At 44.1% G+C, this 127,510-nt stretch overlaps 3 protein-coding genes across 11 annotated transcripts; 2 read left to right on the plus strand and 1 right to left on the minus strand.

The window, feature by feature from the left end:
• Positions 1-4,138: 4,138 nt before the first annotated feature.
• LOC129214066 (centrosome-associated protein CEP250-like) lies at positions 4,139-40,860 on the minus strand. 7 transcript variants are annotated; one of them, XM_054845116.1, is made up of 33 exons: positions 40,581-40,852; positions 39,501-39,557; positions 38,727-38,809; positions 38,005-38,170; positions 37,171-37,277; positions 34,448-34,660; positions 33,762-33,858; positions 33,181-33,279; positions 32,025-32,186; positions 31,532-31,710; positions 30,918-31,100; positions 29,369-29,513; positions 28,953-29,099; positions 28,536-28,766; positions 26,137-26,330; positions 23,767-23,894; positions 23,392-23,561; positions 22,977-23,156; positions 21,727-21,861; positions 21,241-21,384; positions 20,495-20,796; positions 19,088-19,247; positions 18,223-18,535; positions 17,686-17,813; positions 17,311-17,431; positions 16,002-16,156; positions 11,276-14,836; positions 10,162-10,314; positions 9,741-9,848; positions 9,526-9,573; positions 7,186-7,940; positions 6,636-7,059; positions 4,139-5,290 (listed from the first exon to the last, which is right to left on the minus strand). In XM_054845116.1, the coding sequence occupies exons 1-31, from the start codon at positions 40,695-40,697 to the stop codon at positions 7,653-7,655; spliced, it is 8,274 nt and encodes a 2,757-aa protein (XP_054701091.1). In that variant the 5' UTR covers positions 40,698-40,852; the 3' UTR covers positions 4,139-5,290; positions 6,636-7,059; positions 7,186-7,652. The 7 variants fall into 7 exon arrangements, with proteins under 7 accessions (XP_054701091.1, XP_054701090.1, XP_054701089.1 ...); XM_054845115.1 differs by having other exon boundaries at positions 7,415-7,940; positions 10,162-10,317; XM_054845114.1 differs by having other exon boundaries at positions 10,162-10,317.
• A 5,691-nt stretch (positions 40,861-46,551) lies between these two features.
• GDF5 (growth differentiation factor 5) lies at positions 46,552-50,451 on the plus strand. Of its 2 annotated transcripts, XM_054845121.1 has the most exons (3): positions 46,552-47,185; positions 48,790-49,692; positions 49,819-50,451. In XM_054845121.1, the coding sequence occupies exons 1-2, from the start codon at positions 46,552-46,554 to the stop codon at positions 49,656-49,658; spliced, it is 1,503 nt and encodes a 500-aa protein (XP_054701096.1). In that variant the 3' UTR covers positions 49,659-49,692; positions 49,819-50,451. The 2 variants fall into 2 exon arrangements, with proteins under 2 accessions (XP_054701096.1, XP_054701095.1); XM_054845120.1 differs by having other exon boundaries at positions 48,790-50,451.
• Positions 50,452-69,666: 19,215 nt separating this feature from the next.
• LOC129214228 (ubiquinol-cytochrome-c reductase complex assembly factor 1) lies at positions 69,667-120,020 on the plus strand. Of its 2 annotated transcripts, none has more exons than XM_054845545.1 (10): positions 69,667-69,754; positions 73,322-73,426; positions 74,757-74,861; positions 78,914-79,021; positions 81,928-82,000; positions 87,925-87,982; positions 94,318-94,426; positions 114,562-114,639; positions 116,046-116,159; positions 118,832-120,020. In XM_054845545.1, the coding sequence occupies exons 1-10, from the start codon at positions 69,731-69,733 to the stop codon at positions 118,964-118,966; spliced, it is 909 nt and encodes a 302-aa protein (XP_054701520.1). In that variant the 5' UTR covers positions 69,667-69,730; the 3' UTR covers positions 118,967-120,020. The 2 variants fall into 2 exon arrangements, with proteins under 2 accessions (XP_054701520.1, XP_054701521.1); XM_054845546.1 differs by having other exon boundaries at positions 69,675-69,754; positions 73,308-73,426.
• The last annotated feature ends 7,490 nt before the right edge of the window (positions 120,021-127,510 follow it).

The raw sequence follows: 127,510 nt of genomic DNA on the forward strand, positions 1-127,510 counted from the left end.
ATCTAAAATTTTCTGCAATTTTTCTCCTTGCCAGCCTGGCACATGACATTTCCATATGTCAAGAGCTGCTTGATCCACAAAAGCACTAACTGCTAGCACATCATTAAAATTTTGTGGGGTCATTTCCCCCATATTTTAACAGGACTTTTCAGAGTTGTCCCCAGTGACTATCACTTAGGATATTCATCTAATTGCTGCCTACACTCTTGTACTTTGGTCCAATTTGCCTCTAGTTCACCACATTGTCTAATTGCCTCTATTAGGTTCTGGAGTCCTGTTTGACCAGTGGCTATGTCTTCTGCTTTATTATAATCCCAGTTTGGATCATTCACTGGCCAGGGGTTTCGATTTCCTCTGGCCCATTGTGCCAGTTCTGAATCTTTATTGATTATCTTTTCCCTCTCTTCCAGCCAAAATAATTCTCTTAAAAGCACCTGAGCGTCACCCCAGTTTGGGTTGTATCCAGTACATAAGTTGGAAAAATAGCTGAGCATATTTCTAAGCATCCTCCCTAAGCCTCGGCATCTTACTGTCCCAAAAGGCTAAGTCGCTAGGGTTCCAAGGTTGGTTGGTAAGTAGGTGCAGGTACGTGCAGGGGTGCTCAACCCCCTGTTGCATAGTGGCAGGGTTAGGCAAAACATTTGAGACCGTAGAATAGAGTCTGGCAGCCAGACAGGTACAAGAAAGAGAGGGAGTATTAGTTGTACAAGGTGGAGCAGATGCAGTTGGAGTCTTTTGGGGTACCAGTGTCTTCCACTGCAAGTGATACCTTTGGTAGGGCCTCTTTCATTTCATGCCTTCTACCTGGGTGTTTCCTCTCCCATGCCCAATCATCCCAGTAATCCATTTGTTCTGGAAACCTATCCTCTAGACGGTACTGCAGGAAGGTGCGTTTCTGTTGGTCCAAAGTTCCCTGCGGCGGCTATCTTCTGCTGGGCTACCATCTCTAGTTATAAATGGCCAATCTTCCTGACACAAAGTAACTGCATGCTTTTTTAACAAACTCACAGTACCATAAATTTCGGCCACGCACCACAAACAGCTGCAGCAAGTACTTTCACCAAATCTGCTCCGGGAAATTTAACACTTTTACCCTTTGGTGCCTCTCACTCCAAAGGTCCCACATGAACTCAACCGCTGCCGGCAGTTGGATGTTTGACAAGAGGATCTGAAGGTGATGGCCTATGGTCCCACCTGTGCTGCCAAACTGTTAAGGAAGTTTTTTCAGCCTGGGTTTCCCACAGCAGAGTTGGGTTTGTTTAGCATAGTTAGCCTTTGAATCTCATGCTCTTAAGAGATGCAAGTGCATTATCTCATCATAGGGTAACATCTGCTGAAATAGATTCCAACTACATTTCATTTGTGTTTGGAAGTCTAAATATCCTGAGTGTTTTCATAAAAAATCAAGCCCCAAACATCTCAGAATTATGCTTGTGAGTCAGACTTCTGAATATTTAGGATAGCTTTCCTACTTGCTGAGGGCTTGAGAGGCTCAGTGTGCCTGGTGCTTCCAAGCGCTGCAGTGCCGCTTGGGCCATGGACACGGAGGAATTGGTGATCCCTTGTGGTTACGCTGTGATTCCAGCCAGACCCACTGGGTACTTCGAGCAGCACTTCCAGTAATTCCATGTTTCATTGCGCAGGCTGGTAGGAAGCCTGTCGGCTGGAGAAGCTTAGCTTTTCCTACTGTCAAGCTAGCAAGTCTTTTTGCCAAGGTTTCTGGAGGAGGGGAGGCAGCTTCTATGAGGTTAGATTGTCCCACCTGCCCGTCTAGTCTTAAAACAGAGACCACCAGCAGATGCTGGAGACACCAGTAAGCAACAGTGTCCTGGTTCTGGCAAGGACAGAGTTAATTTCACAAGGAGCCAGGACAGGTGAGCCAAGCTGGCCGGGGGCTATTCCATACCATGTGCCATCATGCTCACCACAAAAGGGGGCTGGTCGGGCAGGGGAGGGTTCAGCGTGGCTCCAGGATGGGTTGAGCGTCCAGTCGGTCGGTCGTGGGATCGGTAAATTGTTCTCTGTTATCACCCATTGTGAATATCTGTTATCAGCACTGTTGTTGATTGTTTCCCTCTCCCTTGCTGTCCCAGTAACCTGTCCTTATTCCAACCCTCGAGGCTTTGCCGTTGTTTTTCTGTTCTCCTCCCCATCCCGCTGGGGGAGGGGCGAGTGAGTGGTGCGTGGTGCTCAGCTGCTGGCTGGGGCTAAACCACGTCAAACAGCTTGCCGGCCGAGGTGCTGGAGGGAGTGAAATGCTATCTTCAGAAAAAGAGTGGAAGCAAGAATATTGGAGTTGGTTGTCAAAGCTGAAACTGGTCAGAGAGGTGTTTTTTGTAAGGTGTATGAAAATGTAGTATGAGATAGTAGGATACTAGGAGGGTGTCCCTGCCCGCAGCAGGGGGGTTGGAACTAGATGATCTTTGAGGTCCCTTCCAACCCAAACCATTCTATGATTCTATGATTCTATGAGATATACCAAATAATTATGTAACTACCTTTCCATTTGAAGGGTTACCAAACTGAGAACACTTGCACATGCAAATTACATACCCAAGTGGCTTCTAGAAGTAATTTTTTTAATTCAAGCTCTGGGGGTTTTTTTCCATGTTTGTGTACTCTTCCTGGAGACCACAGTCTTTATTTTTGGAAAGTAAAGCTTTTACTCATGAAGCCAGGTGTTGTGATTTGAGCATCATCATGGGTACAGTTTCTAAAGATGAAATGAAGAAACACTTTTGTGCAAAAACGTTGCCTCCTTTTCCTCACAATATTAGTTATTCTAATGAAATATTTCACTTCTTCCCGCAGAACTTGCTTTATGTGCTTAAAGTAGCATGACATCGGCAACCTTACTACAGCCAGGATTTACAGCTTCACAGCATGTATCCAAGTCAATGAGATACATCTCTACCTTGCATCTGTCCTCTAATCGGCAGGAACACAAGCTGGCTGTCCTGAGAGCAAGTACTTGGAGTACGTAGGGGCGGGGATGAGGTCAGGATAGCTCTCTAATTGCACGTGCCCCACAAGTCTTGCACAACTGAATGGAAAAATGAAGGGCTTACGCTGGGGAAAATACAGGTAAAAACCAGAAAGGATGATGTAGGTACTGCAAACCTTTGGGAGGCAGAGTTAGGAATATTAATGTTTTGAGGACAGTGAAAAGAAGTAGGAGGAGGGATGATGGGCAGATAAACTTTCCACTGTCTGGGAATTCTGTCACATTAAATAATTATTAATAAAGGCTTCTAATACTTTTTCTCCATGTGCAACTGTTTTCAGCTCTCTCCTGAGTCTGTTACGGCCTATTGAGGTCCCTCAGTGGCTGCCTTTCAGGTACTTTTCCCATCTCACCATGAACCCGTGTAAACATTTTGCATTTACAACACCCTGTTGCAAGGTGCTCAGCAGGTCTGCTCTGCTGTAAGAAAAACCACCTCCCCTCGCTTGCTCCCACTAGCTGTATTTGACAGCCCTCCATCCTCTGCTGGAAGAGTGAACGTTCGCTGCCCGCTCTCTCCCTCCCTCTCAGGATGTCGTGGCCCTTTCCTGTGCCAGCCTACAGGCCACATCCTTCCCCCGCTGAAGAGTTCCAGCTTATGCAGATGGTCCTTTTTTGAAGCGATTCGACCTCCGAGCTTCCTTGCTGGATTTCTCTGAGCCTCTTTCAGTTCGGCTCCGTCTGGAGGTACAAGACTGCACCCAGGATTAAAATCCAGGCTAAGCATTACGTAGGCAGTGGCATGATTTTCTTCCTTTTGCCCTCTCTTGCTTTCCTAGTTATTTGTAACATTAGATTCCCCTCCCCTTCTTTCCCCCCCCCCCCGCCTTTTCCTGGGCAATGTCTTCATGGCACGAACCAACAACCAAGGAGTTTTCCCTGACCCCCGAGGGAAACGGACAGCTCAGAGCCAGGTTAGGGGTTTTTTGTACATGACACTGAGACTGTTTTCTGCCTAAGTATAATCTTTATTCATAATCCTTTTTTTTTTTTTTTTTAACTTTACAGAAGAAGGAGGGGGTTTTCCCCTTTAATTACAGATAAAGATCTTGACCAGTACTGGTCAAAGCTCTGTGAGCTCCCCTGGATATATCTTGTTTGGATCATAATTCAACACAAGAACTTACATGCGTGTGATTTTTTGATCCCTTTAATAAGGTCTACATTAATGCTCCATCCCATTAATACACTTAACAGAATGTCGTGCAGGATGAAGCTGAACATCTAAGAGAAGTCTGAATATTTCAAACTGTTATCATCACAAACCACATTAACAATCCTATAAAAAATAATAATTTTACTAGACCTATTTGGCACAAAACTGTGATGACTGACAGTATTTTTGCTCCTGCCTTTTGTTCCCTACTGATTTCAATCAGTAGAGAACAGGAGGGGTGAACGAGAACGTCAGTACTATGGAAAGCTCGTTCCATTCCACCACTCTCCTTGCCTCATGTCAGAGTAGATACACCACGTTTGTAAACTGATGGTTAGACCTGCGTCCATACTTTTATTTTGTGCTGCTATTCAAATACTGAAGCTAGCACACCAGCTTTTCAGTTTCTTATGCTATTACTCTCCACTTCTGTTGCTGTTGTTTAAGAGATCTCCAGCTAGGGAATCTGCACAGGCATCTTCGTGGCAGTGCGAAGGGTCCTAATCAGAAGCGCTTTGTAAATCTGACCATAAATGTAATTCTGACCCGAGCTGCTGAACTGTTGTCATGTGCTTGGTGTTCGCATCTTCAAAACTGTGACTCCTCTCCTGGGTAGAAGCAAGTTGAAATTGCTTTTTTCAGAAAACAGAGTAAGAAGCCAAAAAAGACATGGGGCTAACAGACATGCAAACCAGAACCAGCACTGAATAAGGTGCAATTTTATTTTGGTTTAGTTATGCTACTTTAGTTGTGTGCAGCTCAACCTTTATGTCCTTTTATTGTATTTAAGTAGCTGCTCTAGGATAGATGTGTCCCAGAAGAAGTCTTATTTTTCAGGGATTATTCATTTCCTGTTTGGTCTTCCTTTTCCATACACAGTTCTCTCTCCTGGCCTGTGTTTTGTCCCCAGAAATAATTTGCCTGAAATAATGCTTTATAGATGCTAGTACTCATCATCAGGCGAGCTCTGACAGCACCAGCTGAATGTGAGAGGAATACAGGTAGAAGACAGGGAGCAGCCTTGCCCAGAGGAGTTCATCCCATTTCTCATATCCACGAGCTTTGATTCTGTCTTTGGCTTGGCAGAAATCCTTCCCTTAAGCCACAGAAGATCAGAGTTCCTGTTTAGACTAGGAAAAAAAGATTGAAGTTATGTACAAATTTGCTAACATTAGCTAAATTCAGTTACTTTCCTAATCAGGAAAATGCTAATGAGTAGCCACCAAAATCTGATTATCAGCAATTGCTCTCCAATTTTTTTTTCATTTTTAAATACTGTGTGAGTGGGTGAGCCTCATCAAGGCCCTTCTTAAGAGTTACTATATATCAGATTTTATTACCTACAACCACATTGGGATATTCTGAGTTACCTACTGGCAATATCGTAGGTATGTCTTAATGCAGACATATATATTGACTAACGGGAATCAGTTTTGAAGCAGGTAGCCTATGAATCTTACGGTCTTAGGTGATGCAAGTGCGTTATCTCATCATAGGGTAACATCTGCTGAAATAGATTCAAACCACATTTCACTTGTGTTTGGCAGTCTAAATATCCTGAGGGTTTTTCATAAAAAATCAAGCCCCTAACATCTCACTTTCTCAGAAAAAACACATTACCCAATAAATACCCAGAACTGTTTCTTAAATATCCTCATACCATGGTAATCTTTATGCCCAAAGGACCTCAGAGGGTCTCCTGATAATCTTTATTTTTTTGCAAAGTAAGTGTGGGGCATTTCACTTGTTTTAACACAAGTTCTCAACCCTGTCTTTATGCAATACTCATGTGTCTGAGGGAACAAGAAACACTGGAAGTGGTGAAAAACTAAAACTGTGTTAAAAAAACCTGAGACAGTCTGTCCACTTGTAAGAAAAAAGTTATTTTGTCCTTTTTGTTTTGTGTCTGCCTGCATGAATGTTAAATCCCAGTGAGATTATTTCACTTCACTTACTGCTGTTTGTGTGGCTGTTTTAATCTGCTTGTATGTAACACCTTTGTTCTCATGTTCTGTTGACGCTGGTTCCGTGTTTATACACATGTACCCAACCCAGGTGAAAGTTGTTCTGCACGGTCATTAAAGACAGCTTTGCATTCCTTCTGGTTTCTCATAATCCCCAGGCCCGGAAAGAAATGTAATTTGGAAATTGAGGGAGGGTGTTTTTCTGTCTTTAGAGAACTGAAGCAAAATGTCTGGCTCTGCTGGGTTAATTCAATTCTTATCTGTCCATCCATCCATATTCCCATTTCCAGTATACCTAACTGGAAGACTCAAGAGTTGATAAAGTTTCGCCCCCAAGAGCTGATAAAGTTTAACCCCCATTGTATCTAGAAAAGATAACACTTCTACTGTGCTTTCCCTCCTGGCTGGTTCCTGAGTAAGGAGATGCTATGCTCTTCTCAGCTGACCACCGGAAGCTGAGCACTTTATTACTAGAGGTACTGCTGCAGCATAGACTTTGTTCATATTTTACCTTAGTTTTCATCATTATCAGATGTTTTAGCATATGTTGCTATTCAGTTTCTGTGACCTGAGTTGAGGAATGTTCTCTTCTGTCTCTTCAGGCAGAGCAGTCAGTAGCAGAGCTGACAGGGGCTCAGAATAAATTGAGCGCTGAAGTAGCCGATCTACATGTTGCAACAGCGAACATGAGCGGTATCAATGAAGCTCTTGCATTGGATAAAGTGCAGTTGAACAAACTTGTGCTGCAGGTGAGCAGAGTTGCCAAAGATCTTGCCAGGCATTCATCTCCAGCTGGGGCTTCTTCTCAGACTTCTTGCCTTCCGACAGCATGACTGACTGACTATGGAAATGGTGTTCCTTTTTCTGCCCAAGCCAAACCTTCTTCGTAGTAAATCTTACTGTATTTTATTTCCTCTGTCCTTCTGTGATTGTAGCTGGAGCAAGAGAGTGAAGTTCTGTCAGGTAAAGTGGCCGAGATGGAGAGAGCAAGGATCTCTGACCAGGAGGGGCTGAACTTGTGTGAAAGAACAAACAAAGAGCTCTGCGCAGAGAAAGCCCACCTGGAGCAGCTGCTGAAGAAAGCAGAGGAGCAACAGAACATCATTGCAAGACTTCTGCTCAGGGACTGTGTAGTGTTTTGGAGAAATAAGTGTACTGAAAAAATAAAACCAGAGAAAAGGTCTCTGTATACAGTACAGAGACCGAGAGGAACAACCTAACGTGGAGGGCTGTGTGGAGACTGACAAGGCATGCTGTGACGGAGTGCTGTGGAAAAGGAAGAAATTTTACCTGCTCATCAGGTTCATCCTGCTTTTCCAGGCCTATGACTGACCCCATCCACACAAAGCAAGCACCAGTTTTGTCCCACCACTGCTTCTGCTGGAGAACCTGCAGTGACCACTGTGCTCTGAACTTTTATCTTATGTTGGGACTCCTGCCTTGAACCAAGCCCCCTGCCACAGTTCACCTGCTACAGCAGGTCCCCAACTTGGTTCCTCCTGAGGCCGTTTGCTGTACACCGGTCCTGCTACCTCAGGTCATCACTTCTGGCGGATCTGGCTGTTGAATGCAATGGCTGTCTCTCAGGAGATCGATGGTCCAGAGATATTAGTGCCAAGTTGAGGTTCAGAGACCGATCCAGCTTCCGGGTCTCTGCCTCCAGAACAGCAGCTTTGGGCTCCCTGACCACAGCTGCTAAGGAGTAGGACAGCTCTTGGTGAAGGTCTGACAGCTCCTGGCTGGTCTTTGCACAGCACTCGATATAGTCCTGCTTGTATTTTCGTTCCTGTGCCAGCTGCGTCTGCAGAAGGGACACCTGAAAGAGGCAAAAGGCCGAGCTCAGACAAGCCCACGCTGTTAGGACCATCCGTAGCCCCACGGTACCGGCTGCCAGGGAAGACGCACCCGCTAACTCCAGCCCTGACAAACACGCTGTCCTTGTGGAAGGGGAAGCAACAGGTTCCCAGAGTCACCCTGAACTCAGCTCAGATCATCAACAATTCCAGTTTCTTTCTGGCATACCATTCATACGTACGCCACCAAGACATTACACGTATATCAGAGACAGAGGTTCCTATAGGATTTAGTAACCTAACTAAGGCTTTTGGTCTAGTGGAGGGTGTCCCTGCCCATGGCAAGGGGGTGGAACTAGATGGGCTTTGAGGTCCCTTCCAACCCAAACCATTCCATGATTCTATGATTTTTTTTTTCTTTCCAAAAGTGAGATTTGCGCTACTGACACCCTAGTTCCACATGCTTTTTCCTCAGCAGGAGGACTACTGGTTACACAAGGTGCTGAAGATCTGTTCTGTTATGATCTAGTTTAAAAACTTGACAGCTAGCCTATGAAAAAGGAGCAAACTCTGATTTTTTCCTAACTACAGAACATTTCACAAATGAGCAGAGCATAATCTGATGAACAAAACCCAGGGGGGAAATGAGCTGTAAAGGACTACTGAGGCCTTGAAACTCCTCAAATTCTATTCTGACAACATGGAGTTGTGCCTGCTGGGCTTTTTGGTGGGAGAGTACCTCCATTTTCCTGCTGAACTGCTGAAGTAGGTCCACAGTGCAGGCAGACACAACAGTCACAAGGGGAAGGGGGTTCAGTTAGTTCTCTGTAGCAACAGAACCTCAGACACTGAGGTTTCCTGGGAAAAACATCCTTAAAATATACCTTGATGGCTTCAGCAGTATTCCCGGCTCACTTGCCAGAGCTAAGCATCACGTACTTTACTCCCATAAACATTATACGCATTTTGCCCTGAACGCCTGTAAAGATTCACCTCTGCAGGGAGACTGGGGTGTACCAGACCCATAAAAGTACATGGGAGAGAAGTCTGGTGATGCCTGCCACTGCCAGTACTGCTGTCAAGGGAAGCAACACGGTTCAGTAGCTGGACCGTACGTTCTTATGCCGATACAACAGTGCTTAGGTCTCTGACTCGGTCCGATGTTGGGATCATGATTAGCACAGAACAGCAATACAAGAGTAACGATTGCCTGAAGGTGATAAGCTCTGGCACTGCCTCGGATCCCTGGAGCTCTGATATGATGCAAGCTCCACTGTTAATGGAGTCAAGCGAAAATGGAAGCAGTCAACAAGATGAGTAAGACTCAAGGCAAACTTAGAATATTCTGTATTTTCGGGCGCGTTGTAGTTTTCCAAATTTCCTCTGATCCCTCTCCCACCCTGCCTGACCTTTAGGCAAGTCACAGACTAGACCTAGATGAATGATGTTGTTTGGCCACGGCCCACGGCTGCATCTGACTGGGTATTTCCACTGCCCGGTGCACTCACTTCCTGACAGCCAAACCAAACTCGGGCTGTAGCATCATGCAAAGTCGTGCCCAGCAGTACGGCCACAGCAGCTACTGATGAGAGCTTTCCCACTCCTCACCTGCTTCTGCAACTCAGCTAATCGACTGCAGCAAGTGTGAGGCTCCTCCTGTGGAGAAAATGCAAGGATCTCTTTTTAGTCTCCAGTGTGATCAGGGACATGGTTTATGTTTGACTTCTGTTAGGTGTGTCCTGGGGGGCTGCTGCCGCTGGGATTTGCCATTGTTCCTCTGTATGGCCAGACCCTCCTCCCACCGAGTACGATGCTGTTCTCACCTGTCGAGAAGCAGGCACCTTGTGCTGGTCAGAGAGAGAAAAGCCGCACGCATCTGGCAGCGACCGACTACCATAATCTCTCTTCAGTCTCCTCCGTTCACGTTCCACCTGCGCGTTGGATAAGAGAAAGTGTCACAGAAACCTGCCACCAAACAAGGAGCAAAAGGACCTCTGGACATCATGGCAAGGAAATGTCTACTCAGAGACTGTTAATTGCACCAGAGAATGTTGGGGGCAAAAAGCAGTCAATGTAGACTATGGAAGAGAAAAAGCAAGAAGAAACAGTTCCTGACACAAGAGAGTCAAATCTGTGTGTCCACAGGGGGAAGTGGGAGAGGGAAGGGAACAAGCAGAGGACTCCAAAATGTGGTCTGTGGAAGTGTGTTGTGTTCCAGAGGACCGTGAGGCTTTGCAGAGGCACCTGCTCAAGAGTCCTCCTGAGCTCAGCATTGAGTTGCTTCAGCTCTGTCTTCTCAAGTTCCAGCTTTGCAACTGCTCGCTGCAGACGTTCCAGCCGCTGTGACAGGAGTCTCTTCTCCGAGAGCCAGGGGAGCTGCTCCCCTTCTGCAGTAGCCTGCTGGGTACACAGAGAGGAGATCGTGAGAGCTGGTGCCACAGAAAGCTTAGAAGGGCCAGAAGCAACAGGTCGTGGCAAGTGACCACACTCAGGAACAGACAGTGCTAAGTCCCTTCTTCTCCTCCTGCTCCACAGGCCAAAACAACACACTCTCTTCCTAGGGGCCTCCTCCAGATCACCTTGGAGAAATCCACACAAACTTGCCTTCATGCATTTTGGACTGCGGCACAAGTACATCCTGAATGCACAACGAAGCCTTTAACCTGATCAGGCAATGGTACAAATTCCATTCTTTTTAATACATCAGAAAAGCTGTACCTCAGAAATCTAAGGGGACCTTGAGTTACAGAAACCATCTGAGGATGGAGGAGAAATGAAACATACTATTTCTGAGAAAACTGTTCATCTTCCCAGAACTGTTGCCAGAGATCTTGTGATACCACCACATAATCTTGTGACTAGTAACCAAATAACTTCTTGCTTGTCCACAACTAATAGAACATGTACAATCAGAAACAGTAGATCTCTGAAAGCATTCTCTAAGCACCATCAGTGTAGCTGCTCTCCAGCCGTCATTATAAAATTCTACTAAGTTTAGTACATTAGTTTGGTCAACGATGCCCTTTCCATGCCAAATTCTAACCACGGCAAGTTGGCTAAGCTTGCCTAGATAGGAGAGAACCAACTAGCCATCCCCAGCTTTTGGCCTGGAGTTAATTTTAACAGCAAGCTCCGTAGTTCTGTCAGTAGTTCTGGGCTGGACAGAAAACATTCTAGCAGGCGAATGGTCTCTGGCCGGAGCTACACAGACAGGCAAGCCTGCTGGCTGCAGCCATAGTTTCTGTGGCCAAGCTGGTCATAGATTTGCAGGAATATGTATTCCTGTATCTTTATGGGAAACATCATTTGAATCCTTTATAGACATTTTAGTTGACTGATGATCAGTCACGCTGCCTACCTCATGATGAAACCGGTCCGTGTCCCTCTCTGAAACCATACTCTGCAGGACGGCTATTTCTCCCCTCAGAGTCCCATTGGCCATTTCACTCTTGGTCAGGGCAAGAGTCAGTGCTTGTGCCTTCTCTTTCCATTCAATTTCTCTGCTTTCAGTCTGCTTCAAAATAGCAATCACACGCTCCAATTCTTCCCCCTTTGCTTTCCGCTCATCTTCCAGTTGTTGGGTTAGCTCCTTCTGCCTTTGCAAGGAACGGTCTCTCTCCTGGAGAACCCTCCTCTTCTCGGCTTCCTCTTCCTCCCATTTCTGGAGTTTCTGAATTTGTTTCTTTAGGGTCTCCCCTTCATCTTTCCATCTCAAAGCTGACGTTAATTGTTTCAGGAGTTCACTCTGCTTCCTAAGCTCTTGTTCTCTCCCTGTCAGAGTCTTCTCTAAATACCTGACTCTGTCTCTCTGGTACTTGATCTCTTCATCCTTCTTTGTCAGAGTCTGCTGAACATGCTGGAGATCTTCACGAAGACCTCTTATTTCCTCTTCTTTTTGCTCACCTTGAGCCTTGGTCTCTCGTTCCCTCTCAGGCAAGGCTTCTTCCAGGAGCTTCTCTTGCTCTCTGTGATGTCTGACCTCTTCATCCTTCTCAGTTAGCCTAAGCTGGAGATTTTGCAAGGTCTTCAGTTCTTCTTGGTGCTGGAGTTTTTGCATAAGAGTTTTATTGTCTTCATCTCTCTTCCTCACCACTTCCTCAAGCAGATTCACTTGCTTCTGGCACGATGTTAGTGCTGCTTCCATGCTTTTGTCACAAAGCTGGGACATGTTCATTTGCTCTGTCTGCCTGAGGAACTCCAAATGGTTCTCCTTCAGTATTTGGCTCATTTTGTCTAGATCCTGCTCTAGACTCTTGGCCCGCTTGCCTTCTAACTCCTTCTGCTCTCGAAGGTGCTGGACATGCTCTTGCAAAGACACTATCTGTTGATCTCTAGCTTCTAGAGAAGATTCAGCATATTCCAGTTTTTGCAGCACAGCTTTAGTCTGCATCACTGCCTCCTCCTTTTGCTGTTGAAGCTGAGAAATAGCCTCCTCCAGAACCCCTATCTTTTTTTCTCTTTCTTTCAGAGTCAGTTTTATTGCTTGCAGATTTGTTTGCTCAGCTTCATGCTTTTCCTCCTGTTCCTTGCATGCCTCACATGGCTTTCTAAGGGATACAATTTCTTGTTCTTTCTCCTTTAGGGCCTCTTCCAGATGCTGCAGAATTTCCTTCTGCTCTCCAGAGTCTTGTTCTGCTTTTTGGAAGGTCGCAATCAGTTCCTTCTGAGATTCAATCATGAAATCCTTTTCTTTCAGTATTGCCATAGTGTATTCTAAGTCTCTGCGTAAGACCTTCAGCTGTTCTTCTGTTTTTTCCTCGTAGCTCCTTGTTTGTTGCTTTTGGGTGTCTATGAGTCTGTCCTTTTCTTTTAAGGCTTCTAAGGCCTGCTCCAGTTGGTCACGGACAGTCCTTAACTGCATTTCCATGACTTCTTCAGCTTCCTGGATTTGCTTTTCTTGTGACTCAAGCTCTTGATCTTTTTGAGACAAAGCAAGTGTCATCTTTTCTACTTTACCGTGAAGCTCTTGCAGGTACCCCTCTTGCTGTTCCTTGTACTGCTGCAAGAGTCTTAACTGATGCCTTTGAGAATCACACTCGCTCTCTCTGTCCTTAAGAGCTGCCCTCAGGTGTTCGAGGCTTGCGTGCAGAGATTTCACCTGTTCTCTCTCCCTTTCCAGTTCTTGGATCTGCTGAGTCAGAGACATAAGCTCCAAGTTTCTCTCCTCCAAGTTTCCTCTCAGACAATCAAGATCCACGACCAGATTTCTCACTTGTGATGTACCATGTTGTTCTAGAATCATTATCTTCCCCTTCTGGAATTTGATCTCCTGGTCCCTCTCCTCCAGCTCTTTGCTCATCTTGCTCACAGCAGTCCTCTGCATTTGTCGCTGCTTCTCCAGCTCCTGTATCTGTTCATGCTGGGATCCAATCTCCTGGTCCCTCTCCTCCAGCTCTTTGCTCATCTTGCTCACAGCAGTCCTTTGCAATTCTTGCTGCTTCTCCAGCTCCTGTATCTGTTCTTGCTGGGCTCTGATCTCCTGGTCCCTCTCCTCCAGCTCTTTGCTCATCTTGCTCACAGCAGTCCTCTGTATTTCTCGCTGCTTCTCCAGCTCCTGTATCTGTTCATGCTGGGCTCTGATCTCCTGGTCCCTCTCCTCCAGCTCTTTGCTCATCTTGCTGATAGCAGTCCTCTGCATTTGTCGCTGTTTCTCCAGCTCCTGTATCTCTTCTTGCTGGGCTCTGATCTCCTGGTCCCTCTCCTCCAGCTCTTTGCTCATCTTGCTGATAGCAGTCCTCTGTATTTCTCGCTGCTTCTCCAGCTCCTGTATCTCTTCTTGCTGGGCTCTGATCTCCTGGTCCCTCTCCTCCAGCTCTTTGCTCATCTTGCTCACAGCAGTCCTCTGTATTTGTCGCTGCTTCTCCAGCTCCTGTATCTCTTCTTGCTGGGCTCTGATCTCCTGGTCCCTCTCCTCCAGCTCTTTGCTCATCTTGCTCACAGCAGTCCTCTGTATTTGTCGCTGCTTCTCCAGCTCCTGTATCTCTTCTTGCTGGGCTCTGATCTCCTGGTCCCTCTCTTCCAGCTCTTTGCTCATCTTGCTCACAGCAGTCCTCTGTATTTCTTGCTGCTTCTCTAGCTCCTGTATCTCTTCTTGCTGGGCTCTGATCTCCTGGTCCCTCTCCTCCAGCTCTTTGCTCATCTTGCTCACAGCAGTCCTCTGTATTTGTCGCTGCTTCTCCAGCTCCTGTATCTCTTCTTGCTGGGCTCTGATCTCCTGGTCCCTCTCCTCCAGCTCTTTGCTCATCTTGCTCACAGCAGTCCTCTGTATTTCTCGCTGCTTCTCCAGCTCCTGTATCTCTTCTTGCTGGGCTCTGATCTCCTGGTCTCTCTCTTCCAGCTCTTTGCTCATCTTGCTCACAGCAGTCCTCTGTATTTCTCGCTGCTTCTCCAGCTCCTGTATCTCTTCTTGCTGGGCTCTGATCTCCTGGTCTCTCTCTTCCAGCTCTTTGCTCATTTTGTTTACCGCAATTCTTTGTTTTTCTTGCTGCTTCTCCAGCTCCTGTATGTGTTCTTGCTGGGATTCTGTCTTCTGTTTTTTCTCTGTTATGTCCTTAATAACCCGATCAAGAGTAGTTTTATGCATTTCTTTCTGCTTTTCCAGCATTCCCATCTGTTCCTGGTATAACTTCGTCTCTTCCTCCCTCTCTGACAGGATGGCAGTCATACGAGTGAGATTCTCCTGCAAAGCTTTTACCTCTGCTGCCTCTTTCTTTAGTGTCTGGATTTTCTCCCACTGCGTTTCCACTTCCTCATTTTTCATTTTTAAGATAGACAATGTAGTTTGGAGTTCTTGTTCAAGGGAGTGATTCATATCTGTCGCTGTATTTGCTCGGGTTTCAGAGGCTGTGACTGATTCCTGAAGAAGTTTTATCTCCCATACCAGTTTTTCTTTAAGTGCTTGCAGCCTGTCCCGTTCATGCTGCAAAACAAGGAGGAAAAGATTCAGTAATTCCATCTATGTATGTTTGGTTTTTACACTGGATTTGAACTCCTGCTCCAGTGGCAGTCAAGGGCTGAAGTTTGAGCTTTTAGTAGAAAATTCGAGCCATTCAGTTGGTTTCCCTGTTTGATGTAAATTTTCTACTGTCACTCCAAAACTGCAGCCAGGATGTAAAATCCAGACTAAGCATGATTTAGGCGGTGCCATGTTCTCTCTATTAGGAAGGGAAGAGAGAACACTTCATTTACTTTATTTTTTTCTTTTTTTTTTTTTTGACCTCTGCTCTGTAGGATTTTCATGGTACCATCCTCTAGAACGCCACTGTCCCCTCTTGAAGGAGTAATGGTCAGATCACAGTCTGTCATTCTGTTTGAAATCAGGACTAGTTTTCTCCTTACAGATATACATATTTAGCTGGATCAGCACTTCCAATTCTCAAATATCTCTATTTTCTCCCCATTGCCTGCTCTCAAATGGGCAATGCTGAACAGCTTTATATTATTAGTAAACTTTGCCTTCTCACCCCTTTTTCCAGATGCAGATACTTAGAACTCTAAATAAGGATTTGGACACAAATAATTGCTCAAACCACACAATGTAAATAGAGAAAAGTTTGAAAATTACTTTGACTTAAGCTTCAAGGACAGAAATCTTCAGAATTCAGGAAAATACACACCCTGAATCACAACGGAGTTGTATATGACTACGGCATCTTTTCCTACTTATTCAGAAGAATGTCACAGGAAAAGTTAAACCAAAAAACAACCACTGCTATAAATAATATTCTTCTGCTTTTGTAGTGGTCTGTGGTCTCTCCACAATAGTCTGTGATATTGGTCATCTTAACGATCTCTCCTTTCTGGACTGTCCTTTCTTACCCAAGGTGATGACCCTGCTAACTCAGCTACATGGCCTGGCAGGAAAGCAAAAGTCTGGGAAACAAGGAATGGTGAGTGGAAGGAAGTGGAAAATGAGAGAAACTTGGTCAGCATTTGCATATTCTGTATCTGCTCAGATTTGGACTGAACCGGTACAAGACCGCCCAAAATCAGCTCTCCACTGGAAAAAGCTGCTCTTTAGAACTATTAACAGAAGGCCAAAAAATATGTAAGAAATGGCCCTTCATGGCATCTGCCAGCCTCACCAGGACATCCTGTCTTTGTTTCTCAGTGGTCTCGAGTTTCCTTTCCAAAGACGCCACCTCTTGATGCAGAGTCATAGCCTCCTCCTTTAGAGCAGCGGCCTCTTCCTGGAAGGCAGCCTGTAGAGAGCTGTTCTTGTGCTCTGCCATCTGTCTCTCTGCAGCAGTAAAGATGAAGGAGAAGGTGAAAAGCAAAGCAAAACCAAACTTATTTGCATCCTACAGAGAAAACATCATTTTCTTATCTGCCTGTCTGTGTTTTCCAGGCCCTAAGCCCACAAGGACTTTCAAAGCAGACATAAATAAAGGAAACTTCCAGGCAGAGAATAAAAAAAGGAGAATGAAAGTGGCAAGGTTCAGAAGAGTATGAAAATGTGTTTGCTCTTCTGCTTGTTGAAAGGCCAAGGTTAAGGGCATAGCAGGACATCACCCACAGTGTTAGAAGCAGGTAGAACCAACACTCATGAAACAAGGACAGAGGCAGTAGGTGAGAGTCAGATCTAGTGTCCTGAAGGAAAAGGAAGAAGAAGCAAAAGTGAAGGCTGACTATGACACAGTTAATTGACCCGGAAGACTTAACAGACCTTAGAGAAAAGAACAGATGTGGAGAGTGGGAAAACAATGACAGAGAAAGGAGCAGGGATGCCTATCCAGCTATGATATAGAGAGGCCGATAGCCCTGGAGGCTCTGGGATGGCCTGGAGATTAGAGGAAGAGGTGACTATATACATGTGAAAATCAGTTTATAGACAAACCCAACGTGAACATATTACCAAAGGCGTAAGTAAGAAGTGGCTAGGGAAGTAAGAAATGGTGTTTGCTATGGCTGTGAGCTCAGACACCCAATCAGTATCAGCAAGAAAACAGGAAACAAGGATGCAGAAGCAAAGGTACCGGAGAACTTGGAAAAGCAGCAGAAGAAAGGATGCAGGAGCTTAACACTGAGCTAATGCTCTGTGAATCTGCCATGTAAGAGGACAAGGAAGTCAATAAAGACAAGGCTTTTTGCAGGTTGGTGCTTTTAAAGAGCATATGGAGAAGGATGCTGTGAGGCATCAAGCTACACCTACTAAGCAGTGACATGCGATCTGAAAGGCACCACCTTTCACCTGGCAGCACAGCTAGATGCACTGCCAGCCACCGGACCTTTCTCTAGAACAAGTTTTTGTTGGTAATTCTATACATAAGTTTCATGCTTGTTGTTTTTCTCCTCTTCCCATCTCCAGGCATCGCACTTTTCCTCTGTCTGGTATCAGAGATCCCTGCTGGTGAGACAGGACAGGGTCAGTGGGTTGGAAAGGAGCAGTTGTACCTTCCTGGCTTTGAGCCAACTGTTTCTGCAGCTCGTGATTGTGGGCACTGAAATGGTCCCTCTCATCTTGCCTCTTGCTCAACTCCAGCTCCAAGCCCTGTATCTTCTTCCTTGCATCATTCTGGCAGAGGTAAGAAGAGAAGGATCACCACTGCTGGCAGGAGACAAAGAGGTACAAACACTAAGGCAGAAATAGCCAAGGCAGGAGGGGGCAGTTGGACAGTAATGGTAGACAGGACCACGATTCTCCCTTCTCCCCATGGCAGCAAGCCAACCTGCCCTACAAGGAGTTTACACCCATTCTGGCTTTGGCACTGCTTGTCAGTTCAGTCCAGCAGAAGGACAGGGTTTCTGGGTACACTAGAGACACATTACCAGATCTTGCTGAGTCTGCTTCAAGTGCTGATGCAGGTCTTGTAGGGCTGCTGCCACTCTGTCCACTGTGAGCTCTGCAGGGAGGTCCCTGGCCTGAGAAACAGTCAGGCCCCAGACATGACCCTGTTCTGAAGAGAGAAGCCATTCTGGTTCAAGCTTTAATTGAAGGGTCTCCAACAAACGCCTTGTTATACACAGGAGAAGGTGGCAGTGCCTTTGACGTCGTCCTAGAGCTCACAAGACGTGTGTCATAGGCTAACATTATTTTGATGACCACTAATGTCAGCACTGCCCCACGGAAGAATGCACGTGCCCTGTGGCTTGACATGACTTGGGCCCTATTTCATTCTGATGCTGGTCATTTCTCCACATACAAACATGGACTCGTCTCTGCAAGGATGTCAGGCTTTAAAGACTTCCCAAGCCTTGAGTCAGCCTAAACTGAAAGGCTGAGTCTATCACTCAGAACCACCCCTCCCTCCATCTGCTCTCTCATACGTGCTCTATAAAGTTGTTCACCCAGCCTCCCACACTTGCCTGAACTCAAAGTGACAGAGTCTCTGCTGTCACAGATCATGCGGTGGAGAACCAAGTGCAGTTTGTCCAGCTGGGATTGGGCTTCACCGTGGGCACTGTTAGCCTGCTGACACTCGATGGCCAACGCCTTTGCTCTGTTCTCTGCGCTACAAAGCCTCAAACGCAGTTCAGACATCTCAGCCTCCAGCGCGCACAGAGAGTCCCTCAAGCAGCGTTCGTCTGTGCGGGACTCCTCCAGCTCCTGTAGCAGCTGCTTCTCTCGAGCTGCCAGGCCAGCCTCCTTCTCCAGCACTACGTCCTGCAGCGACTGTATCTGTAACAGATGCACAGAGCCTCAGGGACAGTGGCCGCTAGTAAGGCAGAAGTGGGGGATAAGGGGGGGAAGAAATAAGAGTGGCTGGCAGGGTGAGGTGGCAGATGGAGCATCCATCCCTGCACGGAGAGTGAGGCTGCCAGGGATGCCTGGGAGTACGGATAAAGGGGAGCCGATGGGCATCCTTCACGGTGCCTCTCCACAATACCAGATGAACTGGTTGAGGTGGAAGTGCCTTCCCCAGACTGCAATGACCACTGCTGTTTCACCAGACTGCTCAGTGCCCGACAGAGGTAGAAACACCATCTGGGGACAACGTCTCTAACAGAGATACTGAGAAGCTCCAAAGGAGACTTCTGTTTCTCCTCAGAGATTTAATGTTGTGAATCATGAAAGAACAGGGGAAAATAGAGGAAGAACATAGCAGATCCAGCCTTGACTTCAATGTGCAAAGTCTCTGGGCAGAATACAGGAGGGGAAACAAGTTGGGGACTACAAGCAGAAGGTGGTATTCTATGTCCCTGGAGAAGGGGATGCTAGTGCATAGGTCACCTGGTTGTTGAGCTCTTGTATTTCTCTTCTGTGGTCTGAATGGAGCTGCTGGGCCTGGTGAAGAGCAGAAAGAAGCTGAGACACCTCGTTGTGCTGGGCAAGGTTGTTTTCTTCCAGGGTTCTGAGGCTCAGTTCCTTCTCTTCCAGAGACAGAGTCAGCCTGAAAGAGAGAGCATGCAACTCATTACTACATGGTATAACTTTTAATAAACTCTTAGATCTTCCACCACCAAGGGGAAAATTGCTTTGCCTGCTGAAGTTTGTCTAAACAACTAGGCTGCTTGTTCAGTCCTAAGCCAGGTTGACAGTCACATCCAAGCATGTGCCTGCTACACTTGTTTCCACAGAAGAGAGGTGAATTACTGGCTAAATACCCTACCTTTTTTTGAGATGGGGATGTGAATATAAACATAACAAAGTCTTGAAATGAAGACATTAGGGAAGACGAAATTTTTCTTTTGATTAATGAGACTCTAATAATGAAGAGACATTTTCTTCCCCTAGCTTGTATGTCCTGGTAGGAACAGCAGCAACTGACAGCAAGGTGATCTTGGGGGAGTTTCATAAGACTTGCCAGCACCCATATTACTTTCAGCTAGAGAAATGAAGGCTGATACCAGAAGTGGTAACGGAGGCTTGGAGGAAATACTCACATCCTTGTATAAGATGCAGGATCCCTCACAGAGGAAGCAAGAGTGCACTGCCTTTTATTTCTCTTCTTCAATGAAGATATGTGTTGAAGACTGGCAGGATTTTACAAGGTGAAGTAGCCTACCTACCCTTTCTCTTTTTTCTTGCATTCCTTGGACAGTCAGTAACATCTGTAACTACTGAGGCTGGCAGGGACCCTGCTTGAGCCTCTCCAGACACCTGTTGGGATTTTTTGAGGAATGAGGAAACAGACGGCAATAAGAAACTTTCTCCTTTCTTGGGTGCCTCAGAGGAGAGTCTGGCTTAGTTCAAAATCATGGTTTTAAGATGGCTTCTGCCAACTAAAGGTATCAGGATGGAAGACTGATACAGATCCCAAATGTTTAAAGTTTACTGGACCCAGGGCGGAGCTGATGGATCTATCTAGCTCATTATACTGCAGCTCGTCCTGCCTCCCCTGTTGTGTTCCACGTTTGAAACCCCTGAAAATTTCATTTAACGGTATTAACACGCTGACCTAACAAAAGAACACCTCTTTTTTAAGGAAAGAACTATTCCAAAAGCCACTGTCTTCAGAAAAACTGTAATTGAAAGATTAAAAAAAAAAACAACAACACACACAACATTATCAAGAGAATGAAAGGTATCTGCATAGATAGTTCAGAACTCTGCTTTTTAGGAAATGCTGCCAGAGCCACTGTATATACAAAGATCTGAAAGAGGGAATCCATTAAAGTCTCACAGGCTTTAATTTACCTGGCTTTTTCACTCTCTAGGACCTTCAGCGAAGCCTGAAATTCTGTGTTATGATGCTCCACTTCTTCCCAATGACTCCTTTCCCCCTCCAAGGACTGCAGACACACTTGCAGCTCCTTGTTCTGATTTTCTACCTCCTCCCATTGTTTCCTCTTCTCCTCCAGGATCTTCTGGAGGTGTATAACCTCCAGCACCTTCTGCCTTGACAGTTCCTGTGCCTCACTCAGATCTTGCTGAGCTTTGTGGCCAATCATTTGCTGGGACTCTTCGGAGGCTGCTAGCTGAGATGTCAGCTCTTCCACCTCAAGTAAAACACAACAAAGCAGTCAAAGACTATGGCTTGTCACTGTCAGCCAAATCATGTACTGTGAGGAAAGGGAAAGAACAACTTTAAATTTCACCCTATGAGGGGAGTACCAGATTCAGAATAGATACAGCCAACTTGTTTAAAAATCTAAGTGGGTCACCATGTTCAGCGGAAAAAACATCTTAAAAAACAAGGCTAGCAGTAACAGGCAAGCAGAAATCCATTCTGATGATTGCTGGCAAACAGGCAAAAGGACTAGCCCATCTGTCCATTCAGCTGGCCGGTAAAGTCTCCTCCAGACCAGCTGAGATGGAGACCACAGTATGATGGCAGTCAGAGGGACTACCCCACCAGCCTGCTGCTCTGCAGTGGAAAGGCAAGAAGTGGAGAGACACTTCACCTGTTTGATGACCGGAGCATCTATTGCTGTTTCAGTCACCTGTTTTTGTAGAGCATCCCTCTGCTGAAGAAGGCTGTTCATTTCCTCTTTGATGGTTTTAATTTCTTCCTTGTGCCTATTCTCCACAGCCTCGATCTTACTCTGACCTTCCTGCAGTTCTGCCTGCAGCTTTTCCGTGATGTTCTGTAAACACAAATGGAGAGCAAGCTACTGGGACCTGCCATCAGGTCCAGCTTTTTTCTCCTTCTCTCTCAAAATCACACTCATTCAGCCACTTCTTTCTGCTTTTCTACCCAGCTCTGCTTCCATTGTAACCCTTCCTTGCTGTTGCTGATCTCTGGCGCTTACCGGGCTCTGTGCTGCTTGCAGTGCCTGCAGTAGGCCTTGCCTCCCCAGGCGCAGGGCTTATCTTTCATTCCCTTGTTCCTGCCCTTCACTCTGTTTCCTGGCTCTCTCAGCTTCTCTCAGCTTATGTCCAATTGCCAGCGGCCTGTTCCTTCAGCCCACCCTACCAGTCAGACTGACCTGCCCATTCTCTCGCTGCTCTTCCACCTCCTGCCTGAGCTGCTCCAGCTGCTGGCAGGCTTCTCTTAGCTCTCCCCGAGTTTGGAGCAGCGTCTCTAACAAAGCATCCTTCTCACTCTCCTTTTCTAGCAGGACCTGCACAGAAATAAAGAGAAGACGGCTTTAAACTTCCCATACAAAACTTGTGTGGTAAGACTCAGAGAGTGACGGGCTCCCACGTTCTCGAAGCACCGTGCTGCTTGTCTCCTGGGTCATTATCTGCCCCCTTGGAGGCACAGGTTCCTAAGTGAGATTGGCAGCAAAAACGTGGTCCATCCACGGTCCATCTGTGATTGACTCTCCAACAAACTCTTAGTCATCTACCAGGAAAATGTGTGGCGTTTCACAGGTGTCTCACCTTGCGAGGTGAGGGTATCCCTCGTCTTCTGCTGTGGCCTGTCTGTCTTTCCATAGCAGCTTTTGCAGTAGAGAAAATGCAAGGCTGCCAGAGGGCTGAAGCTAGACTCTTTCAGAAAACTCACATATTCTGAGTGGGATTTGGTGAAAATTATTTCAGTTTTAAGGTATTCAGTAGACTTTGTTGAAGTACTGACATTACAGGGGCACACTGTCATCTCTGAGTGCTACCCTGTCATTTCAATACCTGTAGACACAGCGGGGGTACTGCTGTCCCTAGGCAGTCTGCATAAAAAGAGCTTTGGGTAGGGCATAAGGAGGACTTTGTGTATGACAGGGTTGCTTTGGCACAGGAGATCTGGGCACAAAACAGCTTACCAGCAAGTGGCTTAAACACAGCCCAGAAGACCCCTCTGTTTTACTGCTCAGAAATATTTCAGAGGAGTCTTTAAATTTATTTTTCTTTTGTCAACAATCCTGCCACGCCTCCCCCAAACAAAAACCCCATCCTCGTGGGGATCCAGTCCTACAAACTCAGTTTGGTCTTTAATGGCTATAAACACACATCAGTAAACATTAAAAGAGGACCGTAAAGAGAACTGTGAAGATACTCTGAGGTAAGTCTTAAAAAAAAAACCAGAACGAAATGGCAGCACAAAAATCTAAAATGAAAGGTGATGTTTCTGCCCGGCTTCCTATGAGAGGTCTCATTCCCAGTCCCAAAGATAGTCCTGCTCACCTTTCACCTCACCAAATTCAATGTGGGACATGCTCCACACAGCCTGATATCCAGCTACCTCCCACAGCTCTAGCCTTGCAAAAAACCAAACAAATTCTCCTTTCACAGTCTTTACCTCTTGCTTGGCATTTTCAACTCTGATTCGTTCCTCTTCTTGTTGAGCTTGCATGGTAGCAACTTTCTGCTTCATATCAAACAGCTTCTTCTCGTGCTCCCCTTCTGTCTCTGTCTTCTCTTTTTTCCATTGCTCCAGCATCTCCTCTAGCTCTGAATGGTGCCCTTCCCGCTCGCTTGCCTGATAAGGGGAGCAAAAGACTTCAAGATGGAGTCCCAGCCCAGCTCCTTAAAAAAAATTTGAAGCTTCATCCCTCCCACAACCTCCTACCTCCACCCAACCTTCTGTTGAACTCGTCTTACGCCCACACTGAATCTGTGGCTGCATCGACCGTCCCAGCAGGCTCAGGCTATTATCCTTCTAAAGCCAGCCCACAAAGCTTGCTGGAAGAATTCAAAAGCGTACTGTTTCCTACCAGGTCTTGCAGGAGCTTGTTCATTTCCGCTTCATGATCAGTTTGCCGAAGTCTGAGGGTAGTCTCATACTGTTGTTCTGTCTGCAAGAGCCGTTGTGCCATGTGCTCCCGTTCCTGCCTCCTTAGAGATCTCTCCGCTTCCAGCTCACATTGAAGGCACTTCACTTCCCCTGCAAACACGGCAAACGGCAAGATTCAGGGCCTGCGCAGACAGCGGTTCTGACTTCACTAACCTCAAGCCATTTGACTTGCAGTGTAGGAGGGATCTGTCTCCAGCTCCTTCACTCCTCAGAAGCACTGCGGACAGACAGCTGTTTTTATACCATCTTCCCTAGGCAGGGGGACCACCAGAAACAAAGCACACGAGGCTCTCACCTTGGATCACCTCCTTGGCCTGCGCGACTGTGTGAAGTTGGATTTCAAGCTGATGCCGGGAGATCTCCAGCTGAGATGAGTGCTGCTGAGCCTCAAACAGGCTGGATTCCAGGGTCTCCTTCGCTGACCTGCAAGTTGAGAATATGGAGAGAAGTGAGTTTCTTGCTCCTGACACCCACAGGCAGTTATTCCAGCAAGAAGCAGTTCAAGATCCCCACTCCTGAGCACGGTTGCGTGGAAAGTGGTATACAGAAAGCCTACTTCTGCCATTTAGAGCAGCAATGCAGGCCCCTCCGAGGGAATGCCCAGGCTTTACGGATGACCTAGGGTAACTCAGAAAGCCCAGCCGAATTTGATCTCAACAGCCAAATCTTACATTGCTGGTGTCTGATCTATGACACACGGGTAGCTGTGCCCACAAAGTCTGTGCCAGCCAAGGCCCAGCCTCTGCTCACAGCCCTCCTCCTCTCATCTGCACTTCCAAGTTGCTCTGCAGGGGGACAGAGTAAGAGTACCTCCCTGGCTGACTCGTGACTTTTTAATGCTGTTTGTAGTGTAGGTCTAGGTAGGTCATTTTCCAGACTCCCTATGTTTAAAAGGGACTAAAGAAATACATCAGATGGTATAGTAAAATCTTGTGCCTGTAGCAGCATTTGTAAAAAAATCAGGACTAGATTTTATCTTAATTAGAATTATATGAAAGGAGAGACAGGTATCCTTCAGTTTAAACTGCTGCAAGTTCAAGAGAAAAACTTGCTACCTTCAGTTAAGCATTGCTAACTAAGTAGGCAGCAGCTCAAATGACTCATCGCTCTTTAAAATGGAAGTTGTGCTACTGCAGATGCAAATCGTTACATCTATAGATTTCAACTACCTGGTGCCTACCACACACAGGCTTCTGGAACCAGGAGCTGCAGTCACCTCCCTGATCTAACACGGGTTCCTACAATACACAGCACTGCCTTACTCATACAGGGATGCAATCAGGGTAACGTCCCTCAGGGGAAAGGGGCACCTGAGTGGTACAACAATAAACCCCACAAATGTAGGATTTCACTACTTTGATGGACAACAGAGGATATATCTTCAAGGGAAACACGCACATATTTCTGATTACGCCAATCTCTGGCAGTCCAAAGTAAATATGCTCCATTTTATAGCTAAATAGAAGTTGGTCTCTAAAACAGAACAGAAAAGATAGAGTCCAAAACTGTGACAACAAAAGGCTCTTGAGAATATCTGGCAAGAATAGTTGCTGATTTTTCATTACCTATTGCCAAAGGTTCTTCATAACTAATTTATCTCTTTTAAAAAAAATAATTTATCCCTTTAAAAAAAAAAAAGGAGCTAAACATGCCCAATAACTGACAAAACATAATTCAGCTGGATCAAAGAAGAGAAGCTGGAGCTCAGAAGCAGCAGCAGCTCTCAAAAAACACACTGAGTCAAAATAGTGTTTATCAGCCTTGCGAACAACACACTTGGGGGTGGTAAAGTGTAAAACTCAAGAAGCATGACAATCTCTGAAACATCATTTGTACAGCTCTGCAAGTTCAGGAGTCTTCTAAAAGACACCTAAGAGGAGGACAAACATCTCAATACTTTTTTTTTTTTTTGAAAAGCAGAACTTGTCACATTTATCTTAGAAACCTGACACAAGAGGGCAGAATCCTGTTCCTTCCCTGTATGACTTCTCCATGACGTCTTGTGGTAAGGAGTACAGGACCCAGCACGTGGTAAGGAGTACAGGACCCAGATGTCAATGGTGGGCAAGAATTCCCCAAGACAGGCGAGAATTCCAAAGAGGTTTCCCTGCTGCTGGTGTAACCAACTCTAGGTCCTGCACCCCAGGTAACAAGACTCAGCTTAGAAGCAGAAGGCCCTCAAGGTTTTCAGCATGAGCCTCTAGCTTCAGTGTCCTACCCGCAACATCCGTATGTAATAGCATTGAATCCTGAAGATCCCACCTCAAACTACTTGATAAAGAAAGATCAGTGTTCAAATGCACAGAACAAGAAACCAACACCAGAGAGAAGTTTTAGGATTCAGTAAACATCTGCATGGTTTAATTATTACTCAATGCAGAGCCAAGTTGGCTTGCTTTCGACTTCACACAGGAATGTGCAAGGGGGCATAAACATGAGGCCAAGGCTAAGGAGAGCTTTGCTAGCTTCAGCCGTCAGAAAAATAACATTTAAATCATAGTATATGTTTTTTCTTTTTGCTTGAGATTCTTCCATTTTCTCTCCATGGAAGGTGAAAACATCTGAAAAGCACACAGGACGCAATAAATCCTCATGTAATGATTACCGCCTTTATAATTCCAGACATGAAATAACGTCTTGCCTAGGGTCTCCTCCCCGCCTTTACCTGGTCTCTGCCAGCTGCTCTGAAAGGCCTTGTCTGTCCCGCTCCACGGCTGCCAGTCGCACCTCTAGGGCAGCCTTCTCACGCACCAGCAACTCCTTCTCTTTGGACACCCTGGCCAGTGCATGCCCTTGGCGAGAGGACTCCTGGCGCAACTGCTCCAGACCACTGCTAGATGACTCTTGCTGGCGGTAAACCTGAAAGCGGGACAAAATACAGTTAGAGTCCTTTCTCTGGGCTTCTGCGCAGAGCCAGCCAGTGCCACTTCTGAATCAGCTTGAGGAGAAAGAGCTCCTGTACTTTGGGCTGAAAGCTTCAGAGCATCTGCTCTATACCGCACTAATACCCGGGGCTGCCAGAAGGCGCTGGCACTGTTAACTTGAAAGCGATGTGTAAGGCCCTACTGGGTTGCCGGGGTCCGGACAGCTCCTTCAGGACAAACCTACATACCCCAGACTACGTGTTTTCATGCAAAAACACTGCATTTTCCCAGAACTGCCACCTTGCAAACTAAAATGCTATCAGAATCTTTTCCGGTGCTGGAAATGTTCAGGAAAGTTGGAGCAAAAGCAACCTTGCTTGTTGAAGAAAGTGAAAATATATGTGGTTTCTCCTTCAGAAAAAAAAAATACTTGAGCGTGTAAAGCAGTTGGATGCAACGAGGCGATGCTTGTCAGGGAAACAGCCCTCGTGGTGGCAGCGTCAGTTAGTGATTTGTGAAAGTCTGGCTGATGTGGCCAAAGAGATGGTAGACTGTATTGGTACAGGAGTTCATGTCAACAATACTGTTTCCTTGTCTTACACAAAGAAGTCGTCTAATATACCTTGCTGGGATTCAAGCTTGAAGAGTAACCATGATTTTTTAGCTTTTTTCTTCAGTATAACACCTGCTGGGTACTTGCCAAACATACCACATAGTCCAAAACTAAGACTATGTAACAGAGAACAGACCATCAGAAACAAACAATTCTCCTCTCAAAGTTATCCCATAATACCCAAGATTGCACATTATGACACTGACATTTAAACGATGACAAACTCCGTAGTCTCCTTCAGTGACATGATTGTCCCAAGCTCTTTTTCCAGGGCACCAAAATCAGTTAGTACAGAGTGAAGAGTCTTGTATGATCACCTATTTCTCATCTTTTTCCTCAAAGCCTAAAGAGGCTCGAACAATTCATAGAATCACAGAATCACTTAGGTTGGAAAAGACCTTTAAGATCAGGTCCAACCATTAACCTAGCACTGCCAAGTCCAAACACTACACCTGAGCGCCACATCTATATGTCTTCTAAATACCTCCACCTCTCCACCACTTCCCTGGTGATGACTCCGTCATTGCCCTTGGCAGCCTGTTCCAATGCTTGCAACCCTGTTGGTGAAGAAATATCCAATCTAAACCTCCCCTGGTGCAACTCAAGGCCATTTCCTCTTGTGCTATCACTTGTTCCTTGGGAGAAGAGACCGACCCCCACCTGGCTACAACCTCCTTTCAGGTAGCTGTAGAGAGCGATCAGGTCTCCCCTCAGCCTCCTCTTCTCCAGGCTAAACAACCCCAGTTCCCTCAGCTGCTCCTCACCAGACTTGTGCTCCAGACCCTTCACCACTTTGTTGCCCTTCTCTGGACACGCTCCAGCACCTCAATGTCCTTCTTGGAGTGAGGGACCCAAAACTGAACCCAGCACTCGAGGTGCGGCCTCACCAGTGCCCAGTACAGGGGGACGGTCCCTGCCCTGGTCCTGCTGGCCACACTATGTCTGATACAAGCCAGGATGCTGTTGGCCTTCTTGGCCACCTGGGCACACTGCTGGCTCATGTTCAGCTGGCTGTCGACCGACAGCCCCAGGTCCTTTTCCTCTGGGCAGCTTTCCAGCCACAAAGTTACATATATGTCTTAAAATACAATTTCAACAATTTCAAGATGTCACTCCCATTCTTAGCAGTTCAAGACAGCAGACATTGACTTGCAGCTTCGTCCCACTCTCTAGACTCAAACAAATGGAGTTTTAAAAGTTGCAGACTTCACAACAAAAAGTATAAATAGAAACACGCAGCCCAGCTTTTTGCCTCAGAGAAAGGGTGAAGAGCTACACTGTTTCTTTTGCCACATGTGAGAGTAGTAGCCCCACTCAGATTCATGGACAACACAATCATCTCTTGGCACCTTATCAAAAGCCAAAAAAGAGGCTAGGTGGATTAAAAGAACCTGTAGAAACCAAGGACAACTCAGAGAATTGCAGAACAGCTCTGTAAGCCATCGACACATTTCCAAAAAGAAATTTTCTGACCTGCAGCACTACCAAGCGTCTCCTTGACAAAAACACTGCAGAATCCAACAGATACAGCTTCGCTGAGCCAAACAGCCAAATGCCCACTCAGAAGCACCAGTTTTTTGGTCTCACCTGACTGAGCTTCTCTTGGGTTTCTTCCTTCTCCTCTGCCAGTATCGTCAGTTCTACACGCAGCCCCTCCTGGTGCTCCTCTGCTTTCTTCAGCAGCTGCTCCAGGTGGGCTTTCTCTGCGCAGAGCTCTTTGTTTGTTCTTTCACACAAGTTCAGCCCCTCCTGGTCAGAGATCCTTGCTCTCTCCATCTCGGCCACTTTACCTGACAGAACTTCACTCTCTTGCTCCAGCTACAATCACAGAAGGACAGAGGAAATAAAATACAGTAAGATTTACTACGAAGAAGGTTTGGCTTGGGCAGAAAAAGGAACACCATTTCCATAGTCAGTCAGTCATGCTGTCGGAAGGCAAGAAGTCTGAGAAGAAGCCCCAGCTGGAGATGAATGCCTGGCAAGATCTTTGGCAACTCTGCTCACCTGCAGCACAAGTTTGTTCAACTGCACTTTATCCAATGCAAGAGCTTCATTGATACCGCTCATGTTCGCTGTTGCAACACGTAGATCGGCTACTTCAGCGCTCAACTTATTCTGAGCCCCTGTCAGCTCTGCTACTGACTGCTCTGCCTGAAGAGACAGAAGAACAACATGAAAACAAAGACAGAAAAATCCCTGGCTTCAAGCAGCGACTCCACGTCCCCTTTTGTGTCTCTCCCAGTTCCAAATGAGCACATGGGGACTAACTACCACAAAGAGCCTCTGTGGTCTGATCAGCATTTTCCAAGGAGGAGAACAACATTTTCCGTGTCTTCTGCTGCCAGAAACAGCATCTGTGGTGGTCTTGCTATTACAACTCCCTCTCCCACAACTGCTACCTCAGAACAAGGTGATCATACCTTTTCCAGTGCCATTGCAAGCTCCTGTTTCTCTTGCTTCAGCAGATCTGTCTGAAGACGTGATTCTTCTAGTGTTTCTCTTGCGACTACCAACTCACTCTGTAACAATGAATGTTTTCCTTCAAGTGCAGCTAAGTCCTTCAGTCTATGAGAAGGAGAAAGACAAATAAGTTTTTGTCTTCTCACCCCTTTTTCCAGATGCAGATACTTAGAACTCTAAATAAGGATTTGGACACAAATAATTGCTCAAACCACACAATGTAAATAGAGAAAAGTTTGAAAATTACTTTGACTTAAGCTTCAAGGACAGAAATCTTCAGAATTCAGGAAAATACACACCCTGAATCACAACGGAGTTGTATATGACTACGGCATCTTTTCCTACTTATTCAGAAGAATGTCACAGGAAAAGTTAAACCAAAAAACAACCACTGCTATAAATAATATTCTTCTGCTTTTGTAGTGGTCTGTGGTCTCTCCACAATAGTCTGTGATATTGGTCATCTTAACGATCTCTCCTTTCTGGACTGTCCTCTCCTACCCAAGGTGATGACCCTGCTAACTCAGCTACATGGCCTGGCAGGAAAGCAAAAGTCTGGGAAACAAGGAATGGTGAGTGGAAGGAAGGGGAGAAAGACAAACAAGTTTTTAATGTAAAAATGTTCTCATTTCCAAAACCAAGAGTACATACCAAGTGCCAGATAAGGCAGTTTGAATTATTTCCAACAGCTTTCTATTTACACCTAAAGAATGCTGGAATTTCCTTACTAGACCTGCACCGCTCTTTGTCATTGATGTAGGTGAAACATTTGTCATTGCAAAAGTAAAACAAGCTTCCAGAAATCACAGACTGTTTCCAAAAAGTTCAGGTGCTCTCAACAGCTTCCTGACCATTAGTTCTCTCTCTCCTTTCTGATACATTGGATACAAGACTTTCAAAGTTCTTCTTTGGGTAAGACAGACTTTTTAAGTCCAAATTAATATTTCCACAATTACTCTTGCCTTCAGCAGTGAAACAATCAAAGTGCCTGCCATCTGTTTGGGGAGGAGATGTGTATGAATTTCCAATGCAATAATCACAGGATCACAGGGTGATTCAGGCTGGCAGGGACCCCAGGAGGCCTCAAGCCCGCTCTTCAGCTGAAAGCAGCTGGGGTCAGCTATGGGATCAGTCCAGGTTGCTCAAGGCTCCATCCACTTGGGTCTTCCAAATTTCCAGGAATGCAATCTGCATGACCTCTCTGAGCAACCTGTTCTGCTGCATGGTTCAATTTTTTGTTCTCCTTAAATCCTGTCTGAACCTCTCTCATTTCAGCTCATGCCTGTCAGCAACTACTCTGGTCTGGTTTGAAATGATTTTTCTAAAGGCTGATAAAGAAAGTACAAGGAGGCAGCTATGCTGTATGTCAGTAGGTATCCAGACCTGCCCACGTGTTCCCTTCACCCTTCTGTGCAACAAATGATAAGCATGCAAAATTCATTCTTTTACGGTGGGCCTCCTAAAGTCCAGCAATGCCCACCCCTGCCCAGAGAAAGCTTTAACGCTCACAGGAGCTCCTGGTCACGACGCGCTCTCTCCATCATCTCTTGCTGCTCCAACTTTTCCCCCTGGGCTGTATCTTCCTTCAGCTGCAGTTCAGTGTTACTTTGACGCAGACATGAGGCTTCTTGCTCCATTACTTCAAGCTGTTGCTGTAGGTCTTCCCTGGTTTTCTCAAGGTTTGCACAGTCACTGCAGAGACAAGGCTCAGTTAGAAGAATGAAGAGGCCTGAAGAGTCATGGATCCCATTTTCATCATTCCAGGATGGAGTTGTGAGGAGCATGATACGGAAGAACTTGCTCTGTAGAGGGGAAGAGAAAGGAAGGCAGGCTTTTGCCTTCACTCAGGGAGAAGCAGTGGCTAGGAAGGGGCACCCAAAGAACAGAATTCAGAGAAGCAGCATGTCAAGAGGGAGGCATCTTGTATTCCAACATCACTCTGAATCTCTAAAACAGCCTTAGGATTCACAGTAGAGCACGAAAAGCAGTGACAGGGGGATGCTAAAGTGCCAGAGGCACACACACGTGGTAGGGCAAGCAAGTTCTCTGCCCATAACACCTCTGAACTCCCAGAACTGGAAGCAGATTGCCTCTACAACTCAGGAGAAGGAGGAAACACTTACCTGCTGAGTGCTTCTACCAGAGACTGGAGGTGCTGCCGGTGGCTGCTGGACATCTTGCATTCCTCCTCCAGTTGCTCGAGCCTTTGCTGCAGCTTCCTGCACTTCTGTTCCTGCTGTCTGTGCTGCTGCTGCAGGAAATCGATAGAGTCCTGCCTGGCAGAAAGCTCTTCTTTTAGGGCCTGCAAGGAATGGGCAGGGAAAGAGCACAAACAAGCAATAAGGAGCAAGGAAGATGGCCCCAGATAGCTGGGAGAAGAAGCAAGCAGAGAGACAGCTCACCTGAAGGCAAAAACTGTGATGAGGGGGTAGAGACCAAGGAGAGAAAAGCAGTAGAACACACAGCTGGTGTGACTGGCAAGGCAATACAGTACCAAGATTGGGAAGGCTAGAAAGAAACTGGCTAAACTGGCGAACTAAATGAAAGGTTTCCAGCTAAGTGAGGCATTAGCAATGAAGCATGTGGCCAGTGGTGAAGACAAGCAGAAAATCTCACCTGTGTTGCTCCTCGCCTCCTTGCCAGTGCTTCCTGGATCAATACAAAGGTATGCTCTGCATCAACGGAGCTCAGACAGGAGAGGATGTTGCTAGACTCTGTGTGCTGGGAGCTGTCAGTGCGGGTAATACTGACCATGCTGTCACTGTCATCTAACACCACCTGAAAGTCCACATCAAGCTGTTACTTTTTAGTGATTCTACTCGGTTTTCTTTACCTATTTCTCCTTCCCCCCCCCCCCCTTCACCCTAGAGTAATTAAAAACTCAATTCTCTCATTTCTTCAGTCGACAAAGAAGTTTTGTCCCTGTGGCCAAAAGTACTCCAGGGATTTCTGAATACAGCTACTATAAACAAGAAGAAAGAGGTGTGAAGTGGCTGGAGGCTGCCTGAACACTCCATTTCTTGAAGCTCTCAGGAATGATTTTGGTCTCCTTCAGCTTCTTAGAGCCACATACACGAGCACCAGATCAACACTGGAAATGAAAGGAAGCATTAACGCTGCTCAGGGAAGAAGGAAGCTGATGAATACTGGAAAACAGCAATGAAAAAGCTGATTTTATAATTACTCTGACCAGCAGCACAAGAAGATAAAAACGACTACATAAGGGGAAAGAACTGACTTTGTGACAGGTGGTGTAAAAGATCTGATAATTAAACTCCCCTCCATAGAGTGAAGTTTAGGACTACATTAAAGTTACCCCTAAAGAGACCAGTTGCGATTCTGGGGAGATAATAATGGTCAGTGAAGGTAAAGTGAAGGAGCAGAGTTGGCAAGTGCATTGACTGAGTCAGTGACCTTTTATAAAAATCTGAAGAACACAGTCATTGCTCAAGGAGGGTGGGGGAAGCCTCCGAGAAACACTGGAATACAAATGTCAAGTAGCCAACTCAGAAAGCACAGTCCAAGAGACACCTTAGCAGGATGGTGAAGGCAAAGGTACTAAAACTTCTAGCAACTCAGCTGAAGTGTCACAGGACAGCTAACTCAGAAGTTATAACAGGTTTTATGTCAGAAAAATGGTAGAGCAATTAAACATCCAGTAGCAGTTAACATAGTGTACAACACATATATCTAGTCCCTGTGCTAGTCTGTTGCCTTTCTCAAGTACTTTTAAATCAAATTTACAGGGATGCAGTCCCAACTCTGTACTCACCTCAGTTATATCTTTTATCAGCTTTTGGAGGGAAAGATTCTCTTCTTTGGCACTTTTAGTCAATGAAGCTTCATATTCTTTCTCTAACCGACTTGCTTCCTGAGAACAGAATAAGGAAAGGGTGGGCAGGGAAGAGCTGCTCCCCTCTGTAGCATTCCCATCATCAGTAGCACTCTCATGCTGATAAGCCTCCGCCCTAGTGATTCCAGTATATTCCTTCCCATATCTATTCAATTTCTTCTTTGCTAAAACTAAGACCAACAGCTAGTTTTTACAGACTGCTAAGAAGCCGTCACTTCCAAGGAACTTTGATCCCTAGAGACTTAAAGTCACAGGCCACCCAGCATTGGTGCAACCCCCCTGAGGAAGACACCTGGACTGTCTGCAGCTCCCCTGCCGCTGCCTGTACCTGGATTGAGTCCACATGTGCCAAACACACAAGGAATATTTTGGCAATGTGCCTGATGTTCCCATACACTTAGCATCTTTACCACTCCTTCTCTTGAGGAAAAGCCACACCTCTTTGTGCCAAGGCTGGAGAGCAAACACTGGGCTATCTCCCAGATAAAGAAAAAACATACTAGAATCTCCACAGTGTCGTTAAGTGTTTTCATGGTCTTCTCCTTCTCCTCATTCTGCTTCTGAGACTGTACAAGCAAGGCTGAGAGCTCCATCACCCTGAGAAGAGAAGGTCCACGTGCCATTCCAAAAGCAATGCACACCATCACCTGTTAAAGAGCTAAGCAGCTCCCAGAAGCATAGCAGAGAAAGTTCAACCCAGAAAATACAGCAAAGGCAGCTTTCCTCTCTACAGGTTAATATGCTTGATGTTGCAAAATGCCACGTCTTGCCCCAACGGCCTTCTGCACTCAGTCTTGCAAGGAAACATCAGTACAGAGGTGCTACATTGCTTATGATGGTCTTGGGAAAACTCCTCCCAACTCCTATAGCACAGCCCTGGGTAGCAAAAGGGCTGTACAAGAGACAGAGCTTGCTTTACACTGGTCTCAATTTCCCACCAAGAACCAGTTAACATTAAAAACATTGCAACGCGCAATCTCTTTTCCAGTTTCGTCTTACTCAGAAGAGCTTCTGTCAGTCAGATGGTTTTTTTCTATCCATTTTTTTGAAGACAACAGTTTGATTAGGGACAGAAACAAGGCTGTGCAGAATGAGTGCATTTTCAATGTGAACACAGCCATCTATGAATCCAAGAAGCAGACATAAAAGATAATGTTGGTAATAGCAAAGTTTAAAACACATTTACCTGTCTTGAAGCTCCTTCTTCTCCTGGTCCTCTTTGACTTCCCAAGTCTTCTGGCTTCTTTCCTGGTCCGCTTGCTGCTGCGCCTGATCCTTTAGGACAGGTCTACCCAGAGTGACAGACTCCCGGAGCTGCATGCCAGACTTTAGGCGGGAGCAGTTTACAAGTATAGATCCAGAAAGCCTCATTTGCTCAGCCTTCAGCTCTGACAAATCTCTGAAGGAGAATAAAGAAAGAGAGAACGTTCACACCACTATCTGTATCAGCTGACTCACTTCTGAAGCACAGAACTGCACAACAGTAAAAGCTGGCAGGAAAGATGACATCTTCGTTGGGTTCTTCTGACACTTTGGGATCAGGACCCATCTTGACAATTGAGCAATGAATCTATGGATAGTTGAGGAATGAGTCTGTTTTCTCCTCAGAGATGAGAAGAAATGTATGGAACAGCCAGAAGACTTCAAGGACTTCTAATTACTCTTATTAATTGTTGCTCCTGCTCTACCTTAATAACATACTCTAATTATCATTAATAGATGTAAAGAATTTTACCAAGGTCCACAGCTTTTACATCTAGGGGATCAGCCTTAAGCGACCTATTATTATCAACATTTGGACTGATAAGAAGCTCATGACAATATCTACGTAATGAACATTTCAGGATGGTTATGTAAAAATAAGCCTAGAATGTTGCAACAGAAAAGCACAAATAATACAAGAATTAAATAGTAGGTCAGGCATACTCTTATATTAAGGAAGGCTTATAATGAAATAAGATAAATGGCTGACAGTAACCCAGAGTTTGAAATTGCATAGAATCCCAGACTGGTTTGGGTGGGAAGGGACCTCACAGCCCATCCAGTGCCACCCCTGCCATGGGCAGGGACACCCTCCACTAGCCCAGCTTGCCCAAAGCCCCATCCAACCTGGCCTTGAACACTGCCAGGGAGCCAGGGGCAGCCACAGCTTCTCTGGGCAACCTGTGCCAGGGCCTCACCACCCTCACAGGGAAGGATTTCTGCCTCACATCTCATCTCCATCTCCCCTCCTGCAGCTTCAGGCCATTCCCCTTGTCCTGCCACTCCCTGCCCTTGTCACCAGCCCCTCTCCAGCTTTCCTGGAGCCCCTTCAGGGACTGGAAGGGGCTCTAAGGTCTCCCCAGAGCCTTCTCTTCTCCAGGCTGAACAAGCCCAACTCTCTCAGCCTGTCTCCATAGCAGAGGTGCTCCAGCCCTCAGATCATCTCCGTGGCTTCCTCTGGACTCGCTCCAACAGCTCCATGTCCTCCTTGTCCTGGGGACCCCCGAGCTGGACGCAGCACTGCAGGGGGGTCTCAGCAGAGCGGAGCAGAGGGGCAGAATCCCCTCCCTCGACCTGCTGGTCCCGCTGCTGGAGATGCAGCCCAGGACACGGTTGGCTTTCTGGGCTGCAAGCACACATTGCTGGGTCACATTGAGTTTCTCATCCCCCAACACCTCCAAGTTTCCTCAGGGCAGCTCTCCATCCATTCTCCGCCCAGCCTGCAGTTGTGCTTGGGATTGCCCCGACCCACGTGCAGGACCTTGCATTTGGCCTTGTTGAACTTCATGAGGTTCGCACAGGCCCACCTCTCAAGCCTGTCCAGGTCCCTCTGGATGGCATCTCTTCCCTCCAGCGTGTCGACCACACCACACAGCTTGGTGTCGTCAGCAAACTTGCTGAGGGTACACTCCATCCCACTGTCCCTGTCGCTTGTTGTTAAACAGTGTCAGTCCCAATACCAACCCCTGAGGAACCCCACTCATCACTGGTCTCCACTTGTGCCAACTGCCACACAAACTGCCGCGCCATGCCTTGTTTGCCCGCTCTGGTTGCAGTGCTCCTGGTGGCTCGTGCTCCCTAGGGCTGCCTTTTGCAGGTGTTGGGGTGGCTGCTGTTGCTCTGGCAATGGTAGGGCTGCATCAGCGATCCCACAAGAGCTCTGTGGGTCTCTCCCTGGTGTCTCCCTGCCTCAGAAACGCCCCCATGCACCAAGATCTGCTGTTCCACTGCGGGCTGGGCAGGCTGCAGAGCAGCTCCCCTCAGCGACTGACACCAGAAGAATGTACTCTTATGGCTACACTATTTTTGTTTGTATAGAAGGCAACTCTCAGAAAGGAACCTCAGAGAGCCCAAGAACAAGAAAACAATCATAAAAAGGGGTATCAAACTAAGTAAAATAAATTGGATAAATGCAGTAACAGGGTAGAGAAGCTATTCTTTCTCTCAATGTTGGTACAGGAATAAGCGGATACAAACTGACCAGAATAAATTTAAGCTGCAAATGAGAAGAAAAAAAAAAAAGTTCATGAATGATCTTCCCATCAGAAGTAGGGGGAAAAGCAAGTGAGATTTAAGGCAGACATTAATCATTCTACAAAAGGGACCACTGCATGCATAGCTTTGGTGATGTTCTTCCAATGTGTCCACATGCGCCTGTGTCTGTGTTAATGTGCCCAAACATCACCACAGTCAAGTTCATCATTCTCTGCGCTGCTTAGAGCCTGAGCCCCTCGCTTTTATCTGAAAACCAGCATCAAACAAAATGATTCTGACACAGCCTAAGGCACGCTTAATGGCATGGCTTCAGGCTACCAAAGGAGAAATCATATCTTTAGCCACAGCTAACGTAACATCGAGGCTCAAAAAGCAGGTGAGAAGGGAAGCTACAGTTTTCCTGCAAGGGATCCAGCCTTAACTTCTACTCACCGGTCAGTGGCAGTCTTCATCTCCAGGAAGTGACGGCGGAAGGTCACCACCTGACGCCACAGGCTGAGTAGGCGGTTACGTTCACCCCTTAAGTAGCTGTCATAAAGCTAAACATGCAAAGACAAAAAGAAATGCCAATTCAGCCTTCGCCGTCACTCTGCAAGTCTTGCAGATAGGAGAGAGTACAACCACCATCACCGGGTCTCCTTTCATAACAATTCCAACAGGGGTATCAAGGGCCGAAGAGGCACCACAGAAGCATCCCCCAGCAGACTCGTCACCTGACCTCAAGGAAGGAAACACCCACGCTTCTCCTGCAGGAGTGGGTATCGGCAAAGCAAACCGATCATGATTTGTCATCTCACCTTGCAGAGATGTCTAACAGTCTTGGTGGAGGAAGACAAAAACAAGCCCCTCCAAGACCAGGGTCAGATTTGCTTGCAACACGCTCTTGGTAAGGGAGGCCTGTCTTGTTCTTCGGTTGGCTGCTCTGAATGTGAAAAGACACAGACCTCTCCGGTCTCCACTGCTGTCGACAGAGATTTAGGAACTACTAAAAGGACGAGCGCTCACGTCTGACTGCCCTGCGGCATCCAGCAGCAGCAAGCATTTGCCTTGAAGACTGAGCAGTATGGTCACAGCAGGGGGGGGCGTCTTCCAGCACCACAATTTGCTGACCCTCCTCCATCTCACACCCCTGTCCTCGGCCAGGCAATACCAGAACATCCTGAAGGTAGTCACAACTTTCATGCAGCAAGTTTTCTATGCCAGAAATAAAATGCCTTCCCATTCCACTTGGGCATCACGTCTGACATTCCCGTAGCCTATCCTTACCTCACATTCATTGCGCCATTCGCTCTCCTTCAATTCCAGCTCCTCCCGGGCCCTCATCCAATCTGCCGTCAGTTTCCCAACATCTTCCTTGAGGGCTGAATTAACCTCATTCGCTTTATCGAGGTGCTCCCGCAGGAGAGTGTTCACTTCTGCCAGATTCTCACACCTTGGAAAAGGAGAAACAGGAATGAGGTCACTGAACAACTGCTATCCACAAGCAGCATCCCCATGATTTTCCAATTCCTTCAACAATGACTTTGTTGTCAAACTGAGAGGCAGTAGAACTGCTTTCTAGGATTAACTAAGATCTCTCTGTGATGGCAAACTCATTTGCTTCTCCTTGTTTTGAGCCTCAAGGTTTCCCCTTCCTTTTCAACTTTGATGATGGTCATAGTTAACGTCTTGCCTCCCCTTCGTGCTGCCTGATCACTGGATGCATCACCTTTCTCTAGCACTGTCCTGAGTCACTCTCCTACTGAACCACAGAATAATTTAGGCTGGAAAGGGACTTTTGGCGGTCACTCAGAACAAGCCCCCGCTCCAGAGCCATTCAGCACACAACACTATTCCTGCACCACAGAAAACAGGCTGTGGACCTTTCTCCTTTCAAAGTAGCTTGCCCAACCACTTCCCTTGGGGACACTAGGTAGCACTGACAGGTTTTCCCTCACTTCCATGAGCATCCAGGATATTAAGTATGAGAGAACGCTTCTTCCTTGTACCTCTGCTGCTCCTCTTCCAACTGAAGCAGTGCTTTCTCCAGGCTGTGGTCTTCTGTGGCTTCCCACCTGCCTGGAAGGGATCCCTTAGGAAGAAAGGAAAAGTTTAGTCAAATTCTTGTGGACCCTTCACTACTGCTAGCATCCATGGCTTTCCCCTCCATTTCTTGGGTATCTCAGGAGCTCGTGGCTTCTTCCACTAGGGAGAGGAAGGGAGGGGAAGGGTGTTACTCAGTGTGAGCAGCTCTCCTCAGTCTCCCGCCATTGCACTCTCACAGCTAAGTATCCTCAGCTCATGACCACCAGTGCTCACTCAGACTTGAAGCCTGGGAGTACTCTCCTACCCTTCGCTTCCCAGGTTTACGTTAGCTGTGAAGCAGAAAGAAAAGCACAGAGCCAGCTCTGTATGTTGAACGCCAGCATTCTTGCCTTCCAACACGCCATGTTTCAACCAAGTCTTTGTCAGAGACAGCCACAGAAGCTAGCAGGCAGTAGAGCCCTCTCCCGAGACCTAGGACAAACCTTACTCCAGCAATAAAGCACTCTTTCACAAAACTAAAATCCTTCTTGATAGAGTTTTCCACACTGGCATTTCTGGGATTACTGGCTGCTCTAAGAACGGCAGCTGGACAAAAGACAGCTGGGCAGCCTTACAGTGCTTCTTTAAAGCCTCAGGCAGCAAACTCTTGTTTCCCTCTGCCGTTGCTCTGGGGAGCTTTTTGCCTGCGGTAGCGAATGCTACGTACGCTATCGTTAGTTAGCAACCTGCACACTCACCCCTCCTGCTTGCACTTGCTGCTCCAACTCTCGACACCGAGTCCGGTACTGCAGTACCTAGATGGGCACACAGAAGGAAGGTGAGTGAATGCGGCTTGTAGCAGACGTGGCCCCTCCTGCATTCGCTTTTCTGCAGGTCTTGACAGCCCAAGCAGAGCACATTTCACAGTGCTGCCGATCCCGTCAACAAGAAGTCGTTACGACATAGGGAAGCTTCACCTTATCTAAGATTAAAGAAGACAGGAGACAGGGTGTCTTTTACACGCACTGCTATCTGCTCATCCTAAGACAGAGGTGGCAAACAGAATGACGAAAGCACCTTAGAGAGCCGTGCCTGGCCTATGGCCACTACGTCCCCCAGATCAGTCCTTCCAACGGGCTCAAGGTCCAGCGGGTCCTTGAAGTTAGAGAAATGAGTTTTGCAAGTTGCGTTTCACTAAGTAGCAAGTCAAGTCAGTTCTGACCACAGCCCTGCACAGCCGCTGCAGAACGCGGGTGTCTGTTCAGCTGCAGAAGACAAGCACGGGCAAGGAAAGCAGGAGGAGCTTCCAGCCACGCCGTGACCACCGTCGGACACTGCCCCGACCCTCCGCCCGGGGCCGGCACCCTCCTCGCTGCCGGCGCTCCTGCGCCCCGGGCCGACCAGGCCAGAGCTGCCTGCTTCTGTCCGGGGCCGCGCGAAACCACCGCCGCCGGCTTGACTCCTACCTCTGGGACAGCCCCCTGCTCACCTGGCCAAACAAAGGCGTTGGCAAGCCCGGCATCTTTAGTTAAGGACGGGAGAGACCTGACGAGGGGCTCGGGGCGTGTGTCTGTGTGTGTGTGTGTGTGACGGCGCCCAGCAGGCCGGGCGGAGCAGGGCGGCTCCCGGGGCCTCCCCCGAGCTTCGGGCTCGGCGCCGTCCCGCCCGCAGCAGCCCCGGGGAGGGCGCCGTTGGGGCCGCGCGTTCGCCCCCCGAGATCGTCGCCGCCGCCGCCGAGTCCCCTCTCAGCGCGGCGCGGGCGGCCCGGGCACCCCGGCCCCGCCACCGCGGCCCGTCCCCGGGCAGCTCCCCCCCGGGCAGGTGCCCCCGCTCCTTACCTTCGCCTGCAGCTTCCGCACCAGCACCGCTTGGCGCTGCTGCGCCTCCTGCGAGCTCTGCAGCCAGCGCTGCAAGGAGACCTGGCTCCGCGCCGCCTCCCCGGCCCCGGCCGCCATGACCCGCTCGCCAGCCGGGCCCGCCACCCACCCGGCTCCGCCCCGCCGCCGTCCCCCGCCCGCCGCCTGATGGGCCCCGCGGCGGGGGCTGCTCCGCGGCCTCTCCCGGCGGACCGCGCTCAGGCGGCCCCCGGCCGCGGCCCGGCGCTGCCGAGGCGGGCGGAGCGGCTCACCCTGCCCGCCGGGTGCGACCGGGAGCCAGGCCGCGGGGCGGGAAAGCCGGGCTCGCTCGGGGCCGCTCTGTGGCAGCGATTTCCTTCTCCCTGACGGTGTCGCGCCGGGCTCCGCGGTTTGGGCCAGGGTGGGTGTCGGGGCCGCCCTGCCCGCCGTGAGCTGTGCCGGGCACTCCGGGGGGTCTCCCACTGCAGCGGGGGTTTCTGCTGGGCATGAGGAGAAACTCCTGGATTCTGTAAGGTCCTGTGAGTGCAGATACTTCAACACCCTCCTCTCACCTGCTGAGTCCCAGAGGAGGCCATGGAGATGATGCGAGGGCTGGAGCACGTCTGCTATGGAGACAGGCTGAGAGAGTTGGGGTTGTTCAGCCTGGAGAAGAGAAGGCTCCGGGGAGACCTTAGAGCCCCTTCCAGTCCCTGCAGGGGCTCCAGGAAAGCTGGAGAGGGGCTGGTGACAAGGGCAGGGAGTGGCAGGACAAGGGTTAATGGGTTTAAACTAAAAGAGGGAAGATTTAGATGAGATCTGAGGCAGAAATCCTTCCCTGTGAGGGTGGTGAGGCCCTGGCACAGGTTGCCCAGAGAAGCTGTGGCTGCCCCTGGCTCCCTGGCAGTGTTCAAGGCCAGGTTGGATGGGGCTTTGGGCAACCTGGGCTGGTGGAGGGTGTCCCTGCCCATGGCAGGGGGTGGGACTGGATGGGCTGTGAGGTCCCTTCCAGCCCAAACCATTCTATGGTTCTATTCTATGATTCCATGAGCAGGACAAGTGCCAACAGCAGTCCCTGTGAGAAGGACAGCAATACTCCAACTGCAGAAGGCATTGCTAAGCCAAGAGCTCTCTTGAGTTTTTTCCCAGCAAAAGCCAGTCCAGTCATGGTAAAGGTAGCCACAAGTGCCACAGCCTTCACAGTGGCTTGTGGGGAAGATATTTTCACTTGCAGGTAGCAGCCAGCTGGAAGTGTGGCAGCGTGCAAATGGTGCGAGGTGGTGAAGCAATTACCAGATCATTACTGCCGAGTGTTACTTTCTACAGTTCTAGGTTGTGTCTTATTTTTCTCTCTTGACTGTTAAGGCTGTCTAGGTAATAATCTCCAATACAGTGGAAGCCTAAATATAATTGAGATGGATTCAGCTCCGTATATTTTAACATAGCTGAAGCACCATTAGAAATCTAGGCAAAACAAAAAATATTCAGAACCGAGGGTGGCATCTTGTGAAGCAGTGATTGCAAAAAAGGGTTTAGGGAATGAGCTCTGAAAACCTGCTTTATACAAAGTGGCCGAAGGAACTCTAGCTTATGGATCAGAAGGTGAAGAGAGAGGTTAATTTAAAGCTATAAATTCCCGTCAAATGAGACAAAGATAGAAAAGAAATCAATCGTCTGAAACTGCAGCTAGACAAGTTCAATCTAAAAATACGATGCCCTTCTGAATACCGCACTGCTGCTGGGTGAGTGGATCATTTTACGCCGGCGCAACTTTTCATATCTTCCTGAACTCAAGTGCTGCTCTGTAAGAGCTTAGAGCTCTGAGCACTGGAGTCCTTGGATCTACAGTGGAAACGAGTTCTCCAGCCTTGCTAGCAAACTGCTGCGGCCGGAGCTGGGCTGTCATCATGAGGCTTGATTCCTGGTGGCCTGGCTTCATTCTCACCTGTAGTGTTTCAGGTGAACTTCTTGCGTAAGGTCTCCTGACGTTCTTTCTTGTTCTGGATCCTCGCCATTTTGAGACTGCTCAGATCCCAAGACAACTGGCTTTCCGTTATTCCAAGTGACATCCAAAAATGCTGTTTCCTTGTTCATGCTGTGCCCGGCTTTCTGGACCCAGTACCGATGGATGCATCATTGCAGCAGAGAGGTACTTCTTAGCACTAGTGTTCCTGAGACAGGACGTGCAGTGGACGGTACCCCTGTGCTTTGCTCTAGGCTTGTCCCACCCACAGCTCACTACTGTCCAGAGGCGTAGTCAAGTCTCTTGATGACCAATGACACAATTCTTTCTTTGGACTTGCACTTTTTTATTTATCATCATTGCATTGTAGCACAGCCTTTTAAAAGTATGCCACAATTTCCCACCTTAGTAGGAAATTTATTATCTTTGTTTTGCTCTGGCCCAAGACAAGAACAATTTTTAATGATAGCATCTCTCAGTTTCCTGTAATTCTTTCCTTTCAAAAAGCACAGAGCTGTTAAGTTCCTTCCTGAAATTATCTTTTCATACTTTTAAAAATCAGTCCCCAAAAAGCTATGGTGCAGAGGTCTAAATTCTCACAGAAATACAATGTTAATCAATTTTAATAAGCAAAAGGAATGTGATGGCAAGTGGCTTAATATATGGAGTTTACTCAACTCGACCCCGTATGCCCTTTCTGGAAATTAGTCTACCTGGGAAAGGCCGAGGCAATTCCTGATAGATGACAAGAATAAAGATTTCCACGTGCAGCTCAAACTGCAAGTTTGCATCAGTGAACAAATTCTGACTCTTGGCATCACGTATCCGATGGAGCCTCCTCGGAGCCGTGTTAGGGTGACCAGCTGTGTACGGTATATTTTAGAGTGCACTCAGGGAGCTGAGGGCTCTGTGGGCAAGCCCGGCATTTTCTGCTTGGCTCAGCCCCTGCCTTTGCTCCACAGCACCCTCTGACAGATCAAGCCGGCGATCTGATCTTTCCAGGAGGACCCTGCTGCTGCAGCACTGGGGAGGACTTTGGTTGGCTGGAGTTCGGTGGCAGCGTTGCATCCAAGTGACAAACATCTACAGGTGGCAATATGATCACAAGGTGTACCTTGCTTCAGGGAGCACATCAGGTGTTAGTGTGTGCCTGTGCACAAGCATTAAAGAAGTGTGTGGGAAGAAGCCCATATCCTGGAAGGCACTGTGCACCGTGGCTACAGGGTCTACCTCATTGTCGCATGGAACGTGCCAATATGTCGACCTGGGTAGGGTCTTATCCTCGGGAATGGCAACTTTTTCAACACGGAAATGTTTCTTCGGCTCCCCAGAGTGATTCCTTCCTCTAGCCCACTCTGGATGTCCAGAGGGACTCACTGAAATTGTCTGCTTGAGAAGGTGGCACAGCTCATGTAGACATAATCTTAGGATCTGGAGAACAGGAGGCAACGCACTTCCAAGGAGCAGGAGCCCAGGTAGTCCTCCCTTTTCAAATCCCTACACACACTGTGTGAGGAGCTGCCCTTAGAGAACGGGCCAGGAAGGACAAGTGGGCTGTGTGAACCAAACCACTCGAGTGGTACATGTAAACTTGGCCAGTGGTGAGAAGTAATGGGCCTTGAACATCTCTTGTGCCGTGTCCTGTATCTGATCTCCACTCTGGGGGCCATGGGGCTCAGTGCACTCTACGGCGACCGTGCTCCCACAGTTCCAGGCACCTAGATGGAGAGTTCCTCAAGAGAGCTTCTTTTAAAGAGAGAGAATAGTTTGCACAGCTTGCTTTGCTTGCTTTTGCTCTTTTTTTTTTCTGTCTAGGCCTGTCCAGCCCAATAAGATATATTTAATCTCAGACTTGTAAATATTGTTTGAACATAGGATTGATTGCACTTTTAATCTGATTTACTAACAGACAAGGTCCACGTAATCATATTGCCGTATCTCCTGCTCTGTCGTGTCCATCTCTTAAATAATTTGTAAATCCGTTTGCAAATCTCAGCCAAGTTTGATAGAGCAATAGAGCTGTTGAAGATATTAAATTCTTACAAGTGCTGTGAAAACTGGAAGTTGGATAGATTAAAAGTGGGAACTCAGCATTTAGCTGGTTTTGTGGCCTACTGGCAAGCTAATCGGTACCCCCATAGCGCAGAACCAGACATGGCATGCGACCTCCTGCCCGGCAGGAAGGTGGCCAATATGGGAAGGGTCAAAGGATGCACGGTTGGGAGGGCCATGGCGACGGCGTGGAGTGACTGCTGGGGAATGGTTTTGTTAGAGGTAACTCAGCGAAAAGCTGCTTTATTTTGATGTGGAATATCAAAACTACCACTGACATCAGAGGAAGGGCCATTAGGTCAAAATCAGGAGGGGTTTATGACATCTGTGAAATCACTGGACTCTTCTATCCTTCAGTTCCTCCATCAAAACAAGGTAAAGCATTCAGAGCTCCTCACGCAGAAAGGGCTGCAGGTTGTTATTCATGAAAGTAGTTTGGAGTTTCTGATACTAGTCAGGGTGGGAAAGCTACAGCACACAGAAATCAAGCTGAAAAGTGTGGTATCTTTTCCCTTTCTTCTCGCCTCAAACAAAAACAACTGAGGGAGGAGGACTGGACTTAGCAAGATGAGAGAAGGGTCCCATTAATCCCTGTTCAATCCAGCCCAGTGCCTCATTTCCCGAAGGCTCATTTAGAACAACAACAGTTCATTTTTTGCAGCTTATGAAAGACACGCTTGCTCTACACTCTTTTGTCCGGTTGAAAGCAGGATAGCCTTGACATTTAAGTAACGCTAGTTTCCAACTACCAGCCTTCTTGTGGCTGTGGGGTAGGCGGCTCTTGAAAATTTTGCATCTAATTTTAAAAGAAAGGCTAGCGTTCAGCAGCCTCTGGAGGAAAGATTGGGGGTTTTGAGGTGTTTCCAGCTCCCCAAGTGTCTCCAGCCGGAGGAGGCTGGCTGCCTGCAGGGTGCACTGCTGCCCTGCACTGCGCCGCCCACCCCACAGGGCATCCCCACCCGCAGAAGCTTCTTCTCCAACTGGGCTTACATGGATTTTTTTTTTTTTTTTTTTTAAAGCATAGCAATAAATATGCCAAAATACACTGACTGTGGGCACGGCCGTGTTGTGTTTATAAAAAAAATTAAACTTTACCCTTGTTAAGCGCCTGTGTTACCAGCTCAGCCCTTCAGTCACCGGAGGGCAAAGTGAAGCCACTGTTACAGTTCTCTGGAAAAAAGAGCTAAAGGAATTATACTTGGATATTTTAATGTATGTGTCCAGTGGACTGTATGACAGGTCTCGGTTGTTGATCTTGCAGTTTGTCCCGGTTTAAATGAGAAGTTCACCGAAGGCTAAGGTAGAGGTCGTATTGCCACTTGAAAAGGCATCCTCTGGAGTTTTGAGCCTGTGGAGCTGTTTCACATGAAGCGAGTATGACTCATGCTAATGAAAAGGGTAAAGAAGATTTTTTTAAAGAAATATATCGCAGTTAAATTAGTTTAGACAGCATGACATCAGAGAGTAATTAAATAGGTTTGTTGGAATTCCGTTTCCAATTCCTGAGTTCAGGTTTGTAAAAGATTTCTGAGCACCTGCAGGTCTCTGTGTGTGAAATATTTTCACTGGAAAGGATTCAAAACTTTAAAAAAACCTTTTAACACAGAGGCAGCATTACGCCATTCTTCCTTCTTGGAAAAAAAACCCCTTGGATTTAAACAGGACTCCTTCAAGTTTTCAGTCAGTTTTACAGAAGAAAACGAGGTGGTAAACTTTCTCTTTTCAAGAACCAGTTCTTTATAGCTGCTAACTGAAGTCAGGGGAGATCGTATCTGAGTACATGAGCATTTCCACTATGGGACTGGATACAAGTATTGAACAACGAGATTTGAAATGTTTTAATCTCAAACAAAAACCATTTTTGCTGACTTTGGTTTTTAATTTCTTTCATGTTTTCTTCTGCCAAACTGGAGGAACCTTTTCTGATTTTTTCTTTAGTGGCATTCAGAGGAAGACCAGAGGATGAAAATCCTGCATTTTCTCACTTTACTGCTTTGGCATTTGACTTGGCTGTCTCTGGATCTAGTTCCTGGAGCGCTGAGTAATTCTGAAGCAGGCCAGAGTAATCCAGGATCTAAACTAGTTTTTTTAAAAGCAGAAGGAAAAGAGAGGAATCCCTCAGCACGGGCAGGTACACTGAGGACTGCAAGCCATGGATATAGTACTGGGACCTCAAAGGCTAGGACTAAAAGCAGCGCTGTTCAGGCTGGAGCTCTGCTGGCCAAGAACGATGAATCAAAGAAGGTTCTCTCAAGAACAGCAGCCACGGAGGGCAAGGTAGGACATCTCCCCAGCAGACCTTCTGGAGTAAGGACAGTGACTCCAAAGGTTCAAAATCTTAGCAGCAAGGTGACTTTGAAAAAAACTGGCACAAGCAGTACTGACACTGATTCTTTCAAAACCAAAAAGACTAAAGAGCCTGTAACCCAGAGGGAAACTAAGGAAACTTTCAGACATCCCCCTATAACGCCACATGAATACATGCTGTCTTTGTACAGGACTCTCTCGGATGCAGAAAAAAAAGGTGTTAATGGAAGTGTAAAACTGGAGGCTGGACTTGCCAATACAATAACCAGCTTTATAGACAAAGGACAAGGTAAGAAAGGAGCTCGTGTGTGTGTGTGTGTGGACAGAGCGAGATGGCTGAGTGTGTTTATACATGCAGAGAGTATTAGAAAGTAATCGTACTTTGTTAGTCAAATAGCTCTTTTTAATGTAAATGAAATCGTACAACTTTGCTGCAAATTTTGTCCTCCTGCCTTATCTTGGAAAATTTATTTAGAGGCAGAGTGAGATGGTTGTGTGGCAGCCAAGCAAAACATTTAGAAAATATTTCAGATACATATTGTTGAAAATCAATCAGTCTTTGCATGCTTCAGTGTTTAAAAACCTTTTACATTTGTGTCTTATTTTATTTCCATAACTAGCTCCTGGAAACTGCTAACATTAGATTGTATTGTAAAGTATGTCTAAAAACACATGATATGCTAAGAACAGGGCTATTCTGTGAAACCCCCCCCCCCCCCCAGGTTTCAGTATCAAAGGATCAGTCTGATTTGTTCAAGGTAGAATTGTGAGGAACTGCAGTGCAGACCGAGGAGTCATTATAGCGTAGGGTGGGTGTATCTGTACTAGCCTGAAGCTTGTGCTTCCAGGTCCCACCAACCTTCTATCCACAGAAGCGCACAGCTGAGCACAGACTAACAACAGTAAATAACTTCTGGGACTCCAGAACTTGTGATTCAACATTCTGGTTCTAAACTCTTTTGGAAATTTGTATTAATGTCTGCTTTCACATGAGAAATAACCAGGGTCCTGAAGAATTATATTCACCTTACCGGTCTGGTTGGAAAGCCCCGTGTTGCTTCCTGTGACATTAGTAAGAGTTTTGTCGTGTACTTAAGGAAGCACCACAGGCTACAGGTAATGGTGATGGAAGCCTCAGCCAGGACTGGATTTGTTTGCCATTTAATTAGGAATAGCTTGGCTTCTGGGAAGGAATGATACGCTCCTCACAAGTGCTGCATTCAGGTTCTCAGCTCACCACTGGAAGGCATTGTTAATGTAACATCGCTAAAACGTTGGCTCGGCCATATTCCTTGTTAGTGCTGCTCATGAGCTTAATCGAGCAAATGTAACATCAGGTTAAAGGGAGGTATGTTTTTCTGCCTAATTTGAAAAAGTTGTGAATCATGTGGAGTTAAGTTAATAAGGCAATTATCCTTGTGTCTGGCAGTTCCTGGGGGATGTTGGTTGTAAAGTACAAATTCACTATTGTATAGTCTAAGGGTAAACTTGCTCATGTTTGGAGCCAGCATGAGGCCTGGGCACGACTGAAGCTCTGTTTCATTTAATTTAAGTAGGATATAAGTGGTGAATAGGCCCTGTGAGTGCTCAGCCCTGAAAAAGGACTATTTTTCGATTGGCTAATTGCTACTTTGAAGCTAGAAAATGCCCACTGGTGAAAGAAATGAGATTTCTGCAAGGCAAACTTAGAAACTCATTTCCCTGTTGAGTCAGAGTTCTTCTGGGTCCCTGCACAGAACCAATCCCTTAGACAAAACTTGCTCTTTCTGTTTGGTGGGCTAGTTAAGGAAACTTCTAGGCTTATGAGCAAACTTCAGCAAAACCATTAAGAATTGAACAACTGATATTGATCTGTGCTTGATATATATTTAAAAATCTGTGTGCTTTTTTTAGACGAGCGAGCACCAACTATAAGGAAACAAAAATACATTTTTGACATCAGTGCATTAGAAAAAGATGGCTTGCTGGGAGCAGAGCTTCGAATATTGAGGAAAAAGCCTTCTGATACGTGGAAGTCTCATTCTTCTGGAAAAACTTCCCAAGTGAAATTATTCAGTTGCTCTACAAACAGACAAGCAGCAACACTCCTGGACTCTCGTACTGTCAGTATCACAGATACACCGAAATGGGAAGTGTTTGACATCTGGAAACTTTTCAGGAACTTTAAAAATTTGGTTAACTTGTGTTTTGAACTGGAAACTTTTGACAGGGGGAAAGCTGTTGATCTCAGGAGTGTGGGATTTAATAGAACAGGAAGACAGGTCAATGAAAAGGCTCTCTTCTTGGTATTTGGGAGGACAAAAAAAAGAGACTTGTTCTTCAATGAAATCAAAGCTAGATCCGGCCAAGATGACAAAACTGTTTATGAGTACTTGTTCAATCAGAGGCGGAAGAGAAGAGCTCCTCTAGCAACACGGCAAGGGAAGAGGCCCACTAAGAATCTGAAGGCAAGGTGTAGCAGAAAAGCCCTTCATGTAAATTTTAAGGATATGGGCTGGGATGACTGGATAATAGCCCCTCTAGAGTATGAAGCGTATCACTGCGAAGGGCTTTGTGAATTCCCCCTTCGATCCCATCTGGAGCCCACCAATCATGCTGTTATCCAAACATTAATGAACTCAATGGACCCAGAATCAACACCCCCGACTTGCTGCGTCCCAACCAGGCTGAGTCCTATCAGCATTCTTTTCATTGACTCCGCAAACAACGTGGTCTACAAACAGTATGAGGACATGGTGGTGGAGTCGTGTGGTTGTAGGTAGCAGAACAGCTGTTCACGTGAATATGTTATGAAAGGTAATATGACACACTGAACATAACCTCTCCTCAAACAAGGTTAACTAGATTTCTTACCTCTAGGATAAGCATGTTTACAAGGATGTCGCAATAAATCCAGTGTTCGTCTATGTCTCTCCACCATAGGCATATTTCAGCAGCATTTGGATGCTGTCATGCAGCCTGATATAAGGCCTTGTGTCGGCGACATGAGACTGGCCCTAACTGAAGTCCATGACAGAGAAGATTATACCTCCACATCTCTAGATCGCCTGGTTTTAGCCTCAAGGCAGTGGGTAAAGATGGTATCAGTGAGCTGTGGGTATGACCTGTCTGATCCTTTGAACAATGGTCTTGAGACTGAGTTTATGTCTGAGTGCCATGTGCTTTGTTCATTAAGAAATGTAAGAAAAGATCCTGATGTCTAGAAGAGAAGGTTGTGTTCTGGTGTGCTTCCATCTTGGTGTAAATAGTTACACTGTAATATGATTTCTTTCTGATTAGCTCTTGAAACTATGCATATATATAAAAAGGAGTCATTAAATATAATATGTTGATTTAGTTTTAAGTTTTACGTGGAGATAGGTGATGCAGGAGGTATTTGCTTCCATGTATGCTTTCCTCCAAGCTACATATCTTTCTTAAGTATCCACCTTTCCATTATTATGTAGCAAGATATATTACTCTGTATAAGGTCCAAGTTGTTCTCAAATGCTCATAGTAAAAGTGTTCAATTGTGGCATAAGATGTAATAAATTATTGACACAGTGCTACATTGTGTCTAGGTGTCCAACTCTGCATAATTATAATGCTATTGAGAAACTGTTTTTAATGTTTTTGTACAATAAATACAAGTGAAAGGGACTTTTCAGTGCAGTGGAATCCCAGTGGTATGCAAAACACGTCCATGTATTTTGCTTGCCTCTAACTCTGCTGCCACAGAGAGAAACTACGGAAACATTGGAAGAAAGATTTGAAAGTATGGCATGGTTTGATCTGGTGGGGAATGACAGTCAGTTGGTGTATCTGGGCCAAAAATGAGTTACGCAGATGATTGTGAAAGAGCTCTGGAATCCTTTTATTCCACTTTCCCAGGGCTGTGTGTTTGCACATCCCCTGTATCTGTTCTAGACATGGATTATAAATTTATTGTGGGATTACTGGGTGTGTGTTTCCACCTACAAAACTAGGTACCACATGTTCAACAAATCAGAAAAGCTGTAAGAACCATCAGAAATTATTTAAACCATCAAGTCACATAATTTCCTGGATCTGAACTCTCCTCCACACAGCATCCCTGGTGGGGCGGGTGGCAGGGAGCTGAACATGGCCCCTGAGGCTGTGCCCTTCCTCTAGCACTCTCGGGGCAGCTGAGCCTTTAACCAGCTTAAAATACCTGGATAAGTGGCCTTGCTGTCAGACCATGGGGTTCCTCTGCGCAAGCAGAACTGTATCTACCATAACCTACAGCATGGCGATACAGGGAAGGCGCTGCAGGGAGCTGTCAGACGGCTGATCTCTTTGTAGCAGCTTATTGCTGTGATTTCTGCCTGCAGGAACTGATGTCGCTTGGTGCCATGCAATAGCGCAGAACAAGGTGGGTCAGAATGCTGTACTTGACAGGGGGGTGAATCACTAACTAGCAGGTTAACAGGCATGTAGAAGGATGAGCACTTGAAGCTACTTCGTAACACGTGCATGAGAAACTCCAGCGTCTTACAGATCTATTTTGTGGGCCAGGGCTGTCCCCGGGGCTCCTCCAGCTCCCTTTTGCACTGTGTGCTTCCCAGGTCCTGCTCTGTCTTGTCCCCACGGAGTCTCAAGCCAGGAGCAGCCGTTACTGTCCCCTGTACTAACTGCTTGTCACCAGTCACTCTCATGTGACTTTCAAAACAGCCAGGAGTTTTTAATTCTACGAACTCATTTAGATGTGATTTACCATTATCACAGTAGGAGAGACAACGTTCTCCTGCCAAGCCCACTGCCAAGAGGGCATCTCAGACTTGTTTTGTCCCTTCCGTTCCAGCAGTTCTTTTCTTGCTCCTGGCTGTTTTCTAGGTGACTGGCTTGCCACTTTTAAGGATCCTTTCTCTAGCACTGACCACGGCTACCTTCTGGAGAGGTTGGCTAGATGACTCTGAGAAAGGGTTTTCCTTTCTTCCTCATGTGGAAGAGCGCTGCTCCCCACGCACGCGCCTGTGTGCACATTCCCAGGGAAACCTCCGTTCTCACGTACGACAGACACAGCTATGCCATGCCATTTATTAACCACACAGGCACATCCCTCAATGGCTCAGGGTGATCAGTTGGAAATAGCAAATATTGCCTATTTAAATTCACTTGAAGCAAATCTACGTTGTCTTAACAGACAAGTTAACTCCTGGGCTTACAACTGCCTGCAAAGGGCAGTTTGCTTCAGTTCCAGCTGGATTCGTGAGATGCTGCAGCAGCTTTGGAGGAAGGTAGCATTGGCATTACACACAACGTATGATAGTTTGGAAATCTGAGGAGGAAAATTGCTACACACTTCACACTGCAGAGCTGTTGATCAGCCTGAGGATCCTGGTGGGGCTGGTCATGATAAAAAGTTTTAAAAACCTAGTAGGTATCTCTCTGAGGTTCTTGTTTCCTGTCCTTGTACGAATTTCTCAATACGTGAATAAAGCAAGATAAAGATTCAGGCAAACGGTAATTAAATTGAGTGTGTATCGGCATCTAAACGGAAAAAAAAAACCTAAGATTTTGCAATTATCCCAAAGCAAACAGTGTGAACTGAGGAAGAATTAAAAGAAATACTGAATAATACTAAAGTCTTAAAAAATACCCTTTGGTAATGGTTCAAACCCCAAAATTCTGCTAGGTAGTAGTTATACCTTGAAGAGAAAAGCAGAAAAAAACAACACTAGTAGGTCTATCCGTTCAAACAAATTTGAAACTACAGACACTAAAACGCTAGAATTATAATGAATTATTACCGCATCAAAATTGCCAGATATTGGGTTTTGCCTAAACAGAAGCAATTTCAGCCCAATTTTCAGGTTAGGAGCTAACACGACAGTCACTTTGCTTAGTTGGTAGCTCAAATGTGGTGACATCCAGCAGGGACGGTCCTGGCACCACTCAAGTTTGGTCCAGCTCAAAGTGAGGAGTTTGTAAGGGTGGGCATAGCAGATGGCAGGATTAGGGTAGTTTTTTCTCTTTTAAGTCTCAAATCGAATGTCCTTGGTTTATAGCACTGGTTATAAACCAGCGCTGCGATGTCCAGAGTATCCTTTTGCATTTATGTTACTGAAATTGTTTGATAACTCTGGGAATTCCAGTTCAACACTATTTTATTCTGGAGTGGCCAACTAACTTTCACCGTGGTGTAAATGTGTACTAGCCTACAGGTGCTTTATTGGTGTATTGTTCAGGCCATTGGGATCATCTGGCACAGACTTCTGTCTCTGTAATTAATTATAAGATACTTACTGAATAGTTGTGATCACTTAAATCTACAGCGCTGAAGGGAGTGACCTCTTTCACTGCTCTTCTCCAAGCAGTTTCTGTTATTCTTAATTCACCTAAAATTTCCGGAGCAACAAAAAGATGCTGCCACAGTGAGATGTCATTTTTTTTCCTGAATTCCACATATCCACTCACAAACCATTCCAAATCTTGTCAAGACTTTACATGGCAATCTGCAGTTTCAGTTGTCTGGCGTGAGAACAGAAACATGGATCGCAACTTCCCAAGAGACGTGAACGGTGGCCGTTACAAACACTCGTTATCGCCGATCGGCACAAAAGCGCAACCCGAGTGGACTTCGCTCGGCCCTCGCTCCTCTCTGGGTTTGGGGACAGGGCACAGGCTGGGCTGACATGCAGCAAAGAAACTAGGAAGAAAAATAGGACCTTGAGATTGCAGAAGTTTGGCACTTCTTTTTTTCAGTCTGGTCACTATATAACGTGCAAAGATAGACACCCGAAATTATTGTTATAGCTTTCTTCCCATGGGTGAGTTGGTGTTAGCAACTGGATGGTAGAAACGCACAGAAACCTGAGCTGTAAAGCAATACAGGTTAAAAGTTCAGCTTTCCACCTTTATGATGGCAGGTTTCACTCTCTCGCTGAGAATGCCTCATTTGTATTTACTTTTTAGGGTCATTATCTGTCCCACGAGAGTCTTTGTGAAGGTCCAAATTTCAAATAAACAGTACACTATAAGACAGGTATGTGTGGATAATTTTTGTTGTATTTGGCTAAAATATGGGTACTAAGCTCAATAGGTAAACATAAAAGTATGCCATTTAAAACAATGCATTCCCATTAGTGTTTGAATATGTGCCTAAACTCCATGTACACTTTTACACGGTTATGTCATTTCCTGTGTAAAATGTGCTTGTTTATACAGCAGCCATATGAAAGATGCAGTAACCCGCTATGTGGGCTATTTGAAGCTTTCTTTAAGAAACATAAAAACCCCTTGACCCTTGTATAATAAAAGGTGTTAAAAGATACTGCTTTTATAACATCTTAGCCAAGACTAATAAGAATGTACAAAGCAAACAATTTTTTTTTTTTTTTTTTTACCCATAGTCCTGGTCAATCATGTGTTATTTTATGAATTTATTGTTGCTGTTGGGTAGTAAAATTATATTTAAAAATAAAATTGCATGAGATTTCATTGCTTCTCAACAAATTTAATAAACAAGGAAATATTAACATTTTCTGAAAAAACAGTAAATACAGGGCAGTAAATACACTTTGCTGAGTGCTCAGAATAGCCCATTTATTCTGTCATTCTGAGTTCACCGATGTCCCTGTTTTGCTGGGGGTTTTTTTTTCAGAACTAGTTTCAACTTTCTGCAATGATTTGGCTAGCTGAAGTAATGCAAACGGATTCAGTTTTCCCTGATGTCATTTTGAAGGGCACAGCTGTCAAGAAAAAATGACTCCGTTAATAATAATAGTGATTAATTGGCTGACCCTCTGCTAGGGGCTAGAAAATGCTCTTTTCAATGGTTTTTCTCTAAGAGTCTCTTTGCTATAACATCTTGTGCCACGCTTTGCCATCCAGGAATCCAGGCTGAGCAGACTCTGCCCATTATACCGCCAGATAAATGCCATGAAAATGAGGGGTTTGCTTCTGCATGTTCACTTACTGTCTGCCTGGTTTTTACAAGGTGCCATTTATCGTGGCATTAAGTCAGAAATAAGTCCTTTATTGATAAAACCAGACTTTTGCTAGTGGCTTCGAAACATTAATCTTTCTCCAGAAATGTTGAAAGAGAAACACAGCTTGGGTCCTCCATGGGCTTAGAGAAGGGGCTGTGTATCTTCATGGGAGCATTCTTTTCTGCGAAGGTGCAATAAGACTCATAAACTTTAGATGGCAAAGAAGTCATGAACTCATACAGTTAGTGATCAGGTTACCGGACCCCAGCTGGAGAGGATGCAGCTCATGTCTGTAATGGGTCTGGTAAGGTAACTCGGGGAGCCTGTTGAAACCACTGCTGTGGGAGGAAGGCTGCAGGTTTTAAGTCCATTTTAGGTTTTTCCAATAAAGTGACCTTTCTGGACAAACAAACAAAAGACCAAAACCAAAACAAAACAGCCCCTCCCCCCCACAGTACTGCATCCAGCTCGGGGGTCCCCAGCACAAGAAGGACATGGAGCTGTTGGAGCGAGTCCAGAGGAGGCCACGAAGATGATCTGAGGGCTGGAGCACCTCTGCCATGGAGACAGGCTGAGAGAGTTGGGCTTGTTCAGCCTGGAGAAGAGAAGGCTCCGGGGAGACCTTAGAGCCCCTTCCAGTCCCTGCAGGGGCTCCAGGAAAGCTGGAGAGGGGCTGGTGACAAGGGCAGGGAGTGGCAGGACAAGGGGAATGGCCTGAAGCTGCAGGAGGGGAGATGGAGATGGGATGTGAGGCAGAAATTCTTCCCTGTGAGGGTGGTGAGGCCCTGGCACAGGTTGCCCAGAGAAGCTGTGGCTGCCCCTGGCTCCCTGGCAGTGTTCAAGGCCAGGTTGGATGGGGCTTTGGGCAAGCTGGGCTGGTGGAGGGTGTCCCTGCCCATGGCTAGATGGGCTGTGAGGTCCCTTCCCACCCAAACCAGTCTGGGATTCTGGGATTCTACAAAAGGTTAATGGTAGTGCATGCCACAGGAGGAGGTGCTCTGAAGAAACACTTAAGGGAAGGTGGCTTGGGAGAAAGGACTCAGGAAAAAGTGGTTTTCCGGGGGAGGCAGACAGGCAGTCCCACAGCAGTGGAGGACAGCAGGGGCTGAGGGCTGGGTGAAAGATTGAATAATAAGATGGGTTGAATGCAGGAAGAACTGTAGAGTGAATGTACAACCACAAGAGATGGGTTGGGTGGCAGTGCTGCTGGTGGGAATACACATCTACATGCCTATCGGGAAAAAAAACCCTTTTTCTGAGGGCTTGGTGTGAGTAATTCTCCTCTTTCCACTTGCCTGTCCTTCCCATGCCAGTGGCTTTCAGAGCTTTACTCAAACCTCTGGCCCAGAAGCTGCTGAAGGCTTAGAGCAAGAGCAGGCTGCTGAGGGCCAGCAAAGGCAAATAGCTTCTGACAGTGGCACTGAACAGCCAGACGCAGCGGTAGTTTGAGCACAAAACCTACTGTGGCCATGTGTGCTGTCGTGGGAGGTCCAGAGCAACGGAGCTGAGAAACCTGAGTCTGGATGATGAGGCAATTTCATTTATGAGATTTTCAGATGGATCACGAATTTCACTGCTGGGCCGCAGGCAGACGAGCTGTCCGTCTTCTCCAAGCCATGTGCAACCTGAGGTTAAAAAGACTGATCACACAGCTCCGGACAGTTACGTTGAGTGCCTAACTTTGGCATTTTGGTGCTTTTCGCAACAGCCCTTGGCTCCAGCGAGCTGATCCCCAGCACTAAGGTAAGTGGCTTCCCAGACAGTCAGAGGGAAGAGCCGGGCCCGGGGGAGTGAACCGAAGCATCTGTGTGCTGAGCAGGGAGCTGATGGGCGACACCGGGCGCAGTGCCCCAAATAAGTCTCCTCTCTGGGGTCAGGTACCTGCAGATTGGGTCTCTCTGTCCTTTTGGGATTCAGCTGCAGGCACAAGAGTGTCTTACTGTCTAGGGGAAAAAAACCCAAACAGTGGAGAGGCTCCTGTTGAATATAATCGTCCCTCGGGGTTTTTTTGGTTGGTTGGTTTTTTTTACTTGCCCAGAGTGTGGAGGGCTTGGGGCCAGCTCCTTCTCCCTGCTACACTTCTGCCTGGCTGGAGGCACCAGGAGGAGGGAACTCGTCATGTCTCCCACTGCTTCAGACTGCTCCTTGGGAAAGTTACATTCCTGCCTGCGCCCTACACCAGGAAGCTGGACAGCTTGCAAAGGAGGGCTGAGACAGACATCTACCCCCGCACACCTTGCAGGGAGTGCACCCTTTGGGGAATAGCTGATCCGACCTAGATTTCTGACATAAATCACACAGAGGTGGGACTTGTACTAAATGCTTCCACATTCAACTGATTCCTTTTACAGGTAAACAGCTGTATTAAAGACAGCCGGATATTTTAGGTTCATTGAGAGAACAGCTGCTGGATGAGTCCTACAGGCAAGAAATACTGAGTGTGAGGAGGGAGAGAGGAGAGAAAGAAAGGACTCGAGCGGTTGGCAGCAGCATAGCTGATACTCAGGCTCTGGGCATGCATCCAAGCAGCTACTTTAGCACGTGAACGCATTTGCAAGAAGGTGTCACTGAGACCAGTGATGACACGTGTCAGTAATTTTACAGATCCCTGAGTTACAGCCTGGTGCCCAGGCTCAGTTCAGCCTGAGATGTTGGAACATCTAGTGCCTACAGTCCACGCATCCTCACTTCATAGCATCTATACGGGAATTTAAACCTACTTGGTGTGGGTTGGTGATGGAAGACAAATCTCAGATGTATGCAGAAATATTACAGAAATGGGACAAGTTTATTGATTACTTCATTTTTTTTCCTGTGGAATAATGTTGTGTGAATAATATTTGATCAGTAAGTTCCAGAAAATGTAAGCTGGAATCTTTCTGAGGCATAGAAACTTTAAAAACAGATTGATTCTTTGGAGTTCTAAGAAAATGACCTGCTATTTATCTCAAAAGATAAACACAGTGGAGCTATCTGTCTCCCAAAACATTATAATGCTTCTGGTAAGAGAAAAAGCCGTAAGAATTAATTCACTTCTTGCAACAGTAATGAAATATTCCCCATGCCAGTAAGATAAGAAAGTGATGAGGAGCATGTGCTGGCGTTGTCAGAGTTTTAAAATGTTTAACTTGCACCAATAAGCCTACTGATTTTTAATAAATCTTGGAATTCTGGGGAAATTCCAGAGGTTTGGGAGACTCAGGAGAAAAGGAATTTAATTCTGTACTATAAAGGGTCACTGTGCTGACCTGGCAATTATAAGCAAATTATGGGACTGTTGATACTGACTAAATCTTATAACGTGATTGAAGGATGGTAGTTTAATTCATAGGCAATAAGGGCAGGAAGAACAATTAAGATTGTTTAGCCTGATGAGCTCTCCTTACCCTAGGTAAAACATTTTACCTCTGAGTCCCTGAAATGTCAGCTCGGTTTGTACAGCAATCGAGGCAGCAAATGCAACTTTAGGAATGACTGGGAGAGAAATAGAGAACAAATGAGAAAACAATATGCAGGCGCTCCAGGGATTTACACGACTCCTCAACACTCTGCGGTACAGTAGAGCTGGAGAAGGGCAATAAGAACAACTGGAAGTATGAAACAGCTTCTGTGAGAGGAGGAATTAGGGAGACTGGAGCCCTTCAGTGAGAGCTGACAGGGGCAGGAAGGAAAAGTGATGAGGGCTAAGAATGCGAACTGGGAGCAAGTTTTCTCCCCCAAAAAAGAACCAAAATGCACCAAATGAAACCACTTTAGGACAGGTTTGAAACAAGCAGAAGGATACTGATTCCTATAGCGCAGCCCAGCTGCAGAACTCCTGACCACACTCTGGTTTGGATGCTAAAAGTCTATGCATGTTTAAAAACACTGAGTAAGTTCATGGAAGAGAAATCCATGAAAAACTACTGAACAGGAGTCCATGGGGTTTTCTGAGCAACTGGTAGCTGGAAGAAGAGAAGCTGTGCCAGGAAAACCTTACTACACATTTGTCCTGTCCTTATTTTCTTTTTAAGGATCTGCTGTTGCCTACAGGAGATGGGCTAGATGGATCCATGGTCTGACTTGAAAAAAACATTCTTATGTTCTGTCTGAAGCCCAAAACTTGCAGTGAGTTAGTGCAGTGGGACCTCCTGGCTTAATCCGTTGAGTAGGACTTAACAGGGCTTTGGCCACTGTCCTGTTAAAGAAGCGTGGCTTTCTGATGTGGTCTCTCTTTTCCCACCAATTTTTTTCTTTAAAAGGAAGCCTATTTTTAAAGTTCTGTGGAATTAAATGACACTACATAATAGCTGGGTATTATGTATTTGGAAAGAGAGATCCAGGATTGATTTAAAGACCGAAAGTTTTAAAAAGCTCACCACATTCAGCTCTGAGCTAATTCTGTGAATATTAGCACTTCATTTTTTAATAAGCAGCTATTTCTACCTACTGTCCAGTTTCCACTTTGAATCAGTGAATTGGCTTCTTTGTCTGCTACATGAAAAACCTTACTCCCATGGGCACTGTTCTACCTATGCAGACTGTGATGAATTTTTTTCCTTTTATTTTCTATGGAAGAGGTAGATCAACTCAGTTATGCTTTTGCTGTGCACCTTCCTTACCAGATTTTTTTCTTCTTCTTCCTCTGTTTTTTTCTTTACACTCTCAATTCTCCAAATACTTGTTTGCCATGGTTTAACCCGCCGGCAGCTAAAAGAACCACACAGCTGTTTGCTCACTCCTCTTCCCCCAGCAGGATGGGAGAGAGAATTGAAAAGGAAAACAAAAAAAAGTAAAACTCATGGGCTGAGATAAAGACACTTTAAAAAGATAGTAGTAGTAGTAGTAGTAGTAGTAGTAATAATAATAATAATAATAATAATAATAATAATAAAGAATATACAAAACAAGTGATGCACAGCACAATTTCTCACCACCCGAAGCCAATGCTCCTGAGCCATGATCCTGCCTCCCAGCTAGCTTCCCCAGTATATATGGAGTGTGACATCATACGATATGGAATATCCCTGACCTGCCTGGGTCTGCTGTCCCAGCTGTGTCCCCTCCAACTCCTTGTGCCCCCCCCCGCTACTCACTGGTGGGGGTGTGTGTGAGAAGCAGAAAGGGCCTTGACTCTCAGCAATAACAAAAACATCTCTATATGAACAACACTTTTTACAGCACAAATCCAAAACATAACTTCATACTAGCTACTGTGAAGAAAATTAACTCTATCCCAGCCTGAACCAGCACATTTTTGTAGTGAGAACACCAAAATTCCTTTAATGTTGCAGTAACAGTCTCATCAATGCCACAGAGACGCTACTAACTCTGTACTTTTACTTGATTTTTACCTTCATTATAGTCCAGGGTTCAGCTTTCCCTCTTAGCTCCAGCATCACATTAGGAGTTTAAACTCAGCCTTCTATTATGACCAACACTGCTTTCTAATGAAAAACTTTCTATTTTGCAAGTTCTTGCCTCATAGTTGAAAATCCTTGTTTACAGCTGAGTTAAAAAGTAGCTTAGTCCCTCTAAAAAGTTCCTGCTTGACAAGATTTATATAATTCCTGTTACTCGTTATGAAGTAAAAGTTACTTTGCTTTTTAGGGTGAGGCATTGAGACAAGTCAAGGTACGACCTCAGGAGCTAGACTCAGGAGCCTGTGTCCCAGGTGGAGGGCTCACCACCTTCCTGTGCCTCCAGGAGCGAGCTCTTCAAGAAGTAAAAGCAGAAAGATGCTGACAGAAGTCTGTACTTCTTGAATGTTGAAATGCTGGGCTTCAGGAGCTGGGCAGAGGACTGACAGAACCTCTGCTCCTCACACATATTCGCTAAAACCCTTTCTCTCAGGACATTCTCCAGACATCCCGAGGATGTGAAGATCAAGATGCGCTCTCTTTGGCATGGATGTAAAGGTTGCTTGAAAGCGGCTCTGGAGCAGATGCCTGATTCGTACAGATTCTGTTCTGCTGTCAGCCCTGAGAAGCACATGCTTTCCAATCGCTGAAGGAAGTTTGCACCTCTTGCTGCAAGTCCATAGGGCACCTCTGTACCTCCTTGGAGATGCTTATTCCTGGCCGGAGGGCACATGGCATGCAAAAGTTCTTCACCGGTGCTCTGCTCTCCCTGCATGGTGACGGCTTTCTTGAGGAGGTTTTTGTTCTGGACATTGGGGTGTTTTTTTCCAGTGGTCTCCAGTGCAGACAATATGGATGTTCCACAGCAGTGCTCACTTCTCTGGCCCGGCAGGAGCAGGGTGAGGCACACAGAGCCCTCCTGCATGCTCCTCCTCACCAGCCTCTGAGGACTTGTGGGAGTGCGCTGCCGGACACAACCCCTCTAAATGAGGCTGCTCTTTTGCTTGTTTTTTTCAGGATACGGGCAATCCATTGACACTGCATGAGCCATCCTGTTGCTCAGTCCCTCCAGGATTCTTCAGAGCAGCAGAAGCCTCTCGCTGCCAGAGGAGAAGGCCACTGTTCTGCCTTATTCACAGCGCGTGGCCAACTCTGATGGCTCTTGTTGGGAGCCATGTGAAGGGAGGGAAGAGGGAACGACTACCAGAAGGTGGTGGGGTTGGGGATGATGGGGACATTTCTTAGTGAAAATCGCTCAGTCTTTGCTCGGAGGGACTGACAGCATGCCTCTGATAGATTATCCCGGATAGCCAAACCTTGCCCCATATTATATGGTTTTCATCACAAACATAAATGTACTTGGTATAAAACAGGTCAGGAAGGTTTAAGACATGGTATATGAGAAAACATTTTCCAGATTTCAGCTTCCTCCAAGGTAATATGCAAGTGTAATTAAAACAGAACCTGGAAATATAGAGTACAGTACCCTATTGAAAGTGTGTTGTATGAGCTGAACTCCCTTCATTGATAGTTTTCCAAAACACACAGCTGCAATAATCTTTATCCAGGAGAAGGGAATAAATTAAGTCTGAACACCTCTGCATATAGTACAGTACAGTGTATAGCACTGCACCCCATATAACCTCTTAGTGGTAATGGAAAGCTGAAGGAGGCGCAAGTGGAAAACCTCTCTGACCAGCAAACGCTTTCTTCTTCAGAAAGCATACAGATGGGAAGAAAAGCTCATGAAGCAGAGGCGGCTTAAGTACTGGGATGTCTTGTTCCCGAAGCGGTCTGCTCAAGTCATTGAGGCTCTGCAACGGCAGGGTGCCAAAGCACATTCCAGGTTTGACAGGTGGGGAGGAAAACGCCCTGGGCTTACCCCAGCAAACAGTCAGTACTGATGGCAAGCTAAAGTGAACAAATAGGAGTTTATCATCTTTAACAGGAGCAGCAGCCACTGGGATATAGAAGCTTGGAAAAATCAGGTCCTATTTCTACTTCCACCAAACAGTTCAGTCATGGAGTTCAGGTTTTGCTTGCTGGCCTTCACCAAACTCAGTGAGGTGCAGCACCAAGGAGCCTGTTCTGCTTCATGTGTGCTTTTCCTCCTGCAGCACTGGTGCAGGAGAGGGGCAACTCCCTCCTGGAAACCAGAGCAAGGACCACTTTGCACCCCTAGCCAAGGAATTCCAGGTCAGAGTATTGATCTCCATACTTGCCAAACCTTTCAAGGTCCATAACGGATTGTAAGAATTGTACTTTTATTGAAAAAAATGATCTTATTTTCGTATTTTTACATAGCATTTATCCTGGGAAACAGCAGTAGCAAATGTATGCACACTGACGCCCCTGAGTATTCAGTCTTATGGAGAGGACTAAGCATCTTTAGGTTGCTAAAAATATAATTAGCTTCCATTAAAAGTTCTTTTTCAGCTTGTAATGTCATCCTAAGGGTGGACTTGGTCTCAAAGTGTCCAGATTTACTCTGTCTGCAAAGGAGAAAAATTTTGTGAACGTGAAGTACGACAAATTCGTTATAAACTACCAGTTCAACCTTAGAAATGCCATTTTCCTTCAGCAAACAGCCAGAGTTAGAAATCCAGCGGAACCTGGGTTTCCCCATGCAGTCAGATGGCCCCTCACTGCATTTCTGGAACTCAGAGTTCTGGTAAGAGCAGCGCAGAGACATCCAAGTAAGCTCTGGAAGAAGTCAATCCACATATACCAGGGCTCCAAGGGCCTGTTATCACCGATCTACGTTTCAAGTCCTACAAAGGCGCATTAGACAGGATGTAGTGCCAGACCTGCACCGGCTCCACGGGTACATACAAGGCCCTTTCAGAACCTGGAGCACCGGGAAAGTATGCTGCAAAGACACTCAAACAGCTGCGGGGGCCAGCTGGCAGTCCTGCAGTATTGGCACTGAACCAGAGTTAATAAGACCTGCTGGGGATTTTGCAATTGGATTTCTCTTGATCATGATCTCCAGAGCATCCTGGAATACCCATACGATATTTTCTCTCCTGTTATCTGGAGTGTCCCAGCCTTGCTTGGCCCAGGTAACATGGAGACATCCTGTTTCCCCGTATGATCCTGAGATTTCCTTTGACTTTTCTTCTGCACAAGCAGGAGCAGGTGGTTAAGAAGGAAAATGAATCTAATTTTAAATCTGCACTTAGACAGGAATTCTAGACTGAGCAGGGGAAAGACTGAAGTTGAAATATCGGGACTTTCTGTACTTTTGCCCAAACCTAAAGTATGTTTGTTTTTCAGGAGAAGGGAGCTCTCCCCAGCAAATGCTGGGCTAACAGTTGCCTTATCAAGTTGATTTTGATTCTTCATGTGACTGAGAAGAGAAAAATACAGGAAGTTGTTATGGGACTTTATATATTTGGAATATTTCAAAATGGCTGATTAACCTGCAGAGTTAAATTTCAAAAGATAAAAAACCACAGGCCTACATAAAAATGATCAGTCTGCTTTTCTGTGTGAAAATGGAAAAAGCACATTCTATGATAACATTTGAAAGAAAATTACGTGCTGATAGGAAATTAGGAGGACAGGAACATCAAATATTTGTAAATGCCTTTGTTTAAAAGTTATTTATAATTCCTTGTTAATTAAGTAAAAAAAAAAAAAAATAGAATTGTAGTAATGACCACTGAAGCAGCTTGGGAGAGGTTAAATGACTATTTAGGACCACAATGGCCCAAGGACCTCTGTGCAGTGTATGGACACTCTTTTGAAAGCAGACAGAATTACACAGATTAAAAAAAACCACACAGAAAATCTGTTTCCCGGTGAGTTACACATAGAAAGTCTGACTGCAGAGTGGTCTGCATGGAACATCATCACTCCTGGAGAGCAGGAAATGTGGCAAGTAAAAAATACCAGAAGAGGTCATAGAGGTGCCTGTCTCTGAACTCCAAAAAGTGGACAATTCAGGAAAGATTTAACCTGGAGATTCCAGCTTGGCAGATCAGGCAGTTCTCACTGTGCTAAATTCTTGGGTGCAGGCCCTTTGCCTTTTCAGTACTGTATTGCTGACTCTGAAAGACATAAGCATTCCTCAATGCAGAGATAAGCAGAGGCCACACAGGACCTGGATGGCTGGCTCACCGTACTATGTCTCATATTTTTGACAATATAGTCTCCACATGCCCATCTGTGTTTCTTATTTGTGATGGCACGACAAGCAGCTACTTAAAAAACCCCATATATCAGAACCATCATTCTCTTTTATTACGAGGAAATATGTGTATATCCATTAAGAGGGTATAAAAACAAATAATGTGCTAAAGGTTATAAGAAAAAACTTGCAGAGCTGTGATATCAAGCCCCATCTCCAGAACAGCCAACCAAGAGTTTCTCCACATCTCTACAATGCTTCTCACAGCAAATAGCCTGAAGCTGATTTCTTGAAGTATTAGCCAAACTCTGCTCTTACCTAATAAATAGCTTTAGGAACTTGACATGAAAGGAAGAAGAATGGGGCTCACACTAGGCATCTTTATGTTAAGTATGAGAAAACTTTCACAGTGATAGATTGGAATGAGCTTCATATGGAAATTGGGAATCCCCTTACTGAAATGTTTAGGTGTAGGTCAGAGAAATATGCACCAGAGAGGTCTAAGTACATTGAGTACTGGAAGGGGAGGATGGTCTAGATGATCTTTTTAGCTACATACCTACAGGATCTGTAAATATCTGTAAATAATTATGCCAACCAAGGAATAATATAACAACCCAGAGTCAAAGTCTCAGTCTCTGTCATAGCCTAGAACACCCAAGTGAGAGCAAACATGTTAAAATCACCAAAATCATCTAAGCATCATAGCTGGCCTGGAACATTTTGACAACACTTCTTCATGTAAAAATGACAGTTTCTCAAAACTGAAGTTTTGGGGGTAGATAAATACCCAGTTTTTACAAGGTGGCATTCTGAGACCAGCATGGAATTGTTGGCCAAAATACTGAGCCTTTGTCCCACTCTCCCCGTGTAGAAGAGCTGGTGACCTAGGCTGGCATACTTCTGTGCAATACTATCAATCTTCAAGCTTTGCTCTGATTAAGGGATTTTAATCTGAATTTTTCACACTGAGGGTGGTCATCACAATTATGGAAGATTCCAGTCTTTCTTGTGGCACTTTATATCCCTAATTAGCAGTTCACTGAATCAGAAAGTCAGTTTCTGTTCTGATAAATATTTCAGTATCGGGTGTCCCAGTCTCCCAACTGATAATACTCAATGCTTCTGTTGCAACTCTTCTTCCTTTACATACTCTGCAAATAGGCTGCCTGCAATTAAATGGGACTGTGGTCCTGAAAAGCGGTTAAGTCAGCAGAAGACCACCTGAGACTGGATCAACATAGCAGTAAGATAAAAGTTCCTATGCTGCCTTACATGTGCTAAACCAAATGAAAAATGTTAAAAAGAAATTTTGGGCACAACTTGGATCTGTCAATTGTTTTGAAGGGCTAAGTTTTGTCAATCCACTTGATTTTGGTGTAGTATTTTAACACTGAAGAAATGCCTATGTGATTTTAACGCCAGCCATTCACTGCCAGCTCCCTCCTGCTTTTGGGCTAAAAAAATCACAGTCCCTTGTTGTCTCCATTCTTGGTAATGAGGGGATTTGGACCCTTCTCCTGTCTTCACGTATCTGGATAACAGGTGGATGTGGAATTTTTCTTCCAGGAGTTTCTTCAAGTCTGAATTAGCTTCACACTCACCCTTTGTGTTTGGATGCTTGCTGCACTGAAGCTTTAACTAATACGCTAGAATTATATCCCCCTTCCTGTTCTGGACAGTAGTTGACCTGCCAAGATTAAGCCTTGCCAACCACCACAACAGCCTTAACCTAGACCCAGCAAGCTCTAGAAAACCTTATGCTCCACAGGACCAAAGTTAAACTCAAACTGAACACAAAGCAGGCCCCAACACTGTGTCTGTTCTTGCACAGCTTCAGGAAAATGTTAGTCATTCACCACATCTGGGCTAGAATGATCCTAAAAGGGCCTGGGAAGGCATCCTGGGCCTGCCTGGATTCTGCTGTGAAATGCCAGCACAGGATCTCATCAAGAGCAGTTCAAGCTTCCTGGTGTCTGAAAATGGCCACCTGGGGAAAAAGATTTTTCCTGTGCTTGCCTGCTTGGGGACAGGGCTGCAGGGTGATTGTTACTACTTCTCGCTGACCGAATAGCTGGCTGGTGTTAAAACAGCCGATCTGCTCTCCCAGTCCTGTCCCCAGATACACATTCCTGGCATTCCTCTGATCCTGAGGAGAGCTGGTTCAAGTAGCTAAGCTCACAGAAAATTAATCCTACTAAACACAACAAAAAGACAATTTTCTGCTGGTCTAACTCCTTCAACCAGCTCATTGGCTCAGCATTCATTAGATGAATGCTAGTGCTACCACAGTCAGGGGCAGGACCTCTCCTTTCAGCAATTAGTAATTTTATCTGCTTAGTTGTATTGTCAGACTGTATCCTTACTTCATCCACCAGCCCCATCTAAGCAGACATGCAGGAGCAAAGGGAGACCTCTCCCACCACCCTCACATTTGTGGATCATCACTGCACCCATTTGTATGGACACAGCATATAGGACTGCACAGCATGGCCCCAGTCACCAGAAACAACCATTCCTGCTGTCATCAGGCTTTTCCTCCACCACCAGTGTCCTAAAGAGAGGACTTTGTGGGTAGATCGCAGACAGTCATCTCTCCACCCAGCTTTCGCTTGCTTTCTGCATCCTGCTTCTCTGCCTTTAGCACACAGCAGTCCCATATCCCTTCTTGGTCACACTTAAAAAATGGCAAACATCACCTATTTGGAGGATTCTGCAATTCCTCATTCTCTCCTTTCTACGCCTCTGCCCTCTCCCAGACTCTGAGCCTGTGCTCATTGCTGTCTCCATGCCCCGGTGCCCACTTAGTATCCTCTCTCATTCTCCATGCACACGTACATCCAGTCCCACCACTGCTGTTCTCCGGTGTGTTTTAGCACATTCAGGGAAGGAAATGTCTCTGTCCCTCTTTGTTTTCCATTTCTCCTTCACTTAAACACCTCCAGACTACTTTCAGCCCACTTTCAGCCCATGATTTGTGGCTCCTTATCTCCTCCCTCTGACAGCTGCTCCCGCTAGTCAGTTGGAGAGGCAAACTTGAAGCCAGCTGCCAGGCCTGCAAGTAAGAGAGAAGACAGGGTTGAGGCCAAAGCAGGAGGGCCATTAAATATAATCTCATTAACAAATTAATTATTATAATAATGTGAAACATATAATTCATTATATAAATTAAAAATCGTAATATCCTTTCTGATTCTTCTTTCCTGTTCAGTCACCAGGTTGCCAACACACCCAAGGCCATTGTTAATGTTCCCCAGTGTGTTTTAGCACATTCATGAAAGCAAGTTTCTCTGTCATTGTTAATGGCCTTGGATGAAAGAACACCAGCAGCTAGATAGGAACTTTGCTACCCAATCTCTGGCACTTCTTGTTGATGGTTAAAATGCTCTCCCAAGAGCAGTTGCATATGGAAGATTCATTGTGACTAAGGTAAGACTCTCGCAGTCATGGAGCTGCCCACTAAGCAGAGCTGAATGGCAGGAACTTGAGGACAGCAAGGACTGGGTACATAAAGGGGAGTAAATTGTCAGTGCTCTGACTGAGGAAATCCCCTTAGAGTTAAAATTCAGATCCACTTCCAACTCTTCTGTCTCCACGTCCCCTTCGGAGGCAGTCTGATGTGCTGTTCTTTGCATACGAGGTAGCTGTGTTCAGTTAGACTGACGTGAAAAGGGCTTAGTACTACATGGAGAATGGCATAACAGTGATGGGCAGAGAAACTGTAGGTGAGGCAGTAATTTTCTCCAACTGGAATGTGTCAAAATCCTCCTGTGCATCATTAGGTAAGACTAACTAGGTGACTGTCAGGAACTGGCATACTCAACATATTTATCAGACACACAGCTCTGAGTTAGAAAGTGTCCGCTCTGGTGGACAGACTACTGCACACCATGGTGAGACTCCTCTGCTACCGACAGAAGTCTTTCCTCTGTATGACTATACACTGCAGGGGTTCTTCAGCTTCATCACTTTTAATGACTCTAACTCATTAATGGCAAAGAAGAGGCTTCAGAAAAGTGTAATCAATCTGCTCCATTACATTCTCACAAAAAAATTTGCTGTTAAGAATGTTATTAAATATGGCTTTGAGTCTAATACACAGAGGACAGATAAACAGAAGCAGAGCTAGCTTTAACCTTCCTCCCTAGAATTAGCCACAGGCACAAACCAAAATGAAATGTAGCGTATCCCTGACAGACGTCTACAGTTCCCTGCGTTGTTCAACATCCAGCCCCGTGTCAGAACAACTCATTCACTAAACACATTCAGACACAGTTAAACCTGTTTCAGCAGATAGCTGTGTTGAGTCAGAACATCTCAGGAAAGACCGACAGTGAGCACAGGGATCTGGGATGCCTGTGGAAACCAAGTCCAAGCAGGTGATTCCACTTGGCCCCCGCAGGCCTGACATTTAAGAACATATGAAAGATTTCTAAGGACTACTGTAGAGTTTCAGGCCCATTAAAGCAGCTGCTACTGCCCTCTTGAGAAGCTGATATCCCAGTAAATATGCTGGGAAAGAGAGGAGTAGAATATTATAGTTCCCCAAGCCCTTTAAGCCAGCACTGCTGCTGAAATGAGCAGCCTTGCTCTCTTCCCCAGCTGCTGTTGCTTACATCTGCACCAGCCTCCCGTGTACCAGGACCAACATTTGTGAGGTGATGTGGATGTGATCCAGACTAGGACTAACCTGGCAAAACAAGCCAGCTCATTTCAACCCGTTGGGTTGCTGCTCAGGTTCACTCTGCGGCCTCATGAAAGCTGGCTGCCAGCACAAGCAAGGAGTAGGGAATACACACCAGGAACAGGCAGGCAAGGTGCTGGCTCCAGGGCCTGTGGCATGAGGGGCTCTGCCATGTTCTCCTGGTGCTGCCCCCGTGAAATCCCCGTGCTGGCGCCCGTGCGGGCTCACGCAGATGCTGTCACCCGCCTGGGGCAGCCAGAATGGCCAGATCAACCTCAGCCAGAGGAAACTACCGCTGCTTTCACGCTGCTCTCTCGGGTGTCCAGCAGCAGAGTGAAACCATCGCCACCATCCCCCTTATGGGTCGGGCCTTCCAGAGGAGAGGTCTGACAACGACGGGCAGGCACGGATTTGCCACCTTTCCCCCTTCCGAACCAAACCCCAGCACAGGCCGGGGAGCCTCCCCTCCTTTCTACATCTCCCGCCTCACAACACGGCTGTCGTGCAGCTCCCCCGGCGGCACAGCCTGACAGCCGGGCACCCCGCCGCCGGCCGCTCCGCTCCGCCCCACCCGTGCCGCTCGGCCGAGCGCCGGCGCTGAGGCGAGGGGAGCAGCCCGCCCACCGCCACGCGGGGCTCCGCCCACCGCCGCGTGACCCCGCCCCCTCCTGGCCCGCGCACGCGTGGTCAGCGGGGCGGAAGGGGCCGCGCGGGGCTCGGTTCGCCGCCGGAAGCGGCGCGAGGATCTATGGCGGCGCTGGTGCGAGCCGTGGTGAGTGGCGGCAGCGGCCGCGATCGCCTTCTCCGCCCCGGGGCGGCGCGACGCCACGCTGAGGGAAACGAGCGGCGTGTGCGGCCGGGCGCGTCCCCGCTGGGTTGTCCCAGCGCCACCCCTGTGGTGCCTGGGCCGTCCCGTCCCGCCAGCTCCCGCAGTCGCCCTGTGCGCGGCTCGGCTGCGGCCTGGCCTCTCCCCAGACACCGCGAACGAGGAGGAGGCTGGCTGGCGGGGTTTGTGAAGCCGTGGGGGCGGCTGCGGGGGATTGCGGCCCCCACCGGCTGTTCCCGCCTCCCCTGGGCCCCCTCCCCCGTCAGTGGGCTCTGGTGAAGGAGCGGAGCGAGCTTTACTTTCAGTGCGTGTTTAAATAAGAGTAATGCAAGGCTTTAGTACTCCTGATTGGGGCTTGCGAATTATTTTTTTTTCACTCTGGTACTCCTCTTGTTGTCTTTGATAGCAAGGATAATATAAATATTCCAATTTATGTGTTAAGTGGAAGAGATTGGGTTCCTACGAATGAGTGAGGGTGGGTTATGAATCACACAATTCCTTTCTTCTTTCTCATGCATTCGTGTACTTTTTTTTCCTTTCTATTATCTTTTCAAATCTTTGCAGCAGAGTACTGCTTTTTAGTATACAGTCTAGAAAAGGAAAGTTTGTGCCTGGGTCTGATACTCTGTCACAACACAACTGCAGGGGTGGCCAGCGCTGCTCGTGCAGACAGATCCGTCAGGAAGATGAAAGGCCTTTAGTCAGAGGGCAATGATCACTTAGGAAGTTAATCCACTAAATTCTTGGAACTGATATTTCAGGGTGTGGCCTTTAAAAGCATGGTGAGTCCTGTCCTTTCACCTCTCAAGCTGAGAGCAAACCTGCCTGGGAGCACCTGAAGTGCAGTGAGTTTGAGTGCCTGCTTCCTCCTCCCAGTCCTACTCTTTCTCCTCACTCATGCCTTTGCACTGTTGCCTACCACTGTCTCCTCCAGCATTTTTCTTGGCCCCTATGTTCCAAATGCTGGAGCAGCAGAACCGTGGCAACATAAAAATAGTTTCCTGCAGTTTTAATGTGTTAAAGAGGCAATTGCTAGCAAAAAGGGAGGGGGAAGCCAGGCAGGAGGGGTGCAGGGAGAGGTAAAGAAGCAATGAGTCATCAGATGGGTTCAGCTGTCCGTGGACCTGTACCCCCAGGGTGTGGTTTGCTGTATAAACCTGTTTGCAGAAGGTGAAGGACCTGTCTCCTAGGCTTACTTGTCCCTGGGCAACTCCTCCTCTCCCAGCTGCTTCTGGCATTCATATGGCAAAGTGAACCGATTCAAGTTTTCAGCCTGGCCAGAAAAATTTCTCTTTGTACAGGAGGAGATGTAGTCGTTTGCCATTTTTGTGATCTGAAGTGCCTTACTTTGTAATGAGAGAAGCTCCTGAGCTGCAGTAGTGGTGGGAGTACACACTTGAGAGGCAGGAGACTTCTGACAGGACCACCATGCTTCAGCTCAAGCTTTGCTGATCCTTGGCATTTCCCAGCACCTGCTTTTGCATTATAATTTAATAGTTGCCTAATCATATGAAAATAAATCTTCAAACTTTTAATGTCTGTTCTTTGTACTGGAAATAAGAAAGGAATTTTTTTTTCTTCTGTCTTCAAGCCTTCTCAAGATCTCACAGCATATGATACAGTCCTGATTATTGTCCACACATTTCAGCTCTACTAGTTAATACTGCCATTGTGATAAAGCTGTTCTTTATCTAAGAAGAGCTCTTGATTAATAGTTTGCCTGCTACCTAAGGCTTTCCTAAAGGTTACCAGGAGGATTTAGAAGACCACAGTGATATTCTGTCTGTATCTTGAGAAGGCAGCTAGCTGCAGGAGGTGCTTGTGCTGTCTGCAGACTATTCCTGAGTAATCCTGTTCTGTTTATGCTTGGTACTTTGCAGCCAAATGGAGAAGTAAAAGTAACGTTTGTAATTTGAACGTTACGTTCTGCAAACAGTGATGCTGGTTTAGGGGAGGTTCCTTAGCTCATCATGTTCCTTTCCTGTTGCTCCACAGCTTTCTGCTGTTGTCTTTTTCTTTGTAACTTGATTGTTTGTCACATCTCACCTTTTAAGTGTATGTGTGCTTACTTTATGTTTTCCTATGTCTCTGTCCAGTTTTGTTGCAGTAGTGCTTTTCAACAGCTATAAACCCCAGTATGTTCAAGCTCTAAGGCATATTGCAACCTAGGCATGTTCTCCTTCCTATTACAAAGAAAAAGCCTCAAAATTCTGTCAGATGCCTTGGAATCTTGTAGTAATTATTTATAAAAAATGGTGAATTTTCTTGCTAATTTAAGTGTTTGTTAATCTGTTTGTCAGAGCACTGGGTTACCTCAAGAAGTACTTCGTGGTACTCGGCTGAAATGTCTTTTTGGACAGAAATGTATCATTTTCATAATTTTGCTTGCTGGTTAGTGATGTTACAGAGAAAGAGCAGAAACTAAGTAGTCTCACTACAGTAGAAGTGGGAAGGTGTAGAAGTAGTGAACGCTAATCACATTTGTTATGGCAGTGCACATCTCCCCTCACAGTTTTTAAAAACCCAAATCAATTCTCTTAATGGATTAAAAGTACAGCTCTGAGGAGATGATGAGGGACAGCCGGAGGAGGCAGTACGCTGTGCCTGAGGGACAGCGGTGACTGTGCAGGTACAGGGGATGGGGAACAGGAACTCAAGTTGGTCTTGTGTCTGTTCCTCCTAATCTTTGGGCGGATCTGCTTGTCTCATAGTTATCCTTTCACTGGGTACCACTAAGAAGAGTTTGATTGCCCCCCCCATCAGGTAGTTCAACAAATTGATATGATTCCCCTGCAGTCATCTTTTCTCAAAGCTAAACCTCTCCTATATGTTGGATGCTTCAATCTCTTAATCATCTTTGTTGTCAATTGAAAATGAAGCTGTTTTTATTGGAAAAAAGCATATCCATTCTAATAATATATACATTATTTCCAGTATTAATGTAGAACAAGTATGAAGGAGGCAAATAGTATACTAACTTGAATATTGCAGAAAATGAAAGGTGCACAGAAAGTGCAGGCAATGAAAACCCTGCTTCTTTCCCATATTACCTGACATTTTCATTACAGAAAATAATTATCTTCACTGAAATTTGTTGGGGCAATATACACTTTTGAAATACTAAATTTCTTAGCTGTGCCTGAATAAAGTAAGACGGTGCACAGAAGCTGAGAGTTGAATGAGGGCTTTTTAGAGATCAGTCAATTGAAGAATGCTTCTTAAGCATTTAAATTTATTGTATAGATATAAAAATTGTGGTGTAGTATTATGATGTAGACAGCCCACCATTTCCTTTGACTGATCTGTTTCTGCCATCAAATTTGGATTGCATGCCTGTACTGGAAGGCAAGATATTTTTTTAAAATCAAAATTTATACTTCTGTCAAGCGCAAGTTGGGAATTTAATCTGAGGATTGTGGTATAAATGAATAAAACTTGTGGAAGCAGGAGGACAGTTAAACTGTTTCTGAGTATTAGCATCCTTTTTTTTCATTGCTAGTCTCTCTGTTCCAGAGCTGCCAGGCTGGAGTAACTCAATGGATAGCAGCGTGCAGTGGACTATTACAGACAACCGCAGTCCAAGGCCAGTGTAGACGAATGCTCCATGATATTTTCCAGGTAGGATATCAGAGTATGTTAAAGTGTGGTTAAAAAAAAAAAAAAGATAAGTTGAAATTGGTAAGAAAAAGTCATGATTTTGAAATAAAGAAGCTTCTAAAAGTGATGTCGTCACTGTCTATGTATTGCTGAAAAGTACTGCTTTGCAGGTTTGCTTCCAGTTCTGTAATAGCGTGCTTAGTGTCAGATTGTGTCTGTCCACAGTAAATTAACTGGAACATCATGTAATAGCAGTTAATAATAGAGGTGAAAAATGTGTAGAGAATGGGAGTAGATGCAGGCTATCTTAACAGAATTAGAGTACATCACTTGCTGTTTCTTTCTTGCATACAGTGAAACAAGAAGAGATTAAGCCTCTTCTTTGTCCTGCTTTATATTACAACTTGTGTCATAGAGCGATGACTTACAGAATTAGAAACTTACCTGTAAACTCTTCACTCGGATGTCTTTTCTCAGATAAGACCTTCCAGTCCTGGGAAAAGTGCCTGTGCTTTTGTGACACAACCATACCATTAAAGCATCAGTCCATATCAAGTAGCATACAATATTGGGAGCAAAGAGGGAAATGAGCAGTTGTGAAATCAATTGATAGAGTTGGGCTTACTCCGAGCCACTGGCAGATTCAGTAGACTTCTGGAGATGACTACTCTGAACAAACTAATGTATTTACTTTGTCTGAATTTATTCATTAAATATGTTACTGCTAATCTGGGTATGCTGGGAGGCTACAATAGGTGTGCTGTTTAGTGTGCAGCTTCAAGTAGGTGTCTTTATTGTGCACTAAACTAAAGCTAAAGATAGTTTTCTTTATTGTGCAGTAGCTCTGTGATACAAATCATGTGCTGTGAAGTTACAGTACTTACAGTGATAGCTTTTACTCTGTAATGTGTTTTGCTCAAGTCCTGGCCACAAAGACAATTGAATGGACTATAAAGTTATAGATAAAAATAGCATAAACTCTATTTCTCCTCAAAGCCAGGAAAAAGAATTATTCTTTATTGAGAGACAAACCCTATAATTAGAAATAGTGTGTGAGAAAATCAAAGCAGATAGCCTGTGGTTTTTGAAAGTGGAGTGTTCGACCAGACCATTCCATCAGTACATTTACAGAACACTAGAAAATAGGTGGTGCGGGGCATTAAGCATGGACAACCATTTTGTTTGTAACAGTTAAGGTAATAAATTTTTGTGATACAAAGTTTTTCAGGATTAGACTGAACTGTAATTGACTTGGAAGCATACTAAGGGTAATTGGTGTAAAGTTAAGTGTTTACTAGTCAATAGTGTCTTCATTTTTTTTTCTTTTATTTTCTTTTATCATTTTTACTAGAGGCGCAAGGTTGGCCAGTTCCGACAGTCAAAATTCTGTGGTGGATTGATTCAAGCCAATGGAGCCGTTCCACAGCAAAACAGATCGTTTTACAATACAAATAAGGTTAGAAGAATTTGTTTTTATTGTTGGAGGGCACATTGTACTAGGGATTACACAGATACAGGTAACAAAACACTTTGCAAGACATGTAGGAGATGATTCAACTTTTATATAAAATGTTTTAGTACAGCGTGAACAATGGGTCCAATAATTTCAGAAGTGTTCTCTGTGCCTTTCCAGAAAATGAAGTGCTAGCATAGGAAGGTGTGGTTACAGCTGGGTTACCTGGAGTGAAGGTTCCAATTATAAGCCTGAGGACTTCTTTCCAATGAGGAAAGAAACTAAGTTAAGGAGAGTAGTCATTGGAGCAGGGGGTAGATGTTCCTTTCTTACCTTTAAAAGGGGAAACACAGAAGTTGCCCATACATATTAGAAGTGACAAGATGTTTCCTGATTCTTCAGCTTGGGAATAATGTGTAACGACAGTTTTGCTATCTGCTGAACACTGAAAATTGTCATGCAATCTACTGATAACAACTAATTATTGTGTAATTATTTATTTACTCTTCATCTGTACTATTTTGTTAATTTGTTGTCTCTGCATCTCTTACATTTATTGTACTTTGCCTTGGAATAAAAGTTTTCTGGAACGTGAATGATCTCTATAAGATTAGTTTAGCACTTAATCCAAGGGAGTCAGTGTCTCTCAACTAATAAATATCCTGATCCTGCTGCTGTTAATACAATGTGAAGTAAATGGCAAAATGAAATGCGTGCACAAGAAATGAGGGGACAGAACGAAAAGAAAGTTAGGGATTGATGGGTAAAACTTGCATAAAAGCAACAATCCCAGTTTGCTGTCCGCCTCATTGTGTATTTTGCTGGTGTAGAGTTAGAGGTAAATACTAAGAAGTGTTTTAAATTGGATATTTTGACATGGATAGACAAAATGAAGGAAAACAAGGAGATGTGTGGAAGGAAAGAACCCCTTCCTGCTGTTTGCATCTAGTTCTTAACTAGAGGTTTTCCTTTTTTTAGTCAATTTTTCAGTGGTTTTCAGCTGGTGAGGTAAACCAAGCATTTTGCAGACAAAGAGATTGAAAGCATACAAAATGGCTTACACAATTTACCACGGCCAGAGCTAAGAATAGAATCCAGGCTCTCAAACATGGTGCATATCCCTGGTCCCTATGCGTACTGGCACTGCCTCTCATATATACCTGCATAAGCATCGTTTGCGGAACAGATCTGGGAGAGCAATGGATGACAATGTGGTAGATCTAACAAGCCAGGAGTGGCATGAAGGCCTTCAAGGCAAGGGTTGGAGACTTGCTCTTGAGGTGTTGGAAAGGGCTAGGGGAAGGGTACAAAGGTTGAAAGATAAATCAGGAAACTTCCTGGTTAGAATAGCCTTGGCGTGAGAAGCCAGGCAGGATTCATGACCAGAGGAGGAGTGGTTTACAACAATATAGGTAAGGTTTGAGGTAGGTTTTTGGACTGCAACCTCATTATTTTGAGTAGAGCAATACTTGTCTTTGAAATGTGAACTTGAATATGCCCTCCTGGTGGGAAGGTGGTTTAGAATTAATGGTGAGCTCCAATTGTTTTCATTTTTATATTTGGTGTCAAAATTAAGAGGATTGTTCGCTTTGGCACTGAATTTCAGGTATTGAGCAGGGAAGTCAGCCTGAGGTGGGCTTATGTCCCTTTCAGTGTCTTGATGAATTTGTTTTGAGTGAGTTAAAAACCATACTTTTGAAAATTTCTCTATATGTTTTCTAGATCTGATTTTATATATGGACAGTTTAATTGCATTTGGCTGCAATCCTAGCATTGGCAGGATGAACTGCATACCTCTATCCATAGGATGAATCAAACGCTCCCTGCCTAAATTCCCTCTCCATCTCCTGAGCTAGTCCAGGTGGACTTGCAGAAGAATGAAGTGAGAATCATGGCATTTTTTAGAAAAAAGACTGTTTTCCAGTCATTTTCTTTGATGATGAGCTAACAACAGTTGAATTGAGATAATTTTGGTTTTTAACTTAACTGCCTCTGCCTAATGAAAAATCCATACTGAGGGAGACTTCATAATGCATTTGTAGATAAAAGACACGTAGTAAAATTAATCTGCCTAGATTCACTAGGGGTTTAGTATGATTTTAATTCCTGCGGAGGAGATGAAAGTTGACTTAGTGAGTTTGGTACGGCGATAGTTATTGGGACACAGGTTCTGCATTGAGCATATCCTATCGCTGCCTGGTTGGAGGGGGGTTTATGGAGATATCCTATGATGTAAGGGTAGGTGTTGTTTTTAGTGGAGAGGAGAAGGGTATTGCATGGGATAACCTTGAAGAGGAGGTACTAAAAATTGGTTTACACAAGTGCAAAGCATTTTGTCTCAAGTGCGAAAGCTTGTGTGTGGATATACATAGGGATTGATTATGTCTCAAAGCTACAATTTTAGTCACCTTTACAGTTAGTTTTTAATTAATATAGCAACATGTGCAGAATATGTGTCTGTATTTTAATATGTATTTATTTATCATTCATACCACTTCAAAAATTACTATAATAATGCTAGGAAAGCTGTAGAGAATACAGCCAGAGTGATCAGAAGTGTGAAAAGCCCTCAGTATGAGAAGAGGCTGGTTTAGGACCCTTCTAAAATAAGGAGAGATAACTGATGGGCATATGTATGATACTGGCCTATAAGTCATAAAAGATACTGAAAATGGAATAGGAAATGATTGTTTGCAGTTTCTTGTAGGAAAATTGGGAGTATCCAATGAAATGGCAAGGTTGGATTTAAAACAGGCACAAGGGAATTGTTTTTTACATAACTAAAGTCTGAAACTTGTGTACCACAACTCTGTGTTACGGAGGTTAAATAGTTTCAAACACTGGGGTGCATCCGATTGTAGCTGCCAAAAATGAATGTGCGGATACATTTTCTAGCACAGGAATGACTGTCAAAAGCTGGGCAGGTACACCCCGGTAAGCTGCGGGGTGTGCGCCATGTTTCTGTGCCTTTGTGCCTTGTCCAAGTATCTGCTCCTGGTCCTTGTTGGAGATGGTGTCCTGTTCTAAGTGTTTGTTCTGGCCTCGTATGGCAGTCCTTATGTTGCTAAATTGCTTCCCTACTGAGAAAATTCTTCTTAGGAGGAAGTGTTTAGGGTAAAATTCCAATAATTTAAAGCAATTTAACATTTATTTGGTCAGGGAGTTTTTTCACATTATATATACAGCTCTCAGCTGTATTCCTCAAGTATATGTAGGAGATTCACGTGCATTAGATTTTGGTTAGATGGGTTAAAAGTAATTTGTTGATAACAAAATGTTTATACTGCCTACTTAATTAATTAGAAATTATTTGCTGGAGTACAAACGGCAATTGCTTACTGCCAGGTTGCTTAGAGGCAGAATGCCACAAAGATTTATCAGTCCAGTGGTGCTTAAGGTGTGTAGTTAATTTGAAAGAGAACATTTATCTTTATGTTTGTAGATACTGCAAATCATTGAGGACTAAATACTTTCCTGATCTAGATTTTCTGCAAGTACCATTTAGATTAACTGTAAGGGGAATAACAATCTGGGGAAGCTTTTCAGTAAGAACGATGGGCTCGTGTAGCTTCGTTAGTTTTAAGATGGAGCTTATTGGTTTATATAATATATAATTACTCTAGAATATGACATGCTTGTGCAAGTAAGAGAGGTAATGTGAAAGGTTAGCTTTATTTATTCTGTTTCTGCGATTTGTTTGCTCATTTTATCTGCAAAGGTTTAAGCCCAAGTAAAGACACACATCTAGAAAGAATATGGAGATCTAGAATGGGAGCCCTATTTCGAAAAGCAGGTTTCTGAACAAGCTATTTGAGTCTGAGTTTCCAGTGGGATGCTTTTGTCAAAATGGTTATGCAATGTTTGCATTAATAAACAGAAGGATGTCACATAGGAGAAACAGTGTAATATTTTGCAGAGAAGATCTAAATATGTATTGTTGAGCAAAGAAAGTAAACAAAACTAAAATTCTCTATTAAACTTGTAGCTTTTCTAACTAAAATGATTTGTCAAATTTAATTGCTAAGACTGAAATATGTGATATTTCAATTTTACAGCATCTTTCTGCAAAAGATTCTTTGCAGCCATCTGAAGAGAAAGTGGGTGCTTTCACAAGGATAATAGAAGCAATGGGTTTCACAGGACCACTGAAGTATAGCAGATGGGTAAAGCATTCATTTAATAATTGTTTTGGCTGTTTGATACTGTCAGAGTTCTAAAAAGCAAACAAACCCCCCCCACACACACTTTTTTCTTATGATAGGAGCAGTACTTAATGGAAAAGTTCTAACTATTACCCTGGTAAATTCCTGTTCTGTGATGTGAGGAATAATAATCCATAGCTTGAACCTCCCTTGATCTATGCATTGCCATCATTGACATACGTAGGAGTCTTGTATTTGGTTTGTAGAATTTTAAGCCTTCTTGAATTTCTTCAGATACCTTATTTTTCACTTCATTTATGCACTGAAGAACACTAACAGCCTTACTATCTAAGTCAAAAACACCCACATGGACCATCATCTTGTCTCTAATAATGACCAATTGCAGTTATCTAGAAATAATTTAATTACAGGAAAAGTCTATTACAATACTTGTCTCGTGCTCCTCCAACCTACAACAGTTGTCTGTTTCAAGACTTCCTGCATGAAACTAGGCATTTTTCTGTAATAACTGTTGAGGGATTCTTCTTCTCTAAATTCATCCAGCTGCACTTTGAACTCTTATTAATTTATAGCATCCATAGCACTCAGTATCAGGGAGCTCCATAGCTTGAGTACCCACTGGGGGAAGAACTACAGTTGTTTTCAATTGGTGCCTTTTAATTTTGTACTTGAAAGAAATGATGATTACTTATTCCTTGGAGTGTATATTCGCATTCTCCCTTCCACTGATGATTTTATAGACTCATATATTCCATAGTATCTTGGTATTCCTCTGGGCTGAGGAGACTTAGTCTAACTTGTTTCTGTTATTGAGGGTCTTTCATGTTTTGATTTTTGTTGCCTCTTTCACTGTTCTGTATGTTCTGTGACAGGAGAATCTTCCAAACAGACAGCAGTAAGATAAGTTATGATTGCTGTTTGAGTCGCTCTTCAGTAGTAGCTGACTAGGGCAGAGTCACAAATAGGTCCTCCTCTTTGGCATTTTTTAAATAGTCCTTTCATAAAGTAGTTGTTAACATTGACTAAATGAGAGTTCTGGAAGAGACACCTTCAGTTCCTTGTGCAGAAGGAAAAAGAGATGACATTCATCGTTTCTTTGCTCTTAACTAGGACACAGTATAAAGGAGTGAGAGGAAAAGGCAGCTTGAAGGAAGGGCTGAGCCCAACTGTGCAGGAATTAAAACTTATTAGGCACTTCAAATATCTGCAAGGCAGAGTGGACCCCCTCTGAGACTGATCTCAAACTGTTGCTGATCACATATCACTTCTCAGAAAGAAAATATAAAGAAAAGATAACTAACACTTAAGGGGGTTAGGTATTTTGGTTAAAATCAGTTGCTTTTAATCAGTTGATGCTAAACCTCACGAGAAAGTAGTTTCTCTCCCATGTGCTTGTGTACATATTGTTATAATAAAGATTCTTGTTAGCTCTAAGTGTTGATTCAGAGTTCTCCTTAATTGCTACTCTTTACTGCCTGCTTTTGGCTAGGGAACTTGGGTTTGGAGAGAGTTATTTTGTGGTTAGGGCCCAAGAGACCTGAGTTCATTTTTGGCCCTGCCAGTGCTCTCTATGAGATCCTAGGGAAGTTTCTTAATATTTCTTTGCTTTTTTCCATTTTCTTCTCCCTTCCCCCACACTTCTTCTACACCCTAAAACTTCCACAATTAAATTTCACCAGTTTCTCCTGTGTTACCTGCCTTATTTAAGGGCTGGATTGCAGGGACTGCTCTTTACAATATGTTTTTAATGACTAATAATGCCTGGTCTGGGGCAATGGCTTTCACCAGGGAGACTCTACTCCCAGGCCAGGCAACGTTTCCTTTAAAAAGGAAACCTTCAGAACTCCAGTAAGCAGTGTAAATTATTTTACTGCAAGAAGTTTAGATGTATACTTGATTTTTGACAGATGCCTGAGATTACTGAATCAGAAAAATAATGGTTCCTGTGTTTCCACAGCAGGAGATCAGTTGCAACTTATTTTTCTTTTGGTTGGAGGAGACACAAATAATTAATTTGGTAATTTGAAGTGCCATTTGACAGGCATAGTGCTCATCTCTGTAGTATAGTGAGCACTGAGATGATCCTTATTATATGTCACTAAAAATAAAAACAAAACAAAACAGAACAAAATAAACCAACCCAAACCCAATGCTGCTTCCTGGCTAAGGTAGGGGAGTGGGCTCTGGAATTTTCAATTTTTTTTTTTATTCTTCTCCCTTTAATGTTCGTAAACAGGAATGGCTGACAGCTCCTCTCTTTAAGATATTTGCTATTAGTGATTGTGCTCTTTGAAGCTTCAGCACATGTATCTTTGTTATAGATGATGCACTGAAGGTGTTTCTGGTGCAATAGCAGGCTAAGAACAAAATCAGAAGTGGCAATACACTTGAGTACACCTCATGTCATTCACCATTTGGGATTCCTTTCTCATTTGTGAAGCTTAGTTGGTCAACTTTCATTTTTGTAGGAAAAAAGATATTTTTAGGACATGTCTGGTATGTCACTTCTTTAATATTTAAAACATAAATTATACACAATGCTTTAAGTGGTATAATATCAATTAAAGTTATTGGAGGAAACTAGGAATTGTGAATTGGGTTCTGTGGAGCCTCTGTAAGGAAAGCCATTTCATTTATTTGTCTGTAATGACAGTATTATATTAAACTAGATTTGGAAGGGTATTTAAGAAGCTATTTAATTTTTTTTTTTTTACCTCAAGGTAATATTAATTACACATGTATCATTCCTGGGAGATATAATAGTTTAATGTACTCCTGAAAGTCTCACATGATTGTGATTCTCAAAAGAGGTCTTTTCAGAAAATGATAGTGTATTTAACAAAATCAGTAGTGTTCCCTTGCTCTCATGATGAATACTTTAAGTGTTGTCTTTTCTTTTTCTTTAGAAAATTAAGGTAGCAGCTTTGCGCATGTACACATGCTGCGTGGAGAAAACTGACTACGAGGAATTTTTTAACAGTAAGTAATGGACTTGATGGTATTCGGACTACTGCTGTGGTGAGAGAACTTCTGAATAAATTCATTAGATATATTTATACCAATAAAGATGACAGCAAAGAGACTTGTCAGACCCTCACAGTGTGTGGTCAGCTGGAATCTGACTGTACCACAGCATTCCCTTAAGCTCTGAAGTGGCAAGGGTTCAAGGACAGGCTCTGGAGTCTGGGCTTGTTACATTTTTGCCCACTGCAATGGAGAACAAGAGTGGGATAGGTGAAACCCAGAATATCCTGGACTTTGAAGGATATTGCTCTTTTTGTTACTGGGGTGGGATAAATTAAGAATCCAGATATCTCTTCCCTCTTTACTGTGATCTGATGGTCGTCTGTGTCCTACCCTGTCCCATGACCAGTTGTGAGAAGGCCCAATATAACTGGGATGCAAATATGAGAACCATTCCTGTCCACTGATGCACAACTTTTTTTATGATACAGGGTCAGTTAGATCACAGGGTCCTACTTATCTCTCTTCCTCATGCCTGGGGCAGGTTTGGCTAGAACTTAGAGACTTTCTACGTTTTACTGACCATGACAGTATTGAACCAGGACACATCTCTTGACTGGGTAGAGTTTATGACTAGAACAGAGACACAAGTCCCTCCTTTAAGTATATAGGAATAATACTGGTTTCAATTGGGGTGGCTTTTCCATGTTGCACACAGTTTTTTTAGCTATTAGCTGAAAAAATCTGTTGCTGCTTTTATTAGTATCAAATGTGGCTGATGAATGGGGAAGGTGTTTTTTTGAGACTTATGCAAGCTTCAGTAACATTTTATTCCTATGTGAATGAATTATTTCCGATGTCAGCATGATTTAGCTGGTAGTAAACCCATTGCCTGGATCTGGCCTGTCACCTGAAATCCTGAGCTACCAAGTGCTTTCTTATGGCTGTGCAATGCACCAGCACAGATCGGGGCTGCTGCTGCCGCCCCTTGAGAGATCAGCTGAAGGGACATCTTTGTGTGTTCATCTAGTGCAGAGCTTATTGAGAGTGGTTTGGTACGTGGTGTTGCTGCTGCAAGATTTTCCAATGGTTTTCAGAAGGTTTTCCAAACCTGTGATGTGGTTTCAGCAGTTGCAGGAGTGAAAGAAGTCTGTGAGCAGTAGGATTCATCATTAGTGATCAAAAAATTAGAACCTCATTTTTCCTGTGCGCACACCTCTCCCTAGCTGTGTGCCCTCTCAGGCTTTCTCAGATAAGTTCTCCTCTGTTTGTCATGTTTGCCTCTCAAATAGAGGCTTTGCTATTTTTAACTGGTGTTCACTGTCTCTGCTTAACAGGTTAATTGTACAGAGATATATAAATGTTGCCCTAGATTAAAATTTAAAGGAATTTCAAAACATGTCTGTGAAAAAGATACTGGCACAGATTTTCAGACTCAATACTGAGTAAAATGACTTCAGTTGTATTCTTGATATTGTCTTACTGTTTTAAAGAGAAAATTTCCAGAGCTCCCCCTCACTTTAAACATATCACAAACAGCAGGCAGTCTTTCCTTCAAGTTTCACCATTTTCTCCAGAATGTCCTCATTGCTCCTTTTGTCTTTTTGCTCTGTAGTAAAAGCTGTGGCCAGTCCATCTCTGAATTTGCACTCAGGGAAATCTATGTTTGCATTGACTTGAGAGGGTCGTTACCTAAGGAGCAAGGTAGTTTGTTTTGCTGAGATTGACAGAGTGCCTGATGCACCCATTGGTGGTGTGGTTCCAAAGAAATTGTTGCTTTCATATAAAAACAGGTATAAGAAGTTTCTGCTACTTCTATCTACTTACAGCTGCAGCTGTTTGGGGGATTAGCTCTAAAATTTAAAAATGTTTAAAAAGTAGTTCCCCTAAAACACAGGCTCTGTGGGGTGGGCAGGAACCTTTTAAATTGATTTTGCCAGTAAAGAAGCTTTAGTCTGTGGTTCCATGGGCAGCTGAGTTGAAGTAGTGGCTAAAGGGAAAAGGCTCACTTCTCCATCTTCCTCTGCTTGTGTTCTGGACTGGACAATTACGTCCTCTGGTGAACTGGTTAGGTCACTGAAAGAAAACGGCCCAGTTTTTTGCTTACTTACTGTTTTGCTGTGTTAGTGAAGTAAAGTGATGCATGGAAGGGTCTGATAGCAGCTGTGGCATAAAGCAGGTGGTGAGGAGTACATGATTGAGAGAGAGGAACATGGCATGAAGCAAGATATCCAACTTTCAGTTCAATTCACCTTGTTTTCATCAAACTAGGTCACTTGGGAGCTGGTTTTTTCTGTTCCAAATTGCTCCTTTTTCAAATAAACACGGGCATTGCTTAAGCCAGGACTGCAGCTCACTCCCAAAAATGCTGCACACCCACATGATGAATTGCACTGCTGAGGAACCCTAAGAGTAGTAATGATGCTGTATGGGCCCCAGCTCAGGTCTGCCTGAGCCAAAGCTGACTGCATTTAGACCTAGAGGTATATTTATGCTTTGCTGCTCCCAGCACTTCTGCCTCTAGGTGCGTGGAGTTGAGATATCCAAGTGAACAGCACAGGGTCAGCTCTGGTCTCTGGAGAGCTTATTAGCTTTTTCTCTACCGTTTGTGAGAGCTGTTAACCTACTGAGCTGGCCTTGGGAATCCAGGCGTGTGTAAAAGCATTTGTGGGCTCGTTAACCTTGTGTGATCAGAAGCAGTTCTTCAGATCAGAACCAGCTCTTCAGAGAGCCTTCTTCAGTGTTTCTGGACGTGCTTTTGTGATGTGGTTATGTTGTGGCGTGAATAACAACTGCAGCGTGACCTTATGGAACTTTGCTTTGTATGTGGATTTTGTCAGGTAATTCTCTGACAGAGGTGACAGAGTGTAAAGGCTGGATACTGTGGTGTTAAGGACTAGGAACATGATGGCATTTCATGTCTTATAGGCTATCTTGCTATCTCAGTGCATTTCTGCTGATGCCTAGTGAAATTTCTGAGACTTTGTTATGCAGTATGAGCCCTGTGAACTGCTTTTCTCTGTATTATGCCTTAGAACAGCAGTTCCCAAAATACAGACTATGGATATGCAAGTCTTGAGGCACTGTAGTGTATCAAGGAGGTCTTTTAACTGAGACTTGCTGGTATTATACTGCAGTTAATTTTATTCTACCTGCCATTCTGTTGTCTCTTTGTTTTGTGATCATCCACAGACAAAACTTTGGGAACTGTGCTTTAGAGCTTACATCCCAAATGTCTGTACTGTGTCGCTTATATGGAAAGTGGAGCTGGTTCAGGACTACAGCTGTTTCTAGTTTAAAGGAGAACAGGGAAGTAGTAGAGGGAATAGCAAGATTACTGGTGCCAGGCTCTCTGTGCACAAAGCTTGCAGAGCTTGGGTAGTTCTAACAAAATGGCGGAGGTAGCCATCTGTGAGGAGAGTGTTTCATGCCTAACCTTTTACTTGAAAGGTCAAAAGAACTTCTAGGATCAGGTAGGTGATACTGAGAGCTGAGCTGAAGTTTGTCTGATGAACATGGAGTGTAGGGTGACCTTGAATTCATCTTGTACTGTTAATTGCTCCACTGTCATGCAGCTGCAGTAGTAAAGAGCTGACCCTATCAAAAGAGCCTTTCAGATGGTTCCTAGTGGGGCTACCAAGTGGCTCGGAAGGGCTGAAGTTTACCTCCAGGACTCTGGGTTCTTCTGTGTCCCTTAGCCCATCAGGTGCCTTATAGGCACTTGCTGCTATCTCATGCTCAGGGGAATGCTGACTTAGTGCACCTGTTTTTTTGCAGGATGTGGACATGTTATCCCATTACATTCTTCCTAAAATTGTGGTAGTGGCAAAGATGATCTATCAGGAAACAAAGTCCACGTTCAAGTTTTGCATCCCTTTCCTGATGAATTTTAAATGCAGAATATGACTGGAGGAAGAGGTATGTCCTCATAATCCTGAGCATTCCTGTCTCTTATCGTATACAGACATGTGAACAGGATGTGTTCTGCGGGCAGAGCAGATTTATTCCCCAGCTGATGATAATCACAGTAATTTCATAGATAGCTTTACTATAAGACATTTTTTTCTGTATCTAACTGTATTCTGAAGGGAATCATTTTCTGTTTAGTTATAGGATAGATCTTTCTCCCCAGTTAGTTTCCCAGAATAAGGTGTTCCAAACCCCACATCTTAGAATTGCAGTTTTTTAAAAAGCTGATGTCTGAGGGCAAGCTTGTTGCTTTAAAGGAGCCATCCCTTCTTTAAATTTATGATGTAGACAGTCCTAATATAGAAGTTAAAAAATGAATTATAAAAATAGAAGTGCAACACTTGGAAAGTAAGGGAAAAAATTGTTCCCTCCTGGGTACTGAATAGGTCTTTAAAAACTTTCCGTATTGCTTTCCACTGAAGAGTGATTTCTGTGGTGGGAGTCTGATACATGGTAACTTCTACTTCAGAAACCTCTGTTGAACTGTTTTACTCTGAATCTTGCCTGTGGAACCTTCTTTTAATGAAATGGTTTGATTAATGCAAGCGTTGTGTGCTCTTGCCCTGGTTAGAGGTGCTTTGGCGTGCCTTTAGGTCAAAGTAGTTATTTCTAGGACATGAACTATTTCTAATAGGAATGAGAGCGCCAAAAGGGGAGAAGGGTGAGGGAAACTTGTGTTTGATCTCCAAACATAGACTGTTAGTGTCTTTATACTGTCTTAGAGGTGGCACAGGGGATGTTTGGGCACTGATGCTGAAGCTTGGCACGTCCTAGGCACTGATGGAGTCATCTCTCTGAGGGAAGGAGGAACAGTGATGATTTGCTTGGCTCTTCTGGTGGTTGCCTGACCATAGTTGGCATATAAAAAGAAAGAGGCTGTGAAGAGTGTTGCTTCATGATCCAGGTGAATCTCTGTGGTAATACTTGAGATTCAAGAATTATAGGAGTTAGGAAGAAATACATTCAACACAGAAACAGAAGGTTGACTTCCTTGGGGCACATCTGACTGGAGAGTCCATTTCTGAATACTCTCTGGCCTTCTTACAGCTAGATTTGAACAGTCCAGAAGACAAGACCAAGTGCTGGGTAGGCCAAGGTGACAGTGTCAGATCCTTCTCATTGGATACTCCTCTTAACTTCTCCAGGAAACAGATGTAGGGGTGACTTCCTAGAAGGAAGGTTTAAGATTGACAGGAACTAAAGGACTTAGTGTGCACATAACCCATAGATCCATGTGAGCCATGAGGAAGAGGAATATGGTTTCTGTGCCACATAGCCTGAATCTCCAGCCTCACATCCAAATGGCACACGCAGATCCATAGTGTGGACATGTGTATGGACAGACCATCTCTGGGAAACCCAGTGGTTATTGGAGGAGAGCTAAATCAGGAAACAAAAATTGTTTCTATGGTTGGTTGGTAGTTTTGATCCCAATGGCTAGAGGCAAGGTACGCTCAGAGTGCTGTGGGTTGCACAGCTGTGTAGTAAATCAGAACAGCGGAGTCAGAGCAAGGACAGTATCTGTCCCTGACAGGAGGCAACAGCACATGTTAGAGGAGTGTTAAGAACGGAACAAAGCATCTGTTGGTACTTCCCTGTTATTCTCTACTGCTTTGGGACTTCCTGAGGTAGAAGCCACATGTTTGTCTAATTCTCCACTGGAACTTCTCACCCCCCCAACCCCCCCACCCCCAGTAAATGTTATCTAAGTGAATTTTAAACACATGAAATCTTTCAGAACCTACAGCGTCCTGTGGCTGCATGTTCTAGAGTTTAAGCACAAGTGTGACAGTAAATGATGCTTGCTTCTGATATAAGTGTACTGTTTAGGGCCAGAAATTAAATTACTCAAATGTCTTTAGATTTTGTTGTAGTGAATTTCTGTTAGGTGCAAAAAGTGATGAAATTCATATTAATACTTAGTTTTGGTTTTGTGTTTTTGTTGGTTTTTTCCCCCCCCTCCCATCAAGGGTGCCAAATGCCTGATACTTTGAATTCGTGGTTTCTAGTAGCCCAGCTTCATGTCTGGTAAGTGAAAAGTAAAATAGTAATACAACTATTTTCAGGAAATAGTGATATGTACCTTAATGTGAGAAAAAGTAGGCTCCATGTTTATTGATAATAGTGGTAATACTCAATTTATTAATTACTGAATTTTAGCAGTTTTCTACTAAAGAACAAAAAGTCCCATAGAGAAGCTAACATCTTTTACATCTCTAAATTCCTCAGTAGTAGAATGATCTTTGCCATGAGTTTTCTAAAAGTCTTGATCAGCCTATGTGGAAAAATGTTACTTGGGTGTTTTAGGAAAAGTTTAAATTTATGTAAAAGTGGTTTAAATTGGGAGAATTTATGGTGATTGAAGTGGCTGCTTGTCAGAAACATTTAACAAATTATAGCATTGGCATTTATTCTTGCACCTCTGAAACGTACATGTAGGTTGGTGAATGCCAGCTTGGCTACGTGTAAAAATATTTAACACCTTAAACATTAAGTTTTTTTCCTTTTTTCATTTGTGAAAATAGTAGCCAAAAAAAATCAGGTTTTCATCTAGCATTGCATATTTGTTAAGGTCAGAGGGATGCACAAGGGAGTACAGTAATTTTTGTTAAGTGCCAGATCTTTCAGGAAACTGAAATCCATAGACTTACGTTCAGCTATCCAGAGGCTGAAAGGAAGTTTGTACTGAAATAGCTGCACTTAAGCATAGGCCCCTTATTTCCTTGCCTCCTTTTTTTCCCTTTCCCTCCTTTTAATTTCCTGTCTCTTCAATATATTGAAAGATGGGGCAGCTCATTTTACTAAAGAATGAATAAATTAGCAGAACCATTGAAATTACAAGCATTTAAAGAAATCAGTGGAATCAAGTAAGGAAGACCCTGGAGATTTGCAGTTTATTTGTTTCTTACTGTTCCCTGTGGAAAAAGGCTTTAAAAAAGTAATTTATAAGCTAATCATTCATATCGATATTTGGAAAGCTACTGAAATAAATATTCAAAACCAAACTGTAAGTATCAGGGGAAAAACAAAGAGGGGTAACACGAATCTGCAAAGAACATACTTTTTTTCACATAATCTTGATTTCACATTGACAGGAAAATGTACCCTGTGATACACAGCATCAAATTCAAGATGCATAATCTTCTTTCATAACAGGCATAAAAATAAACAAGGGGACTATGATAGTGATAAAACTAGTATGGAATAGACAGAAAAGTTCTAAGATCAAAGCTACACTAGATACGGCTGAGAATTGCCACACTTTGAGCCAATGACGTTAAGGAGACATTTAATGAGGGAAATTGAAGTATTTTTATGTTTAAGATACAGTGGACAGGTTGGCAGCAATGTACAAGCAGGAAGGAACCATATGTCGCTGCTTTGTATGACAGCAATGAAAATTCAAGTGTGGAGTTTAGCACTAAAGGTTAATTTTCCCATGGTTGATGTATCTGGCTCCTCCATGTTTCTGGCAGCTTGAACTAAGGAGCACTGTCATTCTGTACCACCAGTGAGAGATTCAGTTTGATATTCCAGGATACAGGGAAGCCCGGGATAGGCCTGCTCACTACCTGGGTCATTGGGAGATGCTGTAGGCTTTGCTTGTGATTAGCTCAGTGACCAGGATCCTGCCATGAGATAATTTTGCTTTCACAGTCAGGTTTATTACTATGTTCTTTGTGATTCTCTTTCGTTTGACCTCAGTAAAGTGGGAGCAGAATGTTATTGACTCTGCTAGCTCTTTCAAAGTCAAGGACATCCTACCCCTGTCTGAAGGCTCCAGTACCTCTTTCTTGCTGGACCTTTTGCTTCAGAGGCTAGAAGCCTTCCTGATCTGGTGGCCAATGACCTGACCATGTAGATTCCAATCACCATCTGTTAAAGCATTCCTGTTCCCCCTTGCAATGCAGTCTAGATCACTTTCAGGTGTACTTACTTCCTCCCTCTTCTTCAGAGTTTTAGTTTAGAATGTCTTCTGGAGCTGGAGAAGATGAGAATTTTTCCCAGTTTGGTAAACTCTGCCTCCTTTCTTGCTGTCGTCATTGCCCATCATGTTCTAGTCAACTGTGCTTTTGTGCCTCTTGCATTTCACTTTTTACAGATTTCAGGTGCTTGTCAAAGCATATGTTCTTGTGTTACAGATTCTGGTGGGTCCTCCGTTTGAATCTCTGGTTCTTATTTCTTCTTGTCTGTCAATAGTTTTCCTACTTACCTCCAGTCAGAAAGGGAGGAGATTCAGGCTCTTGTGTTTAGCCTCTGCTTTTGCTAACTTCTTTGAAGATAATGTTCCCTTAGATACACTCCACTGTCTTCCAATGCAGTGCTAAAATTATACTTTAGAAAATCAACCTATCAATATTTTCCTGAATATCATGTTTTTATAGGCAGTATCTGTTACTTCACACCTTTGATGTCAGGAGGACTCTTTCTTTATGTTTAGAAGTCCAGACTTTTAGAAAATCTCAAGCCGTTCATCTCCACTGCTGGGTTTGCCTTTTCCCTTGCAGTGGCAGTCTAAATGGAGTGTTGGCTGTGTCCAGAACTGTTATAAAACTGCCCGAGAGATAACTTTGGTGACTATTAAGAAATATCTCGGTGCGGGATGTATCGTGTAGATACCTAGAGCTCCCTTCATATTTTCACCACACCAAGTATGGTGACATCTCTAAAGTATTTAGGATCAAAATAGAGTGGTGCTACAATTCCTGTTCTGAAAGACTCAAAGATCTGTTGCAAGAATTCATCTGAGTGTTGTCTTTCCTAAGGAAATCTGCACTTGAGAAAGTGTTGGTCATTCTGAGAGAGTCCAGAAGAGAACAAGAACCATCAAGTATGTAGAAAACAGTTCCTTCAGGGAAAGATTTCTTAGATTTGCGTAGAGAAGAGTGAGGATACCATACCATCTTGAAATGTGCTGCTTCAAAAGAAAGGGAATAAACTGTATTTTTGTGGTAGAGAGGGCAGGGAGAAAGGGCTTTTAATTACATCAGAGGAGTCTTGCTTGAGAGAAGTTTTAAGAACAAGTTTATCTGGAGTGTCTTAGGCATTCAGTTGAACCTGCCTTAATGTGGGGGAATGTGCTACATGGCCTAAGCAAAGGCACCAGAGGAGAGGAAGACTGCACAGCCGGGCTTGGTTCTCTTAGCTTCTGCCCAATCAAAGACCTGTACACAGCTGTAAATGCAGTAGCTGGTGAACTTGCCAGGCTGGGGCACAGGATAACTTGCAAACCTAATTAGGAGGAGTTCAGAATTCTGCTCATTACCATTATTCATAGAAGTGTATGCCACAACATGTAGCTGATGACAAAGTTGATTCAGGAGCTTCCTTCTCCTGTCCCTCAAGTTGCTGGTCATTTATGAATGGGTTAAACAGAATAAAGCCTTCCAAAACTGCTGTTGGTACTTGTGGTGTTAAGCCAGAGTAATTTCTCTGAACAAGTATAACATAGCCCCAGAAAGAGTTGCTCTGGAGCAACTGAGGAAGCAGGAATGAGTAGCCAGGTGCAGGGGCTAGCAGGAAGCTCTGAGTAGGCTTTGCTCTTAGAAGTATAATGCATCATCACACCTTGATTGCGTGGCACTGAGCCACCTCACGACAGTCGATTACCGCTTCTGGTGTTTAAGCCAGTCTGTTGGTACTATGGAAATACTGACAGAAGCAATTGTAGCTGAGGTTTTTGTGGGAAACTGCTACATCTCGTCTAAGACAGGTCAAGATCTAGGTGCTCCTGTTCATTTTCAGGCATCCTTTCATCTAATGTTCTTCTAACATAATCTCTCTGCATAACTTAAATAGAGCATAAATTATCCAACCCAAACAATGTCAGGTAGATAGCTTTCTAAAGATAGTTTGGAATAATTTTGCTTTCAGGGTTTGACGAAGATGAGTCAGTATTTGACTAAATTACAGAACAGATTCTGTAGTGAAACAATAAAATGTTTCACACTGTGTTGATCTAGTTAGAAGGTTTATAGTCTTTAAAGAGTCTGTGTCTTTTAACCTCAGACAGCAGGTGTAGTAACAAACTACCAAATTTTCAAATAAACTGCAGAATTCCATGATCTCACTCATGGTGCTGCAGAACAGCTCTGTGACAGCACTATGCATCCAAACACAGAGCTGCCTTTTAGGCTTCGCGAGTAGCAGGTTTTACTCTGAACACCACTCCAGTCCTGCTCATCAGTGACCAATTGTTAGCTGTTGGTCTGTGCACTGCTCTCACCTCCTGCTTCAGTACCACTGAAGGCAGACTGGATACCAGTATTTATGCTCGGGAGGAGGTTTTCTTGCCAAGCCACTCTTACTTTTTTTTTTTTACCCCTGAGCTTGCGTATTCAGCAAGAAAAGTATAAAAATGCTTTTCTTAGCCCAAAGTTAGTCTTTTAAACTGAGTCTTTTTTCCCTTTGACATATTAAGAGTGGGTAAAAATTTGGGATACAGTAACTTTAACTAAAATTTTTTCATACAGCTCAATTATGTAAATACACAGAGGAACAAAGGTTTCGAAACTGTTGGAAGTAATACACAAAGCTTTAAAGAGCTTTAAGCTCTTTGTGCATTTGTTTTGTGGAAGGAGTGGTAACTGGACAGCTGTTCTCAGTTCTGGACCCCTGTTTTAGCAGAAAGCACTCTCATCTTTCTGTGAGCAAGATGAGGATTCATTTCTTGACACCGTCTTAATTGCATTTGTTTGCTGGGACAGCAATACTAAGTTGTCACTGCCACAATATAAACATTGGGATTGCTTACACAGCTCTTTCCTGAGACAGAAATTGCCACGGTCTTCCCAATGTTCCTTTGCTGACTGCTGCTCTTCCCCTTCTCTGCACACCCTCTACGCAGATTCTCTCAGTCCCTCCACCCTTTGATCTTGGTCTACTTGTCATGCCTCAGTCTTCTGACCTCATTCCACCTGGCTTGTGTTGGAGCCCGAGCTGTCTCTTGTGTGGCCAGTGCCACTTTCAGAAGCTCTGTGTCTAGAAATCAGATTCTGGTCCATGGGTTTCTTTCAATTTTGATGTCTCAGTTGAATGGCCCTCAATGGGACTCAAATATGCAGTTCTAATCAGAAAAAAAAATAAATAGGACCAATGCAGTTTTTGTTACCTTCAGTTTGTTTTGTCTCTGTGACTCATTGCTGGCAATCAGTAGACAAGATAGAGTCCATCATAAAGATTGGCATTGGTCCTTTTACGGGTCAGCTCAATAGAGAAGCTTCAAATGTTCATGATTCTCCCTGTTGAGCTAGCATTCACAGATCACCAAATATTTTTAATGCCTGTAGGGAGTAACAGATCTTATGTCCACTGAAGAGATGGACAGATAAAAAAAATAGTAATTTTTAACTCTCAACTCTTGTGGCATGTTCACTGTTGTTAGTATGCAACTGCTTCAAAGTGGCCTCCAGCAGCTCTGCTCTGTTGCTTTTAGATAAGCCGTGAGGATTTCCTGTGAGCAGTTTCCCACCTGTAGCATGTCTGTATGCAAAGCAGTGACTTCTTTCAGCTCCGGTGTTTGAGCATCGCCTCATCTACAGTAACTCGGTCAATCCTGGACAGGAGCAGAGCTGATTCGTGAGGTAGAGAAGGTGGGACTGGTCTCCTAGGTTAGTGAGGGATCAGCCTGCATTTCAGTTCCTGCTGTTTACAGATGTTGTAAAAGAGGCAAAATAAAATTTTTGTTCTGATGAATTATTTTTTAGACAGAACAGCAGCAATGAAGTTCAAGTGGCTTTAATGCTTGAAAAAAACCAACCGAACCTGGTATCTCATTAAGATCCCACAAAGCACTTACAAACTTGTGAGGAGTTCTAGCATGTGCTGTGTGTAGGGGTTTTGCCAAGTGGTTGGACATGTATCCAAAGACCCCTGTAGCTGAAATAATTTAGGACATTGCTAATGTGAATTTGGGTGAAGTCTGTAACTTGCTTAAGCTTTCACAGCTTGGCTGTTTGGACTCTTACAGCACGTTAGTATACCAAGCTGAATCACAGCTGGCTTGTGGCCTAGAATTAGACAAGACATTTGTTCCTGCTCCAAAAGGTGATATGTTCTTAAGGCTGAGGAATTTAGGTTGCAGTACTGTTTTAATAGATTACAGTACTGTCAGCCAGAATAGTCTACTGTCGCTCTTCCATAGCTGGATTGGCCAAAATCCAGCAGATACAGCTTTTGAGTACAGAATAGAAAAGTTTGTGATAGTTTATTAAAAAAAAAAAATCTTTGTATGGGTTTTTTTTTTCCTGATCACAAAAACACATGCTGTAAGGAGAACCTTAAATGAGCTGAAGTAATTTAATTTACTCTTTACATTTGAAGAAAAGCTGGAAGCTATGAATTTGGTGTTTATGTTCTTGCAGGATGTGTCTGGTACGAATGAAGCAGGAGGGTCGCACAGGAAAATACATGTGTCGCTATATAGTTCACTGCATGTGGGAGGATGTTGAACAGCGTGGTAAGGTGATGGGGGTAAGTCATCTTTGGTGTTGATAATCTTGATGATTCACATCTTTCAATGTTTTTGTAACTTCTAGGCATTCTTCTAAGATATTTAGAATCAACCTGTAGAGCTGGTTGTTTATTTCTTTATTAGTTTAAGCTGGTATCTGTAGCCCTTACTCCTGACCATTCGTTCCTGCAGCTGTACTGCCTGTTGTATCGAGCTGCTGACCTTGTTTTTGAAACTGCACCGTGGCCTAAACGAAGATACTGATTTGTCTGAAAATAACTAATTTTCCACGTGGTTTGCTGTGTGATTGCAGAAACGGATGCTGCTATAACAGAATGGGCATTTGTGGACAGGAATAAGCAGCTGAGGTAGGGAGAAACATGACTGGTGCCAAATATATAACCACAACTTAAGTAATTCCAGCAGAGCTTCGAGTTTTCTCTAGGATGATGAGTAAAAGGAAAGTAAAGGGACAAGGTTTTTATGTTAAGTTCCTGTACATGACTATAACTAGTCATTAGTTTATTTTTCATTTTGGATTCTTAATATTCCTAGTCTTTATCACAAAAGAAACGTTGTAAGGAGAGAGTAGCTCCAAGGATAGTTCATTTGCAAGGAAGAACAAGGTTGGATCTTTTTGGCCTATTCTGAGGAAGGTTATGCTAGTTAGTTGTAATGGTCATTTCTGGCCTTAAAGTCTGTAAGTGTGTTTCTCCCGCCTTGTGTTGGTGATACTCTTCAGAGGTGGCAGTGAAGAAGCAGTGGAGGCTGAAGATGGTTTTCATAACCCCAGTATCACAGTGATGACAGGAGACCTGGTACAGTTGAGGATGCCTTATGTTCAGGGCACTTCCAGTGGGAGAATAGGGCTGGGAAAGATCTCCTGTGTTGTGAAAAAAGAAAAGAATTGTTCAATGATTAAATAGAGGTTGGTCTGTGATTAAAATAAATTAGACTGTTAGAGAAATGACAGTTTTCATATAGCAATAATGGCATATTTTCAGGTCTTACTTGTCAGCTGTATAACCAAGGGAGAGGCTGTGAGGGTGTTTCTATTGGCGACAAACAAGGGAATTAACCCGTGAGTTTGGATTTGGTATGTGATCATATTAGTAATTCAAGAAGTTTCTCTCTGATTTTTTTTGTTTTGTATGTGGTTTTAGAAAGTGTTAATTCTGGTGTATCTTGAGTTATTCCATCAGCAATGGCCTTTTTTTCCTAGTTGTTGGGAATTTCGTAGCCTTACTACATTAGGGCTTGATTTTAAAGACAAGTCATCCTCTTTTGAATTAAATCTGAATTCAGGCATCTTGGAATTTCTTGCTACATTAATAGGCTTACATAAATTCCACTATGGGAATCTTTGCTTTCCTGGTCAGATGCCATAAGGCAGTGTGAGTGAGCCTAGACAAATTAGATGATAGTACCAGAGAAAAAGATTGAATGAAATACCTTATGCGTTTTTGTCCTTATCCGATGCCTTCTATGTCGTATCAGTGGTTGATTCTGCTTTCTGTAGGAACTGAAGACAGCTCAGATCTTTGTTCCAGGTGTAAATTTAAGGCTACTCTTCTTGAAAAGCAAAAAAACCCAACTCAAACCCCTAACAAGCCAAACACCCTATCTTTCAAAGCCCCCCAAAATCTCTTCCAGGATCTTTTGATTCCATCTGTGCACAGAGAGAATGCTGCTTTGGAACAGAAAATTATTTCTCCATTCCTTTTAACCCTAGTTTTGCCATATATGAACTAACCTCAAATGCCATCTTGTAGGTTTTTTTGCAGGATTTGAAGCAGCAGCAAACAGCAAAGAGAAGCAAAGCCAGCTGTTTGCTACCTTGCAAGCATGCAGAACTCAAAAAGTGAAGCATGGTGTAAGTTAGACCTGTATAGAGATCTTTATCAATAAACTTTAAGGGGAAAAAAAAGATAGTGCTTACAGTCAGTTCTTTGTAAAGCAAAGCACAGGGTTTCGATTTCTGCAAAGTAAACTATTCCATTGCTCCCCAAAATTCCCCAAAGTGTAAAAAAAAAAAAAAAGAGAGAAAACCACCAGTGTCCTTATGCTTTCATCCAATCTAGAGCCTCAAATGTTAATACATGCATATTATAATGGTATGGTTTCTGTATGATCCAATTGCAAGGAGATCTTAAGTTGTTTGAATGCCATTCGTTCTCTGCCATGGCATGTTAGGCATCTTTTCAGTTTATCCTTGAATTTAAATTTTGCAATCTTTGTTCATAATAATGATCATGCAATGTGATAATGAGCATGCTTAGTTTGCAATAATATGATTCCTATAATATACTTTTGACTGTAACGTAGCGTTAACATAGCTTTTATGTGGCAATAGCTGATGCTTAAATGAAGTATGTACACACTTGAAGGCTTGATCTCAAAAACAGTTACATCTGTGTGTGTATTTAATATAGTTTAGCTGCACAGAGGCCCATTGATTTTAATGAGACTCCTTGTGAGAGAACGTGGACTCTTGAGGTAACAGCTCGCTAGACTATGCACTGAGGGTGTGTAAGAAAGCACAGTGAACTCTCCTAGATTCTAAGCTTGGAAATTAGGACTGTTCTCTTCCCCATAGTGTCTGTGAAAGCATAGGATTTTCATAATCTTTTAGTGATTTTTTTTCTCTTTCATCTTTTAATTATTCCTAATCTTTCAATCATTATTTTTTCAAGATGAATGAACTTTTTAGTCTCTTCTGGTAGTATTTATTGTATGTTAGATGAAAATAATTTATGCATTGATGTTTGAAGAGGTTAGCTGTTCCCTTGCTCCTTATTATTGCTTTCTTTTCCTTCCTCGGTGCTGGTGATCCTAGCTCCATATACCACTTCACCCATGCCCCTGCACAGGCAGTTTCTGTTTCTTCTGTGCTTGTTCACTCTTCTTCACTCACTTTCCCTTCACGTAGATGTACCCTGATTGAACTCTTTCTCATATCTCGGCTTTAGCAATTGCAAGGAGTTTGAAGTGATAAATAAGTAAAGGGCAGTTACCCTGGATGTTAGGTTCTACTTATTAATCTTGATGTATTTATCACTAATGGTTCTTTTAAAATGAAGCTGAGGTAATGACAAAGGGTTTGTGAGCTGGTTGAGGAATATATCTAACAGCCATTTATTTTCAAGTAATTTACTCCTGCAATCAGTATATATTGCACCTCCAAAAGAAGATAATATATGAAGATAAGAAGGTAAGATATGAAGATAAGTAGATCAAAAGAAGATGACATCAGCGTTGATGCTTTCAAATTTCAGAATCTGAGCCTTTCTCAGAAGTAAGTTTAATGAAAAGAAACTTTACTGAATACTTTTAGGGCACTAAAGTATTTAGGACACTGTCATCTGCATAGCTCCTAGGAGGTTAGGAAATTCCATTCCCTGCTTTTTCTCTCATGCAGGGTATCAAAGGTCAATATTTAACTCTGATCGGTACATTCCTGTATTGTGGTATAAGTGACAGAGCACCTGTATGAAATTGCTAGTTGGATGCAATTAGTTTAACTTGTTGACAGGCAAAGCTGCAGTTCTTCAACTCGTTTCCATATCTAGCAACAATTCCAACACGATGCAGAAAATGGATACTATATTCCTGAATTGATATTGATGGTTTATTAAAATATGCCATCTGTTCTTAAATATATAAGTTCATTGGAGCCGAAAGTGATAGAATGTAAGGCATTTTAACTACTAATTTACATCAGCTCCAACTCCAAATGGAGTTTGTATTATTTCAAAACCTGGTTGTTAAAATTGCTGAGATCTAAATCTCAGCTACAAAGTTTTGGGACCTGTTAGCCTGAGCTCCTTCAGCACTCCTGAATGTCGGCAAGAGTCAGAAACCAAAACTTGACACAGCTGTAAAAACACACAGAGAGCCTGTGGCCTCAGCAAATTCTACTGGTGCAGGCATATTTCAGATATAAATTTTACTCTGCTGTCCCTAGTACTAATGAAGTCAAGTTTCTTTTGGTGGGTTTGCAGCCAGGTGTGTCCAGTTCTGTGGCTAACCAGTGCTCTTTACTTAATTTTTCCACTAGTGACATTTCTATCAAACTTTAAAAACAAACAGAAAAATTGGCTTGATGCAATGGCTCAAAGTGTTAATAGTAACATTAGGCTGGGTAAAAGACTTCCTTTTGATCCTACTTTGCCAGAGATCTCCACCTTGTGGCTTGCAGTGAATAGATTTATACTATGCAAACCGGCAGCTGCTTAATCGGTTTGTAAGGGGAATTCAGTCAGTACTAGAAATTGTTGCTGTTTGTCTTCCTAACAGAATTCTTTAGCAACCTGAATATTAACCTTACTGACCTGAGTATTGTGTTTTAGTAACTGTGTGTATATAAAATCAGTTGTTTAAGTGCATTTTAATACCCTCAGATGAAACCGCAGAGTTGATCAGAAGGATTTGTAGATGCTGGAGTTCCCTAGAACAGGATTTCAGCTGATAACTGGGCAATAGATATGAGGTTAAAAAAAACAGATTTCCCCCTCCCCAAAAGCAACCCCAAACAAAAAAAACAAACACCAAAAAAACCCAGCACCCCGTCCCTGCTCCCCTTCTCCTCAAATCCCATGCTAATATTCTCAGCAGAAATGGTATGCTGTCTTACAAAGGTCCATCAGGCTTTATTCAAATTTCTGTACATTGTTGTAGGCTCATTTTAACAGCGTTAGTCTTGTGTGTTGTGGTGGCATTCTGCTTCTGAAATGAATACTTTTTTTCAGTGCAAAATAACAATTAATTTTATAACCATACATGTTCTAAAAGCTGCAAAAGAGATAAGAATAGGAGAGGCTGTCAAGCCCAGTGTGCCATACTTGTTTTAATTTATCTTAATCTCACTTTCCTGTTTTCCCAGCAGACCACTTAGACCCCTGCCCCCTTTTTTTCCAGGAACACATCTAGGTGTCTTTTGAATTCATTTATTGGCTCTGCTGTGCATAGCACAATACAGTCTTTGTTATACCTTTAGCTGGAGCTGTTTATATACAGTGACCCATAATTTGCTCTAAGTTACATTGGTGTACATCTGAAGTAACGTCATCAGAATCAATAATGTGGTTCACATCAGTGTAACTGAGAGCAGAATTTAGCTCTGTGAACTTGAACACTGTTTTCTGTCTTGATACTCTTTTCACAGTTAGACGACTTCAGATGATTAAAAATGCCATTTTACCTTACAGTAGCTACAGAACTTCCTAAACTAGATACAATTCAGTTTAAGTTATTCTTAACGTGGAGAACAAAAAGTCTGACACTTCTAACTAAAGACTCAGAAATCATGGTCAGAGTGAGACAAGTAAGATTCTAGAATGGCTTTAGAAGGTGAGAGAGCAAGGCGTAAAATTGATAGAATTTTAAAATAGAACTTGATCTTTGTAGGAATTTTGCAGTTGATTCATGTACAGTGGGAAGCTGCTGTATTTGAATCATAGAATCCCAGACTGGTTTGGGTGGGAAGGGACCTCACAGCCCATCCAGTGCCACCCCCTGCCATGGGCAGGGACACCCTCCACCAGCCCAGCTTGCCCAAAGCCCCATCCAACCTGGCCTTGAACACTGCCAGGGAGCCAGGGGCAGCCACAGCTTCTCTGGGCAACCTGTGCCAGGGCTCAGCACCCTCACAGGGAAGGATTTCTGCCTCACATCTCATCTCCATCTCCCCTCCTGCAGCTTCAGGCCATTCCCCTTGTCCTGCCACTCCCTGCCCTTGTCACCAGCCCCTCTCCAGCTTTCCTGGAGCCCCTGCAGGGACTGGAAGGGGCTCTAAGGTCTCCCCGGAGCCTTCTCTTCTCCAGGCTGAACAAGCCCAACTCTCTCAGCCTGTCTCCATAGCAGAGGTGCTCCAGCCCTCGGATCATCTCTGTGGCCTCCTCTGGACTCGCTTCAACAGCTCCATGTCCTTCTTGTCTTGGGGACCGCCGAGCTGGACGCAGCACTGCAGGGGGGTCTCAGCAGAGCGGAGCAGAGGGGCAGAATCCCCTCCCTTGACCTGGTCACGCTGCTGGGGATGCAGCCCAGGACACGGGTAACAATACTCAGGGGGTCCTTGTCAAGCTTGTCTAAACTCTGCTGGGAAGTCATGGAGTCAATTTGGGATGCCCAGAACAGGATCTACATTATCATGGGAGAAGAGGGGCAGAAGGAAGTGTGGCAGTGCAGTGGAGGGGGAATTGAGATGGAGGAAGTGTACTGAAGGAAGATGTTACAGAGAAGGTAGTGATTTTGTTTGAGGAAATGTATTGGGATATGAGATAGAGAGGATAGTGTTTAGTACAGCTCAAAAAAAGTTTTTAAAAACTTACACAACTAAAGAAGAAAAGCTTTAGTTTCAAATAGTCTATGTATATTTTGAAATGTATAACTTTACTAGGACATTTTAAGGAGAAAAGTGTTTTGAGTTTTTTAATGACTACTTAGAAAACAAAAAATATATAATCTTACCAGTTTCCAATGTTCCCTTTTAAAAACAAAACAAACAAAAACCCACAGACAAATAAACTCAGACAAACCGTGCCAAAGTACTGAAATACAAAATTGCTGTGTGTGGTTTTTGTGCTTTTTTGTTTAATAGGATGCCAGGCATTTTATGATACATTTTAACCAAACTTAGTGTCTTAAGAACATCACGAAATAGTTCATCAACCCTTGATCCTTTCTCAAAGAGCTCAAAAGTTCACAGCAAGTTTCCAGTATTTTGTCAATTCATGAATGAGTAACAGTATCAGTTACTGTTCCAGAATAAATTCAGTAAATTTGATTCTGGAAATCTTAATAAATATGCAGGAAAATGCACGTGTAAGGAATGTTACCTTGAGAAGATCTTGACCATGATGAGGTCTGGAACAAACAGTATGCATGGTGATGCAAATTTAGTTTTACCAGGTCATGGAGTTTTGAAATAGGGTTGTCTATCTAGTGTTGTTTTTAATGTAGTTCTAGAACCAGCACCCATGGAACTAACACACCTGGCTGGCTGAAATATAGACATGTTTGGGGCATGCCAAGGATGCCTGGTGTTGAAATCAAGGCATAAGATATGCTTGGATTCTTTTCAATTGGCCTGCCCCAGTGTTCTGTAGAGTCTGGCATAAAAAAATCAATTTAAATTTCCCAGATGTGTTGGATCCTATTACTGTAAGGTAGTGTCCTTGGTCTATTTTGTGCCTCTCTCCGGTGCCTGCAAGAAGTACACTGGAAGCTGCTTCATAGCACCTTTTCTAGAAATACCTTTCTCATTATTCCCTATGTTCTGCACCCCTGGGATTCACATGCCAAAATGATTTTACCGTGCAGTGCCTGGAGGTGTTAAGTGCTGCTCCGTGTTCCTCAAACTCTCCAGAACATAGTGTAGTTGCCAAAATTCAAACGTTGAGCAATGAAATTACTGCTCACCACAACTGCGTAATTTTTGTTTGGACAGTATAGAGATGATGGTGGAATAGGAAAATGATTCTTTCAGAACCTGCTGCAGTCTCCAGGCTCAGCAGAACAGGTAGCAGCTATGTTGTCGCTGTTGCCTGGCTCCTGCCCGTGCTTTGTGTGTCACTCACAATCCAGCTTGTGATTTGCCTGCGGTCAGAGCAGGGTTCAGTAACATGTTGTTATGCTACATATATTGGACATGTACATTATCAGCTTCCTGTCCTTTTGGAGTTTGTTCCCGAATTCCTCAACTGAGATCAGGTGGTCTGCTCGGCTAAGCCTTTTGAGACTCTTGGGAGCAAGGTATCTCATGTTGTGGTTGTAATTCTTTTTTAACAACTCTAAGCTGCTGCGGTGAAAATATGAATGCACTTTTATGCTCCTTGGTAAATACAGAAAAATACCAAGACCAGTGTCTCCTCTAAATCAGAGTAATCAAATCATTGATAGGTTCTGTGTTGATCCCAATACATTTTAATCATGTTGTGGCTTGTGCTTTTTGCTGTGGTATCTTCTGCTTCCTCTTCAGGAATGAATAACTTAACTTTTCCTTACGTTTTTGGTGCCTGCCTGTCTTTAAAGACAGTAAGATAAGCATCAGTTAAGGTTCTGATGCGGTGCAGGGGTACTGCAGGGGTTTGAGAGAGACTGCCCGTTCCCTTCTCCTTGCACAATGTCCTTCTGTGTCTCTGGCAGACTCAGCAGCACCCACGTGTTGTGGCTTTGATCAGAACAGTACGTCGCTGCTCTTGGCTCTCCCGGCTCACCAGCTGCCACTTTGCGTAGTGCCTCTACCTGTTCCCTTCCTCCTCGATCAGGAGGCACTAGTTGCATCTACCTGATGGTGTTTGGTAACTGCTGCTGACAAGGAGAGCTTGGTTGGTTTTCTGTACACACCAGCTTCTGCTGAACGCTCCCAAATGCTAATTCTGGCTAAACTAAGGAGTGGTTGAGGTGCTGTATTTTGCACAAATTCTGGACTTGTCTTTACAGGGCACAGATGGCACAAGTGAGGTCTGTTCGGTACTTGGGATCTCTTCTCTAACTTTTATTTTGGGGAGGAATTAGTAACTTTTATTTTATTGCTTTGTTTCACCATGAGTGCAGCTCTATGGACTACAGTGATTGTTTCCAGGAGAGAGAGGGGCATGGTGTGCAAGAGAAATTCTTTTCTCTGTTTTCTCTGTGACAGACAATGCATTTCGGCTAACAGGATCTTCATCAAGCTTATATCTGTACAACTGTGGTAATTAGTCTTGTTCTCTCTCGCTCCAGCTATCCTGCAAGAAGAGCATGCCCCTGTTCTCTGGGTTGCCTTCCTTGCTTGACACTTTGGTTTTGTCAGGTGCCACGAAGGTTTACTTCCCCACTGCTTGCTTTGCTCTGTGGTACACTGACTGTATTACTGTTTTCAGGTATGCCTAATTTTGGCATTTACTTGCAGTACTTAAGGTCTTAATTCATCACATCCATTCTGAGTGGTTTTTTTCCCCTCCTTGTCCTTAGTCATTTTTGTGTTACCCTAATGCCTGAATTCACCGGAGCTTGTATCTGATTCCCTTTTCAGGGCAGGCACTTGTTTTCACATTTCCCCTCTGTCAGTATGCCAAATATTTCTCCCTTCCTACTCCTTACCTCGTAGAGATATTAGTTTATCTCTCTACCTTTTCTTATCTCTCTTGTTAATTCTCTTTGCTTCCTTACAGGACCCCTTTCTGTGTGGCAGACTGGCACCACCACCTCTCTCCCTTCCCTTGTGTTCCTTCACGTTCAACTCATCCTTTTACAACCGCTGGTGCCAGTTGTGCCTGCTCTCCATCCCTAGCATGCTGCTTCACTGATTCAATGGTCAATCCTGTCTTTATTCAACGTGCTTATCCAGGAACCTCCTGTAGCAAAGGTGCACAATGGAAGCTCAGGATCTGTCCTCTCATCTGCTTGCTTCAAACCCACCCTTGCATCTTGAAGCTTCTTCATGACTTTACTTCTCTCAACTCCAGATCTTTCCTTTCTTCTTAAATTCCTTTATTTCTTTATCTGAACCCTTGATTTCCCATCCTAAATCCCATATTTGCCATCGTTGGCACTTTCCTTCTCTGCTGTCCTCATGCCTCATCTTTTATTCTCTCTGACCTAAACATCACTCATACATGTTCTGAAAACTGCTGCAAGGATCATCTCTCTGGCTTGATGCTCATTACGGTGTTACATCTCCTGACTGTGTCTACTAGCGGGGTTTTTTTTGCTTCAGTAGCCTGTAGCGTGACCTGGGGGATTGAGTTGGCCATCTGCTACTGCTGGCAGTCTGGAACAGCTTCTCCTGCAAGCAGCTCTGTGCCACTTGAATTGTCAAACTCCTTCAAAGGCCAGTCTTAAATTCTGCTGCAGACACAGCAGTCTTCACATTTACAATGCACGTACTACAGCGTCCTGTATCCTGGCTATGTAAGTGGGTTGCAAGTTGTCGTGGTTTAGGCCCAGCCGGTAGCTGGGTGCCACGCGGCCGCTCACTCACCCCTCCCCCAGCGGGATGGGAGAGGAGAAGTCTAACGAAAGGCTTGGGTCGAGATAAGGACAGGGAGAGATCACTCACTAATTACCGTCACGAGCAAAACAGACTGAATGTAGAGAGGAGATTCATCTAATTTATTACTAGGCAAAACAGAGTAGAGCAATGAGAAAATACAATCAACTCTTAAAACACCTCCCCCCACCCCTCCCATCTTCTCGGGCTCAACTTCACTCCTGGCTTCAACCTCCTCCCCCCTCAGCGGCACAAGGGGGCAGGGAATGGGGGTTGCGGTCAGTTCAGCACACATTGTCTCTGCCACTTCTTTGTCCTCAGGGGGAGGACTCCTCTCAACATTCCCCTGCTCCAGCATGGAGTCTCTCCCACGGGCTACAGTCCTTCACGAACTGCTCCAGCGTAGTCTTCCCACAGGGTGCAGACCTTCAGCAGCAGACTGCTCCAGCGTGGGGTCTCTCCCACAGGGTCACAAGTCCTGCCAGCAAACCTGCCCTGGCGTGGGCTCCTCTCTCCACGGGTCTACCGGTCCGGCCCAGACTTGCTCCAGCGTGGGCTTCCCACGGGCCACAGCCTCCTTCAGGTGCCTCCACCTGCTCCAGCGTGGGGTCCTCCACGGGCTGCAGGTGGAATCTCTACACCCCCTCATCCTTCCTCCATGGGCTGCAGGGGGACAGCCTGCTTCACCATGGTCTTCACCACGGGCTGCAGGGGGATCTTTGCTCTGGTGCCTGGAGTGCCTCCTCCCCCTCCTTCCTCACTGACCTTGGTGTCTGCAGAGTTTCTTACATCTTCTCACTCCTCTCTCCGGTTGCAAAAGCTTCCTTTAACCCTTTTGTTTTCCTTCTTAACTATGTTATCACAGAGGCGCTGATTGGCTCGGCCTTGGCCAGCGGCGGGTCCATCTTGGAGCCGGCTGGCATTGGCTCTATCAGACACAGGGGAAGCTTCTAGCAGCTTCTCACAGAAGCCACCCCTGTAGCCCCTCCCGCTACCAAAACCTTGCCACACAAACCCAACACACAAGCGTTTGTGGTTTTGTTACAACACTGTTTATTTTGTTACTTCATTTTCTGTCTTCTCTGGCCCATTTTATCCATTTATAAAACTGGCAGCTCTGTAAAGCCCTTATTTTTGACTGCTTTTACTAACAACTCCCACAATAGAATAAATTATAATCATCAGGAAGTGCAAATGCAATACATTCAATAATTCCAACGCTCGCTTTCCAGCTTGCTTGCTTCTTTGATTTCTTTTACTACTTTAGTATAAACACCGGCATATGATACTTTTGTACACATCTAGGCAAACTGATGTGTTTTTCTGTTTTCCATTCTGGTTTGGGAATCTCAATAGATTCTTTTTATTCCCTTGTCTGTCCTCAGTTGTTGTGTCTTCCTCTTCTGTTTCTGGTCATACACAGCACTTGCTGTATCTCTATTGATATTAACTAATTAGTTATCATTACACATCTGTAAGAACTTGAATGTCGTTGTTTTCATATTCAAAGGGCAGAAAATCATGCAAAAGGTTAAAAGATTTGACCAAAATACCACTGTATCTGATCTTAAAGATCTCTATTTGTTGCTGGCAAAACACACATCTTGTTGATTTTCAAGTTGATCAGATGGCCGCTGGGCACAAGAGTGACTGTGCGTAAAAAGGGAGATTCAGCCGGTGGTATGGATGTCGTGGTTGGAAGATGGGGTCAATGGAGTCTTGGTATATGTGAAATGAGCAACACTGATGTGAATTGGTTTTCAGATGGCTTGGACGTGGATTCCAGAACTCCAAATATATTTGGTAGGTAACAGAAGGCTGGCAGCCTTGTGAATGACCAGTGATTTTAGGGGGGTGTCACCTGAACTTAGATAGCACGAACAAGACAAATGACTGAAAGTGCTAGCAATTCTTTCTGTTTGTCAACATTTTTTTAAAAGTGAGGAAATGGCAGAGACCCTGTGATTGATGGAAGTCCGTGGCTAAAGCCCCAGGGGACAGAGCTATGTACTGAGGGCCTTGAAAATAATGTCTCATTGAGAGCATCCTAAATTTGCCCTTTCGTATTTCCTGTTTTATTATGTACTTGCAAGAGGGAAGATGGCCAATGTATCGGTTTAATCTGTGTTATTCAGGAAACAGTGTGTAGGCAAATTTTTGGCTTCTTAGAATTCTTGCCCATGCTTTTAGGATCTTCTGGAAGTTTATTTATTCACAGCAGCATCAAGTCTGAATGAAATACAGAAGTAAGATGGAAAACTCACAGTATCTTACCATGCAGCTTTTTCATGGTTTGCTTTCCTCCTTTGCCTTTTACTCGAGGGCAGAACTAGGGTAGAGAAATAATTTTTGTTCGCTTCTGAAAGGTTACGGTAATAAAGAAACTCTTGTTAACATCAGAGTATATGGCAGGCAGGAGTTTTCACAGTCTGGCATTGTTTATTTTACCAGCAATTTGGAACCTTCTGCACTCTTAAAATATTGGCAAGAAAATATTTAACTGTTAACTGTTCTGTGGCATGCGTGTGTTTGAAGCCCTGGGGAGGAGGAGTGCTTGGGGAAATCGGGTTTTTCTCAGCTTATGATTGAAACCAGAAGGTGCAGAATATTGGTAGAAGGTGAAAGCAATGTAACTTCAAATTAGAATTTTACCCAAATGTGGAACTGATGGGAGAATGTCAAACAGGTCACGTAGGAACGGGGCTGTGCTAGGAAGTAGTGGGAAGTCTGATGGAGCAAATACAAATAAGCCGGTCTGCTAGGCACTACAAAAATGAAAGTGAGATAGTAAGGATTTGCATTTGTCCTGGTTTCAATCACTGGATAAAGGTTGTAGCAGTGCTAGGTGCTAAGATTAGGCTTGTTAATTGCTTACTAATTGTATGGGGGTCTAGCAATTGTCACTCCATTTTTGAAATGAAATAAACTTATTTTCTTGTGGAGAGTTGTTTAGGAGAGGAGATGTGGCTCACTTTTTTAGAGGAGATGGGTGACTTGCTGTTCCTATCCAACAGAAACTTGTTTTGGTCCCAAATTCTTGGAGAAAGAGTGGTGGTGGTGGTGGTGGTGGTGGTTGTTGTTGTTGTTATTATTGCCCTAGGGGAGGATGATGTGTTTGGTATGAGCAGGATCATTCTTGCTCTAAAAAATAAAATGTAGCCTCTTCCCATGAGATTGCTAAAAGCTATGGTAAAGGTAGCAATTTTTTTTAATTGCACTAGCGTATTTCAGGTGAAATTCCTATCAAGTCAGCAAAGTGACCTGATGACTGGTATGCAGGATCGTCTAACCAGCTGTGGCTGTCCAGCTGCAAGTCAGGGCAGGAAGAGGTACACAGACAGAAGAGATACCAGTCCATACCTGCAACGAGCAGCAAAAAAATGAACAAAACTGAACATCCTCAGAAACTGTTCTTCTAATGTCAGATGAAGATCCAGTGTACTATTTCTAGCAATGACCGGAGGTATTTGGGAAAAAGTTTAAGAAACAGAAGTGTGTATCAGTATTTCTTCTGGTATATTCTCTTGGCATTAACTAAAGAGTAACATGAGAGTTGCATGGGGCCCATCATATTTAGTATCTACTAACAGAAATCCTCTATGAATGTACAGTCTCTTTTTTACCCCTCTCGTATTTTTTGCTCTTTAATGTCCTGTGGCAATGACTTCAGCCACTTAATTGTGTTACGTGAGAAAGTACTTTTCTTTTTAAAGTATTATTTGGTCATTTCAGCAGCTTCTTCTATAAATCTTTTATGAGAAGCAGTGAACAGTAATTCCTTGTTTACCTGCTCGATACCACTCATGATTTTACCTCTCCATTATCTTCCTCCTCGTTTCTTCCTGAATATAACTAGTGTTTCCTCATACGTCTCATCACCTTGGTCTTTTCTGTGTGGTTTCTATTTCTTTTAGATCTATTCTGAGATGAAAAGGTAATAAATATGTGCAGCATTTCATATGTGGGCGCACTATGGATTTATGGCAGAACAGGGTTTCTCTTGTTCTATATTCCTTTCATAATGATTCCTAACATTTATTTGTCTTTTTCTTCACTATTGAATTGTTGAACTGAAACTTTTTTGAGATTTCTCCACCAAATCTCTTTAATTTCAATTTCTGGAATTGTAGCTGCTAAACGGGTGCACATAGCTATATAAATTTTATTACTTTTTTAACACACCTACTACTAGTACCTTTATCAGCACTGAATATTACTGCTCATAATTATCTGTGATTGTTATTTTCATTTATTATTCTATTTTCTACTATTCTGTACTTACCTGGTTCTACTGAAATACTTTTTAAAACGGATGCCACCTTCCGTGACTCGACAGCCCTATTAAATGTTCTCTAATACATTTCATTTAGTTTAGCACTTTCTGATCCCAGGGATTTTGTTGCTCTTGACTTTTATTAAGTTATCTGAAGTCTTTTTCTATGGGCAGATCATATCACATGGAGTATGATGGACTCTCAGAATTCTGAGTGCCGTGAGAAGGCAATGGAGCAATGTGTATTCATTGTCTCATCCAGCAACCTGGGCCACCAGATGAAAGTAGCGGGAGCCAGTTTCAGAAGAAACAAACAGGAGGTGATGGTTCTCATCACGGATAGTAGACTTGGATATTTCTTGCTGAAGCGTATTGTGGATGCAGAAAGTTTACTGGACAAGTTGCATGGCGTAGAGACCTTTTGAAGGGTACTATAGAAACAAGTATCAAGGGTTGAGAATTGTCCTGAGGTGAAAATGGTTGGGAGAATACTTGGAGGAAGCGTATATCAACTTACAGTCTTATTACTTAATGTATCTGGCTACTGTTGAAGGTAAGATACCATGTTCTTAGGTGGACCTTGGTCTGATCCAGCACGGTATGTCTTGTGCGTGACTCTGAGATTTGTATCAGTAAAGAGATTGAGTTTTACAGATCTCTGTAAGTGCTCATGGTGAATATCTACCTTTATTTATTTACCTTTACTGCTGCCTTCTCCAAGTGCATCTTTTAAACTTGGTTACGTAACTTCCTTTCAGTTTATCAGACTGACTTCTTGATTCTGGTGTGTTCAGAAACGTGTTTGTGATCAGTTTTAGGCTTCTAGCAACTAGTTTGTCAAAAGAGGCATTACAGGAAAAAACCCTGTGCAACTGCTCCCCCTTACAGAGCATCAGCACAACTGGACAGAGAGAACAGTGATTTGACCTCTTTTCCCTGATCTTTCTCTTGAGAGGTTGTCAGTGAGCTCTGCCAGCCACATACGACAGATGAAAAGGAATTTGGAATAAGCCCCCATATATTTAATACCATTAGGATTGTACTGCGATCTGCTCTGCATCTTTAACTGTTACAGTGGCAGAGTTTCCAAATTAATAGACTGCAAGATAGAAACACACCTCATTTTCTTGATACTAGACAGCTTGGGGTGACCATCTGTTTTTGCTGAAATATGTAGATAATTTTATATAACTTGCTTTTCTATGTCTGCTTGAAATAAATTTCCTCTAAGGACTGTTATTGATGATTATGCAATCGTTATGAAGGTAGCAGAGCATGCAAAAGTCTTTTTTGCCATTAACATGTTGTTTTTATGGATTGAAGATTTTGGCAGGAACTGGTTCTGATACAATCTAACATTTAGGTTTTGTCTAGGTTAATACAATATTGAAGTAGGTTGTCACCGAACATTGAAGAAGGCTTTAAAGACTGTTGTCTGAAGTTAATTATCTACCGAGGTGCATTACAAAATTACTTACTTTTAATTAGAAAATTAGAGAATTTATCAGGAAAAGTTAATATTTTAAAGTATATGGGGACTCATAGCTGTAGCTAATTACAAGCCAGCAAGCTTGTCTGCAGACAAAGTAACAGAGTGGTTAATAAAAGACTCAAAAAATGAAGATTGGAAAAATAATTTCTGCAGTATCTTTGTCATTTCACAACATGTGAGATTGCCTGAAGGAACTGGCCTTTTTGGCCCCTTGCTACAGAGATATTTTTGATGTGTTTTATTAATTTAATCTTTTTGAACCTAGCTACAGTCTCAGTCATTTTCAAAATTACTGTCCTACAAGTAATAGTTACGTTATTGGAGGAAATAAAAGGGCTGTATGCAAGTTTTCTCATTTAATGTCATATGCCTTTATTAAAAGGGCAGCAAACACTTTAAAAGCCCATATGTGGTTATATATTATTTATAACTATATTGTGTAAGTTATTCTTTCCAAATGCAAGTTGAGAGAAGGTGAATAAAAAAGCCTAAATGTTTGAGGAGTGACACTTTTTTATCAAGAAAGATTTGTCCTGTATCTCTTTCAGGAACTTCTGCAGATATTGAACGCTCCAGTAATCAAAGTGTCAGTAGGAGTCGATCGATGTTTACGGCAGCGTGGCTAACAGAATTCCCCAGAGTAGACTCAGACGTAACAACAAAAGTGTACTCATACCTGTGTAACTTGTTTTGCACAAGAGATGGATTAATTTTTACTGTATCAGCATAAAACACTACTTGGCTATTACAACTTTGATGGCTCGAGGAGTATGCTGATGATGTAGTATATTAGTGCACCTAGTGTAAACATTACCTTAAAGAGCCTAATCTTAGTTTGAAAAAATGACTATACTGACACATCTACTGTGTACAGGTACAGGAGCAAATACATTGTACAGAAGAGGCTTTTTATTCTAGCAGGAACGGTATAATGAAAATGAGGGGTTGGAAGCTTAAGCCAGAAAATTCAAATCTGAAATGAGATACACATGTTCAGCTGTGAGGGTGATATGCTTTAGCCAAACACAACTTACTGAGCTTAGTACAGAGGGAACTCAGTGAAATGTAATGGTCTGTGATATGCAGAGGGTCAGGTTCTATGATCTAATCATTTCTTCTGGCTGAAATCTCTTAATAAAAAAAATCTAGTTCAACCATAACTTATGGCCGAAAGAGAGGAATTGCTGCATGAAATTCAATGACTAGCGCTTGTACAAGGTGCCATTAGAAGTGTCCCTTCTGGCTTTATAGTCCATGGATGGATTAATGTGTTAAAGTAGCTTAAGGGTGCAACACATGCTGGCAAAAGCCGTTACAGAAAGAAACTCCTGTTAAAGTGCTTTCAAATAGTGTAGCCTGTGGACATCCCAGCTATGTCTACATCACATTTAGTGAGGTCTGACAGGAACACGTTTGATGATCCAGTGTCCCTGCTCTGCAGGGATGAGCTTTCCCTTGCCCTGGTTCTAGGCTGATTGTGGGCTGAATGCCTCTTAGCAGGTAGAGCGCATCAGAGCACATTTTCCAGGTGCATGCTGAGGCTTCTCTGCAGTGTAAAACAAAGCATGGTAAGTGGGGACGAGGAGGAGATTCATTACAAAAGAATGCTCTCAATTCAACAAAAGACATTAACATGGACTAATCCTATAGTAGCTTTCACTTTAAAAACTGTGTCCATACATCCGGTATTTTCATATGTGTCCAGCACATACAATAAAGCAGTGTGCTCTTACTTTCCTAGAAACGTTGTTAGAATACAAAACATTAACTGAGACTTGATATCGTAAATTGTCTGATACAGCAATAAGCCTCACCAGTTGGCTCTTAAATGATGCATATTGAACTCGTTGAGGCTGAAGATGAGTTTCTTACTGCAATATAATATGAAAATGCAGTAGTCATATGCTGGAGTCGTCTTGCAGGCAGAATGTGGCATCGTGGAGTCTTTCAGTGAAAAGTTGTGACCTAGTAGGAAGATGCATTAGCTGTGCATTTCCTTTTTTTTAAAGGTCTTGTAAATGTGAGAGATGTATCAAAAATGTATTCCTTGTTTTGAACTAAGATAGTTCTGTGTGTCAATTTAGGCGATGGTATATAAATTTAGTCTGGTGACAGCTCTGCAATGGGTTGTTCCAAAGAAGGCAAAGGGGCTAAGTCCCTAGAAGAGCTCCAGATGTTACTGATTTTTTTTTCTTGTTATTAGCAATTACTCACTTGGAATTGTCTAGCAGTTTTTCTTCTTAATAACAAACTGGGGAAGAGTCAGCAGAATCATGACCAACTAGATCATGAGACTTGCCAGTGGTAAGAACATGTACAAGCTTAAAAAGAGGAAGTGTTTCCAACAAATGTTGATTTGGATTTATTCATTTTTCTTGTTTTATAAAGAAGGATTTTTTCCTGCAATGTTTGTACTTAACGAATGCCAGTTTTATTCTTCAGAAAGTGCAATATTCCTTTAAATGGAATTTTACTGCCTAAGATACCGCTTCATCCCCAAAGTCATATTTTATATTTTAACCTGTTTGTCTTTTAAGATGTATTTATTGCTGTGCTTGTTTAACTTGGTTATCTCCTTCGCCAATCTATTTCTTGCTAACTTAAAGCTGCTGCTCTTTGTTTTTAGTATAGAAAGCTGCTTCCCTAGGGATGTATAGTCCAGGACTTGTCTCTGTAATGGGACTATTTGTTTTCTTTGCCCCTTGCAGTTGCCTGCTGTAACATTTGTAGTATGTGTTAAGTAATCCTTGAGGTAACATTTTTATTATGTCATAAAAAGTGCGTGGCAAATATATAATAACTCATGGAATTTGTTTGTTTAAAATGGAAGGATAATTTATTGAGTGTGTTACATGAGACCTGCTCCCCCTTATTAGAGCTGTAGAAGTGCAGCTTATTTAGAAGTATGTTCTATTGAGAAAAACCACGATCTCTGACATGCATAGAAAATTTGAGCATGGTTGGGTAGAAATGACATCATAGTTTATGTACTCAATAAAAATTTAATTAAGTCATTACAGAAGTTGCAGTCATCATTTAACCCTCTGATTTCTTATGTTTAGTTCTTTTTTTTAAACACTCAGTAATAACCAGTCTCCAAATCTTGATAGCCTATAAAATATCTGCATGAATTTTAATAGTTTATATTAATGGAAAAATATGAGTAACTGACATAAAAGGAATTTTCCTTGTGTTTGCACTATATGCATTTCTATAAAAATCAACAGATGAAAAAAGATAGTGGTTTAATGGAAGACTATTTGAATTGGAGATTTGCTAGCGTGGCAAAAAAAAAATTCATGTTTTGATAGAAAAGCTGTTGCATAATTACTGAGATGAGTACTCTTAAGGATACTAAGAAAGTATTTAGGACGTGTGGTTGATGCTGTCATAAGAAATGCTTAGTATCTCTCAGGAGAGTCAATACAAAGAAGAAGCTTTACCAGTTGCAGTGTAGCTTAGCTCTCAGGAGAGGGACTGTTTATTAGCTCATTTTGTTGATAGAAGTAAAAAATACAGGCAAAAGGAATAGACAGTTTGTGTGAGGGAGATGCATGCAAGCTATTTCAGCCGTCACTCTGGACCTAGCAGTTGATCTCTTTTTTGTTCCATCTTAAGCTCACATGGGGTCAGTTCTGCAAGCCAATGGATGGCTTAGTCCAAACCAGCAAATATTTAAGCAGTGGTTAAATTTAGTTAAAAGTCAGTGTGGAACTTGGACTGAGTCGCACTTACAGCATAGGGGGAAGTAGCTGGATCACAAACTCTGAAAGAAATTTAGTCATAGTCAAAAACTAGTAAGTCTAAACTTCTAGCGAGATGCTGTAGAAACAAAATTCATGTGATTCCTGAACAACAAAGTCAATATTGACAACTAAGTAGTAGTGGTAGGGATGGTGCCTCTATCTTTAGCGTTACAGTACTTTTACCATAATAGCACATCCAGCTCTGGAGTCCATGCTTTGGAAGAAAAAGTTGCAAAACCTCCGAGTTTCTAAAAGCCCTGTGTGAACAAGTCAAGGTCTGGAAAACCTGCTTCATAGTTAAAATACAAAGAAGTCTTCATTATCTTAGCCTATGCTGCCACTGAAAGGACAGCCTGGCCTTCACTTTCCCCAGCTGCGGTTTTTTTTCTCTGCTCATATAGCTGTACGTCAGCTGTTGGCTGAGGATTTTTCTGCCATTCATATATTCTGAGTAACACTGACTTTCCTTTGTGTACAGAATTAGCGGAGCTGTGTTGCACGTTGTTCTAAAAATGTTTGACTGCGCTGACATCATTACTTCCAGCCAGGTCCGAACCGATGCGGGCCAAGGCACAATTTCACTCTGAGTAGCCAAAGAAGAAACAGATAGTATTTTTCTCATCACCTCCTCTTTAGAGCCTACACAGATGGTTTTCTGGTTTATTTTTCAGATTAATTCCGTTGTTCTAAAGGAAGATATGAGAAGTATGGTAGAAAATTTCTATGCAGCTCTCTTTGGATATGATGAGGTAAGAAGGGTGTTTTTGGAGAATGTGCGAGAACAAATAGACCATCTGATTCATGAACACAGAATACTCCAGATGAATGATGCATTTGCCGTACATATGTTTGGAGAAATCTTATATTATGGAAGCAGATTTGTTATTTGTCACAATCATCTTATGAGCTTGAATTAAAGTGCTTTTAAGAAAAAAGAAAGTACACAGCATATTGATCTAACTGTGGGACATGGAAGGAGGGATGTTCTTTGTACTGCTTCACTGTCACTGCTTGACCATCAATAAATCATTTCCTCTGTCTGACTCCCATTGTACTCATCTATACTTTGAAAGCAAAGAGAGTATCTATAGGGAGTCTATGTGAGAAGGTATTTATAGGAACTACCTAACAATACGGGGAGGTGAAAGCACTGCTGTGCACAAGTGTCTGCAGGACTTTCAAGAAGAAAATACAATTACATCATCTCGTTTAGTAGGGGTTTTTTTTGGTCTCGTGGGTGTTGCTCTTCAGATGCTCTTCTTATTCACATGTTGATATTATTTTGCACGGTGATTTGCATTATTAATATCTTGTAAATGTAAACTTCATAGAGTTGTGGACAGTGTTATGCATGCAAGTCTTTAGTTTCAAGTATAGCCAGGATGTGTCTGCCTCTGTCGTCTTTTCCTTTTCTCTTTTTGCTGGAAATAAAAGATCTAGTTAAAAATAAATGTTGACCTTTTTTATTTTTAACTGAATATTTTAAAGTCCTCTCTTGCCTTTGGCAAATGTGTCAACAGAAGACAGGAGTTATGAGACTATGGCGATAACTCCACATAGTCTAAAAAGACAATAAAAGTGAGAGAGAATTTAGACAAAAAGCACTTATGGATATGATTCTTGTATAAGCCAAATTTAATATTAGATTTAACTGGAAAAATCTGGATAGTTCTTGATGATGAGTTCTCTCTTTCTCATTTAGAATGAAAAATAAAAAAGCAAAGCAAAATAGCAAAGTCCTGACTACGTTTCAGCAACATTGTATTAAATATCCTTTTTCTTTTCCAAGTGTCATGCGCTTCACACAACTCTGTGAGGTGGTGCTGCCTTCTCTGTAAGGCCAACATTTTTATGGTGAAGATTTCATAACATAGAAATGCAATTATCAGCTTCTACATTAGGAATACTCTGACCCTTCCCCCCCCCCCCCCAAATTAACTTGCCAGAATATTTGTTACAGGCTGTTTGTAAATTAATGTAAGGCCAGAGTTGTTTTTCCATTCTGGGAAAGATTGATGTTTCATACGTACAGTCCATAGCAGCTGTAGGCTTTGAGACAGCTAATATTGTCACTTGCCAAGTAGAGTAATGTGGTTGTCGTGTGTTCAGACCCTCTTCACGTGCAGTTTTTAATCCCCCTCTGTACTTCCTTTAGGGAATCTTGTCTGATGATCATGTTCTGGCAGCAGCTCTTTGGAGAAACCTTTTTAACAGGAACTGTGAGGACCCTCGGCATCTGGAGCTACTCGTAGAATACGTGCGCAAACAGGTACGCTACAGCTCATAGTGCAACTTCTCTTGCTTAGAATATTAAATATTTCTTTTTATTGCTTGCATACTGTGTAGCTCAGTTCTCCTCATAAATATAACTGATTTTTATGTTCAGTGATATTTTTTAAGGAGAAAAAGGTAAAAATATAAAAGCTGGCTGATATTTATTGCAGTTGGATGAAGAAAAATAGCTGCAGAGAAATTCACGGAATATTGAAAGCAATCCTGCTCATCTTTTTCTGGACCTGTGCTATGGAGAGGCTTGACAAAATGTGTCAGAAATGGGCTGCAATTTGTTGTAGAATTATAATTGATTTTGCGGAGTTGGGATCCTGTTCATAATTAAATAGCACACAGAGCTTGGAAGTCTACTGATGGATCTTTGTGGGAAAGAAGTAAAAGGGCTTGTTTTCCAGAATTATTTCTGTTTCTTTCGGTTACTACGTGGAGGAAACAATATTAAGTAGTGTTTGTCCTCTCAACCCTTAGGAGGTTTGTGAACCAGTTTTCTAGGATATGGTCCAGGTGGGTGCCAAAGACAGAAAAGAGGTGAGGGAGGTTCTGGAGGAAGAGCGTAGGCTGTTGGACAGGGAATTGAAGACCAGAACCTCCGCACCAGCATTCTCTGTACTATTTCCAATACTATATTCGGGACCAGGTAGAGATTTGGAGAGACAGTATGTCAGCATGTGTCTGAGAAACTGGTGTGGGAAGTAAAGGGCTAAACTTCATAAGGGATTGAGGACGATTTTGGAATGCTGGAGGGCTGCTCAGGAGGGACAGACTTGATTTAGTGCTTAAGGTTGTTATGCTTAACATCAGTGAGGCTGTAGAAAAGTTTAAAACTGCAGATTGGCAGGGAGCAAACACATAGAAAGGTGTGTAATTTGGGACAATTTGCTGACAAGTAGAGAATTTGTTGCACTTCTGTGTATTCAAGGGAAGGATAGGGCAGAAGCTATTAGCAGTTGAATAGGAAACAGTGATCACACAGGTAAATGTGGCACCTTGGGGAAGGATCAGTGATCTTCTGTGAAGACAGGTCATTCCTGTAGGCAGCTCTAATGAGGTGCACTTGAGAAAAACAGTCCCAGCTTTACATATATTCTGATGAGCTCTAAACTGTCTGTTACCACACAGGAATGAATCCTTGAGATTATAATTGTATTATCAAAATGTCAGCTCAGCACTCTGTAGTGTTTGAAAAAAGTAAAACAAAAGCTCAGAACTAAGGAAGGAATAGTGTTGCCATGCTGCTTTTTAAATCCATGGTACCATTGTGATCTTGAATAATGTGAATGGTTTGGGTTTCGGCCATCAAAACCAGATAAAAACTGAACTGAAGAAGGCTCAGAGAAGAGCAGTAAGGATGACATGAAACAGCTTCTTTATTAGCAATGAGTAGGATCCCCTTCCTGAAAAACATATGAAAGGTGAGCAAGGAAAGGCTGTTGGCTGATGCAAGGACATGGGGGCATAACGTTGCCACATGTTGTTTGGGATGCTACAGTTGCATGTGGGTTCCAAAGCCACTGGCAAGGTTTGTGGAAGAGAAGTCTGTCCAGGGCTATTAAATCTACAACAACCACTTCAGGCTCAAAATCCCCAAATTAACAAATTTTGAGAGGGAGGGAAAATAAACAAGGAAAATAACATATGCATGCATTGTACTTAACTTCTCCTGGGGGTTCTGCTGTTGATGGCTGTCAGAAACAGGATATTGTGCTTAGATGGCTCTTTGGTCTGACCCTCCATGGCCTTTGGTGTAGTCTTTCCTCTGTTGAGAAACTCCTTGCCTAATTATCTTTTGTTTCCAGTAAGCATTGTGTATGAGGTCTTTCCCACATTTTCTTGCTGATTCTGTCTTTAACAGTGGCTATTAGTGGATGCCAGAGAAGAATATAGTAATAGGGCAAGCATGTGTACTATTTCCCTGGTCAACTCTCCTAGCAATCTGCTGTTCACAGACTTCCTGAGCCAGAGGTTATGGTTTTGTCTTTTACTGACCCTTGATGGGCTTTTTTCTTCCCTCTCCCTGTCCCCTCTCCCCTCTGTGTTTACAGTGTCCTGCAAGTTAACCCAATGTTGTGTGACAAGAGATTTTTTTGTTTTGCTTACATTGCACCTTCAAATTTCATTTGATCCCAAGTATTTCTTGTATTGCGAGAACGAGTGTTCATTCCACGTTCATCTCCTCCAGCTCATGTGCTTTTATATTATAAATCTCAGTGTTCCCTGCTGGTCAGGCTTTTTTTATATAGTGAAAAGTCTTGGTCTATGCGAAACCACTTCTATGAGAGCACTGCATGTAGATGATGGTACTAGCAGTGTGTCATCTTAATTAACTGCCAGGAAGATAAAATGACTCATGGTAGCTTTGCGTTGCTCTTCTTTGTCCTGGTGCCAAACTTTCAGAGGAAGCATTAGGTAAGGCATTAGTAGAAGACCTTACGCAGTTAACTTCAGTGGATCTGCAGGCACTTATCTCCTAGCCTTTCCACGATGCTTAAAAAGTTGTAAATTATCTTTTTAGGTCTACCTCACACAAATGGCAAAATATGCTAGAATATCCCTGTTCTGCTTTTCTTCTGGGAAGCACTGTGTTTGTGTAGCTCTTGAGGAACTTGAATGGGTGATGGGACTCCTTGCACTAATGTCCTCTCCTTGCAGGTGCAGCACCTGGACGCGCTGAGTGGGGAGGACCTGCTGCTGACAGGCGAGGTGAGCTGGCGGCCGCTCGTGGAGAGCAACGCCCGCAGCATCCTCAAACCCCTTTCCCCTGTTTACAATGACGAAGGACTCTGAGGATGCTGGCGCCTGATGTTTCTATCAGTTTGTCAGATCAGCTTGGGAAGCATGCCTGAAATGGAACTGGGCTGAGGCTGTGGGGTCAGGAAGGAAAATCTGCTGTTGAAAAGAAAATACTTAATTAGATATCCTATCCATGGTGACTCAGTAGCAAATTGGACAGCCGTACTCTTCTAAATATTCACCTGCAAATAAATGCTAGTTGGTTTGAGAACCTCTGTCCTTTTTATGGCACTGAGTGATCTTTGCTGACAAATTGAAAGACCTGCCTTCTGTCTTTAGGAAACCAGATATTTTGCCATGACTTAACGTTATCTCAAGAAGACATTTCTGTCCTTTGCCTCTTTTGGAGAGCTGCTACATAGAAACCCAACGGTCTTCCTCTGCTCACTGAATGGTTGTGAATGCAAATCTGAGCTTTGCATATTAGATGTCAATGTATTTTAAAAGTCTGATATCAAGATGGAACGGTCCGGTTTCGCTTTAGTGGAGTTACGAATTGCTTTAACAGATTCTGAAGGGTTTTCTGTGAAAATCCTTTTTTAGGATCTCTCTGCTCTGTTGCACAAGGATAGGAGGATGCATAATGCACAGTCCCCAGTAACCCTCTGTGACTCTCGCCATCTTAATGAGAATAAAGTCCAAAACGTGGCTGGGCTGTCACTAAAAGCTGCCTCAGAGTTCTTGATATTTCAGTCTGCCTTGCTGATATTTCCATATTCTTTTTAGAGTTGTGGTCTAAGAATTTCTTTATGAAAAGAACATCCCCATTTCTGTCCATGGCTCTTAGCGAGACAGGACTGTGCTATCCACCATCCCCTAAAGCAGTGGTCCAGAGCTTTTTAACGAGACCTGTCAACCCCAGTGAAAACTTTATATGGCTGCGCAGGCAAATTACGCCAACATAGTAATTACGGGAGCAAGAGCTCCGCTGATTAAATCAGCAGAGGCTGAGGTGAACTGCGTAGGTGGATGTTTCACCAGGCTAAACAGTTTTCATTTCTTTCCTGTCTAAAATCCTAGTCAATAATAAATGTCAGTCTGGGTAAAATTGATGTGTATGTGTTTTCTGTGCCATGTGCGCATTTGATAAGAGTGAACCCTATAATATCAAGAGTTATTCCTAATAAAACTATTAAACAGAAGTCAAAGGTGATAATCCTTAATTTGTGAATCCTTAATCTGGTGAAAGTGTGACTGTGCCTGGCTGTGACTGTTCTTCCTTCTGAAGTTGCTTGCTTCATATTGTGGGTTTTGGGCAATATTTGACATCCCTTCTCTGTGTAAAGAGCAGTGGGATGCAGAATATAGGCTCCCAAACACTGGCTTGCCCTTTTTTTTTTTTTTTTAATCTTCTCTTAGGGAGCCTTCTGTGTATAAAAAAGGCATTTTGTTATTTTTTTTCCAAGGCGAACTTCCTCAGTTTAACTTGTTATAAAATGAGTCATGTAAAGAAACCCTCTATGTGTGAGGTGTATCCCTTCTCTGTGAAAACATTACAGACCAAACAACTTGCTTGCAGTTTATTTAAGATGCTTTTGTTGAAAGCTGAGCTAAGCAGAGAAACCTCTTATGTGTGAAGTATTATACAGTGTGTGTGAGATAATAACACCTTGTAATTCATTACAGCTGGGTTGTATTTACATAAAAGAAGGCTGAGCTGTGTAGGAATTTGCTGATTAATTTATTTTTAATGAGAGTGAAGTATACCAAGTACCAAAATAAACTTTACTTTGTGTATCTTACTGCTCCTGAAATAAGTGGAAAAATTAATGGTAGATATTTTGGCTCAAAGCTACATACATTAATTCATATACAAAACAGTCATTTAAACTTTAACCCCTTTCCTGCTATGTAATTTAAACCTGGACCTATGTTATCCATGCCATGGGAACACGACTGGGAGTACACCACCATCTATCCTGGTGCTGCGCACAGGTCGGAGATCACATAGTGTCTGTGCTGCTGATGCTCTGAAGCCAGCAAGCTGATATAATTTATGGGACCACTAGTCCGGAGGTGACAATGCCTTTTGTACTCGGAATGTGGGACAGCCACGTGGTCAAAATTGAATGCTTTCCTATGTTCACGGGCAGGAGGCTCCAGAAATCTTGGTGCCAGATTGTGGTCATTGGCATCTGCTTTTTCACTTTTTATTAATATGAGAATAAAGACCTGTAATCATGACGCTCTGCTTAGTCCATAAAATGCCTTCAACCACCCCGCTGTTGCAGAGCTGAGCCAGCAGTCTGGGTGTGTTTTGGACAGAAGTGTGTGGGGCCTGTTAAGAGAATAAGGCAGAAACTGTCTATGAATTAAAAGGGTAATCTGTTAGAGAGGAAAAGTACACTGGAGGCTACGCAGGACGAGAGAAGACTTTGCTTCCCAGCTGTTGGATACCTGGGTACAGGATTTGGATGTCGAATATTACTCCTGAGAGGTGTACGCCACTGGGCCAGAAACACGCCACTGCCAATATTTTATATACGAGACATTTTTACAACCAGAATTTAGAGTCCTTGAGAGAGAATACGTTTCCAGTAGCAAAATCTGCACCTTGCAAGCATTACAGCAGCGATGATTAGCAGTTCATCAAAAGCAGTTTGGTTTTTAACCAAACATTGTAAAGCCCATCTTTTGCCATTTCTGAGGTTTTGCAGAGGGAATGATTGAAGGTATTTTGCTTATGGACATCATTGCTGATTATTCCAAAGGACTTGTTCCCCCCAACTTTCCCAGATGTCATAAAATCAAGAGACATGAGCCTCTAGGAAGCGCTAGACATCGGCTTGCTTGTTTCTGTGAGCAGAAAAGAAGGGCCAATGTTCAACGTCTTCCCTTTCTTCTCTGCTGTTCTGCACCAGTGGGAGAGTAGGCGCATGTTTTGCATGCAGGGTCAGACTTGAGCAGTCTCTTGCTTCAGACTAATGTTCTGTGACATTTTGGAGAGGCAGGGAAGTCCTCTGATACCCTTCGATGCCTACTCGGTATTTAGGTAGTTAAATGTTTTTCTCAGTCATCTCAGCTTCTGTGTTCACACCGCCTTTTGGTATTTATATCTAATAGTTTTCTCCTGATTCTTTAAAAGCTAAAGTGCTCAGAGCACGGGCATCCTGATGATGTCCAAGTGCAGAGCAGCAATGAGTGGCATTCCTCAGGGGTCCGCACTGTTCAACATCTTTGTCGGCAACGTGGACAGTGGGATCGAGTGTACCCTCAGCAAGTTTGCCGATGACACCAAGCTGTGTGGTGGGTCAGCACGCTGGAGGGAAGGGATGCCATCCAGAGGGACCTTGACAGGCTGGAGAGGGGCCCGTGCGAACCGCATGAAGTTCAAGAAGGCCAAGGTCAAGGTTCTACATGTGGATCGGGGCAATCCCAAGCACAGCTACAGGCTGGGTGGAGAATGGATGGAGAGCAGCCCTGAGGAGAAGGACTTGGGGGTATTGGGGGATGAGAAGCTCAGCATGACCCAGCAATGTGTGCTTGCAGCCCAGAAAGCCAACCGTGTCCTGGGCTGCATCCCCAGCAGCGTGACCAGCAGGTCGAGGGAGGGGATTCTGCCCCTCTGCTCCGCTCTGCTGAGACCCCCCTGCAGTGCTGCGTCCAGCTCGGCGGTCCCCAAGACAAGAAGGACATGGAGCTGTTGGAGCGAGTCCAGAGGAGGCCACAGAGATGATCCGAGGGCTGGAGCACCTCTGCCATGGAGACAGGCTGAGAGAGTTGGGCTTGTTCAGCCTGGAGAAGAGAAGGCTCCGGGGAGACCTTAGAGCCCCTTCCAGTCCCTGCAGGGGCTCCAGGAAAGCTGGAGAGGGGCTGGTGACAAGGGCAGGGAGTGACAGGCCAAGGGGGAGTGGCCTGAAGCTGCAGGAGGGGAGATGGAGATGGGATGTGAGGCAGAAATCCTTCCCTGTGAGGGTGCTGAGGCCCTGGCACAGGGTGCCCAGAGAAGCTGTGGCTGCCCCTGGCTCCCTGGCAGTGTTCAAGGCCAGGTTGGATGGGGCTTTGGGCAAGCTGGGCTAGTGGAGGGTGTCCCTGTCCATGGCAGGGGGTGGCACTGGATGGGCTGTGAGGTCCCTTCCCACCCAAACCAGTCCGGGATTCTGTGATCCTTCATGATCTCCACATTTCCTGTACTGTCCAGGTGCCTAAGCCCTGTTAAAGTGCAGGTGCCACTTCCTGGATTTCTGACTCCTACCCTCACTTTCCATGCAGTGAAGTTTTAGTCACACTTCTGCCACACCAAGCCCTCAGGTCAGAACTGCTGCTCCTGACATAGCACTTAACCATTGACCTGTCTGTCTCACTTACCCTGCCTTTGGCTTGGCAAATAAGGTAAGCAGAAACTGGAGACTGAGTAAGAGAAATTTTTTCCACCAGAGTTTTAAATTAGATGAATGTAGATTAGATGAAGAATAGCAAAGCTGTGGGAGGGTAAGCATCATCGGGGAGGGGATGGTGACTGGTTCTGCAAGCGTGGTGTGTGTACACCACTGCGTGAGACCACTTTGAGGAGCACTAGGAGCCATACCATACCCTGTGACCCATCCCGCTTCCAAAACCCTGCAGAGGAAGTCTTCCTTCAGAAATTCAAATCAACATAGACGTGGTGCAGTCTACTTGTAGCATTTCTGTGGGACCATTTTAATCCTGAGCATGTAGCAAAGGTTGTCTGCATCCCGGAGATGTGCTGAAGTACCACTTGAGCATTTGGAGAAGTTTGCTGATCCCTTCTACAGGTATGCTGAACAATTAATTGCCCGTCTTGAGCTCCAAAACTGGACTCTATGTGCTTTCTTCCAGGAAGGTGGAAATACCAGTGTTGGGAGTCATAAATGTTTACATTGATACTTAGAAATCACCGAGAGTCTTTCTAACTCTTCTGCTAATAGAGTTGTGCCACGAATACGGCTGTCATCAGTTGTGATGTTCTCCAGCTTCTCAGGCTGCAGTGCAGATATTTGGTTATGGTCTTAGCCTAGTACCTGGGGTTTTTTTGGATGATGCGAGTGGCAGCTAATTTCTCAGTAGACACCCCCTCTCTAGCTTTCTGCCCTCCCCATCTCCCTCTTCACATTTGCCTCTATTGTCGTCTTGTATAATAAACTCTAATCGAGACTCTTCTGCTCTTTTCTCTACAAGAGACTGCGATAAAGCTGTGCCCTGTTCTTTCTGCTGAACAGCGCTGCATCAGGTTCGACTGGCCTTTGGTGTCCTAAGGCTAGATTGACACCTCTTCCAGCAGTCTGGGTGATGGTACTTCTACCACTCTGCAGCATGCCTTAGGGAGCAATATCTCCATCTTTTGGGCATATTGTGTCTGCACAGCCTGGCCCTCAGCGCTGTCTGTCTTTTCCTGAAGGTCTGAGAAGTCAAGGAGAGAGCAGAAGCTGACACAGGAGCCTGGGAAAGTTGGCAAGGACATAGGAAAGACCCTGAGGCTCAACATGAGTGAGTGGTAGGCTCTGCTGCTTAGACAATTGTGTTGTGCTTGTGAAGTACTCATCTCTCTCCTCTGCCTGCAAGGGAGTATCACCCACTGGTGCTGTGGGCTACCTGGCCTCCTGCACCATGGTGGGGCAGTTGCATATTAGTAGTCTCGTGATCCTTCCCAGACTCCTCTGGTGAGCTTTTTTATACTGCTGCCCCTTCTTCAGGTGTTTAGGGCTGTCCTGTGCATCCTACATGTGTTCTTCCTGAAGTTGCTGAACATGTTGAGGGAGTACTTGTTTTGCTTACAGTCATTCAACCTGCTTAACAGCTTGTTCTGCTCATTTGTGGGACAGAAGAGATGTTTGGGCCTCATCCTTCCACTGGGAATGCAGAGCAGGAGCTCACACGAGCATAATTCCACCTTCTGCTGTTATGTTTCAGTGGCTGCTCCAGATGTGATGTGCTGGGAGCAGCCAGGGAGTTTAGGTCATGTGGCAATAGATCTGCCTGAGACCTGGGGCAGACTAGTGTAAAGAATTTCCTGCGCGCAAGTGCAGGAACCAGAAACATCTACTGTGTTGTTCTTACTGTCTTGAGCAGGTATGTTCACGTAGGAGGACCCTGCAACATGTTGCTGAGGCTGGATCCTGTTGGTGTTGGCGTGCTACTGCAGCTCTCCCAGGAGGTAAGAGCTCCTCCATGCTTATTTAGGAAGCAAGGAGTCTTGCACATGCAAAGCCTTCATTAACAATTACATCACTGACTAAGAGAGTGAGCTGGGCTTGTTCATTCCTCATCCCACCTGCCAGCCTCCTGGGCTGCTCCACATCCTGTCAAAGCCAGGCATCTTATGAGGATTTGCTCATTGTCCCACATCCTTCCCTTCATACCCTCTTCCTGCTGGTAACTAGACCCATTGGTGTTACAATACCCAGTTCTATCCCTGTGTTATTTCCTTTGGAAGGAGAGAAGGAAGAGCTGTCTGGAAGTGCTTTTTCACGTGTTCAGTATAGGGCAGCAGCCTAGGGAAGAGGCATGCTGTGGTCCTTCTCATGACAGCTGTGCATCGGCACACTGAGCAGCTCAGGGCTGGTCCTTGAAGGGCCACCAGAGCAACTCCATGGCCACATGTTGACTCCTCTATGTGGCACATGGGCAGTAGGGACCTGAGAGCAGCAGCTGGAAAGAACCTATCTACTGGGCACACCACTGAGCGGGGAGCCAGCAGAGGAGGTGGGGTTGCCTACCTTCCCTGCCATCACTAGCGCTCAGATCATTCAGTCTATAGCTGGCAACTGGTGTCCAGTGCCCTCCTTCAGCTGAGCGGGTGCAAAGCTGTCTCTTCCCTGACTTGGAAGAGTCTTCACATATGAATGGAAAAAAATCAAACAAGGAATTTGTGTGCTGCCATGGTGTTTAGAAGAATGATTCTGCAGTGGTCAGGAACAGCGGACAAAAACCTGGGAGACTTGACTTTGTGCTGCTCGTCTGTGAGTTCAGTGCTGACACAGATCTCAGTGCAGTAACTAAAATTCGGACTTTTCTCATGTAGCTGCACTTGCTGTTTACATCTGGCCAGTGAATTCTGCACAGTGGAACATTGCTATGCAGATGCATTCCAGAAATGCCTATAGATAAGTGTGTTTGAGCACCACAATGTTTTGTGGTGGAAGATGTGGATTTCAGTCTGAAAATGGGGAGAAGGAAAAGTAAATGTGACTTCTCGTGTTCCTGGGTGAGTGCTCTCCAAGAACTGTACTATCACGAAACAAGTTGGCAGGCTCCCTTCCATTTGTGCTTGAAGAGGAAGCAGCAGGTACGTTTTGTGGAAAGCCCAGGCAAGGTGTTTGTGTTTGGGAAGCTCCAAGAACTTCTGTAGTGGGACAAAAGAATGAAGTATTGCCTAATGCTCAGATCCTGACTGAGCTGAGGTATCTGCCAGAGCATAGCTGCCTAGGGACATTGACTTGAAAGTGGGACTTGGAGTGTGGATTTAGCCAGAGGGAATTTTCCCCTTGTCTTCCTGTGTTGATTGCAGAAGGTGTGTAGACACCACTTCCAGATAAGATCCTTGCTTTTAGCTGGCAAAAATGGGCTGATGTGATTCCCACATCCTGCGTTGGCCAACCAGTCTGTGGAATGCCAGTCTATCTCTTTGCCAGGCAGCAGGCACAGGATACCTCTCATCTAATTTTAGTTATCTGCATGTTAAACCTCTGCCGCTGACTTCAGCAGCCCAAGCTCTCCTTCTGTTTGGTGGAGAGAGACAACCACTTTCATGGCACTTTTCATCTGACCTGTTTCAGATGTCTGCTGCAGGGTGAGGTAGCTGCTTCCCTAGAAATCCCTGCCTCTCCACATCAACACTGAAGAAGCCCAGCCTGATAAGCTCAGCTGGAGATGTTTACACCATGTGTGCTTTCATGTGCTGAGGTCCATGAGAAACTACTGGAAGGAGAGTAGATCATTACTAAACACCAGCTGGAGACAGTGGAAATCCCTTTACAGAATCAGCAGCAGTTGATTACCTGGCAGAAAACATGCATTTGATGACTTTCTTAAAATTCACACTCTTTTCGGCACTTTAGGAAGGCAAAAAGTAGGGTGATGTTACCCTTTTAAGTGATCATCAAGGTGATGTTATCACCCTGGCAAAGGAGCTCCAGAAAAAGGCCCTTCATGTTATAGCCCCTTCCCTTTCTTTTGTCCCCAAACCTCCTTACATCGTGTTTGGCCATTGACCTCACATTTTAAGTTAATGTTATTCTTAAACTGCTCTAACGCTTATTTACACCTGTAACACTTCTATGGCAGCAGCTTTATTATAATTTTTTTTCCCATATCTATTGTTCATGGCTGTTAACTCTACACCTGCTTGCTGCATTGCAGCACAGCTCTGGCAGGAAACTTAAATTTTCCGATTAAATGTACCTTTGCTTCTGTCCTTGTAGTTTGCACAGTCCCAGTAAGAGTTTGTTCTGACTTCAGGGATCTAAACACTAGGTAACTAATGTAAACTAATCATCCCACTCCAGCTGTAGTCCATGGAGAAGGAGAATCCCTTGGGGACACAATTCATCCCAGCTGATTTAGCACTTCGTTCTGAAT

This window comes from Grus americana, chromosome 17 (assembly GCF_028858705.1).
Source record: "Grus americana isolate bGruAme1 chromosome 17, bGruAme1.mat, whole genome shotgun sequence".
NCBI classification, from domain to species: Eukaryota; Metazoa; Chordata; class Aves; order Gruiformes; family Gruidae; genus Grus; species Grus americana.

Bases quoted from the DNA above. Each gene is read 5' to 3' on its own strand.
- LOC129214066 (XM_054845115.1), bottom strand. From the start codon at position 40,697: ATGGCGGCCGGGGCCGGGGAGGCGGCGCGGAGCCAGGTCTCCTTGCAG. The intron at 39,558-40,580 runs GTAAGGAGCGGG...GTGCCCATCTAG, and splicing joins TGCGGAAGCTGCAGGCGAAG to GTACTGCAGTACCGGACTCG. The intron at 20,797-21,240 runs GTGACTGAAACA...GTTTTACTTGAG, and splicing joins GGGATGCTCTACAAAAACAG to GTGGAAGAGCTGACATCTCA.
- GDF5 (XM_054845120.1), top strand. From the start codon at position 46,552: ATGAAAATCCTGCATTTTCTCACTTTACTGCTTTGGCATTTGACTTGG. The intron at 47,186-48,789 runs GTAAGAAAGGAG...TGCTTTTTTTAG, and splicing joins CTTTATAGACAAAGGACAAG to ACGAGCGAGCACCAACTATA.
- LOC129214228 (XM_054845545.1), top strand. From the start codon at position 69,731: ATGGCGGCGCTGGTGCGAGCCGTG. The intron at 87,983-94,317 runs GTAAGTGAAAAG...ATGTTCTTGCAG, and splicing joins GTAGCCCAGCTTCATGTCTG to GATGTGTCTGGTACGAATGA. The intron at 94,427-114,561 runs GTAAGTCATCTT...TTTATTTTTCAG, and splicing joins AGCGTGGTAAGGTGATGGGG to ATTAATTCCGTTGTTCTAAA.